The sequence below is a fragment of the Typopeltis vanoorti genome, chromosome 22 (assembly GCF_054136105.1).
Source record: "Typopeltis vanoorti isolate ZY-2024b chromosome 22, IOZ_Tvanoo_1.0, whole genome shotgun sequence".
Taxonomy (NCBI): Eukaryota; Metazoa; Arthropoda; class Arachnida; order Uropygi; family Thelyphonidae; genus Typopeltis; species Typopeltis vanoorti.
The window spans coordinates 71096632-71240810 of NC_143570.1; positions in this window are offsets into that span (position 1 = coordinate 71096632).

The window sequence follows — 144179 nt, forward strand, 5'->3', positions numbered from 1 at the left end:
AAGCAGGAAAACCGGCCCAGTGAACACACACACACGGATTACAGCCAGGAATACTGACCCAGCCATAGGCCTGATTCGTCAGCTATGCCGTTTCCGAGCCACGATAAAATTTAAGGGGATTAAGATGGTGCCGCATCTCCCCATAAAAGGGACTCACGGCCGTTGTATCATCATCATACGAAATTATTATTATTATTATTATTAACTAGAATGGATTCTATTTGAGCCAAATAAAAGTTTTCTATAGAAAGAAAAGGACTGTGTGCCTCCCACTCTCCATCGGAGGCAGGTTTTAGGAAGTGGTTTATATTCTTGAGATGGATGCTGCTGTTTGCATATTATAAGTTTCTAAAACAAGGAATGGGGAACGTAATGTAATTAGCATAGGTCAGAAGGGACTTGCAGACAGTGAAAGAAGATCATTTCTGTACAACGGTGAGCAAAGAATGGAGAATTAAGGCATTTCCATATTGAATGGTAATGCAAGCATATGCCGATTTTCACGTCAACTTGGGAGCCAAGAACAGCAAAATTTTTACAGTAACTTCCCAGTTCATAACACTGTCTGAAAAAAATGAAACACTGTGCGCCTACAACATCAGCATTCCAAACGACATACATTAGAGAAAAAAGCTCTGCTTATAATAAATCATATCATGATTGCCTTTCCTACTTGGGGATAAAGCAGTAAAGCTATGAATGAAGTTTTTGACTTTATATTATCATAATATCAAGGATATATGACAAAACATTTACTGCTTTTTGTACTATGAAACTATTGAGAATTGTATGCACAGAGGTACAACAGTACGAGGGTGGTCTGAAAAGTTCTCGGCTTCGACCATAGATGGTAATACTATCGGCAAGATTTTTTTTTTCTAAGTTGATACATCTGTCATAAGCATCCATGTGAAATTACAAGTCATTCTATCAAGTAGTTTTTTATACAGCTGTCTGAAACAAAAGTGTTGTCTGTATCCCTTGAAATGGATATAATTGAGTATCATCCGGTTATAAAATTCTTTGTACTTTTTAACTCCAAAAGAAATTCATTCGAAGTGGAATGAATTTCTTCTATGGGCACACTTCTACTTCGTTTCGACAATTAAGAAATGGGCTGCCAAGTTTAAACGTGGCCGTGCCATCCTTGAAGATGATCCACGTGAAAGACATCCAAAAAGTGTAACACCAGAAATTATTGTTCAATTGCACGATATGGTATTGGATAACCGAAGAGTCGAAGTGCGTGAAATTGCTGAGAATGGCATTTCAAAAGAACGTGTAGGATATATTTTACATGAAGAACTCCAAATAAAAAGCTTTGTCAAGATGGGTGCCACGCTTGCTCACAGCAGATCAAAGACGCACTTGGAGCGTTTTAACAAGAACAAAACGGATTTTGTGAGTCCATGTATTACTATGGATGAGACTTGGGATTCACTATTACACAATAGAATCCAAACAGCAGTCCAAACAGTAGACAGAAGCCACTGTTTGGACTGCGTCAAAGAAGACAAAGTCGGTTCCATCAGCAGGAAAGTTCATGGCATCGGTGTTTTGGGATGCTATTAATGTTTATTAATTGTTTTGAAAAGGGTAAAACAATAACCCGGGAATATTATTCTGATCTTTTAGACACACTTGACGAAACAATTCGTGAGAAAAGACCCAGTTTGCAGAAGGTAAAAATCATCTTTCATCAGGACAATACACCTGCCCACAAAGGTATTTTGGCAATGGGAAAATTAAGGGATCTGCACTATGAATTGTTAGAACATCCACCCTATTCCCCAGATTTGGCTCCCTCTGACTTCTATCTCTTCCCAAAACTAAAACTCTTCCTCTCTCGTCAGCGTTTTTCTTCGAATTTAAGAGGTGATTGCGGCTGTAGAGGGGTATTTTGCAGATCTTACTGAGATCCACTACAGAGACAGGATAATGGCGCTGGAGCATCGCTGGAATAAATGTATTAATGTTAAGGGAGATTATGTTGAAAAATAAAAATAATTTTGAAATTATAAATAAATTCGTTTTTTCATTGTTAGGCCGAGAAGTTTTCAGACCACACTCGTATATGCTCTAGTTGTTGAACTGCCTATTCAAAAATCAGATGCACTTCAATAATTAAAAAACATATGCGAAAACAAATATTCTATTCGATTGATTCTGGTCTGTTTGGTATATTGTTTTTCTGAGTTTATTCTCCGTTTGGGTATTTTTTTATTTATTTTCATGCATTGTTGCTTTGAATCACTTGATCATCAGAGGGAAAACTTTTGAATAACAATCAACTCAAATTTATCTCACCATCAACGACTTCAATTTACAACAATAAAAAAAAGGAATAAGATTTTAAAACTTAGGGTGAAGTTAAAATTGCAGATTTCTTCTTCATTTTTCTCTTTGGGTGCTTCCTTAAGCATTTTGCAACGAACAATGTCACTAAGATAAAAATAGAATGAGGCCTTTACATTGTTCTTCCTTTTCGTTGTTTCCTTTCTTTATCCTCGTGAGGAAAATAAAACAGTCTTCTAGCTAGTAATTAGTTAGCTACAGGCAAACAAATGCAGCCTGACTACCGTGTCTCTTTATCTGATTACATGGATGGGAGTTCCCACGCTCCAACGGAACCTATCTGCTCTAACCAAGTGAAAAGAGAGTAAGCAGTCTTCGTGTTATTCACAACAGGCGTTTGTATTAGTAAACAATGCAGTCCTAAGTATACCCCTACAAGATATTAAATACTTATTGTTATCAAATATATCTTATTCATTTTGACAGCTCATCACAAATGTTTTATTTTTATTTCTTATTTATTTTTAAAGTAATGGAGACAGTAGCGTTTATACAAAACCTGGCTAAGACCTATGATGTAAATAATCCATTCTTTCAGCAGAGATACCAAAAATGATTAAACATGTATTATAAAACAGCAAATATTTTCATTAAGAAATAAAAACTTAATATGCCCAAGAATGGGAGCGAGAAGTGAATTTTTTTTCGCCATCTTCTTCAGAATACCTTAAAGCTGAGATCGCCGTTGTTTAGCTCTGTTTGACCGAAAAACTAAGCGATATTGAAAGAGGCAATTGAGAGAAACAACTTAGCAAGGAAACTCATTTGTACTCCAGTGAAATTATTAATTATATAAAAAAATTAAATGAGATCAAGAAATTTGCACAAGACTACAAAAAGGAAGATTCAAAACAATGACTTGACTTATCTAGGCACTGTCAGCACTGGGGGACTTTTGGCCTCAAGCACCACGTGACGTAACTGGGCACGGTCCTCTGCGACTATCCGCCACGTTTCGGTCTCCAGACCGACAACCTGCAGGTCCTCCTCCTCCTGATCCGCCCATCTCCTTCTCGGTCTCCCTGATCGGGGTCTGTCCTCCCACACTTGTCTCACAGTCCTTTCGGGGCCCATACGGTGCAGGTGCCCTAGCCACTGAAGACGCCGGGCTCGCAGCTCCATCAAGACGTCTGCCGAGTTGTACAAAGCGTGTATGGCAGCATTAGACCGCCTCCTCCAGACTACGTCTGCCATGACCCCACCATAGATACGTCGTAACATCTTGTTCTCAAATACTCTCAGGTAGTCGGCTTGCCTCACCGTGTGAGTCCACGCTTCAGCACCGTAAAGGAGAATAGGTCTAATCAGAGTCTTGTATAGTCTCACCTTTGTAGTCCAAGGCAAAAAGGGGACGCACTTGGTAGTAAGCCACATTCGCGGCATTCACCCGACTCTGGACATCAGCTTCAACTTTGTTGTCTTCAGTCACGGTAGACCTCAGGTGCCAGGTTTTGCATTGTTCAAAACAATACAAAATTAAAATATATTTTATGAAAAATCCTGTAGGAGACAGATGGAACTGAACCGAATGAAAACAGAACAAAATTATTTGGACATCAGCAGCTAAATTAAAATAAATAATAACAGTAAAATACAAAATCATTGATTCTTTTAAGGAAGGCCACATTTTATGGCATGTGTATGGGGGAGGGGGAGAAAGAAAGATACTGTGTGAGGGCAAGGGTGATATTTAGAGTGCTGTCGATAGTGCACAGGAAATCAGAATTTTTTTTTCCCTTTGGAGAAGAAGTGTAACCGCCAACATAATCAATAACATTAAACTTAATTTTAAATGATAATTCCAAAACTCATTGAAAAAAAATTAATTGTTAAATACGAAGGCGATTCATTTATTGAGTTATGATTACAGATTGATTAGAGTGGGAGTTCTTATCCATAAATATTTAAGCGAAGAAGAAAAAAATGAAATTTGGAAACAAAAATTTTATAAAAGTTTCCCTTTTAAGAATGTGACACACAAGTATTAGATGTATGCTTCCGCTAGTCGTAGTTGTGTTCTTGCAACGGTTACAAATGGTAGTCTCTGGATGCTACTTGCATTTACGTTTGGTTTAATATTTGTCATGCATTTTTCTAATTATGAGTTTAATGGTTCGCGATACCATTGTTGGGGGATTATTATTCAAAAGGCCTCTTTGTAAGTGTGTAATATCGTTTCGTTCAAAATACTATTTGTAATGTTTGAATACTCATTAGAGTATCCGAATGTAAAGCAATATGCAATAGTTGAAACTCTTGACTTCGAATGGTATGATGGTGTGTTTCAATCGAATGAAGTGTCATTCCACGTTTAGCTGTTAGATTTGCTTTCTCGATATAAGTATACGGATGCAAATCAGATACTCTTTTAAATGCATTAAATCTGTATTTGATGAACAACTTTTTATATAAAATTAAATGTGATTAATTTTTACCAATTATAACTGAAAGATCAATATTTTAAACTTCATTTTCCCCATTTCAGATTGTATTAAAAAATTGCAAAATGCAATTAATTGACAATTGCAATTAATATTTTACACAGTAAAGAGCATGCAATATGGCGTCGCCTATTTAATAGACCACTTCATGAACACCAGTTGTTATTTAATATCTTTATTATAAGCTGTTGTTATATGCATTGTATCTTGAAAAAAACGTGGCCTTTTTTTTTTAATTTATAAGCTCGGTTGTCTTCCTAAATATCTTATTTGAAACCAATTAACAAGAATAAGGAAAAGACAAAGTGAAACTACAGTCAAACTAATAAAAAAATTAGGAATATCTTAAGTTATATTACTTTCGAAAATAAACTGTATCCGGTACAGCCAACTTTGTTGCGGTAGGGAAAAGAATTTTTTTTTTTCCCATGATAGAAGCAGACTCCATGTGTGGCAATAAAAAATCGACAAACACGTTTTTCAAAGCAGAAATATGTCAAAACTCTCTTATCTTTGAGTTTTATTGGTTTTATAAAAGATACAGCCAGCTGCAAACTTTCCCAAGTAAAATCCTGCTGTATTATTTGCTCAAAGATTCTTCTAGCACTTTGCTGTAAAAACTACCGATGCTATTGTACACTTTCTCTCTCAAGCACAGAAAATTACAGAATAGTTTGCTCACTGACAACACAACAAAGAACAAACTACAGCAGACGACAGGAACAGAAATCCGATATCATTTAACAAAATATACACCAAGTTTAAAACATTCAGAAACGAAGTAAAATAAAAACGTGCACACAAACAAAACCAATGTTCGTTTCTGTTTCGTTCTATATGCTTCTTGGTAATAATGATTACAACGAATGCTGTAATCATTATTATTATGTTAACGAATGCTGACACGTTATGAACTGCTAAATGCTAATCATTTTTGAAACGAAAAGTTCATTAAATCCTTGTGTTCAACAGAAATTTGTACAGATATCATTACATATCGAAGAACATTTTTAACAATATACAGGGTGTTCGGGATAAATTTGACATATTTATAATTAATTATATTTTTCCGTAAGTTACATGTATTAACACACACTTCTCTTCATTTAAAAGTTTGGACCCTTCTTCATTCATATACAAGATGTCAGAAAGGATGGATAGCTGGAACCCACCTGAATCATGGAAGAGAATAACTTGTATCATGATGATTCGTGCCCGCCATCAAAATAAGGATATTACGACTGCTGCCCAATGCTCCCTGAATACAGTAAAAACAATCAGGCATGAACTAGAGACTTGCAATGGTGACTACGAGGATGTAGCAAGAAGAAAGATCCCTAGCAGACGATCTGATTGCGTTCGTACAGCAGAATTCCTCGCAAATCTGCAGGAACAGGTGTTGAAGAACCCTGGCATTGGAATTCGGGCTTTGTTCGTGGAGTTGCTAACTGTAGTCAAGCCCTGGATAACAAGGGTAGCCAATGGTAGGCCGTATGTATGGCAGCAGGATTCGGCCCCTTGCCACACCTCTGGGAAAAGTCAAAAATGGTTGTCTGAAAATTTCTACGACTTCACCAGTCCAAATGTTTGGCCTCCAAACTCCCCAGACCTTAACCCCATGGATTATTTTGTATGGGGCGCAGTTGAAAAAGACACCAATCGCACTTCCAGTAATACAAAAGCCCAGTTAATGGATAAAATTAAAACAGTTTTTGCGGCCCTTCCCAGGGAGACTGTAGCATCAGCTTGTTCGAGGTTCCGAAGCAGAATTGAAGCTGTGATCGATGCTAATGGTGGTTATTTTGAGTAAATCTTGTTGATAGTATTGTAATTAACTCTGCCTGTAATGTTTTTTTGTCAATTCATTAAATTTAATAGATACAAAGAAGATTTTCTTTTTCCTTACGAAACTGTCAAATTTATCCCGAACACCCTGTATATGCTTTGCAATTAAGTTTAAAATATATCATTAAAACTACAATAAAATCCGATGTAATATAGGACTTGGCAACCGATATGCGTTTCTAGAAAAAATGAACTAATTTTCTTTCATCACGCGCTTTTTTTTTTTTTTTTTTTTTTTTCGTTCAGTAAACGAAGAACATAAAAATTCAATACGACTAACCAAATCCTGTAACCGATGTATACTGAGGACTGAATAATCACTGTTTTCTAACAACGTGGAAGTTCTCTTCAGATATTCTTCCTTCAAATCACAATTCATTAAGTTGTGCTGATGATATTATATAACTACGAGAAAGTAAAAATAAAATAAGAGCTGCGAATATTTAATTTTTAAAGAGTATTATTTTTACATAATGATTAGTTAATATTCTTGTAATGATACATTTCATTTTATTTATTTACTTGATTTACATTAGTCATATAAGATCCTCTTCTCGCCTGAGCTAACTGAATTTTCAATTCTAAAGGGAAGACTTCATCGGGAGCCCCTATTGTTTATATAAACAACGACAGTTCGGCTATCAGTATGCATCGTTTACTCCTCCTCGGTTAGGGATTACTGAAATTTGTATGCGCTTCGTATTATTCATATAGTATTGCCTATGAATAATAGACGTAGAGCCTCTGAATAAATTAAATTTGAAGTGTTACGAAGGTTTGATAAAGATGGCTATGCTGCATTCTAGAATTTTCCTTTTTGCGCCTCAGGAATGAAGGAATGTTAATATAGTGCAGTAAAATTATATGAATCAAATCTCGAGATCTACCTGTGCTCTCTATAATTGAAGGCTTTTTAATAATCAGTCAAAATAATGTAATTAACAACAGGAACATTTTCATTTCTTACGACATCTCTTTCATGATTTTCACTATACCGAATTAATTTAGTCCTTTTCCAAATTGCATCAAACATACTTCAGTCATTGAAGCGCATTTCTGCAAACCTTGATCGTTACTACTGGGTTGAGTTTGTCGCATCCCACTGGCAACACAGTACTTCTGCTGGTAGTCACATGGAGTGAATCATCCTGATTTATGTTTTATTCAATTTCTGACATTACTGAGTAACACAAGGGAAGTGAATCGAAATATTTACGTACTTATTTAGAGACCAGAGTAAAGGGAGAGAAAAGCAGCAACAATTTCTCTACACGCTCAGAATGTTTATTGACTTCGGCAGCGGCGCACCCAGAGGGGGGGGGGGCAGGTATTCTTCCCCCTTAATTAAAATTCATTTTTTTTTTATTTATGTTGTGTCGTGTCTTCTACTTCTATACGACTTATGAATTAGCGATCATTGCAGATGCTCGGTCGTATGCGATGCGTAGTGTGTATTCTCAAATCGTCTACTCAACCCCCCCCCCCCCACACACACACAAAAATTAAATCCTGAGTGCGCTACTGGACTTCGCAGCAACCAGATATGTGGTCGCAGTAGCGCACTCAGGATTTAATCTTTGTGTGTGTGGGGGGGGAGGGGTTTGAGTAGACGATTTGAGAATACACACTACGCATCGCATACGACCGAGCATCTGCAATGATCGCTAATTCATAAGTCGTATAGAAGTAGAAGACACGACACAACATAAATTTAAAAAAAAAAAAAAAATTTAATTAGGAAAAGATTTTTGGAAAATTTTCTAGTGTTTTTTTTTTCCTTTTTCTTTTGAGGGGGCACGGCCCCTTGGTCTCCTCCCTGGGTGCGCCACTGTGTGGTGGTGGAGTGTGCGTGTGTGGGGGGAGATGATTCATGGGGGTTTGTCTACCAGTTAGTCATTACGGAAGTGAAATAGGATTTGTAGTCAAAATTATTTATTAAATTGCTCTCATCGTTTAATAAATATTCAATTGATGTGTCATTAGTTTTGAAACTTTATTTAAATGAACAATATTTGCTTTTGTTGGCTATAAAATAAAATTAAAAAAAAAACGATATTTATTTTCCTTTGATAACAAGGAAATACAGTATAACTTCTCTACCGTATCCTTCAGATACAAGGAAGATTCTAATACTTTATTATATTTTCAGATGTTCACTCTGTAATGCCATCAACTTTATTTTAGAATAGTTTTTAATGAACTGATGGAAGGATTATTTAGATTAAGCCAAAGGCGAGTGTATTATATCTATTTTTTCCGGCTAGTTGGCACAGAAAAACAATTAAACTGATGGAAAAAAGTTAAAAAGTAGCCATTTCCATACAAGACAGGAAAACTGACCTTTATCCAATTAGCGTTCCTCTCTTGCAACGATTCGAACTGACTAAATAGCATCGTCATTATCTACTACGTTACATGTATTGATAAGTAGGATACAATTAGCTTCTCTGTATGCCAACAGATAATCATTTGAATTCCTTAATACGTGGAGGAACTCGTATTTTAAACTATTATTTGCAGGTTTACTGTTTTTGTTTATCATAGTCTGTGTGTGAAGTAATTATCCAATTGAATTTACTATCTTACTATAATTGCGTAACTTAATATTATTGTCATCCATAGTGAAGTGATTCACTATGGATGATATGAATTCGATCAATGCAGATTAACATGTTACCCATGGGACTAGAAAACAACCTGAGCAAATAAGTAATAATGATCCCGAAAATGAAAAAAATTATGAGATTAGAATTTTTCCTTAAAAATCATTATTGCTATTAAATTAAGAAATTAATACAAATAATAAATCCTTTGAATTAACCTTTTATCGCAGTTCTCTTCTTTAGTCATCGTTAAAAACTCGTGTTATGCTCGTTGAGTAAATAAAATAAATATATTCGTATTCATCAAGGATCTTGGCGTTTTCGGATAAAAATTCTGAAAATGCCTATTAAACTAAACGCAATACTGAAGGCCTAATCATTTTTAATTTTTTTTTTATTAGCACTTAGGGCTAAAAATGATTTTTTTTTCCATATAAAATATGTTTCTCTGAGGAAGGAAATCAAAAGAATTCTCAACTTTAGCACGTTTCTTAGGATGGGAAATGTTTGAATTTATTCAGCTTTGTGTTCAGAATGCGATTAAATTAACATACATTAACATTGTAAAATCCATTAGCTCACTTTAAGAAACTGGTAATCTTTGCCTTTGGCAAACTTGCGACCTTCTCGGTGACCTCGTCTGCAAACATACGATCTCTTAGCCATTAGATGTCTTCCCTTGGCGGCGTATGATAAAGTTACGTTCCTCAAACAGACTCTTGGTGGCTACTTAAGTGGACTGGCTTAATTCGGTCACTCTGATATAACTGGGACAAATATCTCCTAACTGCATCGGGGTATAAAAGAGGAAGCGACACCGAGCGAGTATTCGGTGAGAAAATAAAGTGCAAACGGTCAGAAAATTGATTAAACGGAATTTAGAAATATACAGTCTTAAAGTTTCAACTCTGTTAAGATTTGTTTCGAATTATATGCGACAAAACAGAATATCTTCATTAAAAATAGATATTTGTTAAACACGCAATAAATATTAAAGAAACATTTATTTTGTTTTTTTAAACAAAATTTTTCCGTTTTGCACAGGAGTTGAGCATAATTTTCTATGACTTTACCAACAAAGATGTGAGTGGATTCAGCTGTAGCTGAACACATGAGGAGAATGTTAAGCAGGATACCAGATGGATTCCATCGTTCACTGAATCGAGATAGATGTCTTTGTTCTCTATGGTGGCGGTGACACTCCAGGAATAGTTGCTGGGTAGTTTCCTGCTTAAACCCCACATAAGGTTTCACCAGACTGTGATTGATGGAATAATGTGTGTTTTGGGAAAGCTGTGAATATTTCTTTTCAAGCGATGAAGGGGTAATTGCATATTCCATGTCTCTTCTGATACGTGTGGAATTAATGCCAGTATTCTTCTCAGTTGTGCTTATGATGGCAAGTTTAGAGGCATATCCGACAACTGTCTGTTACAGAGCTAGCCAATATGTGTGAACTATATGAGAAGAGGTGAATGTAAAGCGCGTATGCTTGATAATACATCATAGGTGATTCTCCTGAAGTGGATTGGTAGCCAGGAGCTGGGTTGATAAGTTCGAGGAAATTCTGAGGGAGATTTGGATGTCTTGGGCTGTTGAAAGGATTCAAATGGCTTTTAAGATTCACTTTTACTTGCTGGTATTGTGATTTGCTTTGGATTTATTTACTAGAAGAGGAGTTTTCACCTTAAGTTCTGTGTTAGAGTATTCTACACAGGTACTGATTACTGTAGAGTTCCAAATGAAATCACGCCAGTGATTTCATGGATTTTTTTTTCTTCCAAAGAAAGAAATAAAGTATCATATGGTAGCGTATGAGAGCTTTATATATGTGTGCTCATGTAGGAACAACTGTTCCAGAACAGTTGTTCCTACATGAGCTTTCTTAGAAATATTAGAAATAATACCCACATTTCATGCATGATTCTTATGTGTCTCTGAACTTTTTTTCTTATTCCAAAGTTGCGAAGTTTCTTGTGCTTAGTGTGATAAGAGCAGTCGTTGTTTAATTTATATTGTTTCATCTTTCCGATTCCCAAATGATACGCTTCTTTTAAAAATGACAAAGCAGCTGATATCAAACTGACCTAAACCAAATCATTGATGCTTTAGTTTTTCAGAGCGATAGCGATCCTTCTTCAGATTTTAGCTAAAAACAGAAAAATTATCTTTTCAGAGTAATTATGAATAACTTATAGGATTTAAGGGCTCAAACATGTGTGCGATTTTCTTCTAAGTTTTGAGATGATATTAATGGATAATTTTGAACCCCACTTCTTTAGTTATTTCATCTGTATGTCACATATTATTCTTTGATTAATTATGTTCTGTGCTTTTTTTGTGCTCTTTAAGAAAAGTGATGAGATGTATTCAAAACTTCTTGCATCTTCAAGTGACTGTTGAGCGTTCGTAATTACGTGTTCATCACATGTTATTTCTAACTTACCTAGAAATTCATTTAAAGTTATAGATTTCAAGGTCTTTCAGGCATTATGTTAAGCAGCTCATTTATTTATCAGATATGTCATTATTGCAAAGATAAACTGAAAGCACAATATAAATGCCTCTGCTTCCTGACATCTTGTAATGTAAACTCTGATGTTTATTAGCAGCAAATCGTAGTTTTATGATTGCACCAAAACAGCTAACGCTAAGTCACTTGAATAAGGACATTTTAAAATTTCATTTGTTAGTTTCTTATGAACTGGATATCATACGAATATATGAACAGTAGAAATATTCCTTAATTTAGGAGGAAAAATTCTGTTATAACGAGAACTCATAGCTGCCGGGAGGAAAATAGTATTAAATAATCGTCGTAGGAAAATTTCATTTAACAGTATCAGTAGAGGGGAAAAATTCAGTTCAATTTGGATAATGGTTATAGAACATTATTTGTGATTAGCGTGTGGGCCGAAGTCGCGGCATGGGCAAGGATGTTTGCGAACGTATATGGCAGATGAAATCTACTCTATACTATAAAATGATAAGCTGAAATTGGAAAGATGTAGGCTGTAACGTTTTTGTCAAGTTATTTGAAACTTTTGAAACTCAGGGGCTACCCTGAGTGTCGAGCCTTCAAAATTGGAGTCATCGGAATTCAAAGAGAACCGGCCTACCAGTCCGGAACACGGGGAGTTGAGCGCCGTAGGCGCCAGGACCCCCTTTTGAAGACTCGACACTCGTTAGGAAACTACAGTCCTTATTTTGGCCTTGGGGCGGGTTGTAAAAGTTCCACGGTTGGTGTGGAGGGCAGGATTTCTGAATTATTAAATAATCCATAACTATTAAATAATCCATAATTAAGTACTATGCTAATAGTACTTAATGTACTTTAGGCTATTTGAACCAAAAAAAATTCTGATCTGAAGCTCATTTTTCAAACTATTTCAAAAGCAAAATAAAGTGGTCGAATTAATTCGACACTTTACTCACCACAAAACGTTTTTTTTTTTTTTTTTTCTCAAGCCAGCTGGTTCACTAGTTCAATCCTTAGGGCACCCAAAAGGTATTGTACAGGTATATTTTGAAAAAACTAAACCTGCAAATCATAACAATCAATCTCAATAGTTACTGTACAAATATAAGTGATGAGTTCTTACTTGTCTATTCCTAAAGTAATGTAGGTATAGACAACGATCAAGAGAAAAGAAATATGATGCACTCCATTCATCTATTAATGAACCCCACTGGTATTCATATAGTTGAAAATGGAATACTGGAAAATGCTTGAATAAAGTACCTACGATCAGAGCGCCATCTTGAAAAACGATTACCGGAATAAATGTCGTATAATTAATTAAATAGAAATATTTCATACTTACGAAATCGTAAAGAAAACGAAATGTCTAACTTCATTTCTATCAGCTTCTGTCAAAATACTCAAATGATGATTTGACCATAACATGTACTTAAGTTGATGACGAGAAAGGGCTATCAGTTAAACAATGGCAGAGTTTAACTCTGTTTAGCTGATATTGCATATCGCGCTACCGAATAGAAATCGTCATTTAGTCGTAGCCTCACAAAGATATGCTATTAATCTTCAAACAATTGGAAGTTTGACTAAATTGCAACCAGTGGAAAATTTAATAAAAATTTCAAATTCTGCACAGAATATCTCGTTATCCAAGTATTGAGTTTTCTCCGGTACAACTCCATTGCATTTGTTTGCTAATTAACGATGCGTAAGTTTAGATTAAACTTGAATAATTATAAACTTTTGAATTCGCTATAAACAAGGGCCTGTAATTAACTCAAAGTTATCACTGATTCCAGACAAATACAGCTCATTACTATCGTTTATTAATGCTTGCAATAGCAATAATCTTTGGAAACAAACTAATTAAACAGAATCCGCATTGCTACATCATGACCACGTGATCTCCTATGGCCCAGTCGTTCTATAAATAACGAAATTGTGAAATTTTAAATGGTATCACAAAAGTTCTTGAAATGAACTCGCAGAATTTGGTGAAGAAATCGTAAACATGTTGCGCAGACCGTTTCGCTAATTTATACTCCCTTTTCAACACCAGTGTGTGTCTTATTTCTTTCTCCGTAGCGTCTCTGTGGACACATTCTAACACCGCGTTTAATCAGTGCCACGAGGAGTTGCTTTGAGGTAAAAGTTTCTAGCATTTTAAGATGTAACCGAAAGGACCTTTTTTGCTATATTCTGTGAAATTGGCTCACAGGTTAACAAAAAGAAAAAGTTTTTTGTTACAATAGATTCGCATCAGTAGTGAATTACAACTAATGCTTTCTTGAGTTAAGGCCCCTAAGGAATTATACTGAATAGCAAGTGACTTGTCTTGCTTTAAAAATATAGCTTTATTTTACACTTATTGGCATCTGAACCATTCATTTAATCTCCCACGTGATAAGTTAAATCTCCAAAAGTACATTAGTGCCATGGGTGAGCTTAAGTTCTTGCTAACGCCTAATTAACACCACTGAAAAAAAAAAAAAAATACTACACACACATATGAAGGGCGATTGGTTGGCTATCTACATGAAAACAAATAATGGTGCAAATTGTGTGAGTTTCCTAGTTTTCATGCTGTATAGCAGGTAAAATCAGACCAATCCTCTTATACAGTATGACTGGAATAGAACCTAGGTCTTTCCCAAAAGACGTGCAAATTCTTCCGACTGGAGTGTAGACGTTCACTAAAGGGCTATAGATACTCTGATGTGTGAACAAATAATACCTGCTTTTAAGAAAAATGCATTCTTTACTCTGCAGCAGTACACTTTGAGGTTGCAGACTTTCAGAAAGAGCTGATGAAGGTTATTGTAGCTCATCCTGGCAAAAAAGGTTCCTGTTAAAATCAGGAGATTTCGGATAAGAAGCGGTTACATGTAAGAAAAATGAAATTTTTATCTCTGCTATGTTACCGCTTTCCTGAAGCAAGTCATCACTCTTCTTGTGCGTAAAGAATCTTTGTAATTCTCCACATACATGAGATCATGTGTAATAATCCTATTTGACGCGAACTGCTTGGAAAAGAGACAAGCAATAAAGGAAGCTGCTCATTGAGGATATCTTAAGATCTGCTGAGAAGAGGAGTGACCTAGATCCTGACAACTTTCTCGACTTTGGCTACGTGAGCTCTAACACAGCGTTCACTGACCACTAGTTTTTGATGGTGGTGTTCGGCGAACACGTAATCGGTTTTATTACTATACGTGATTCTCATCCTCTTCGCTTTCTTAAATATAAAGAATTGGATTGGCCAAGGGTAATTGGATAACTTTAACGCCTACATGGCTGAAAGGATTGATGTTTCGGGCTTCATTCACTAGAAATTCAGAATAACAACCACAGCCATTATCTCACGTAATTTGGGAGACGTTCTTAGGAATCGAAAAGCGATTTATTCGATCCACTACGACTCATTTTATATTTAGAATTCGCATACATTTATTAAAATCGTCCTAATGTTAGTCACATGATGAGTATGACAATGTTAAACCTATAGCGAAGTAGCATTTCCTTTTCACAACATTCAAAAAATTGAACAAACCCACATATATTATAGGATTATCTTAACCCACTCAATCTTAACATTATCTTATCAACCTATAGCAGGATTTACATTACAATCAGTTTATTAAAAGCATTCACATTTTATAGGTAGATTAACATTACTAATACATTACATTAAAATTTGCTTCTAATTTTACATAAAACTCACCAACTACTTGACATAGTTTCGCGTCGCAACTTTTTCTTCAATAAAGCAGTTTTTCTTTCCTGATGGTTCCTAAAGGCATATTTGCTCACTTGATTTCAAATTAAAAACAACTGAAATTTCCTAATGAAATAACACCAATGAATCTCCGCCATTTACAATGCATATATTAAAAATAATTTTAAATGCTTTCATAGATGTAGACGTCTATCAGATTTCGTTTAACTACAGACACACACATTGTGTGTGTGTGTGTGTGTGTGTGTGTGTGTGTGTGTGTGTGTGTGTGTGTGTGTGTCTTGTGAGTTTTATGTAAAATTAAATGCTCATATATATATATATATATATATATATATATATAGCATTTTAATGAATATTAAAAGAGACTCGGTTGTTTTAGAATTAACAGCTGAAACTATGAGGTCAGGATATTGGAATATTGTTAGCATTATTAAATGCATGTTTTTTATCTGGCTGAGTTGCTTTTTTATTGGATAATAAGCAGTTTCCGGATGAAAAAAAAATCTCTCCTGCGTATCAGACCAGCAAACTCACCTGTAGATGCAACTACCTTATAAAAGTCTTTCGTACCTCAGACAGATTCAAACGCAAGTCTTTCCAGGCAAAACGGGTCCATACTGACTGAGCTACGAAAGCGTTCCTAAGAATTAGGCAAAACAAAAAACGTGTTCGATGTATCTATCTGTATATATGTACCTGGAGCGAGAAAGTACATAAGCTAAACTTGACTAAGTTCATTTCTAGTAATAATGATTTTTATCAACCATACAAGGCTGCTTTCATAAAACGCATAATCTTTTTAAGACTATCTTCCATCGTTTCCTCACTAAAATGAGATTCTGAAAATAGAATGTCTGAAAAGAAAATTTTTCATAAGGGTATAGGATTCTGGTAATTTAAGCGAAAACACATAATACGAAACATTTGTTCAAATATTAATTTAAAAAATTTAAATAAAAAATATTAAACATATTAGCGGTCTAAAATTGGTTAAATGAACGTGATTAAAAATTTTACGAATTTAAATATCGTAAACATTGATGTCACATAGAGTACAGTATAAGTAATATTCAGGCACTGTAGTGTTATTTCAATATATAAAAACTAACTAATGATAACTTCGCTTGCTCTCTCCCTTAACACAGTGGAGAATCGGTGATACCCTATGTTTCATTTCGTTCTGCTTCAGAGTTGTTTTCAACATCTCCGGGGCTATTTCTTAATCATCTTGTGTATCCTTTAGTTTGGACTATGGAGAAAATGCGATAGATTAAATAAAATTACAAATAAAAGCATCTACGGCATTGCTATGAATTAATTGAAGGAAATCAATGAAGTAAATAAGCAGCTTGAGACATAAAATATCTACAGTAATAACTAGGAAATGGATAACGCATTAATAACAGAAGGATCGATAAGGGAAGAAAAGACACCTTGTAGAAGGCAAAATCTAGATGATGAGATACGAACAAACAAAGAAGAAATACCTGCGAAGTTAAGTAAATATGTGGACACTAGTGAAACACGGGAATAGTGTAAGGAATCAGCATTTATAGTTTAACAATGTCGAAGGGGGGGGGGAATGGAAAGATATTCTAGTAAATCAAATTTTAATTAAGTCGCTGTTCATTATTAATAACGAACACTGATTGTAATTCCGGTCATATTTTTATCATACGACATAATTAATGATATCTTGAAGTATCTTAAAATTTAACAAAACTCAACGCACGTAATGTGCTTGTTCCCTTGAGCAGTATCCTGAAGTGTACTCACAGAAGGGATGTGAAAACATTGCCACTGTTTGGGTTCTCTCTAGGTTTCCTTCAAATGAAAGGACCTAGACCTGAATCTCGTGTAGGGAGTGGCGAAGAACCTACATAAGGGTTATTCAACTGAAGGGGAGTTAGCAGGTCTCGTACAAAGATGACAGAGGTTTCTGTTCCATAAACTCTGCCTTTTCATCATGCAAAAGAAAAAAAAATTGGCTAGAGAACACACCTAACTAATAGACCTAATAAAATAGCCTCAAGTTATGAGGTATTCAATCTCTTAAGGGGCGGTGGTTTCCCTCCATGAATTTTAATATTTTCATCATCCATAACATAAAAACAAAACAAAACTTCTTTGCCGGTCTGTATGTGATGCATGACATAAATTCCATGATATATAGTGGAAAACCCTCCTCTTCAGTACGAGACTGAATAACTCACCTCTGGTGAAAAAAAAAAAAAACAAGCCTAATAAACGTTCCTCTAGTATTGCGACTAGAATAAAAATCCATTGAGTTCGCCAGGACCGATTGCGCTCCGCAAGCGTCATAGTCATACAATGCGCTTATTCCCAAGTAATAATTCTTTCATGAAATCTCAAAGTGGGTTATTTCAGAAACCAACTCGAAAGCTATTTTATTCTATTAGTGAACAATTTTAAAGATCCACATATAACATTCAACTGCCGCACTGTCATAGAGTGTTATCTTCTCCTTCTCTAAAGTGCTTTTATTAGTAATAAGAAGATACAGAAAATCCTACTACTTCTTATCACGCGGTATAATGCTGCCCTAGCCAATGGTTTCAACTCCATGTTCATCACGTATCTACGTTTCTTTTTCCTCGGGGAATCTATCTTGCTACTGAAACTACTTTTTTCGATTCTACTGTCACTTTTATGACACGGGTGTGCATCGAAGCATTAATACTGCCCACAGATTTATGCCTTGAAGTTCAATTTTTGATTTGCTATGTGTCAAGTCTCTGCGGAAAATCACTGCACGCACTGAAGTCTGTTCAAAAATCAGGCAAACATGTTTAGAAGTATTTGAATGTCAAAGAAATTAGTCTGCTTATCATTACAGCAGAATTGCTTTAGTTAAACTAAATACTGGTAACATCCAGTAGATAGTTTCAGTTTCCATAAGAAAAATTTCACCTTCTCAGAAACTCAAATTCTAACAGATACGCGTAAATGGCATCGTTCCAGCAATTTATTTCATTAAGGTGTTTCCTCAGTAAGGAGAAACATGTCCATTATCCTATTATGCACTGCCCTGCAATAGTCACGTAGGTATTTAATGACAAAATGATACATTGATTTCCTCATCACTGCAATTCGTTTTCTGTAAACAAGTGTGAAAATTATAATGATAGTATCATGGGAGTAGTAACAAGAGTTAATAAACGTTAATTGTTTGAATGCTCCCATTAAACTCTTTGGTTTCCAAATTAATCTTTGGACAAAGATCTTTGTCAGCAACAGTAGCATGCGAACAACTTAAAACAATGAGATAAAGCAGAAATATACGCTGTGTATTTCTGTTGCGGTTCATTTTATTTTTTTTTCCTCAACAGTGAGAAGAATTTAGTAATTTTTAATTTATCGTGCAAATGAATGCTACCAAGTTGATCTAGACAAATGGATTTCAAACTCTGAATTGTAAATTTTGATTTGTCGGTGCCATCAGCATACTTATCATCAGGGATATGTTTTCCTTAGTGCTGAACCTGAATATCATTGGAATTATACTGAGGTAACTATGGTTATACCGGTAGTATATTATGTCATTAAACTGGTTCGGTTTTTTTTTTTTTTAATGCATTCATTATCATTAAACAGCAGTTTTTTTTTTTTATCAACAATTCTTTAATCAACATAGCCAGATATATTATCAAGCATATGTAATTAATTCGCGTACTCATGTAAATGTTCGTAATACTGCAAAAAAGTGAAGCAATAACTATTATAACAAACGAATAGGTCTAGTATTTGTATATAAATCTATCAAGGAATAGCCACAAATTACCTTCAGGTAGTTGCAAACCACTGCAGCCAGTACGAGGTGTCGCAAATAAGCCCAAGGCCAAAAGCAGGCAATGAGTCAGATCCTTCCGACTTCCAGTGATAAAAAACGTCTTAATGCATCTTGTTCAGGAAGATTTCTAAACCAGTGCTTTTGCAAATAACTTCTCTGCAGAAATGTTTGAAAAATAAAAACTAACTTTTTTTTTTAAATGTATAGACGTACTGTAAAACTTATATTTAGCAGGAAAGATTTATCCATCACATCTCTCAAAATAATAAACTGGTCTCATTTATTTCTTGGATCCTAAGATGTTCACCAGTACTTCAAAATACGCGGACTCTGTCCTAGTCATTAGTGCGCTGTAAGTTGCATTATTTCCCCAACACAACATAACTAAAGTGGAATTTTTGAGTAAAAAGGGTATTTAAATGACAAAGTTCTTGCAAATTTGTTACGGGTACTAAACTCAGTAATTTAAATTAAATTAGTAGACACGGTGAATGAAAAATGCACCAAAATGGTATTAACTAATAATTTAATCTAAAATATACTATTGAAAACACGTCAAATTCTATTCGCCTGAAATAATTATCATAATAAGATAACTAACAAAATAAAGAAATGTTTACTTAATACAAGCTAATCACTGAAAAACCGATTTGAGTTGAGGCACCAAATTATACTGAACTAGCACTTCATTCATCAATGTTCAAAAGGGCAATTCTGACAGCCAAACGTTGCAAACTTATACGGGAGTAAACAATGAGAATTAAAAGAATCTGATGAAAGAAAAGTAGCTTATAGAAAGATTCTGAGGATACTTAAAGGAAAGTTAAATCCAGTAGATGTGCAGCGAATCCTTTATCCCTACAGAGATCTCAGCCTTCAGGCAAACTTTTCATCAAGAACGCAATAAAAAGAATTCTGTGAAAACCTACTAGAGTACCAAACATTTCAATTATAGAGTGCCGATCACGGTCTCCGAAGACAATTATTTAAGCACTTTCACAACAGTTTTTAAGATCTGCAGAAAAGGAAGGATGTATATACACTCTTAAAGATACTCTGTTAAAATCTTTGAAGGTGAGCAATGCTTCGAATATTATAAAAACTTCCTAGTCCATAAAAGTGTGAACTACTAAGTTTATTTTGAGCAAAAAAAAAAAAGCGGGAAGCAATTGTAAAACATTCTATGGAATCCATAACTCTTTATTTTCAGTACCCTTCTTGAAATAAGTAAGATAATTTGGTATAAAATGACGTGTCCACTGATAAAGAGTTTATAATTTATGCAAATTCATTCGAATCGGAATTCTTAGAAAGTCTGGTGCAGTACCATAAATTTATTTATTTAATAAATATATATATAAAATAAACGTTATCGCGAACGAGAGAGAGTGGATTATAACGCACCAATTATTCTGTAGCATAATACTTATATTTAAACGTATTTCAATTCAAGCGCATTTAGGAATTCTGAATATTGTGATATCATACACAATGTATAAATTTATTATTTTCGCACCATTAAAGGTTTTGCAAGCTAATAAAATATATTATAAAACTTAAGGTGTTTATTTACTGAATAACCAATTAACTTAATACAACCTACGTGTACTGAAGTACTAGTTTACTACTTTAACGAGAGAAAAGCAACGCTATTTCATAAAAGAAGGAAAAACTAGAACACAGAAAGATAACGATGATATTTATCTTGCATATATTGAAAAGTTAAGTTCAGCAGATGTGCAATGAAGTCTTTATCCATACAGAGAATTAGTTTACACAAAAAATATGATCAAAAACACGATAAATAGAAATCTGAAAAAACCTAGCAAAATACAGAGTTCCAATTATAGAATTGAAACTGAATATTCGTTATCCGAATGATAACAAATGGTTTCACCATAACAGATTGAGATATCTAGATTCAGGGATAGACAGATGTATATCACTTGGAAAGCATCTTAATCTCTTGTAATCCACAATTTGAGAAATCTGATGGTACTGTAACTCAGTTTTATTTATTATATGTTTTTAATATTTACAATCAGTGAACTTTTATTTATAGTATTATTTCAGTTATCCTAAATTTAGGTTGCAATTTCATGGAGATTTGACTATGAGCAGCTTGCATCCGAGAGGGTATGGACTCCATACTATGGAGTCCAAGAGTACCTCAAAGGATAATCTGAAGTGATTTGTGAAGGCAGTCACGCTTTTATTTCCTTCAGCAGTGTAGGGAAGAATTCTTGCCTGTATAGCAGATTCTACTATGTATACATTCACCGATTCTAAATCTAGTTTGATTGTGGGTTTAGGATAGCCACCGATAACGAGTAGTTTCACTCTCATAGACTGACAGATCTGGATTGTGGTATAGGCTGGTGTACATGATTTGAAAAGCATTTGTTTTCCTGATTTCTGAAGTGTGGCATTTCAAGTTGTAAGTGACTGAATACATTAGCACATAGCATCCTAGATTTCAAAGTTATTTCCTATTTCAGGCCATTGTAAAATTTCTTTTCAAAGCGTACATAAGCCATGACAGTTCTATTATTTATTCGGCGTTATTTATTTCTGTGTTTAGTTTTCTTCACATAAGACCTCAAGTATATATATTAATAGGCGAATTCATTGAGCAGACATGTCTTATTCACATCTCCACAATCCAGTGATGTTGAAGTGATGTTTATGCAAGTAATCTGATTCCTGAGTTTGTCTAAAAGTCTTCTAACAAGCAGAGTTTGAGTAAAATAACGTCTGTATTGACTCTGAATTCTCATTTTCCTTTTTTTAGGTTAATCGACTCCACGAAAACCTGTAAATGTATAGTACATTACTATCAGTACCACAGGTCGTATAAAGGTTAGATAATTTGGAAAATGCTGCTCTAGAGACCGAAAACGTAACTTTCTTCCACGTTATTTCAGGGGTTCAATAAGCAAGCAGTGATCTCACACATGGCGATGAAATTCACCTATTCACAAACATATATGCTGACGGTGTGATGTGAACCAGCAGCCTGTTAGTGGAATAGCGAGTACGCTATCTACTAAGCCACGACCGCTGTTTTCCAGAGCACTGCATGATCTAGTCCATTTAAGCCTCTGTATAACAATTACAATGTACAACAATTCCCTTAAAAGCAAATCTTGATTTTATTCCACGGGAAAAGTGCACAGTTTACTTCTAAACAAAGGGAAATACAACTATTCTTCTCAGAACTAAAATTCTAATCTGAGTTATCCGGTTTTAGATTGCTGAAGGAAATATTGGGTTTTTCAAAACCGACAGACCAACCCTTCTGTAAGTGAACTATCATAAAATGTGAATTCATGGATTGAGATTGACATACCAATACATAATAAATATCCTGAAAATGACATGCGTGACTTTCAAAAGGAAAATAATGAGTAAGCTTGCACTGTTGTCTTGGTAATCCATCATGATTTGTTTATTGTATCTATTAACTACGAAGTATACTATCTGTCAGCATTTAAAGCAGAGCGCAGTTAGTAGCATAACCATTTTTAATCGTCCCCTTAAAGTATCAAGTTCAATAGCCTGTCTCACAGCAAAGTAACTTGGCTTTGCAGAAATGTTGTGATAAGACTGTTCCATATTGGCTAGCTAACTTTCTGTTATAAATTCCTTTATGAAATTTTTACTAAAATAGAGATCCAAAAGGCTTTCAGCGATGCAAAAATTATAAAAATCAAGTGGATATTAGATCCATCATTATTTCAAACCCGAATGTAGAAACTATGAGTTTCGTAAAATATAAGTTGACCAGAGGGCTTACGGGAATACGCCCGCCAGCATTTCTTTCATACGAAACTTTCATAGTTTCTATATTCGGCTTTGAAATAATGCTGGATCTAATATCCACTTGATTTTTATAATCTCTTTATGAAAGTTTCTTGCCTCCTAGACGAGGATTCAAATACAACTAAAGGTTATCGATGTTACCACAAAGTTTATAAGGCTTCCTAGTTTAGAAGAAGCATTCTTTATTTTACTATTCTAATATTTCCGAATGCGTTGCCTATCGCAGCGTAGCAGCTACGAGAATGTGGCATTTACTGTCTACTGAAAATACTTGGTTTCGAATCCCTCCCCAACATGAGTGAGCCCGATTCGTACACGAATTATGAAAAATCCTTTGGTAAGGTTTTTATCGGACAAACCAGCAGAAGAATACTTTCAGGTTCATTGGAATCAAAAGCTGAATTAATATACTGACTTTCCAACCATCACTGCTTCAACCGATCTAAACCCCAAACTGAATGTTCCGAAGCTGCTTAGTTAAAACATGCATACTTTATCTGTTTATAAATCGAATAAAACAGTATTTCGATTCCCATTAAGTAAATATATTAATTCAGCTTTTGATTCCAGATTGAGACCGACATTTACTGACGATGAGAAAAGAGTGGTTTTGTTTCATCCATTCACACTTGACGGTTACTGATGCCTACCTTTATATTTCTCCAGTTAGTTTGCTCACTATGATAAACCCTTCGTTAGAGAAGCGTGTGCAGTTGATGTATTTGTTTAAACAGCGAGGTAGATTTCACTGCTTCCTTTGATCTTGGGTAACGTTCATACTACTACGCAACAAGATTTCCAGAATGGTGTGTGGGCTTTGTGAATGAACTCCACATAATCAGAACACTGATTAGTGTACAAAGGCTTCCTACATTATATCATTGAGAACTGCACTTTAAGTTATACGGAAAGATTATTGTATGTATATACAATTATCTCGGAATAAAGCCGTTTTAATCAACAATGTGGCATTCTCTTAGACCGAGAAGCGCTATTTAACATAACATACGCATGCTAATGTTAATGAAGAAAGTATTCATTCTCTTTATTTTGGAAACACTTGAGAAAAACCTCAAACAAAAGTTATAGAAATTTGTAGCCCACCTTTCTTCCAAATTATTTTTGATAATTAGAATGATTTGGCAGTCATTTTAGTTTACAGTTTAAGGATGCAGCGAAGTATTCGATGTTTATCTTAATTCCTTCTCACATTATATTTAATTAAACTCCTTAATCGATATCACTTAAATCATTAGTGTTGAAATACAAGAGTGGAACGTTATGTGGTGTGAAAAATAATATTTCAACCGAACAAAAATGCCAAAGCATTTCTGGTTTCCATAAAAAACGTTCTCACAACTGGGATCTCGTTGTTTAGTTCTTTTAATACTAAACTATTTCTTTCATTCATTCATAAGTGCAACCGAGAAATGAAAGTGCGATGGAATTTCGCCACATAATGTTGTTCTTTCTTTCGGTTGGTTTCATTCGCGAACATCTACTCCGAAAAGTATTCTCTAAGCATATATTTAATCGCCGTAAGCAGCTGCTGTATCCATGGCGATTTTCCCACACCTCTCTGATAAGAGATGAGCAATTTAAGCCAACGGTCTCTCGGTAGATTATATGCTGCCTGTATGGCTGATGGCAATTAGAGAAGACCGTTTGAGGTATAGGAAAACCGGTGTTCTCTCTCTCTCTCTTCGGTGTTCCTTCGCATCTATTGAATGGGCGTACCAGTAATGGAGGGTATCAGCTCATCACCTCCGCACGAAAATTACCAGGCTGACGAAATAGCCCCCTATTCACAGTTTCAACAGATCTCCGAAAATTTCTCTTTGCCGTTTCGCTGTAATTATCACTGAAAATTTAATGGCGTTTCTCTTCTTCGTCGAGCTAGCGAAGTAATTTTATTTCGACAAACCTACGTTCTAACTCTCGCCGTTGCTGCTATTAGTGCTAGCCTTATAAGAAATAACCTTGAACTCACCTTGCTGATATTACACTTGTTGTTTATATGCCTAGTAGGGCACAGCTGAGTCTTTCTTCCATTTCCAGGTAGCTTACTCCCACAACTTCTGTGAAGTATCTGACACTTGCTATCCTTTTAAGAGGATAGCAAGTGTCAATAAATATATTCACAGTTTAAATTCTGTAAAGATGAAGACCATTGCAAGAGTTTTTGCACAGCTCAGTTTATGTATGGTAACTGAATTTACAAGTAAATCAACAGACTAAGAAATAAATAATTTTTTTTTGTAAAAATAAATTAAATAATTATAGGTAATGATTAATATACGGACGCTATTACATCAAAAAACAGAGCTATGAAGTAGCACTCATTGCTTTTAAACATTGCAATTTTTTTTCCTGCCTTCAATTTTTTCCGACTTTAAAATAATGTGTGAATCTATCCACCAAAGTTCAGCTTCTTGGTTTAGTTTGCTTTGATTTACAGCTGCAGTGTAATTCTGCAGGTGATTTGATATCTGTTGTTATATGGGTTTGTTGTGTGTTCTGCAGCTGGTTTGCTATTTTGTGGGATTAAAATCCTATCAATTCCACATGAAACCAGTTGAATCATTGTGAGCTATAAATATATAAAGGTTCCATGGAGTGTAATCCAAGTCTCTCCATCTAAAAGGCAAACTGAGTTATTAAATACAAAACATGTTGTTGATTTGGAAATATTACAGCACATCGTCTTTTTTTGTCACTAAAGAGTTTTTCATAGTTCACAGAGATATACTTAATTTGTGATCAAAAATGAACCTCTGTGTGAAATTGGGCAAAGGAAGACCATTTCACTACTTGCTAAAATCTGGCATTTGGGCGGCTGCGCTTTGTCGTGCCAATGTAGCATCTTGACAGCTGATACGAAAAGGAAATGGTTAGCCGCGTTATCTGCACGGCTTCGCATTTCAATAATTAATATAAAGCAGTATTAGTTACCAATGGCTGCTCTTCTTTTAGTCTCCAAAGCGCTTTTTATGAAGCAAAAAATGATGAATGAGCTTTTTAACGATCCCTCTACTTAGAAAGAGATTTATATTTCATGTTGTACTAAATTCCAAATTAAAGTATATTTTCATACGTGATATATCTTCTCTGTCATATAAATAGCCACCTTGAGCGCATTACAACGAACGGAAGATATGCGTCTTCCTTTAATGCAGCACGATAATCAGGTTCAGGAGTTGGTGTTCTCCGCACAAAAATGCTTTTAGAATAAATATGAGTAAGAACAAGTTATTCAACGAAAACGTCTCTAATTATGCCATTAGATGGAATTAATGGCTGTAGAAGTTTTGAATAAAAATAGTTGCTGTGAAATACATTAAGTTAATGCGTGTAATTATGGTCAGCGTTTGTACAACAATGGAGAACGTGTTTCACTAATCACTTGTTCTCGTGCAAAATGAACAAAAATATTCAACATAAAGTTTTAAAAAGTAACGCATACATCCTTTTTTGCAATTGTTTTTATCCTTCTGGTGTGTGAGAGTTTTTTTTTTTCTTTCGTGCTATACTAATAACCATCGATACTCTGAAAGAACCCCTTTGAGGCTTTTAAAATTCCAGGATAACCGTTCTAATGTTAGATATGTGTGTGTACGCAAGCAAGTTCAAAATAAAATACAATTTACACTAGCGGTCAGAAGTGTGAATACGTGGCAAAAGCAGATACGTTGTCAAACAATTTTCATATATCAGTGAGAGACTAACATACTGCTTATTGGAATATTGAAGCATCTTGATAAGCGTAACATTTTCATTTCTAAAGTAAGCGTCTTGTTTTGTCTTAATATTCTAACAGTAAAAATATGGTATCCGTTTACCGTTCCGTGAATGGGATCATTATTAAAATACGATTACAAGTCCACACGTATATAGAAAAGACTGCATGAGTTTTCAAAAAATTTCGTTTAGAAAGTTAAGAAGAAAATTTACGCATTAAAATTAGAAAGATTCATCAATTTTGTAAAAAAAAGTAAATAAATAAAATAAAATTAATCCTTAATTACTTTGTATGCCACCACCTCTAGTGTTGAAGTGTATCGAATGTGGAATTCATTAAGGCATCTTGCTGTACAATAAGACTTAATTATTAGTTGTTACCTTGATTTTATTCTACTAGATTCAAGAGTGAAATTCTTACAAGATAGTTAGTATATCATATGAATCCTACCATTACGAAACGCATGTTTGCATACAGTTACTGTTTGTGATGTAGTAGTATATGTTATTAACAGGTGAGATAGCGTGGATGTTTTCTGGAGTAAAACGTACACCATAACTAAGGTCTTTTTATATATATATATTTTTAAGCTTTCTCATAACTTGTATCTCCTTTGAGTGTTGAATAATGATATGTCTTATAACTCTAAATCACTAATTGGCAATTCAATTGTTCACTGAACTGTTATATTATCTTCACGTCTTGTTTAGAATTTTCAAATTGACTTTTTGTTTAGGACAGATCAATTTTATTGCGTTAACGATAATTCTATGCTTTAAATCGTAACCGAATTCCATAGTGGTGTTTGGTTGTTTAGATTACGCCAAAGCAATTAAAACTCACACTCTGGGTTTTCAGGATATAAACCTCTCGATTCCATGAGGAAATATCCATATCCTCATATCTGCGATTTGTTAAACTGATTAACTCATCATTAGCCGAAAATCCTTTATTTTTCTCCTTATATGACGGAGTCAAACAGATTTCCAACCAAAGGAGTGTACTCCACTCAGCACGTGATTTTCATAGCTTATCTAAAGGATGTATGACATCGAAAGTGATACACAAGTTGTGAAATGTAAATACAACGTATCATTTCGAAATGATTTTTCGGAATTAAATATCACTTAATAATGTGACTCCTGCTTAATCAAACCAAAGGCATGATTGGGCGTGAAATTAGACGATTCAAATCTTCGGCATCTAAGGATAACTCCACTATGGTTGTGGGGTTCATTCACGCAATAAAAAAGCATTTTTGAACTTCATGTAGACGGGTAGCCATTATGTTCCGATTTTTCTAACTAAAATTCTTCTCTAATTTTAATAAAATTCAGTTTATTCGTACTCGAGCTGATTCATGGTGATAGGAGGAGGGACAGAGATATGGCGAAGTTAATAGATGCTATCGACCTTCTGCTTAAATAAACGTGGGTAGAATATATCATACGTATATATATCCTACATACACGATTAGTTGCAAAACCTATAGCACTTCAGTGTCGTATGTGGCAAGTAGACAATAGTAAAGAAGGAATCTGTTGATACGTCTTTTGAACAGCTGGAGGTTGCAGTGTGTGAGGAAGACTGTTCCGAAGTACGCAAGCGGATGGAATAAAAGAGGACAATGTTAAGACGCTGGTTCGTTATATTTGAAGCTGGACATTGAATGTTTATCAGCAGTTGCTATTTTATTTATGGGCTTGTGAGAAAGCGGCCGAATGGCGTCAACTAGTTTGGCATAACACAACCATGAAAATGTATGTTTCAGAGATACAAAGCGAAAACAGTTCGTTTAGGGCAATGAGCCTTAACTATTCCGTTATTTGTGACTACGGATATCGCATATCAACTGTAATGGAACACACAGAAGAGGAAATCACAGAGAAGAGGAAATTAATACAACAGGCCAATGACAGCTGTTATATTAATATAAGTATATAACTGAGTTGCGAACTCGTCTATGCAGTTTTTGCACTGAAATTTTATCCTGAATATATTAGTTTAAATAAATTAAAAACGTATTAAAAGTTTGAGACTGCTATATATACTGCTTCAAAAGTTTATAAAAATTAGAGATATGTAAGCGGGCTAATAAGATCTGTTAAAAATCTTAATTGATATAGCTTTTACAGTGAACTATGGGACAGTTTATGAAAAAAGCCATTTTCTGTATAAATAGAATAGTGGCCTTTTGCTTATATTTATCTGTACGCTGCAGTTCAGACTATACGGAGATAGTCTTAACCTAACCAATGTTCCATAGTTCAACCTTTTTTTGGCAACTTTCTTCCTACTATACACTGTTACCTATTCTTCTTATCCTAGTTAGTGGACTGTTACTCAACTTCAATGAAAACTGTCCATTCTATTCTCTCCTGCATTAGTGTAAATTTTATTTTTTCATCTACCTGTGAAATTCTCTTTGTGCATATATGTTTATATGATTTCCTTTCCTTGATATCTACCAACCACTCTGTGAATCCAGGAGCCATTATTCTCTCCTTATAGCGAATATTTTGCAAACCTGTCCCCATCTTTGTCACGTGGCTATCATCTCTTCTCAATTACTTTCCTAAACTTTCAAAATCCTGCTAACCAAAATGTGAGCATATTACATCATACGCGGTGATATTAACATTACATACGGAGGGACAATTGCTTCACACTCATCATTGTGGCTTTCAACATCCAAGAAATTATTTGTGCTATTTTGGTCGTTTCGTATATGTGAACTTCAATCCGCAAACATTACTCCTCAATTCTCTCTCTTATCAGTTTCTTACAGTGCAGTCTGAATCTAATTCAGAGCCTTTAATCTTGTCAGCAAAAAAAGTGCATAATGTTACAGATATCAATTTTGCTGTAGTCACCTATCAGATTAGTTTACAATGTATATTTATTTCCGTGATCCAACTATAATTTCATTATAAACTTTCTGAATTCGGACCTAATCAACCTTTCCAGTACTTTAAACCAAGCAAGTATTGTTGGCCGAATGGTTGTAGTTAGCGTATCCATTCTGACCAACAAATCAGTGTGATTGAAGCCTAGAGTGAATATGGATGTTTTGTGCATGTCTGTAAGCAGCCTATAAATTACATCGCTCACTATGAGTCTACCAACTTGTTTAGTGGAAGCCTGAAATTGCTTTAATTAATGCCGGCGTTTTTACATAATCAGTTAAACCTCTATTGCTGCATTTCTGAATTATGTAACTCTAAGGCCACCCACGATAAGTTATTGAGATAGATTACAGCTTTTGAGATCCAATGACTCACGACTAAATCATTTAGCTTCACAGAAACCAGATTTTTGCTCTTACAGGGCGATTATTCATATCTGCATAGCTTACTAAGTGTCAACGGCGTGTATTTTCTAGCCAATTTATTTGTCTAATTTGTGGAATGAAAAACCCAGCTTTCCTGAAATAAAAAGTCTCTCCACTTCGTCAGATAACCGAATAATTCACATTCAGATTGTAAACCATTATAATGGTTCATTGCGTCCTAGATGGGTTTGTAACTCAGGCATTTTCAACCAAGAGACATAGTCCATACCGATTAGCTAAGATGACTCTTCTGGCATGCACATAAAAAAGAAAAGAAAAATAACTAAGCTATGCATCTTAAATTTTGTACTTCGTTAGGAATTTTAATATGTATCCTTCAATTTTTGTTTTTGAATTTTTGAAGTGATTTATTTAGCATCTAGCAATGGATGACAGATGAATATGATTACCCGATATCTTTTTTGTAATTTATTTAAATGCGCATCGGAGAAAGGAGTCACAAAATTAAAGTAATGTGAGAATACTTCACAGTTCTAAACTTAGAAAAACAACTTTATTAGAAGAAGCACTCTGAACAGTAAATATTTTCTTACTAAAGAAAACAAAGCAGTCATCGATATTGCTATATATCGATATGAATGGCAACGCCATTGCCTTAATGAGCAAAAGAACACATTTAATACAAGATTGCATGGAGGTTAAACGTTACTCGCTTCAGGAGAAATGCCGTCTTTTCTTTTAATATTGAGTACCTTTACGAACATACAAGCTATGTTATTGAAAAATGACGGTGTTTATCACGTAATATTTTTCAACCAGATATTATTCAAATATCCCCAACTGCAGAAGTCACTTTGGCAATGTTTCACATTCCCTCATCAAATAGGTTGCGCGTATAATCAGCATTTACACAAATTCAAAACGGAGTAAGAAATATATCGACACTCATTTTTCCATTTCTTTTAAGTTTCCGTTTTATATTTACGATAGCATGTTTAGTTTAACTATTGCTCCATTAGCAAAGAGTTCTTTTGGTGTCGTTGATCTGATGACAGCTGTAATAATCACACGCTTTAAGATGTCTATTTACAAAGCCATTAGTTTCTTAAACAGAAGAGATTTAACATAATACAGCACTTAGTGAGAAGAATAACGTAGACGAGGATGTTTGCAATTGATAGAAAGTACTTATGCTAACATTGGCTGAGAATTTGATCGAAGAAAAAATACGACAGTCAGAGAAACTTTAAATCCTTAAATCTCAGTCTTCGAAGGAAAGAAGAAACACATCATGGAATACAGAAATTGTTGAAGTTTTGTCCATCCGATTACAAGAAAGTTTTCTCCGGGTCTGGTCGAATGGGTTTATTATTATTACGCTTTGATATTTGGATTCGCGATTGAAATTAGTCAAGCTCAACTTTCGTTCCCATTAAACCCTTTTATTGGCTGAACCAATTTTCTATCATACAAAAAAAAAAAAAAAAAAAAAAAACAGTGTTCTGACTAAACAAATATTCATGAATGAATTTAGAAATTTTTAATGTTACAAATTTAAACAAGTTAATTTTAATATTGTCTAAATCAAAAGGTCACTTTGGATTTTTTAATTTAGCCAATATTATCACTAATCATTTGGTCCTCTTGTTTCTTGTTCAATATTTCGTTTCGAATTCCTATCCTGTGATATATATAAAACTATCTGCACAAACTATGCGTATCCTAGATGCCGGTTACCAATACTCTTCTTAGCTAGCTTCATATTTAATGGATACCCCAAAACAAATCATCCTTAAAAAGCTGTTTCTTTCAAAGTAGACATTTTTGAAAATCAAATATGACGTTTAATTGCTCGTGATGCAGTTTCTCTTGTTGATGTTTTCTGATTTGTATGAAGTATAATCGCTGTAAAACACTATTGCAATCGATAAAATATTTATAGCGTTTATACTGCATTTTTGTTTTTATTAGCGATGGAATTATTCATACTCGAAGTTGATTCAGCAAACTCAAAGGATAATGAATGTGAAAAGTAAAACCAAAAAACCCTAAAATAATAAATGTATCGCAATTATGGATTTATTATAAATATGATTAAAGGGTTTTTATGCTTGCATATGCATGAAACAACGCGTATATATCTCGGGTAACGGGTCGTGTTATTCCAAATATGGAATTACAGACCAAGCAACTAAAGGCTATGAGACCAGTCTGTTAAGACTGTTATTTGCGTGTATTCTTCTATCTGGTTGCTGTCGCTCTTAGAAACCGACCTGCCATTGTTTTCTTTTATTGTATGAATATTTTAACAGTAAGCATTTGTGAAACGTTCAAAAAAATTAGTGTTCCTGATTAGCGTAAAGCAAATTATATATCTGATACGTTTCTGAGTGCTCCATTCTTCCAGTTCATCAGAGAAGCACGCTAAACTCAAACTGCCAAAGAAGCATAAAAGAAAAGAAATACTGGTAATAAGGATGCCAATAATCCTGTACATTGTCCCGAGCAGATGACAGAACACGCAGCAGCGCCATATATATTTAGCACCCAATCTCGTCTTCCTTACAATTTCTGTTTTTACTGTCACAAGTTTCTGTAAATAAATTTCGACTTGTTCAAAATAGCAAACTTGATAACCACGGGACTCGCAGTTCACTTTTTATCTCCAAGCTGAGAAAAGGCTAAAAACTGCCGACGTTTCTAAGTTCGTTGCTGACTTCTCTTAGCTAGAATTCTTAGAGTGGCAAAGAAAATCAGATAAACTCTAAGTGAATTGCTGTTGTCTTCGACATGACTTTCTGCTACAAAACGCTTCTGCTGATAAAACTTTCGCAAAGCATCACTTCTGAAAACTCACAAACATTCTCTCTGTAGAGACACTTTGCACTCGTTGGAGAAGCAACTCGTTATTTCGTAGTAAGGTAACCAACCTTAAAGCTTTCGCTGTAATTTTTACTCGACAATCGAAAATTAAGGAAACAGAATTGCTAAAACACTAGACTATATTTAACTATATTTATTTAACCTTTTTGATAATTAAGATAAATATAAAAATTATAAATTAAATATAGGATCGGAGCTGATGGGGTGCTGAAACATTGCGTAATTCTTTTTTTAAACCCACTGTTTATAACTATTGGCAGAAATTGAATTCAAACGTAGAAAGTGGTGTTGAAACAGCAGCTTTTACCACTGAGCTATGGACAATCACCTGTTACTGGTACTTTTACTTGGCACGCAGGAGGCAAAAGTAAAAACTACCTGATTCAATGCAAATATGGTATTATGTTAATACCATATTTGTTAATATTCAATGGTTAATATGGTAAATATAATGATACCAACGAACGGTGATGTTCATGTCGATCCATTAGTTCATGTGTGGGCGGTAAAAGAATCATTTCAGCACTGCAATGGTTTAATTTCAGTTGGTTAATTATCTCAACTAGTAATCGGCATATTAATTAGCAAAAAATTATTTTATCCTATCAATACATTTGAAACGTCAGGAAAAAATAAAGAATAAAGCAAATCTTATTTAACAATATGTAACGGATAATTCCATATTATTAAACCCACTGTATTAGAACTTACATCTGGAGAGGCTCATTGTAGAAAATTAGCAATTAATTTTCTTTTGTTTAACGCTTAACAACCAGCTTTTGTCCAACTCTAACCGGTAATTAATTTTATTTTATGATCGTTAATTTATAGTAATTCATTAACTAATCAATCTAATAAAGTTTGCATTAGTAGATTAACTATGGAGCCTTTGTTGGGCATTCAGAAACTATCTATTCTTCTCCTGTCGTTACGTAAGTATATTAAAAGCGATTACATCCGAAAACATTACCTAAATGCTTATAACTTCACGAGCATGAATTACTAATGTCGACGGAAATTCTGTGCACAGAATGAGAAAGTTCTATCAGAATTCGCTCAGATTTGCTATAGTCGTGTTAATTACTGCACTAATTACGTGCAGTACATGGAAAGCAATTAGCACAATCTTCACGAAGCTATTAATGATATAAATATCATTTCATGTATCGTAAATTAACACACATTCAGGCAAACGACGTTGATAGAGCAAATATTCTTGAACGATAACGCACATACGATGAATACCTGAAATCAAGCGGAGAAAGGTTTACGGCATGGCGAACACAAAGTTTAGAATATCGCACAAACAGCAATGAGAAATTATCAAAGTAATCATATTAACCTTTTGTAGCTGAATAGTGAAAATTCCTGCTTTCTGGCGAATTACAAAAGTAATCGATTTGTTCAGTATGCTGTACTTAGCAGTAAACCCGAAAGTTTTAGTGTTGTCACTGTCGTAAGTTCTAAAGCAAACAAAGATATTTACTGTAAACACATACGCAACAAAAAAGTGACTCGTTAGTATTACCCAAATGCCAAGATAACCAAAACGGATAAATGATGAATTATTAAATAGATGTTTAATTGGTATAGCTTTATTTAAACCAGATTTAATTAATACAAATAAACAGTGGTTATAGCGCATTTCTGAACTAATCTTTCAATCTCTACTGTTAAGATTCTGCATTGTTTCAACTCATGCGTGAGCAAAATACGTGCCATGTACTACACGTGTTTTAATTCAAAAACTACATAATTCTAAATAAATATGGTGTGCTCATGCGTTATATGACGGAAAAACATTTTAAGAACACCAGAAATTATTTAATCAGTTCAGTGCGATTTATATTCGAGAGTGTCAGAGAATTCAATACTAGTAAAATGCTACTGTTGAAATCAAACGTAGATAACTTACGAAACTTGTCAGGTTATATTATATATTACAGTGTCAGGTTATATATTACAGTATACATTTTAATAAATCTGTTTATGTTTAGAAACATCTGATCTCCATACCAGAAATTAAATGAAGATTTGTTAAATATTTCTGTTGAACAAATATATTACGTTTTAATTAATTAAATAATCGCATGAACTCAAATGAATTGCCCTCGGAGTATACTTTTTCAGAAATTGTGTATGCATCTTATTATAAGTAATGCTACTGATAATTTAAATGTGATTTCTTCAGCTTAATTAGAGTATTACCTCATTTCAATAAAAACGAATGTGTAATATTTATGGATTTTATTTCTAAATGCAGTACGTAAAACGTAGTAACAGTTCCATTTTCGACCAAATCAATTCTGGTTATTGCACTGAATAACTTCAGAACAGTGATGAGAAAAACTGTTCACTGCTTATTTTCTGCATTTAAATCATTTTACATTTTTGTAATAGAAAAACATTTCTTTATATCCACAGGCCAAGTTTTCAGCCATTTTCCGTAATAAAATAAAAAAAATCTGCGTATGCTAAGTTTTGATATTTCACTTCCGTCAACGAATTTTGACCTTTTCCGTCGAATATCTCCGTAGAAAAACAGTGCAATAAACTTGTGCTGAGTCGCATAAAACTTTTCCATTTGTGTCTAGTGAGTCAGCCAATCTAAAGTTTTATGTAAAAGCCCTCCGGCTGACGAGAAAATAAATATATATTTTCTGTGTTGGCCCTCCGTGATTGATGGTGTCTTGGGTATTTCGCTCGGGTGTATCACATGTCTTCGCATCCCTGCTTTAACGGGTTGCTGCAGGAGCTCTAGGTAGCCATTAACTTTTCATGGGTGACGGCCTGTACATTCTCGACTACAATCATTGTTCGGAGATGTTTTACGAATGGTCCAACGGAAAGCCTACGCATTTAACTGTCGGCAATTACACTGTCTTCCGAATGAGTAAACGGTGGCAGAATGTGTGTAACAGATAATCTGTTCTCACTGCTGCTGTTGTGATATTTTAATAAATAAATTCGCCACGAGGAAGACTAAAGCAGGGGATCTTTCACACAGACAAAAAAACGTGAATGTTTGAGGGAAGGGGTGGAATCTTGTTGACCAAATTGCTTCTTTGCTTGTTTAAGACAGTAGAAGACAAATGGCAAAGCTGGATATAAATGCATTTCTTCGAGTTAGAAGACGTAGTTTATTACATCCTACAATCCTAGATGCCGTATGTCAAGGTAATAAATGAAAAGATGCCAGCGCACTGATAGCAATAATTGCGTGTTATCACAACAGTGAAGAAATAAACAGTGTCAACATGGGAAAATGAGCGATGCTCCTACGGCAAAATCTACCTGATGCTGTATTCCTAACTACATATTATAAAGCTTCATTTATGAGTTTTCATAATAATTTGACATCTTATTTATTAATATTTCCAAATTTTTATGACCATATATGTACTTTCATTTCAAGACATTACAATGTCATGCTTTGAGAAGTACACTGAATCGATGTCTGTTAACTTGGTGTTATCCGTACGATTTGCTCTGTTTCGCTGATACAAACCCTAGTTTACGGGGGGGGGGAGCACGTTTACTTTCATATGACACTGGGTAAATACTCTTCGGTTGGTTTAAATGTGTTTATAACGGTTCTTCATGTCCTATATGTTGATGGTTTCTGGAAATAGTATAAAATAAAGATAGGGCAGAGATTGGGATTCATCACTTCATGTGACGTTCTCTCTTTAAGGCAAACCATATTTAAATTAAACCAATGGTGGGAAAATATTATGTTTCTTATCTACCTTAGAGATCCTTATTTTATTTTAGACACATGATGTACAGTAAGGAGTCAGCCGTTAGTGCATAACACGTCCAAACACATCCTTTGCAGTAGCAGGTTGTTGTACCTCGCAGTGACTTGACCATTTGTAACATGTCTGTTGATGGACTTTGCACCTGCGGTGATCTTTTATTTGCTCTTGCATTGATCGGTAAACACAACCGACGGTGACTTGGGGTTTTCTGTTTATCACACCATTCTCTATGTATCCGAGACATACTGTTTTATATAGCAAATTAGCACAGTTGGCCACGTGCTACGGCATCAGCTTCCTTTAATATTTTTCCTTATCAGTCTAGCTTCTACTCGAGTTTTCCACTTTTATTATCATGCTTATTATCATGCACACGCACAAAGGAATGCAGATAGTCTTCCAGGGGAAATCTACTCCATTCTATATCCGTTGTGTTTTCCTGTGTAAAAAAAATAACGCTATAATTCATGAATTTGAATTATAGCATGAATTGAAATTCTGTTTCCGTTTTTCACATACCTAAAGATGCCAGTAACCTTTCTCTATGTTAATCATCGATTTCCCATTTTGCGATTGTTTCATAAGAGTATATATGAATAACCTTATGCAATTCTAAATCCAAAGCACAAAATGTTTACTTTTTTCCTTCCGAAGACGAAAGTTTTTATCTTCATCTCTCCTGGGAAATACCTTCCATACTTCATTCTTTGATAATGTAAAAATATGACAAAACATAGTAGAAATTCGCTATTAAACGAGCTGTTTTATATAAATTCATAATGGTAAAAAAAGTATTCCAGATGGTGAATAATGGGCGTGTAAATTCAAATCATTCAAAGAAAGCACATATCAGCACATATCTTGGCCTCCTTGTCTTTCTACAAATGATTGTTTATCTTTCAAATTTTTCCTCAACCCTACGAATCAACCATATCTTTAATTGGAAAAGATTATTGAAAATAATGTTGTAGACTAGCACCAGGAGAAATAATTAATTCTGCTATTAAATAATAATTACATCTAAAATGCTCTATGGGAATTCAAAGAAGCCTCAAATAATCTTTAAACAATCATTGCTATCACGTAATAAAAGATTTTAGATAACGAACTTAGTCATGCCTCATGTGCTTTACTCTTTATTTTTAATAATATAATATGTGGTATTTGGAAAATTTTAATAGTTATTATATATGATATCGATTTGCAATATTTATTCTTCTCAAAGCAGTGAAGCTTACAAAAATGATGCTGAAATCCTTTAAGATGTCTCTGATAATGTTTTAAGAGGTTATAAATGTTAAAAGTTTATCGGAGTATAAAAATAAAGCTCATTATAGTTACCGCTGCATGTTTACATGATTATTCTGCAGAAGGTATATAATCCTCTTTCTTCTGGGGGCTATGTAACTTGCTGCTTTTAAGACTTTGTATACGCTGTTTTTTTTTTTTTTTTGCAACAGCTAAAAATTTAATTTAACAGCACAAAGCTGTAAAAGCTATTCTTGTGCAACAAATTTTTCTTTTTTTTTTATTATACACAACCAAATAATAAATTTTATTTTTTGACTCAACAACAAATACTTCTGGGATTGTTCTTCAACCAAACAAAGACCTTCTCTTTATTTTACTGGAAGTTTGGACTAAAATATCTTGAAATTATTGTTCTGAGGATTTGGAGATGTTTCATTTTTCTTTTTGATTCCAGAGAAATCTGCATTTATTCCCAAATGATTTGCATGGCATCAACTACCGTGAGTCATTTTGCTTGAAGATCTTATCCTATTTCTTTTTAAATACAATATTCAAAGTTAAGACTCCTTCGGAATGCAAAGAAAACAGCAAAAATAAAGAGGATTTCTCTTTCATGTATTGCTTTAATGTATTTTAACCTAGATGTGTCCTGAAGTTACCGTATGGTTATAAATATGTGATAGCAATTTTACGTAAGAACAGCTGCTTTAACTATAATATACTTCAGAAGATTGCGGGTTAAACGACTTGAGAAAAGAAAATGAAACACGTTGGAGTTAATTTTGATAACTGCCGATTATTATTCTGAGAAAAGCAAGTGAACAAAGGTCCAAATACTTGAGTTAGAAAATGCAAACGAAAATGCTAAAAAGTTAATCTGTAACTTCAAGTTAAAGTAAAAGAGCATCTAAGAGTTCTAAATTGCTTTTAACAGGAATTGAGAATACCATGAAACTATACATTCGGTGGCTGAATATTAGCAACAACTCATGTTAAATGGAATAGACAATTAACATACGACTACCACGTGAAAGCACTACTTATAAAGAAGTAGTTGGGATTTAGGGCATGATTCCGATGCCTTCAAACGGCATTCGCAGTAGGAGCCAAGCTAATCAGTTTCATAGAAATCACTGTCTACTAAGATGGACACTTGCAAAATATCTTGGACATAATGAGAATCATTTGATACATAAATAATCAACAATCATCAGTTGAATGTCGAAACATGTAGTCTGAGGAAATTAATCATGGCTAATGGAACAAAGCATATATGATCGTGAAGTAAAACAGATGCATTACGATGGGACAGATGGTGCAGTACAACCTGGGATTACGACAGGCATTTTATTTGTTCGACGGGTATTGAGAATAGAACACCTGTCCAACAAACACAAGCAACTATGGCTAAGATAAGATTCATCAACATTGCATATGAAAGGACTGAAGAAAGGTCGCATGAAATGGTGAATCCAGGTTCTTATTATGGAATGCTTACAGGGTATGTCGACAACAATATAGCGAATCTTTCATGCAAGGTTACAGTTGTACCAGGTGGTTGAATGATAGTCTGGAGCATGTTTTTCTGGTACTCTTAAAGGAATTTTTTCCTGAAAACAGAAGAGCAATGGCAGAATTATGGCCTACAGGAACAGTCGGGGTTCCCATCATTCATCCACTTCCAAATGACGCAGGCAAAGTAAACCCAATATGTTCATCTTGAGAGTAATGGCCACTGCCAGCAGGAAAACATGTATGTCACATGATGTTCAAGAACATGGTAGTGACGTTAATAGATTGAATTCCTATTCACTGTATTACAATTTCATCGAGGATCCTTAAGATATGGTAGGTGAAGATATTTTTGATAGGAACTTAATACTAGCAAATACGACGAAAATGCATAAATCGGGCTGTCTGGGGTTAGGATAATCGCAATTACAGTCAAAACAAATAAAGTTGTGAGACCACTGCATTACTCTAGTTGATTAAAAGTGTTCGCTGGATAATCTGCTTTTGCTTTGAGGGGTGAACAAACTCGAGTTTATGGAGGAAACGCCATACTACTAATGATACTTCTAACTGTATCTTGAACTATAAAGCTCTTATGAAAGTTCTTGGCCGTGGATTTGAACCTAGTCATTTCTGAACAAACAGAAAACACTGCATTACGAAATGCCCATTTAGGATAGGATAACTGGACGTTTCTGGAATTTCGTGAATATGATGCATCAGCATATTGGGGCGGTGATGAAGATTCGCGGTTACCTAACACGTTATGTATAATAACGTTTGAATACCGCAATTCATAACTGCGTTCTCGAACAGTATACATTAAGAATAGTATTCATTTCATGAATATTATTCTGAAGGGAGCCCGAATCCTAAAGACATTCGTTAATGCCTTTAGGAAGTAGATGATTTTCATTATCCGATATGAACCTACCATCCTGCTTATTTAGAGATCAGAAGCGGTTGAAAAATTGCTATATTTTATCTCTTAAATACGACTCCCAACTTTTTAACCTATCTCAGCAACAGTACTAAAGTGAACTAATAACATTTCAGCGGTCGGATTACCATTAAAAGTGGATTATCGAAACTGGAAGAAACTAAACAACTTAAAAAGGAAGAAACAATTGCAACCTGGTGAAATAACATTTGGGAAAGCACCACATTAGAGAGTTGGGGTGGGTTGGATTGTTTGCAATTACGCAGAATTAACTAAGACCATGAGATCAGTATTCTATTTCTATCAATTTGTGGGTCTTCTTTTGAGGGGCTGTCTGTATTCAGGGATTAAAATCCTCTGCTTCCGTATGAGGCCAACGAACTAACCAACTTCCATTTGAAAAGCTCTTGAAAAGGTTCTTGTCAAGTACGGAATTCGAACTGTGGTATTTACAACAGACGCGACCCAGTCGTTACGTACTGAGTTGTAGATCCTTCCCAATACTTCAGATAAATCCACAGAGAGAGAGACGCATATACCAGTAATATAATGAAGATTATCCTTTAACTCTGGTTGCATTTTTCATCTGTCTAGACGTACATCCACCAATGCGTAGTATTACAAGTCAGTATTTTGTACACCTTTCTTTCAAAATGACCACAGTAGTGTTGTCGGACATATTGAGCATGCTCATATTCGACGTTCATCTAAACGATGATGTGCTGGATTGCTATCGGCCGTCTGTATAGCACAGTCAAGTTTCCCACACATCATTTTTCAAACACTAAGCCTCAATATCGAAGTTTATCCTTCTCGACAAATGTCGACCATGCAATGAAAATCGAAACAAATTTTTACATATCGACTGCACTCACTCGTACAAACAAGAAAACGTTGGAAGAGTGATTCCTTATGATCACATGCTACCAGTGCTCTAAGATCCAGTCAGGATGGTCTTAATGCTAGTGTTGTTTGCGCAGTTGATTGATGCGTTGATATTTGGCAATTTGGCTTACATGAAGCTTGCTTTCTGCAGTAACCATGGTGACCGTACAGCGCTTTATCTCGTTCTCTATTGCTAATCCGAAGTCTTGTACGGCAGGATGATCGTTTCCAAATTGGATGGCAGATTTGTTTTTACCAGCCTTGATCCTTAATTTTAACTTCTCCATCCTTTCTGCTGGGGTCCTGGTGTAGCATTCTCCCATTTCAAACAGCTGGTAATGTTGCTTTCAGTAGCTTTTGGATAATGTATTCTTTTACGATATATCAAGAACCATAGGCTACTGAGATAGGATACTAGGATAACAATTCTTTCGAATTTAGTAAATTCTATTGCGCGGGCCACTGACAGTATACAGATGCACATTCTACCTTAAGTGTGTGTATATATTGCTTCTATTGCTTCAGAATATACTTGTATGTTTCATCCTAAAACAGATGATTCCTATTCCTTATTTCAACAGAGTGTAAGGTAAATAGTAAAAAGGAATTAGTTGACGAAACCCTCATCCTACACTCACTTCACTCTGAGGTGTTATTCATCAATTTCTTTAGAAAACCAGGAAAAACACTTGAGATGGCTGATTTGACATTATCAGCACAGTAAAACCTGATGCATTACCCCCCCCCCCCCCCTTTTTTTTTCTTTATCTCTGCACTTGTGTTTCTTCATTTTGATTAAGGTGTCCATTATATCTTCCTTTACTTGGTAATGCTACTAAACTTAGACAACTATTCTTCGAGTTTGTTTGGTAACACCACTTGAGGCATTTTTTCTGCAAATGAAATGATGGTATCATCCACCGAAACTAATTAAACAGAACCTTAATAAAATAATTCACAGAGCATTTAAGTACTTCAGTTATTCCAGTAGGCAAATGTAAACTATGCATTGCATTCTGAAGTACAGAAACAAATTTTCGCCCGGAAGAAATTCTTATCAATTGTAACCTAACCTTATGCAGAAATATCAAGAGCGTGATGAAGTGGAACTAGCTAGAATTTGTTAGTTCAGAGAAGATATTGTCAAGTGGAAAGTAAGTTTTGTTCTTCAGTATTTTCTATCAGTTGGTCCACAGACATATTATCTAATGCTAGAGTTTTCTGAGGAGACATGCGTGCACATTAACATTGTTAGGATTAACATGGATATTGATGGTGCACTGAATTGAGAAAATTGATTTAGAAACCTCGCTCAATAATTTACAAGTCATACAGAAACGTGTTGTTGATCTAATTATGAACTCGCCCATTTAATAATTACATTAGTATGAAATGTCCTGATAACACAATTTATGAAGCAATTTACGACTGTAATAATGCCAAGGAAAGATGAAACAATAATTTGTTTACGCAGTCTTCAGAATATGAACAAGACTATTTCTTGGTCATGTATATAATTTGATAATGTCTGTTCATATATTCGGTCTACTATGGTAAATAAACGGAGATAAAAAGAAACGACAAAATATAAAATGAATAAGGCGATATCTCCTTAAAAGACTAGTGTTTTATGAGGCAAGTAATGCGATATCTATTCATTCTATTTCATCTAGATTTCTGATATCATTTCTGTAGTAGGTACATGTCAAAGAAATCCTGCACTTTTTATTTATTTTTTTATTTTTTTTTATTATTTCGGGCTACTCCAGGGAGTCCTTAGACTCATCGAGGGAGGCCCTAAACATCATGTTCACACAACTATTTGACATTCTCACAGTATCTATCATACCTTGCCTTGAACTCGCTCACTGTCATAGTACCCACAACAGAATCTGGCAGCATATTCCACTCATTTACCACTCTAAAAGTAAAGAACCCAGCTCTAACACCCCTGCTAACCACACTCTTGCCCAGCTTCCATGGGTGTCCCCTAGTTCTCCCACCACCACCAGTCCTGATCTCAAAAATATCCTCTGAATTAATCCTATAGAATCCTTTTAGCAATTTGAATGTCTCAATCATATCTCCCCTTTTCCGCCTATCAACTAGTTTCTGCAACCCACAAATCTTCAACTTGTTCTCATATGGTTCATTCCATAGACCTGATATCACCTTAGTCACTCGCCTCTGGATCCTCTCCACCTCCTCCCCATCAAGATGGAACCAAGGTAACCAAATCTGGGCACAGTAGTTGAGATGAGGTCTTATCATGGCTCGGTACAGAGGTACAATAACTTGCTTGTCTCTGCTCGTCAAGGTATTTTTCAACAACCAAGTGAATTGATGAGCTGATTTAGCTACTTTTGCAATGTGCCCCCTAAACTTCATCTCCCTATCCACCAACACTCCCAAGTCCCTGGCATCATCAATCTCTTGGAGTACAGTTCCACCAATGTGGTATATTGCTGCTAATCTTTTCACCCCAAAATGCATAACCTTACATTTTGTCACATTAAATTGACATCCATTCTCCTTAGCCCAGAACTCCAATCTATCTAAGTCATCCTGCAAGACTTTGACATCTTCTGCATTCACTATCGCCCTACCCAACTTTGCATCATCAGCGAACAAATGAACTGTTCCACTTAGATCCTTCCCTATATCATTAATGAACAGATTAAACAGCAGTGGTCCAAGAACAGAACCCTGGGGCACACCACTAGTCACAGGCCGTCTTTTGGACTCTACTCCTGAATAAACTACTCTTTGATATCTCTCCATCAACCACCCACCTATCCATCTCACCAACCCTATATCCATTCCCATATGCTGTAGATTACGAATTAGAATTCCATGTGGTATCCTGTCAAACTCTTTTGCCAGGTCCAGCAGTATCACCGTAAATCCATTTCCCTTATCCAGTTCTGCCGTCACCTTGTTATAAAACTTGAGCAAGTTACTGAGGCATGATCTACCCTTCACAAAGCCATGCTGTCCCCTGTACAGTATCTCATTTTCATCAACCATTCCTGTATTTTTCCCTTGACTACTTTCTCCAAGACCTTGACAACGACTCCTGATATGCTGATCGGTCGGTAATTTGCCACCATAGTCTTGGATCCTCCTTTATGCAGTGAAACTATTTTCCCCTCTTTCCACGCCTTCGGGACTAAACCAGACCCGAGACTCAGATTAAACAACATGGTCAAGGGCACTGATAATTCCTTAGCCGCTTCATGCAAGACCTGTGCCGGTATACCATCCAATCCCACAGATGTATTCACATTAAGGTTCTATAATAGACTATTCACCTCCACTTCATTCATCACAATTCCCGTATAAACTAATGGTTCCTTCATTTTTTCAATGTCACCACCTGGATGAGATATACTTTTGCAAAATGCGCGCTCAGTAACTCCACTATATCGACTGGTTCAGTGACCTCCTTACCATCGTCATTCCTTAAAATTATTTTGCCATGTACAGTTTTTTCCTTGCTTGCAGCATATTGAAAGAACTGTTTGGGATTCTCTTTTGCTTACATAGCTAGTTTCCTTTCATAATCGGCTTTTGCTGTTTTTACCACACTCGTTACCCTTCTGGCCTGCACTTTATACCCTTCGTGTGGCTGTAGGTCACCTTTCCTCTTTAAATTCCCTCCACAGTTGTTTCTTTTTTTGCAGCTCAAGCTTAATGGTGTTATTCATCCATTTAACCCCTACTTGTTTTACTATTCGGACCCTAGGTATACAATCAGCCATAACCTCCTGTAAATGCTCCTTGTAAATGCTCCCACTTCCCATGCTCTATTGACGTCCAGCCCTTGCAGTTGTACATGCCATGGCACTGATCCAAGCAATCTCCTAAGCTTGTCATGCTTGCCAGCAAAGTAATTCCACATATACCCTGTCTTAATCGAAAATTCCACACCTTTAGCCACCTCCCAGGTCAAGACCTTATGATCACTCTCACCAATAGGTGGCAACATGGTCAAATTCATTACAGTCAAATTCTGAGATGCTATTACCAGGTCAAGCACTCTCACACCCCTAGTATTTTCAATTACATGCTGTCTCAGATAGTTATCCCTTAATAATTGAATAAAATCCTTTTCCTTCCTCACATGTGTCCTCTCCTCCTTCCAATCAATGTTACCATAGTTGAAATCCCCCATAATAATTACCCTCCTTCCGCTCATTTCATCAATTTGTTTATGCATACTATCTCCACTATCCATTCCATCACCTGGTCTATAGCAGCACCCAACTGTATATTTTATTCTGCCAGTCTCAATCTCACACCAAATAGCCTCAAATGAGCTCCTTTCACTATCCTGCAATACAACTTCAATTCTCCTTGGCTGCAGTTCATCAACTATCATCAATAACACCTCTCCCCCATTTTATTCTCTCTGTCCCTCCTGAACACACTATAACCTACACATTCTATCCCACTAACTATATCATCTTCCGTCAGCCATGTTTCACTAATGCCAATAACCTGTGGCCAGGAAGAGCCAATCAAGGCCAAAAATTCTTCCTTCTTGTTCCTAATACTCCTGGCATTAGTATACATGAAATGCAGTCATCCCTTTGTTCCATCCCTATCTTGATGCGTTATTCTAAATGTCCCATTCCCATTTTTTGTCCTTAGTGCTGGCTCGGGTACATTATATACATTTTTACACTCAGCTGTCTCACTGACGTTTGCATATCCACTCTCCCCCTCCTTGGTAGTTCTAGTTTCCCTGGTTCTGCACATCCATTTTCGCTTCATTCAGCAACACTTTTTCCAGTCTCCGCACACCAAGTCCATTCAAATACAGGCCATCCATCTTGTATAAATCCTTTCTCCCATCAAACTCATTCCACACGTCCACGAATTCCACACCACACCGTCTGCATAACCTGCACATAATTGTCATACCGCGGCAACAGACTTACCATTTTAACTCTGTCACTCTTTTCTTTCGCTACCTTTAACAATACTTTCAAGTCCTCTCTCTCATGTTGATGTGGTATACGCAGGGCTAGTATGCCACATCAACGTAATAGAAAAAGCCTTTTCTTTTATAATTTATATTTATTAACTATTATCTTAAAGCCTGACACACAAAGCGTCTTTATGAATTAGAACTTGTACCTTTATTTCAGAGAAAACCCTAATAAAACAACGGATCATCTAAGTATTCTCAGGAATAATGGGTCTAAAGCGAAGATAGTGGATTCCTTAGTGAGGAAAATTCCACATTCCTCACAGATTTCGCTTCATTTATTAGGTTGCTTAGCACTTTTATGTTTATTTTGTTAACATTTTTTATACAAGTGCTTTTGTGTAACTAATATTATAATACTTTTATATATTTTATTTGAAAAATTATTTCGAATTGTAACAGATTGTTCTATTTTTCTCCAGTTTGCTTCCAATGCAGTCAATGCGTAATTTAGTTACAAATGCAATATTTATACGTTATGGAACGTTCCATTAAACCAGGGATTTATTCATGGTATCTTTTTGTAAAGGTTGATAAATTTAGGTTGGCATCTAAATTTATTGATTAGGTTGTACCTAATTGCTATTTAATAAATAGCAATTCATTTCTTTATTTTATACCAAGAGTGACGATATACCTAGACCCAATATCACTTATCAATCCTACAATTTGAATCGTTTATATAGCTAGCAGAAATTAACATTCCACTTCAAAATGGATTAAAATATGAAAGAATGACTTCCAAAAAAATACTTTCTTTCAATGCTCAAACAGCTGAAATTGGTTATCGGACTCTGAAAGTGATTTGAGGCTTTCCGTTATAGATAAAATGAAGAATAATGAAATCACCGGGTATCCAAAACACCGATAAAAATGCCAAAATTTTCCATAACACAGGTTTAGATTAATTACAACCAATGTGCATAAGCCTCAATATCAACTGAGATTCATTTCTGACCAGTGCGCCTGTTTTTCAGAATGCGAAGACTCGTGTTTCGGCTAACTCACCATCATTTGAAAAACCTTGATAAACCTTCTTCCCTCTCAATCCGAAGAGCAATGCTGCGGTGTACTCGTGTCGAAGATGAGATATCCAGTACAAGCACTTGTGGCAGAAATCGTGTTCAATATGAATAACTAAGCATACATTTCGGGCACTTAGGTACAAGAGTTTTATGGTACCGAGGCAAGAAAATAATTCACTTTTTTTGTATGTATGTATTTATAAGTGACACGTTTATATATATATATATATATATATAATTACTGACTTCTACTCGGTTGTTTTGATACATTTTTAAAAAAGATTTAATTACTTAAACCGAGATAACTTATAAAGTTTTAATGAGAATAATACAACTAGTTTCGGCTTATAACAGCCTTCATCAGGTATTCATTAAAGGAAGTGTATAGTAATAAACATTGAAGTATCTAAAAGACTGGGAATTACAGGTAACAATTGCCACACATAATTGAAACAAAAACGTTGTATTTTTAAGTTGTTCTAACTGGCGCGCTATTGCGTGTAAGCTCTCGTGAACGCCAATAATGAATAACTGCAGTATGGCTATCTGGGATGTTATAACTCAAATTGCTGTTTATGTGTTCAGGATGATTTCCCTTGATTCTACAATTTTTCTCTCGAATTCATCACCACAGCGAAACATATTTTCTGATTTATCTCACCAAACGGAGTGACTTTGGAGATCATCATTAGGATTGTTCGAAAAAAGAGCATGACTGGACAACGCAGTTGCATGTGATCTTTTATAGGAGATGTCTCTCTTATGCTCCTCTATACGTTGTTCAATAGATTTGTTGGTTTGTCCAAAATAAGGAATATTGCACCATAATTTATATACACCTGGATATTTCCTATTCATCACAACCTAAAATATCCAGGTGTATATAAATTATGGTGCGATTGCAATATCCCTTATTTTGGACAAACTAACAAATCTATTGAACAGCGTATAGAGGGGCATAAGAGAGACAACTCCTATAAAAGATCACGTGCAACTGCGTTGTCCAGTTATGTTCTTTTTTCAAACAATCCTAATGATGATCTCCAAAGTCACTCCGTTTGGTGGGATAAATCAGAAAATATTTTTGCTGTGGTGATGAGTTCGAGAGACAAATTGTAGAATCAAGGGAAATCATCCTGAATCCTGAACACTTAAACAGTAATTTGAGTTATAACATCCCAGATAGCCATACTGCAGTTATTCATTATTGGCATTCACGAGAGCCTGCACGCTTACACGCAATAAACAATAGCGCGCCAGTTAGAACAACTTAAAAATACAACGTTTTTGTTTCAATTATGTGTGGCAATTGTTATCTGTAATTCCCAGTCTTTTAGATACTTCAATGTTTATTACTATACACTTCCTTTAATGAATACCTGATGAAGGCTGTTATAAGCCGAAACTAGTTGTATTATTCTCATTAAAACTTTATAAGTTATCTCGGTTTAAGTCATTAAATCTTTAAAAAATAAAAAAAAAATTTAAAAAAAAAATATATATATATATCGGCAATATTTTTACGCCATACAAGCTAAAAGAAATCCTTAACAGTTCTGATTATTGATTATTAAGTAGACAGGTCCAACCTACTCAATACTGTCCTAAAAATTTAGAAGCTATTTGAAAAAAAAAAATAATATGCAAAAATGAATCGCTGTGACACCGCGGCGCACAGTTGAGCAACCGCTGTAGTAGCCTATTTATAATAACAAGGTATTTGCAAGAGACTTAATTTAAAATTATGTAAATTTAAACAACAAATATTTATAGGAAATAGCATTTTCAAAGGCATAATTTGTAAACAAGATTTACAGAAATCTTCCATCAGTATTTACTAAGCATTACGTTATCACAGCCTTCGATACAACAGAACCACCGTAATATATTCCTCCGCCAAGAGGAATGATATAGATTTATGCAGATGGAACACATAATCCAGCAAACTAATTAATGATTGCGTATGGTTCATTACTCTCATTTAACATCAAAACACGCCCATGCTAAACTCTGCTAATGTTTGGCGTAATTTCGAAATTAATTTAAAGTTCGCGATGTATACTGATCATAATCTTCTTCTTAATGCAGCTCAAACCAATACTGTAAGAATTTAATTAGACAAATATTTATGATATATATTTGTTTTAAATAATTGAAATTAATGCATAATTCAGATAGTTTAATAGCATTAAAATATGTTATTTCAGCAACAGTAAACAAAAAGCGACCACGAAATGAACTACAATTGAACACTTTATGGACTCTTTCGGTCCAGACCTTCCTTTTCGCCAAAATATTAAAATCCTTTATTTCTTTATAGGCCGAATCAAAATAGAAAAAGGATATGTGCCCATAATAACAAGAGAAGAAGTTTATCTAAAGAAGCTGCTGTTATTTGGAATTGCAGTCAAAAACGTGTAATGTTGGTTAGCATGCATTTCTCTTGTCGGTTTGTCTGTTCCTTTCAGACAGGTTAACTCAATTCAAACCGTTATATGAGTTCACCGGGAAAAGAACAGTTGAGATGGAAACAGGGAAGTTCCGCATTGGCTGTGTCATAACTAATTTTCTGTGAAAATTTGTGAATATCTTTGCGAATGAAAGATGTTCGCAGTATTAGAGAAAAATTAGACGTGAGAACAATACTATACGAATGACAGATAATGGTTAGAATTATACTGTGAACATTTAGCCTATGTGGCTCAGCTTTCACGTCGTGAGCGACTTGCCTGTTCTGTTAAATGCGTGAATTCATCGTACGATTTGCCTATTTTTCAAGTATTGAGCGTGATTTTCAGAAGTAAATCCTCTTCTTTTTCCATAGGAGTTAGTCTGCCAATCAAGATATCAGACATGAACTAGAAAACATCCTATTATTAGGAAGGTGTAATCACAGCTACTAAGAAGTTCTGAGGTTATTTGAAACAAAATGGAAGTTGAAATACGAGTAAGTGAGTGAGGTATTTAAAGCCCAAATATGACGTAGGTCATGCAACTGAATACAGATTTACGCAGTTAGGAGTGTCTTTCACTCCTACTTTTACGCATAATCTTAACAGATGTTGTTTGTTTCTGCCCGCCCTCTGCTGAAATACGCCTTTTTACCAAGAGAGTAAAACTGAGGAAAACCAGATAGGCACATTTCTCTGGGTGTCACAAAGCAAAAGTCAATTTTTAAAGGTTAAACTCCATACCATAATAACGAAAAGGTGAAATATCAAAAGAAAAAAAAATCATATACATCTCTAACTACTGAAACAAACAGATGTTTTGATAAAGCGCATTAAATCTACAATGGCTTAAAATATTTCTAATGGTTCGCCGGATAGTGGAAAGGTTAAACTGAAAATCGGTTAATCGAGTGTCAACCGCATGGATCAGAGCCGCTTAACAGCAGAGAACTCAGATACAGTATTATATGTGCACGTTTCCTTAGTGGAATGCATTTAGAAAATCATCTAAATTACAATTTCCTGTACCATTAATAAACATTAACAGCACAGCATGTCCACATAAATTATTTTGTTATGTTAGCTGTAAACACATAAAACGGGTAACAACCGCTGAAAGAGCATGCTCTAATTTTAGACACAGCTGTACAAGTCATATGGCACGGCTATTAGCATTTATTGCTCTAGTACTTTGCCTCGGTTTCTATACCAAAATGAAATACCACATGATGGGCGCATCGACACGACACCATTACTATCTAGACGGATATTAACCCTCCCCCCCCTCTAACAAAAGAGCATGAGGAAAGATCAGCTTGAAATAAACATTCACGTGCGTGTTGTGAGTTATATTACGAATTCGGAATGAGGCTTAAAATGTATCGGACATGAAAACATGTCACCAACACCTATCATGTTTTCATCAAAATAGATCCTTTTCATTTAGAAAGCAAAGGCGATGGAAAAGTTGTGTCTTTAACATAATCGCATGTGTGGTTTAATGGTAACTAAATGTTTGTTTAATGGCGACTAAATGGTTTTAGTAATAGGGTAGAATGGAAAGGTCTCATCGAAATTTAAGGGAACATTAAATTACAACAACTAACTTCATTGTCTACCTCTTGTTCACACCGTACGTCTGGGATATTTGAGTTGAAATGTTCACCAGCACACGATAAAAATCACTTTGTTTAGTTCAAAACAATTAAGTGGATTGTTTCTTATAATTTAAGATGCAAAAAGAAGTCATATACTCACTTCTCTATTACATGTTATGTATTTCTCTAATTATTATGCTTCCAATTAACACTTTGACATATAGCAGCAAGGAACTTTATAATCTAGTATATACTGTACCAGATTAACTGTTGTACACAGAATCCTTATAGGGGAAATCACAATAAGAAACAAATGCCAAAAAAGTGGACAAGCATATTAAGGTAAAGAGTTTGCTAACTTTTCCCATTAAGGAAAAGTTAGCAAACTCTTAGATATAGATAATTCATCTGTTTTAAGCCTCAAGAGTTAACAAGGAAACAGAGAATTTTTTTAAACGAAAAATATTCTGCATCAGATTTATCCGCATCTAACGTTATTCTATGGATAATGATTTGTTGCCTACTCTGAATTAGGAACAGCAAGGTCAGAATTATTAATCTTTTATCTTTTTTTAATATAGAAATCGCATGATTAATCATACAATTAATCTTCATATTTTCATATAATTGTCAGTTGAAACAGCACCAAGTTTGATTAGTTGATAGGTTAGCGCTTCCATTCTCTAAGATATATGGTGTAAAATCACGGATGTTTATGAATGTCTCCCGGTTGAGGAAAATTAAATTTCATCGTCGATGGGAGGTATTACAACGTCCAATAAATCCGTTGCTTAGTAGGGGCTAAAGTGGTTTGTATTCAGAGTTCCATGTTGAATTCTAAAGCAAGTTCTTTAGCACACCGAAGAACTTGCTTTACATTATCTAACCCTCAGCACACAACTGATGTATGATATGTCAAGTGAACATAGATTCATCTAACACACCCACTCACAATAATGGCCTATATTATCCACATAAAATATTTATTTAATATATAAAAAATTATAAATTTATATATAGTTTACCATTTATTTAATTCTGAGTCACGTTATGTCGCTAATATCTCAACTGAATTGTTATTTTCTTATAATGTTTATAATTTATATAATGTGGTCCAACAGATATTAATGGAATTACATAAACTACTAGAATCAGTTACGCTTGCACTATGTCGTTATTATGCTAATTAAGGACGGGTTAATTGTAAGAAAGAGCTGTCCGACAGAGAAGCGGCATTTGCTTAAACATCCTAAATTGGATTCATTTTCCATACAAAAACACGCGGTAAAATGACTCTGTAGAAGTCTGTTTATTTAGAATACGTCGCTAAAAATTAAATTTCACTTTCAGCTCCTTAATTTATCATCAAGACCATTTTGATAATATGAATCCCATCCAAGAAATTTGAAAGCCTATATCACATATGACATGTGTAAAATGAGAACGCCTGGGTCACCCATGGAAATTACGTAAGAGCGTTGTTAGCAAGGCTGTTAGGATCAGAGTTTTTGCTTGGAAGGTGTTGAGTGGGTGGAATCGGTTGCGAGAGGTGGTAGTGGTAAGTGCTTCGTCAGAGAACGAGTTTAAGGAGAGGTATTGTAGAAATAAAGTCTAATGTGTGGATAATGGATCTACCCAGGTGATCTAGCCCATGCTATCCTGGAGCGGACCTTCCAAAGTAATGGATTTCTCCCTTTAGACTCACTCCACTCGCTGTCTCATAAACAATCTGTTTTGGTCCTGTGCCATTTTTATCCGTATTTTGATGGGTGATGTCCACAAAAGATGGCCACTCGTTTCTCCCCTTTCTTCTAAGCATATTAAAATATGAGTAGCTGTTGGAGACATTCATATGCAGTTCAGCTTCAAATTTAACCTACGTTTCACTCCTCTTTTGTCACATCTATTTTTTTCTCTGTAAAACAGCTGTTCAAAAAATACACCAAAAGATTCCTCATTTCTCTCTTGATCACTTTTCCGAGCATGGTGTAATGTGCTGTATGTTTTGTAACCTATTGTGTGATATTAATATAAATTAAAAAAGCAGTCGAAATTTATACCGAATACTCGACAGCCATTTTTTTAATTGTTGAAACCATAAATTCTAAAATACTCGCAGTTCAATTACTACTAATAATAATAAGCGAAGAAAATGATAAAAACGGACTGTTTTCATCATTTTCTAAATTGTAACCAACCTTTTATTCTTCAGTACTTGTCTAGAAGATAGTTATTTAGGAAGGATAAAACAAACTTAACAAAGAAAGTGCCCAAGATCGTAAAAAAGAACTTAGATTTGTATCCACATCAATAAACCCTTAAAGTTAACAAGGATTTAGTTGAAGATGAAATGCCAGTTACCGTAATAGCTAAAACTTCAGCGCTACGAGAATAACAAAGGGAGGTTAAAAAAACACCAACTGAGTCAATTTACACTAACGTATAATAAACTCATTTTCGCATGGTAATAAATATCTAAACGCTTTTAGTTAATTTTCCGGTTTTCTCTTTTATAAGAAAATTAGCATCATTATGAAAAGAAAGTAACCGCAAAAATGAACCATTTCGCCTAAGCGAATTTATTCGCTTAATTCGGAATGCTCGTTTATTGCGATATTCCTGGTTAAGGCAACACGTAAGACCCACAATATATTTGCAAACGAGATTAGGTTTGAAGCATTTCATTAAGAATAATGCTAATTTACTTTCGGAAGTGCTTCGACATTCATTGCATTTAGGTTAATTAAAAATAATTGCTTTTAATAACTTCTTTATGCTCAGACAGTCAGCAAACTGGATACGTAACAAAAATGAATCCATTAACAAAATAATTACAGAAATCTGAGTACATTTAACTTATAATAAACCATTATACTGCAGGATTTTAATGCGATATAATATTTGTTGAGTGAAATATTTAATAAAAGTTGTATCAATTTAAACAAGTCCGTTTTATTGTTCGCAATTCTTCCTATTTTAGAATGATTTCCTGAGTGAAATTAAAATAAAACATCCATAATGTCCTGCTTTTCTAGATTATTTTACTCTCCCCTTAAATTAAATTATAAATTACAATTGAGGATCCAGTGAGGAAGAAACTCTCTCAAAGAAATCCCGAACTTCAATCCATTAAGAAGAGTGCAGTTTAAAAATGAATCAGTAAAACGGTAATCAACATTGAAATCAGTAATATGATTCAAAATATGACAATAAATACTATGCACAGGAAAGAAGGATGACACTGGAACAATCTTTAAAATATTGGCCTAACAGGACTTGTGTTCTGAGGATTCCTAATAAAGTGAATTAATCCAGAGTATAGACTAAACAGGTTCGCGAAGCAATAAGCAATCTGAAATATGCAGAATTTAGCGCGCGCGCGTGTGTGTGTGAAAAATGCGTTACAACTCAAAAATTCCTTTCAGAGAGTTAGATGACAGATATTATATCGCAGCTGAGATATGATATATTTTACATAGTGTCTAATAAAGCTACCTATGTAAGGAATTCTTAATTCATCGAGTTTGCTTTACTCGTAAACTGTTTTCCACATGCTTTACCATACTGCAAACATTCCTTTGACTTTTTACTAGATCCATTTCATTTCACATCCACTAAAACTGGTCCAAATGGTGCTGAATTTGCATCTCCAAAATATTTATTAAGGTTTGTGTGGACATCTCCACACATCGCGAACCGACATTAGCAACAACATCGCTAATCCTCTCTCCATCTTGCCGGATCGAATCAGGCCGCGGGAATTAATGTGTGATGGGAAATTAATTTAGCAGGGTATAAGGCTATTGCCTCGCCTATTGGAGGCCTGAAGTGACTTGAAAAATGTACCATGCTTGGTCTCTGGAGTAGAGTTTAAGACAACCTGAAAATAAAAAAATATAAATATAAAAAACGAGGATATTTCCTGTTGCGTTGTTCATATAAAATGGAATGGAATGTTAAGATAATTCTGATACGTGTACTCCTGCATAAATTACAACTCCTGTCTTGGGTCCGTAATTTTTTTTATTTTTTTATTTTGTTTGAACTATTCGTTAGTCTAATTCGAAAATGGATGATCTGAAGACTTGAATTCATCAACCACTTAAAATACACCGCCTTTCTTTCAATTGCTGTCAGCATAATGAAGGTCTCAGAAGTCGTTTTAGTCAGTTGAAAAGCAGCACTTCAAAGTTCTGCTCTTTACATCACATTATCAACAGAGCACAAACGAACAGTTAAACCCCCTGCATAAGAATATACTGAGAAGTAATATTCATCAAAAATTCACTCAAGATTAACTCATTATGAAGCAATAAAACAAGATCTAATATTGTATATCATTCTGTGAACCATCCACGCACGCTTTTTTTTTGTCCAATCAAGTCTTTTAGGTCTTTGTATGGTTAAAATTACCTCTGAAACTAATACCGTTGTACCACCAACGTAATTTAACTATTATCAGCCATTTTGTTTCATGGAATTAGAATTCCTTTTTTATGAGACAGACAGACTAAGGAACTTGTGTAGCTTCTTCCTCATCTATGATGAGGCAAGTGTTTGATTTCTATTGACAGCTTATTTGCTTCTCAGTATGCATTATTTCTTACTGAGAGAGCTCTTCTAAGCTTGCAATGTTCAAGGTAACATATTAATTTTCCATTCCTGACATGCAGCAGAACGTGGAGTAGCCACAACAGATATTAGACAACACACCACCATCCAGCTCATAGATGATATTTTATTTAAAAAAATATCTTCAGTTACTTTTCTTTCTCTACTACTTTTCTACTTCTCTGGTGTTAAACTCAGCTTTAATAAAATCGTACAGAAAAGCATAGATTTTTCTTGCCAGATCCTTAGCATCGGCCTACGCATGCAAATATACTTATAATCATACCGTAAAGCATCCACCTCCAGTCCAGTTCAAGAAAGCATATGCGATAACGTAATGCAGGCTCTGTGGAATGATTTGAAGTACTAAATAATCCAATAATATACACATGAGGAACTTGTCAGGAGATTTGAGAGTTGGCGAATCTCTCTGGAGATTAAAGAGTTTAATCTGTTTGTTGACTTATCAGCAGATTATCTTAATGACCAGGCCCTTGAGGAGGTTTCAGGGATGAGAAATTAATAGCTGAAATTTAATGTATTTCCGACTGGTGTTATGGCTCATCTGATGTTATGTCTTATAGATCCTTTATCATTAATTTGGCTATACGAGCAGCCAGCTCTGTTGTAAATCTCGGAATTATAGCCCTTAGTAATCCCTCAAAAGATAAAATAAATTGCAGCTAGAGCAGAACAGATGCAACCATCTCTTCTGCCACTTTATTTCCACACAATGAAAGGAGCATAATATCTGACAAAACGAAATACGACCGAAATTCCATTGTTTTCATATCAGAAAACCAGGAACCATTAATCACAGCGGAAATATGAACTCGTGTTCCTGTTTTAGGCTTGTGAGTGCAAGTAACTTCGTATAAACAATAAAAGGACAAGTATCTCTCTTGCCTGTTTGCATCTGGGAATTTTAATGCATGTCTTTTCCGATCAGAAGACACCTTCCAAGCTGCGTAGACTTTTCGAAAATATTGTGATTAGTAATAATCCGACAATAAATTATGCGTTTTTGGAGTGCCCCCTCTACAAATACGAATTAACGGAATATTCAGGATATGAGATCTGGCTAATATCGTTTGAGAGATCCATGTTCTGGTATTTGGTTGTCTCTTGTTAACGGCCGGTGGGAAAAATAAAAGCCAAAACAAGTTGATTGGTTGATGAAGCTGAGCTGGTTGCTCGGAAAAAATAGTATTTGCGTTTAACAAAAAAGCTTTTCAGGTTAATATTTCCTCCTAGTTCGTTAGGTTTCTGAATAATGTGTAAGCACGTACACGTGCGTGCGTTTTCACCATATTAGAATATTATTTTGCATGTCAAACGAATAAAATATGACAATCCATCCTCGGATTTGTTTTAAATTGTCCTTCCTAATCCATATATTTGATGCAATTGCACTTGCATAATTGCATTAGAGATGAAATCTTTCCCAATATGATAGCCTTCACTGAAAGCTTGATTAAAAAACAGATATCATTGATTAAAAAATAGTTGTGAGACTAATGAAAGAAGTTACTTCCATCGTTTATTATATATAAGCAGTAAGATATGATGTTTAAGATGAGAGTAAAAAAAAAAAGAAAAAAAAACATCATTGACCATACAGCTAGTTCGAATCCTGCTGCGGAGATGGATGTTTGTGACTGTCTTTAGGTGGGAGATGAATTTTATAGCGTTGTACGTGACCACCGTCTCCCATTTATTGGAGGCCTCAAGTAGCTTGAAAAAATTCTGTTTGGACTCAGGAACAGTTTCCAGACTACATTTATAAAATTGCCAATGTAGATTTATAAAATTTATAAAATAAAATAAAAAGCCCTTAGTCTAAGCATGGTATAAATGTACTGTAGGTTGCTTTTCTCTCTGTTTGGGGTCTAGAAATACGTTAAAAATAAAATATAATATAAATTCAATAAAGAAAAGTCCTTAGCCCAAGCATAGCACACATGTACTATAGGTTTTCAAATAAACATTTTGTAGATTGGAGCCACATTAAAAATAATTCCTAATTTCTGAGCTCAAATATGCTTTTTTTGGGTCCGTTTTAATGGTATGGAAATTTGTTAGGGACAACATGCAATTGTATTCGCCGTACTATCGTTAATGCGATTCTGTTAAATGTGAAATCTCATGGAGATCTGCAAGACATGCAATATCTAATTTAAAAGAACTTTGAAGTTGAGAAAAGGTGGAATCACGGCTAAAACTGAATGAACTGAATTAGTTAAACCCAAATGGTTTTATCATCTCATTCTCCCAAATGCAAATTTTATTATTCTCAGCAACAAAGTTAATGCAAAATCCTAATGATACTTATTAATAAACCACATTTAAAATGCGTTTTATCATTATCAATAACAATAATACTATTAAGTATTTGATCGAACTGAATGTCAAGCGAATCAGTTCGAAAACGTGATTTGTTTGCAGCTAATGTCTTTTGCCATACTTAAAATACAGTTGAGTGCAGCTTAGAAGTAATTTCTTACTGGTATTTAAAGGAAATTCAATTTCAACAAGTTGCACTTTAAAAAAATGCTCTCTCTCAGAACACAAACGATTAACGAATGTAAACGTATTTGTCAGTGAGGAGCAACCATTATCTTAACGAATTTTTTGTTTCTGACTCCAAATGGTTATTACAGTATAGTTGGATAGCTAACGGTTTGTTTTCTTTATGTTTTAATCCTTCAGGCGTATTAAGGAAAATGAAATTCTTAACATTTTCGAGAACGAGGGCTCTTTAAATAAATTTCTGTCAAACACTTGTGATACTTTTACTAGCGACTACATACTGTTAACATTTCGTGAGCAAAACAATCTTGGCTTGTTTCTTAAGTTTCAGCAGTCAGTTCGCACCGAGAGCGCTCCGTCTGTATGGAACACACACAGAAGTGGGCAAAGGGCTTCCCATAAGTAAGGGAAAACACCAAACGAAGGTCTATTTTTCATATCGTAGAGAAACAAGACTAAGAAACGCAGACCTGTCACCGTTACTTTGGTGCAATGTGAAGCCGTTGGTGTTTTGCAGTATCAAAGCAAACTGATTTTATAAAGAAGGAAATTCGCTTCTTACTCCCGTACGGAGAATGCATTTCACTGGTGAATGCGATTAGCACTCGCACTTAATTGTGGGGCCGGATCACAAATTCACTCGTTAATCATAATTAATGTATTTAATTAATTTCTCGGTCCTCCAAACTTGATTAAATTAATATTAAATTAGCAAATACATCATTCGTAATTTACCTCAGTGGTAAGTTAATGGTAGTTTAAGATGTAGCAACCAGAAAATAATTAAATCTATTAATCGTTAATCATTAATCCTTATTCTAGCGTAAAATTACTAATTTGCAAATAACGCCATATGTTTTTGAAAGATGCTTGTTTACGTCAGAATGAAAAACTGATTGGGAATGACTACTCACACTGGTTTTAATTACTTTAAACACCTCTGAAGCTTCGCATTATACTGCAAGCTGCCAAATAGGCGATTTCCCCTTTCATGTTTGCGTAGATGTGGCGCACATTTCTTGAGTTTTCTGAACGGCAAAAATAACTTTCATTAATGTGCCCGCGCTTATCAGCTCATTTTTTTAATCCCATCAGGTGGCTTCTCATATTACGATCAGTGATTAAATGCATTTATAATAAGAACATTTAAACTGCATGCAGTGTGAACAAATAATTACTTGTATGCATTTCTACCAAAAAAGAAGTAATGTTCTCGTTCGAAGTTGATAGACTCAAGTTTGAATGTGTTGGAAATTATTTTCTGTCACTGAGCAGACTTGATTCCATATATATGAATCTATGGTCTACTAAGATCACGCCACTCTGCGTGTTTTAATACTCTAAACACACATATGTGACCGAAAAAGGCATAGTACATCTGTGATTTTCGAGCAAGCGGTTATGGGGAAAGAATTAATCTGTTGATGGGTTTCTGGAACAACTGAATATCGCAGTGCTTAAGAAAACGGAACGGGAAGACCTGTTTTCAAGAACAGAAGTTGATGCGACGAAAGGTGAAAATGAGAAGTTGTATGAATGGATGCTTACCTGCAGCTGCTCTTATTTGTACATGTTTAGAGGAAATGGAGTAGGACCATGAAATACCAATAAAAAAAAAGAAACTTCATCAAGAGAGTGTCTATTACTTCGCATTGCTATAGAATTATAGCCAACATAAATAAGACTAGCTTTAGGCAAGTACACTATGTCTGTTAATTTCGTCTTCTCCAGGTCTGTTTCCTTAATGAAAAAATTCCAAGCTTATGAGATAAAAACTATACTACTGTACGCCAACAGATACGAGACCTTTCGACACTTCTGCGCATGTCAGGAGGAGGAGAATCCATTCCGGTAATAGGGTAATCAATCCGTCTTGTGGGATGAGTTGTATATTATTACACGTCGGAAAATTAACTTTTATTTTATGAACACAGTAGTTTTTAAAGTGGTAACTATTTTGCTTCCATAACAGTTAGAAAAATTTACGTATAAAGCACGTGATTTTGTGTGTTGATGACCAATTCGTACATCAGCTTATTTATTTTTCCCTGTTAACATGAATTGGCTCTTCTTAGCAAGTTGCTAAGAAGAGCCAATTCATGACTAGGATCTCAGATTTGTGTTCTGACAGTATCTCCGTACGAGAGCCGCTAACTGACTTCCATTTGACTTCCGAACCCCACCCCCCCAACTCTACGACCCTTCAAATGAAAACGGTCGTAGAGGAGGGGGGGGGGAGGTTGAACCAAGATCTTTTACATAAACAAAAAGACACGCTGCCGACTCAGAAACCTGTAAGAAAGTAAATAGTGAGTCACTGTGAGAGAAGGATTATCCATGAACCGTATTCCTCATGTGTATAGCAAAGAGCACTGCCTCAAATGTGAGAATGGTATTGCAAGGTCGATCGGATTTGGGATTTTTTAACTTTTCTTACAAAAGTTAGGAATATACTATACATATTGCAAATACATAACACACATTTTCTTAATTATTATTAAGAACAACTTAACAACTGCAATCGGTTTTTAAATGATGGAATAAAGTAAATTAATATTTAATAAATGAACCAAAATTAGCAAAACTTTCAAAGGTATTTATCTCTTCAAGTCATTTTTAAAGTACTAATGCGAAACATGAACAACATATGTTGGAAGTGAGTAAAGCATTTATACAGCCTGCTACGCTTCTTGGTTAAGACTGAATTTACAGTAACGTCTGTTATTAGCAAACCGATATACGCCATGCAACGTCTGATGTGGAAACCAGACGTGCAATTTTAAGATCACCAATGCAGTTATTAATCGTCTTCTTTATGATATTGTTTCTCCAAAAAGTAATTCAAATGCATTTTTGGATTAGAAATTAAATTGACCGCGCGGTGTGAACTTATTGGTGGCCTGTAATGTTTCGGAAATGTTCCATGTTTGGTCTCTGGAGTAAGGAGTTTAATCTGGCAAGGAGTTTAATAACTCCTTGCCAGATTCATCTCAATATATCACTCAGGGAAAAAATGCCTAAAGAAAACATAAGTGCCGTACGTAATTCAATGACAGAATCACAGAGCTTGAATGCCTTCAGAATTAAAGGGAAAAGTTTGCAACCTATGAATCATTTAGACTGGCAGCATAACAAAAGGTAAATGATATACAGTACCGATGAGGTTTCTCCTTGTCTGAATGCTTCATAATATTACCTGGCGTTTTCTTCAAATCGGCCCTTATTATTAAAACTCCTTGGTTAGAGTTGTTTTTTTTTTAGTTTACATGATTTGTTATAACTTCTTAATTTTCTCACTCAATTTCCTTTAGACGTATTCTAAGATTTTAGAGAATTTTGTATTCTAAGTTTTATTTATAAGCATTGTAATATTTTTATTTTAATGGTAGTCCCAACCCACAGCTCATTTAATACTATAGGTACACCAATATTTAAATAATCAACGACTCTCAATTACTTAATGAGTACAAACGAAAAATGGAATTTTTTAGCCACTTCAGGCATCTAATCAGGACACAGGTATTCTAATACCTGGTAATGAAAATTGGCTACCACATAATTAAATTGACCAACACCCATGGCACAGTGAGATTCGCTATCGCAACTGAGAAATGCGAGTGGAGAATACGAACTTCTTCCCTAGGCAAAGCAGACAGGTCATATAATAATCGCATTCGAAACATCGTGCTTCTACTCGTGTATTTTACATCCACACATGCCTAGTTATGCATACTGCTATCACCTGCATATGCAGTATGCAAACATATACACTTTCGAAAGAAAAACAAATCTCCTCTTTATATTATGTATAATAGACGCTGAAAAGGACTTCGATGAATTGTCGCTACGACAGAAAATGTTAATACCCATCGCCCAATTAACCAAACCACATGACAGAAGAAAACAGTTTATCAAAACGATCCTTTAGTTCTCTTAATCTTTTCGCATGCGATCATTAGCTATTTCGCAAGCAAGAAACAAAATATTGTCCAAATCCAAGGCCTCTTAATGAGCCCAACATTCCCCACTTGGAGTTGCGACTTCACTGTTCATTTGTAACAAACTTGACTCTTATAAGCAGCAGCCAATTTCAGAAATTATTCCGTTGTTATTTGAAGGACAAAGATGTGATAGGGATTTAGTGAATTTCGGATTTCTTTCAAATGAGGAAGTTGTTTCCACGCAATTAGTTTGGAGTTAAATTAACTTTACAAATGCTTTTAGTTTATAAGCAAAGTGTACACGAGTCGTTTGTTCAATAAATATGCATGATTACATAGGAATTCATCCATTCAGGACAAAACTTTTTGTTGCACTTTTAATTAAAACTGAGTTGTTCCGCTATACCCATTAAAATAATGAAAATGCCTTACGTTACTGTTTTATTAGAATGCAAATTAAAGAAATACATAAAGTTACTAGGAAATCAGTTTAAATTATATGTAAATCACATACAATATAATTCTTTTAGATTCATGCACTTTCAAAAGAATTGAAAGTGTTGTTTGCCTTATAAAACAATCGTCTTTGATATTTTATTTCATAATCTAAGTTATTTTCATATGTTTTAAGTAGCTTTCGTAGGTAAAAACTAACTTTACTTTTTTAAGATCCACCACGACCTTTACTTGATCTACTCGGCATGGAAGTAATTAGTTATATCCTACCATTGTTCTATTTAATTAAGGATTCCATTCAGACTGAAGCACTTAGTTCATTTCAAATTTTTAACTAGATTCTTCTCAGAGAACTTTCGCCACTTCCTATTATTTCGTCGCATTTACTAGTGTCGCCCTCTTTCTTCGTGAAAGAGATATTATTTGATGATTATGTTACATTTACTCGTCCATCCATCTTCAAAGCTCACCTTTCCTAATTGGGTTGTGGGGCAGCAGCTGCAAGAGGGACTTCCAATGGTCACGATCCTCCGCCATCAAGCTTAGGTGTTCTGGTGGGACTCTCAGACGTGTCCACCCAACGTTTTAGACATAGTCTATCCAGCGAATCTTTGGCCTTCCGCGTGGCCGCCCACCCTCTGGCTTGGCAAGGAGAGACTGCTGGGGGGAAGCCTCTCTTGTGACATTCTGACCAGGTGCCGGTACCATCGTAACTGTGATCTCTCAACACGGAGAAGCAGCGGTTGAGTATTGAGGGTTTCCCGAATTGCAGAGCTTTTGACCCTATCGATAGGTCAGCCCCGCAACCCCCTGGAAGGAATCTCATTTCAGCCTTGGATTCGTGCCCGCATGCCTTCGGTCATTACCCAGCTCTCATGACCATAGGTGAGGATGGGGGACAGAGACTGTATTGAAGACAGCCAGTTTTGCCTTCTGGCTTAACTCCTGCTTCAATACTACCGAACGCCAAGCTCCCGTAATACTGCGCTTACTGATCCAATTCGAGTATCTATTCATCACTCGTGAATATGGACCCAAGGTATTTAAACTTCTCCACTTGCCTCAGTGGGACTCCACTCACATGTAGAGTGCACTGGGATGGTTGTCTTGAGACCAGATGTGTTTCAGTTTTGGCCACACTGATCTTCATCCCGGCTTCTGCACAAACAGCTACAAACCTATCCAGGGTCCGCTGGAGGCCATCTGTAGCAGAGCTAAGCAGAACTAGGTCATCTACAAAATTTATATTTACTGTTATGCTTATAGTTGATCGACAAATAATGTCAGAATCAGGAACCATTTTATAGCATTGCTCAGAAAATATGTGAAATAAATTCAAACTTATATTGCATTATGAATTTAAAAAATAATGAAATCATTTTTATTAAAATATTCATATAATATTACTGATATTACTGCTTTTGAAATATTAGGGAGGGGTTCTGTTTTCCAGCTTGTTGGCTGAGTGGCTAATGTATCTACGACCAACAGGTGGGTTAGAATCTCACTGTGAGGCAAACATTTTTGAACACGTAGGAGTTGAATTTCATCATTTTTATTTTAAAATAATGTGACTTTAGTTACAGAGCACTTTAATCCGAAAAATTAGATTTTTTCAGATTCTTGAAATAAAGTGAGATGATCAAAGTATGCAGAACTGTTGTAGTCTATTACTTTAAATTTTAAGAACTAAAAATAAGTTAAATATTCATAGAGATATAAATAATATTAAAGAAATGACTAATGCTACACTCACTATATTACTTGTACGAAGCTATCCCATCATTTACGCCGAAAGAAATAAAATGGGTCAAGATTACTCAATTTCTCATATGTCTATGTTCAAATTCGTATATATGCATGTGACTCCCCAGTTTTAGAATGTAACACACGGATACGTATATTTCTGTCGTTATACGCAGCCAATACTGATAAATAAAACAAATATATTTCTCGAGGCAACTATATACTATTTTATTTATTTAAGCACATGCCGTCACCGCAGGGTAAAAAACGACGTGTGCTATCTCGTAGTTGAATATCAGATTCAAATGTCACTTTTCCTAACAATAGGGTCCATATAAATAACAGTGGGGAGAAAACGTACATATATACCTTATACCTGGTTTAACAGCAAACAATCTTGACGTATATGTTTTAATTCTGAATGCTGGTCAACAGTAACACAGTAATTTTATCACTGTGTTTAAGACTACATTTACACCATATACATTTGGTGTTTAAACCTCTCCTGGCTATTTAATGGATCTAAATTTTAAGAAACAAAATTTGAAAGAAGAAATGGTTGTAAGCTATAACTGAGTGATGGTCATCAGTTTGTTTTTGTGGATTATTAATATATATATATATATATATATATATATATATATATATATATATATTAGTTTCACTTCTTGATCAGCAATTTATCGGGGGGAAAAACATTAATCGAAAACCAAAATTCGTCGAAACTACATCTCATCGAATGAACAGATAACTGAAAAATGAAGGATAACATTTAGAGTGCTTATCAAATGACCAGTTTTAATTGAATTAACTGTTATGGTGCTTGATGGTTATCTATATAATACATATTATTCTTCCTGTATATTTTATGTGTAATATTCGTTTAAGTCTATATGTGTATATCATATATTTTATGTGTATTTTACAGAATATGGGAAAGATTACGAAAAAAATATTTCATCGAAACTAAACATGGAACGTTTTCCAGTCACTTACCTGAGGCCTCCATATATATATACTATATAGCAAGATTCTGTCCGATTCTGATGGAGGATAAGCTTAGAAATTTGCTTCATCCAATGACGCCTGTTTTCAATTCGTAATCCACAATTCTTGTTAATGGGTGGGAGAACTTAGCTCCCAGTTGCTGTAGATAACATTATAAATGGCAAGGTCTTTTCTGTAAATTAAAACCGTACAAGTTAGGAAACTATAAGGATTCTGTGAAGTGGAACTAACTATAAGTATGAATAAAAATTCCATCTAGAATTATGAATAAACAATAACTAAGACTAACTAAACAAGTTATAAGAGACAGAGAACTTTTAAATAAACACCTTTGAAATTATTTTATAAAATAATTGTTTCATTGAAGTAATTATTTTCAATAAAGTTCTTCGAGAAACAAAAAATGCACGATCGTCTACATGTAATTTAGCAACATTAATAAAATAAATTCAGTGTTTTTTATTCTAGGCTGATAGAAAATTTACGTGTACTAACTAATCGCAACCATATTCGAAACAAATCGATTGCATATTATTATTATTATTATTATTATTATAGGATTATATATTTATCTTATATCTTATTATATCTTATGTTTTTTATAAGACAAAAATGGCGCTTATATTCGGAGCTCGACGAATGCTTTGACCCATTCTCGTGTGGCGAGTAGTTGCAAACAGGACAAAATATATTTTTTTTATTTAATAATAATAATAACAAAAAAACTCCTGAACCACGGTACAGCACTATTATTCATTTTCTGGAACTCTTATTGATTTATTAGGGACATATCATTAAAAGGTATCTTGGGCGAATAAATTTTTTGCATAATTTTTCGAGGCTTAGTTATGCTGCACGGTAAGGAACTAAATTGTTCGTTTCGTGTTAGTAGCACTGATTCAGAGACAGATTTAACTCGCATTCGTAGCTGCGTCCGATCCAGCGCGACTAAACAGCACTTTTCATTCAAATATTCATTTCTTCATTCGAGTTCGAAAACAAATAAGTTACATAATAAGGGTGAAGAAAAGAGAACAGTCGTTTATTCATAAATGAAAACAAAACTGCTATTAACTATAAAAGACGCAAGGTGCACATATAAAGTATAAAATTATGGCTGCATTAACCATACGAAACTAATATGTAAAATAATTTATTGGGAAACAGTATTTTGAGTACATTGCAAATATCCAAAACATCCTATTCGTGAAATTTATGGGCAAGTTTAATCTGCAGTTCAAATACATTACTAATATCAATCCAGAGGATTCACTGACAAAAATATACCATCCTGACTGCTTCCTAGCATGGAATCCGGACGTTATTAATAAAAAAAATAATTAATTAATAATTGTTATTACCTTGATGCAGATATAAACTGAAACAGCCACATAAATCATCTACAAATCGAACTCAGACAATAGCTGGCAAAATCCACAAGTTAAAAGACAGTTCCCTACATGCATAAAAACACTAATACATAAATCATAAAAAACATACTAAGACACGCTATAACAACGTTCGCATTTTGTGCGGAGTACAGACAACATAGATTATTATCATTACAGTATAAAATGATCAAGCTGATCTATTTGGGAACAAAGGGACAATATCGGTTTTATTAGCGCTGCAATGACAGAACATAAAATACTAACAAAAATATACTTAGTCACTACGTAACTACACTGAAATATCATTTGGATGCCAACTACAGGATGATCACGGTATAACCAGCCCTCACACCACTAATTTTATCACATATAAATACAATTATCACTATGGAAAGGTCAAGATTCTAAATTCCAGACATGCTAATCAAACTACCTTTTAAAAGGGTAGTTTGATTAGCATGTCTTACAAATTACAGCCTAAAACATGACCATAAAGGCATATCAGGAACGAGAAATACATATCTTACATACTCTACAGATTTAATTGAGATGCAATATATTAGTTTAGCCTAGTGTATATATATATATATATATATATATATACACACACTAGGAGGGCTACGCCCCGCAGGCACCTGCGGCGCCCCACCTCCCCCGTGTTCCGAACTGGTAGGCCGGTTCTCCTTGAATTCTGATGACTCAAATTTTGAGGACTCGACACTCAGGGTAGCCTTGAGTGTTGAGTCTTCAAAAAAGGGGGGACTCGGGCCCCCTGGCGCCTACGGCGCCCCTCCCCCCCCGAGTTCCGGACTGGTAAGTCGGTTCTCCTTGAATTCTGATGACTCGAATTTTGAAGACTCGAAAAGGGTCCGCCACCTGGCGTTCAACCCCCGAGTTCCGGACTTGTAGGCCGGTTCTCCTTGAATTCTGATGACTCGACACTTTCTTATGTCACGTGACATAAAAAGGCTTATCATTTTATATATATATATTTCTTATCCTACTTCAGTAGTGTGGTAAATATCAAATCTACCAAGCGTCAGTCTACTTACAAGGCAAAAATCAAACCAGTAAACCAGTGTCATCCTCAGATGAGCTTAACAAAAGCTTTGGGGGAAAAAAAAGAAAGAAACCTATTTATTGCAACTACTACATTTAAATGCATTAAAAATAAATAAACGCTTTAACGCAATTTTAAGTGTTTTATGACTAATGTATATCTCTGTGTATTATAAACAAATAATTAGTATTATATAATTACTGCAAATAACTGATTACTGTTACTATCACACACACACACAGTATATTAGTTATACTGCTACTGCTGTACTAAAAGCTTTTTTACTCTTTGGTAAAAAAGCAGTACTCGGCACAGAAACTTGTAAAAATGAATAAATAATCTAGATACATATTTATTAGAGATTGTAACAAAAAGATTGAAGGCAGTACAACACAAAAATTTATCGACTGGGTGTTATGCTTTTGTTTCTCCCTCTCCATCTCTCTCTCCATGTAATTTCTTTGACAGAGGATAACCAATTGAGAAATAAAATATGTGACGCCTGTACGCCAGTTATTATGGGATGAATTGGACTCAGATTTTGTATCTGACCCTTATAAAAATTATATATTGCAATAACTCTTTGATGGAATTCGATAAACTTCGCCGTTCAGGTTTAGTTAAAACTGGCTCACTTTTGAGAAATTCTGACAAAGTTTCGAAATGATATTAATAATTCCGCTTGGGATGGATAAAATGTAGACATTTTTTTAAGATCAATATTAAAACTTATTTGTTTCGAATTTCATCTGATTATTATTGTGGAAAAAAAATCGGGAATTTTTTTGTCGAGCGATAAATCACCATCTGCACAATGAAGTCACATGCAATGGTCTAAAATACAACAAAATAATTTCTTAAGTCTTGATGACCATTTACATCAGTTTCCTGCATCTTGATTAATGTTATATTGTTACGAACACTCAAACAATATTTCGCAAGAAAATAACCATTCGATGAATAGTTGTTTAATACAACCAGAATTGTTTTCTTTTTCGGTGAAATGTTGTTCGATGAATTTTCATGGAATAGTTTTCTACATAAACAGACAGTTGTGCTCATTTGTGAATAATACTCATGTTACGTAATGTTTCGGTGACATCGCAAGAAGGAATCAAGAGATCAGCGTGCAGTACTGCAGAAATACAGTCATTATCTTCGTACGTTCTGCTTTTGGTGTAACTTAAAAATACTCTTGATTTTTTTTTTTTTTGTGGGGGAGGGGCAGGGACAAAATTAACGTGTCATCAATCGCGCAGCATGACCTAAAATGCTAACATATGCTTATATGAGAATGTGAATATAATCTGGAGCATTTGGCTAGGGTATTTCGTATATATCACTAGTGAACCAAAGTATTTTTGCAATAATATCCTTCTACATCAACATAAATTCATTGCGAGAGTAAAATATGACTTCAGTTTTGCGGCACAAATTTTAATATTTTTTCCCAGTAGTGTAAAAAGACTCTTCGATTAATCTCCTGCTGGAAGAATAAAATTCCATCACGCTGGTTGTCTGAAGTATCACGTAGATCCCAGCTAAAATGCATAGTTCCTTTATAATCATTCACTGGACATCTCTACGTTCCTTTAGAGCTTAGGTTTTCACGTCAGTGCGCTCGCAAAGTTCGCTTCATGCTGTTAAATAGATTTCTTACGGTTCTCGGTAGATGTTCTAAATCGATATCAGAACTGAACTGATTTTTCGTTCTTGTAATTTTCAGTTTTCCGTCTTTCATGAATTTCAATAGGATTGAGGTGGAGAGGAGAAGCAGATGATATGGCCTGATGGGCTCACTGATTTATCGATTAAGTGTTAAGAGTATCTATACGTGTTTATTGCAGCGCGAGATGCAATCTACAATCCAAAGAGTTCGAATGAAATAAACAGGAAACTATGCAATTTCGTGATGAGTCAAGCATCACATTTTCAAAAAAAAATAAAGTAATAATTTATTGCGCGTGGTTTGAAATAATTCCCTTTACTTTGTTGTTCAAATAAAAAGTTGTTTCTAAAACCTGCTTTTTTATGAACGAAATGAAAAGAAAGAATTTTATTGGACGAATCCATGGACGATACAAATACTTATTAGTTTTTAAATGTTATTTCTTGGCAAAAAATGCCATTTACCGTTTTTGTATAATTTACGATAAGTGCCAAAAAATATTTAAATTAAAAAATCAGTTTACATTAAATCGGCAAAATAATAAATCCATAATAATAATTGATTACTCTCTTAATAATAATAACTCTTAAAAATTTCTTAAAGTAAAGAAATCTTTAACCTAAAAAAAAAGAGCAGTATTTCTTTTAGCTGTTCCTTTACTACAGACTTCCCAGTGTAGGTAATCTTAAATGCGTAAACAGAATGAATAATTCTGCCTTCATTCGAAGGAAATATAACTAAGAAAGGAGAAAAAGAATACCAAAAAAAAAAAAAAAACATATCCTTGAGAATGCGAGTTACGTCTCGTGTTGTCTGGTAGCCTTGTGGCGATGGCCCCACTAGGAAAAAGACCGTTACTGGTTTGACTACAGAATTTTTTTTTTCAGTGGATTTCTTCCCAAGTAAATCGACTTCTCATTCCCACATAACGTAACGGAGTAAAATCGCCTATAAAACTCATTATTATCTCTGACAGTAATCTACTAATTATAGATTAAGCACATGAAATGAAGGCAGTTGTCTTGTCTGCCATACTCTCTTCCCAAATTCTTCAAAATTACCTGTGGCTATGAACTTCACCGGTCTCCTCAATTCAGGATGGGGACCGGTTACCTATAGATGTCGAAAATTCGTAAAATGGATCGAAGTATCAATGACAATAGTGACATGTAACTAAGTATCTACGGGAAGCTCAGGGATTGCTGAGTGATGACTCAATGGATTGCTGAATGTGTCAATATTTAACGTATATCATGTTCAGTTGATAGACTGATGAAAGCATTCCTCAGAGTAGTAACGGCGCGTCCAATAGTCGCCAGTGGGTGGTTACTCTTGGTCATTGTGAATAGAAGAAATGTTGTAAGTATAACGGATGAAATATGAAAACATTAACGTAACTGCTCCATCTCTCTCTCCTTCCAGAGGTCTCAGTGTCATTGATCACGTCAATGAAATGAAACTTTCTCTTTGGGACTGACATTCACAGTCCGAATAGAATGTCTTAAGCGACACAAATATCATTATTGAGCTAAGGATTAGTTGGTTGTTTGCGACGAATAAACAAAATCCAGTTTGAGGAAAACCATACTAGTTTTGTACGAGGCTGACTTTATCTTCGTATCTCTTTATAAATCCTCACAACATGACAAGAATCGAACACCGTTCATTTCCAAACTAAAAGGGAAAAAATTGTAAAAAACATTCTTATAAATTGGTTTAAAGTTGAGTTCGGTTTAAATGATTGGAAATTTTAGAGAAATTAATACAGAATCAAATGTCCTCTCCTAGCAGCTCTGATAATGTTAGTCTACTCCACTGTATGACATAGTAAAATCATCTATTTATTTTGTTCCTTTTAATTTCTCTTTTGTTTCTGTTACCACGGTTATATTAATATTTTTAATTTTTCGTTGTTTTGCTAATTCTAATTCCTTGTTGTTATGCTTAGTATATTACTGATTGGAATGGATTACCATTGGATGTTGTGTGTGCAGACAGTGTGAATGAATTCAAGAATAAGTATGATAGCTGGTGCGTGTAGTATGTGGCCTCCCTCGATGAGTCCCTGATTCGCTGGATGTCTCTCTTAATAATATTCCGCGTGGCTACTTTTAAAATGTCAAATATTACTAATCGTTTATCTTTATTCTTTCTTGATCGTTTTCCATTGTTTCTGTCCGATGAAGTTTCAAGTAAAAGTGTCTAAGTTGTAGAAATTTTTTACTTGGAGGACTCCCAAACCGCAAGTCTTCTCTCCGCGTCAATGTGGTGATGCCATTAAGGAGGAGATGATTCGCTATCAAAAGAGATGCATAGATATAGAACAAAGAGAGAGAGAGAGAGAGAGAGGAGCTGCAAGATGGAAAGACCAGTGAAACTGAAATAGGTAAACGTCTGATTCTTGAAAATGAAGAATACAGAATAAAAAAAAATCCATAATTAGAGCAAAAAGTATACAATTTTAAAAACATTAAAACAATTGCAAACGAGTTTCAGCGTTATAAACATAGTGCAATATATCTTTATTTGTATATACCCATTTATCAATTATTATTATTATTATTATTATTATTATTTTATTATTATTTTTTTTTTTTTTTAAATCTGGTGGGAAGACCTTTAGATCAATGAATGAATAATTCCATATCAACCAATGGTGAGTGAATACTGTTTGACTGAAAATAATCATGGAAAAATAGTTCGCTTTTATAACACCAAATAAGAACTTTAATAGCATGTGTAAAAAACTCTGCATATTTATTTGTATTCCCCTGTGTACTGCTTTTGTACATATTGTATTTATATGCAAGGTGCAAAAACAAGAGCGATTGATACATTTGTTATTATTCCTTCTTAGATCCAAGCCCACTTGAACCCCTGTAATAGTTGCTTCTCCCAATTGTCTGTTTATCCTGCGGTACATATTACTATTTTAAGTGATCTTGCATAAAGAAACCTTTTTTCCTTCATCATTAAATACTCTAGTTTTCGCAGTCTTGGTGTACATTAGGAGTTGCTGTAAAGTGCGTTTTATTCCTTTCTTCTATATCTTTGGATTTTTCAATCAAAAACGGTAGCAAGCATAAGAAAAGCTTACTGTCTGGCAATATCGTTTGCGAGTTTCATAACATATTCTAAAAATTCATCCAGAATAAAAAGCAGCACCTCGAATTAAGCATAAACACTCTTTTAGATTTCAGAACTAAAAAGTGAAAAAATATTCTCATGTCTTACTGGCATGAAAACTGTGCTTATTTAAAATAATTCCTAAATGAGTTAGGAATTTTTTTATTTTTTTTATTTTTTTAATTATGTCTCAGTATAAATTACATACAATAATAATATTTACAATATTTACAATAAGGTTTATGCAGAATTTTTGAATTTAGAATATAATAATAAAATAATAATAATAACAATAATAATAATAATAATAATAATTTTTTTTTAATTTTTTTTTTTATAAACGACTTATTTGTTTTTGTTTTTACAATGAAAATGATATGGTTTACTATCACACAGAGTATCTGCACACACACAATGAAAAACATATTATCTTTTCTGTACAGTACGAAAATTCGATATACAAAATGCAGAGTACATTTTATAAATATGAATATACATTTTTTTAAACTAGCTAAATATGGATTGGCACCAATGTGCACACAATTCACGATACAATGCAGTAATGCAGCATACACACACAATTCAATAATAATAATAATAATTTTTTTTTTTTTTTACATTTTATTATGTCTCAGTATAAGTTACATACAATAATAATATTTACAGTATTTACAATAAGGATTATACAGAATTTTTTTTTTTTTTTTTTTTTTTTATGTCTCAGATGAATTGCATACATAGTTGCTGTAGTAATTACATGTATATAATATTTATAAAGCATTACAAGTGTGTATAACAGATACTTGCAAGTTAGTAATTGTCTTCCTCGAAGCTTAGCAGAGCTTATCTGAGGAAGATAATAGATGACAGAGGGTGGTGGTTTCATGGTTGTGTTCCTATAGTGGTCACAAGCTAGGTGTTGATTTTACTGTTTGTTGGTACGTGCTTGAAAGACTTCGACTGCTATTACAGTTTAACTTTTTTTTTTTTTTTTTTTTTTGTGAAAATAGGGTTGGATTTAGACATGTAGTGGTAGTCTTGTAGTGGTAGTTTTTTGAGAGGGGGGGGTTGTCGTAGGTTTGTGTGTGTGTGTATGTGTGGTGGGGGAGAGAGAAACAGGAATTGCTCTAATTTTCGTTCTCGCTATAATATTTATATAGTGCCTGTTTCAGCTCTCTGTATGTTCCTAGGTTTCTGTTGTCGAACGGCAGTTTGTTTATCATGTCAGGTACGTAGCAGTTTCGGGTGGCTTTGCCGTGCTGATTGTTGTACTTATATGTTATGTAGTTTGTTGACTGTGGTCTTGTTATTTGATATGTTGTTCTGGTTACTCTATATGTTGGGCTGTAGTAGTGTTTTAACATGATTGTGTAGTGGCGTAATTGTTTCACCTTAAATATTTTGTGTTTTGTCCGTGCTTCCTGCATAAGAGTGGGTTGTTCCCAGAATATCAGTTTTATCATTTTATCTTGCAACCATTGTAGCCTGTTAAGTCTGTAGTCTGCGCAGAATGCGTATGATGTGATTGCATATCTTAAAATGTTTTCACATAATGCTTTATAGATTAGTATTTTTATGTGGGTTGGGGCAATGTCTTTTAATCTGTATAGTTTGCTTGCTATTATCCTAAGCTTGGTATGTAGGTAGTTTGTATGGCTATTCCAACTTTGATCTGCATCGAAGTGAAGTCCAAGGTAGCGTGTTGTTTTCACCTGTGTGATGGTTGTGATTTTAGGTTCTGCACTTTGTGTATTGGAGGATGAATGTTTGACAGTGAGATATTTAGTTTCTATGGGCAGGGTTTGGGGGTTTTTGAATATCATTAGCTTTGTTTTTCCAGGGTTTATATATATGCCGTTTTCGGTTAACCAGTTAGTGATTTGATTGATGTCGTGTTGCATATTTTTGTAAGCGATTTTTGCAGTGTTGTGAATGGATACTATGGCAGTGTCGTCTGCATACTGGAAGATTTTACTTTTTAGGGGGAGTTGGCTTATGTCGTGTGTGTATATGTTAAATAGAATGGGAGATAGGACAGCTCCTTGCGGTACTCCACAGGTTACATGTACCTCTTTGCTGTGTGCTGATCCTATACGTGTGATGTGCTTTCTGTTTTTCGTGTATGCTTTAAACCACTGGAGTAGACGACCTCCAATTCCGATATGGGTAAGTTTCGTTAACAAGGTTTTATGTGTTAGTGTGTCAAATGCTTTTGTTAGGTCAATGAATACCACTAATGTTATTCTGTTTTTATCCAATGCAGCGTTTATTAGATCTGTGAAATCTTCCAGGAGTGTTGCTGTTCCTTTATTTTTTTGAAAGCCATATTGTGTTTTGGGTATGATTTGAAATTTTTCAACGTATGTATGTGGAGAGTTTCTGATGTACAATGCGCTCCATGATTTGGTTGATTACAGGCAGCGTGGCGATAGGTCTGTAATTACTTATTATGTTTCTTTTTCCCTGTTTGTGTATGGGTGTGATTAATGCAGTCTTCAGTGTTTCAGGTATGTGTCCCGTTTCGAAGATTTTATTTAACAGTGTTTGTATAACTGGAAGTAGGTCGGTTGAGTGTTTCTTGATGTCTTTTGGTCTGATTCCGTCTATCCCCGGTCCTTTGTTAGGATTAATTTGTTGAATTGCCAGTGATAGTTCTTTTGTTACTGTGGGGAACCACATCGACTGGGTTGCTCGTGGACCTAGTGGAGAATGTTCGTATGTGTGAGGAAAGGTTGTTTCTTGTAGCTTTTGGACAGAGTTCACGAAGTGCTGATTAAAGTTGTTTGCCAACTGTTTGAGGGATTTGGGATCGCAGGCAAAGCTGTGTTTTATTGTTTCTGTGGCAGTGGTTCTGTGTATATTGTCCAGCATTTCATTAATCAGGTGCCAGGTTTCCTTTATGTCGTTCTGTGCTGTTGTTAATTTGTTGCTGTAATAGTTTCTTTTTGCCGTTCGAATCTGGGTTGTTAGGAGATTCCGTTTTCTTTTGTATTCAGCTTTTAAAGTGATATTGTTCGATGACTTCTTAAGTTGTTTCCATAGGGCATCTTTTCTTTGTATATCTGTTAGTATGTTGTCTGTTATCCATGGATTTTGTTTCGTTTGGGGGCGTATTTTTATTTTTGTTAATGCTTTGTTGTATATTTTGTTAAATGCAAGTTTAAGATTATTATATACAGCTTCAGCAGAGTCTAAAGATGCTATCTGCATCCAGTCTGTTTTTCCGATTTCATCGTTCACTATTAAAATTCATGAAAATTTTAATAATTTTACTAGATCAATGATTTTTGTTTTTAAAAAAATCAAATATCGACATAGCATTTGTCTATATCAACTGAACATCGTATTTTAAGCTATAGCTGCAGTTTGATTTTCACGTCAGATTTGCAAGGACAAGCCTTTAACAATGCATTATAGAAACCTTTTGCCTAGCAGAAATGTTACTCTGAGTTTAAGATAACAGTGTTTTGGGGTTACATCTCTCGTACGTTTAAGGCCATCGCCTCTCTGAGGAACCGTTTGTTTTCGTGTATTCTACAATGGCCATGATTTCTCTACATACTTTAAATGCGAATGGTGGTATTACTCAAAGAACAGGAATATCGAGAGCCCTTTATCTCCTAAGAGACCTTGTTATGCTTCAGCCTGCATCCTTACAGAACTAAAGTGTCCCCAACCACTAGTAAGGGAAATACTCCGTTCATCCCCGATCTAGAGAAGTGATGAATGCTGTCAAAAAGGTGAAAAATGACAAAGCCAGAGGGGAGTGGAATTGAAACCGAAGAGCAGAAGGAGAACTGAAAGACAACGGATGGCTCCAGAGGGTCGCATATGCAGGAAAAATAAAGGGTATTATTCCATAAGATTGGAAGAATGCATTTATCATCTCAATTCCCAACAAAACGGAAATAAATGGCATAATAGTGTAAAAAAATAATAGTTTAACTTTCATATATTTGAATACTTAGGCCTACAATGTAATTCAAAACGGGAAAAAAAAGTAATTATCATAACGTATTATGTATGCACTACTATATATATATATATATATATATATATATATATATGGAAGATATCTTCCATAAGATTAAAATTTTCAAGTTTACTTACAAGAAAATGCTTTTCTATCTTAATATTTTTATTTTCAAACACTTTTATGTCAGTCATTATGTGTACGTTTTGCGGCATGTTTTATATAATATAAAAATATAATATAATCGCAAGAGTATTTTATAGTTCCTTCTTTTCCCCTTCTCTCCTCTAGTGATACGTCTATCATTTGTGTTCAGCATTTATCGCAAAAGCATACATTAAAAAAAAGGTTAATTTGCAAAAAAAGAAAGGGTTCTTTTCCTGATATTGTTAAAAATCGTATTTCAAGTTTCAGCAATCAATATAAAATACGAAGTGGATTTGAATCGAAATATGAACACAATATCGCCAACTGTTAAACTTTTCTTGCATGCTAAACTTATACTCAATATTTTAGAAGAAATTTCATTAAACATGTGCTATGAAGTACATCACTATATTCCAAATTTCATACATCATAAAGTATGCTCTGTGATATCGCAATCAGGAAAGGCAAGCATCTCGTGAAGTGTGCTAACTATAGAATTCGGAAATGAAGTCTTCTTTCTTTGTTTTATGCTGTAACAAACAGAACAACACTTGTAAATAAACGAAGTTCTGCCACCCTCGCTTGTTCGGTGATTCGTATCGCCTATAGTCAATGAACGTAACCAAGTGTTTAGTTATTATTTACGCTCACCCATATATGGGTTAGAGAGAAAAAGCGCTATCCATTCAACCAAAGAGAACGTCAAACTAATAAATTAATAAGATGTGTGTGCATTATAGTCTCACTAGGTGAGAGTACTGGAATCGCAGTAAATATTCAAACGTGATTTTCAGGTGTCTGTATTAGCCCAGTTTCACAACTGGGCTAATATACGCGGTAAGTATGAAATCAATACGAACATTCTTTAAAATGTCTCATTTGATGTTGTAGAGCTAAATTATTCTTCTCTGTAGAGCCATACTTTGATTTTATTTCTTATCAATCAGTTTTATTTGTGTTATGGAGAATGTTAAAGCAAATTGTCCGTGCCTAGTACACAGAATTTTCAGTTTTTAAAAACCTTATCAAAATATTTTTAAGACATGTAGGAACGCATAAGTGCTGCTTCCGTTTTACTATCTTGGTAAAAACTGATTTCTGACTGATTATAGATGATTTTTTTTCTTCAGCAATTCAGAGAAATGACGAATTTCGTATATAAAATTATATTTTTACGGAAGTTATACAGCTCGTTTCTAATGTCACCATATACCAATCTAGTTTGAACGTTTAGCATTTTAAAGGAAACACGTTACTCACCCTACACACAACATCGATCGTGCTCCATTCCTTTGCTTATCTAAATTTAAAAAAAAAAAGCAATTTTTAATAAATTTCTCTTCGTTCAACATCTCTGATCAACTGTAATCAAATATTAATTATTACAAAAAATTTCCACACATGAATATTCTTTATATCATTATGATCCCTGTTCTATATGGTGATCGATAACACCAGCCATGATGTAGCGGTAATTTAAATATAAAAATAAATCGATTTTAGATGATTTATTACCTTTCTATCAGAAAATATTCCTGAACTTATTAAGATTACAAAAACATCAATTAGATTTAAAAACCTTTTCACTAAACTTTTTCTTAATGACTGGTGTATTGTTAAATCGAAATGTCTCGCAGTTCACGCACGCGTAAAAATTTCATTTATTACATTCATTCCTAAATAAAATAAAAACTGACGGAATGGACTAACTTATTCTATAAATCACTCATTTTATTGTATTTTTCCTTTTAATTAGTAATACTACTAGAATAACAAAGAATGATTAGTGAATAATGAAATTAATGCAAACTTGGTTGAATCAAATCTACAATATGGTAATTTCGAATATTCTCATGCAGGGTGCAACACATTCAACGGCTACACTTTTTAAGTGATTTAGTGTTAATCATATTGCTACAATTCTTTCTCTGATGAAACCTAAATTCACGCACGACGGTGTCAACAAACTTCTAAATTCACATGTATGGTCAAAAACGGATCCTTTTGCTATGAGAAGTCATTTTCAGCATAATTTCAGTGTGTGTGTGTGTGGGGGGGATGTTTTCCCACCGATTGGTTCACTAATTGCGAATATTCTCATCTAGAGTATAACACATTCAGTGTACCACAGCATAAAGATTTGTGTGGTTTTTACCTTAGCTTGATGTATCTGGAAATACATTGCACCGACAAGAGGATTAAAATCTCAGTCATTCGATAAGATAACATAAAGTTATCAGAGTGCCTGAAAAAAGGGCATGAACACTGAGGCTCGAATGTCGCTCACAGTCCACAGTAAATAAATGTGGACAAAATGACAGAAAACATAGAACAGGAAGCTGGTAATCGTGGTAAGAGACGATTTAATGGGATACACGGGATAATCTAATCGACTGGCAATGTACCGCACTTGAAATCAATATCTAACACAGAAAGTGCATAAAAATATTATGGATAACGATGCGCAGTATGGTATTCAAGAGCCACAGGAACGCGACAACTTGTCTTCAGCGAAGAGCATGTTTAAAAGTTACAGCTCTCCTTTCAGCAGTGCACCTGCTGACACCTAAAGAGTGCAACAAGGTGCGCTGGTGGGAGGAATCGAGATTCCTGTTTAACCCCGCTGACTGAAGTCTAAGAGTACGGTGCAAACAATACGGATGCAATTTCTACTGCGCATACTTCATGGGGTGAGGTATGTTTCTCTGGTCAGAATTAGAGCCTTCTGGAGAGCATCGACCAAGAGGTGGTCGGTGATCTACCAGTAGTTGGAAATAGTCCAATTTTTCGTGTTCTCAGATCGAGGTGCATGCTACCAGTGTGATAAAAGGCTCATGATAATGGGACTATACTGAAAGGAACTTGATTGAGAGCACTCAGACATCAACCATGTTGAATTGCCATACAAATTCACTGGATCTCATTCAAATTAAAACTTATAAAAATTTATTGAACGTGCAGGGAGACGTATAATAAACCCTACCACATACATCCATTCAAGAATTGTGAAATGCGTTGCAGAGACCGGATCAAAGCTGTACACAGGCCGTTATTTTTGTGAATGGCTTCCTAACATAATTTTAGGTAGATGGTAATAATTCAATGTTAAGAGAAATGTAGTCATGCGCGCGCACACTCACACAAAACAAACGTAAATACTTATATCCAAAACTTAAGATTAACATATTTGACAAAGCTACAAACTCATGATTTGTTTTCATACCAAGGAAGCAAATACAAAGTCGAACAGATGGTGGTAAAATAAAATAAAATCAAAATTATTACCAACAGTCAGTTTAAGGTGTACCTATATCCGAAGAAAAGAAAATATCCGTAAATAAATTATTATTATTATGCGGTGTTTCAAGAGGAACCGTATTAAATTTACGTTGCCGAGATTGGTGAGCGGACAGTCAATAGGTTTAACAATTTACAACGTTTTCGAATCTCGCTGTAAAATGGATTGTGTTTGAGAAAGGCGCTGCGTAGTAAATTTTATTTCCCACTCTGACGGAAGCTTACTTATAAAAGACCGGAAGGGGCATGTCAGTTCATTTTTGGTCTTCAGAGCAGAGGCCCAGTTATCTAATTCTTTACTCTAATGCACTGTTCGTTTACAAATTTGTTTGCGATTACCATAAACAGGGAAGTGTCTCAGCTGCAGATCATTAAAGAATGACGTTTTGTTTACTTCAGCAGAAAAAAAAATCTAAAGATCTGTAACCCGAGTGTGATTCAGTAGATATTTCCCCACACCCGGATCAAAAAGGTTCCATTAGATCTTTAAAAAAGATTCCAGTATATAAAAAATGGCTCTTGTTACATCTTTATTATGTACCAAAACTATTTTAATTTCAATAAAATTTCAAGCAGCAATACATTAAAGAACGATTTCACAAAGTATGGCTAATAAATATAACACGCTTTGCTTCTTCGATGTTTCATACATGATTACTGCATATTTACCATCTCCACAGTGATTATTACAAAAGCGATACAGGTAATATCCCCAGTTCAATCTCTTTAAAGCTCTGGCTGCGTTAATTTTATGGTTAGCTAATTTCCCTGCTCAGCTGCTGTATTACGTATTCCACTTGTGCATTGAGATGTCTCTCTGCAGACCCGCGAAGAAATATGGTAATTAGTTCCTCCTCTTTTAATTACCGTAATTAGATTGACGAACAGTTCTTGGCAACCACATTCGCCAGAGTACAAAGAAACTTGGAGAAAGATAAAACTGCAGTTAATGACTTTCTCAAATTGGAGCTTGTTTCTTGAGAACTCCTAGTGACCCTTCTCACATTATGCTGTTCTTTTCACTACAAGTTCCTAAAGTCGTGCTCATCCTAACTATTATCGTAATCAATCGAACGGCGTTTCGCTTCTGATTTTTTTTTTCTTGGTTTCTCGACATGCAGTGGAGCGGTGATGTTCGATAGAGAATAATTGTTTCGCTACATTCCTAAAGAAATCTTCCTGGTTAATGAACTTCCTTGGTGACATAATGTGTAAATTAAGTCATTTTGCACAGAAATTTAAGTCCTTTAGGAATTGGCCTTGCTTAGTGTAATGAAACGCTTTTGTGTCAAAGCGACAGTTTAAATTAAAAGTGCGAATTCAATGCGCAATTACGTATATTCTCTTGATAAAAAAGAATGAAGGAAAAAACCCTGTTTAATTAAAAAAATAGTCTTCTCTTTTTTGGACTATGAATAAAGAACTGTTGTAGAGTCCAACAAAAGGAAGTTGAAGCTCTTAAAACACTTAATTTGCTGACTTTATGTGTCTTCACATAAAGTATATGTATTGAGGGCGTTCTTGCAATCGAATATTTTGATGAAAAAATCAGAATCTATTCCTTTCATATTAATGTTCATTGGATCTTAAACTCATCCCTAATAGTATGTTGCAGGTAAGATTTCTGTATTTAATTATAATCTAATTTTTAAATAATGTGCTGCGAATGTAAGAGTATGGCCAGTCATCTGCTGTTATTCGGTTGCCAAGAGTGAGTGATAGTGATTTAACAATGTAGCTCTACTATGTTACAACGAAAAAAAGACAGTTGAGAAGAGGGAGGGCCACTTTCTTTCTTGTGTGGCTTGAACAAGAAAGAACGTATTACATGGATTTTTTTAATGCCACTCCCGCCCACAAAGGCTTCGCAACTTGCAGTACATTTAGTTACTGTGGTCAGGCGAAAGGGATTTTGAAACCAGCACGTCTTAACGTCTGAAATTTAAGCAGTTGTAAAGTTTTTTGAATCATACAAGTGTTTAAGATACTTATTTTACTGCTATTTCCAATATATATTAGAAACGAAATTTAATTACAATTGATTAAAATGAGAGGAACACTTGAAAAAATTGTAAATAGAACTGATTTTCTGATATCCTACAAATGCACAGAGTATTTAAATTTAACCCAGTTTGGAGTCCTAAAAAGGAATGCCTATTTTTTTTCGTAATTTTACACAAATGTTTTTTTAGCATAATCACCAACGCGGCCAATGAACTTCCTAAAACTTTCAATGATTTTCTGAATCCGACAGATAGAAGTGATTGCCTTAGTAACGGATCATCATATGACAAGCATTCATTAGTGTCCTCCCAAATACTCTTTCATCCACAGAAAGGGTAGCTTTAGGTAGCCACAAGCCTATACTGTATAATGGATTGGCCAAGAGCGAAAAGCGATAGATCTCGGCAGTTTTTGTTTGTTTGTTTTTGAGGGAGGGACCATGTTTTATTAGAAGAATAGCTTATTCATAATTCTTCTGAAGCCTTTACATTTTGCATGGTGCCAATATACCGATCACATTTAATGGTGGTGTCCTGTAGGTATAAATTCCGACTATATTCAAATGTCCAATCTACGACTGGCTAACAATTTCAATCAAACCAGTGCAAAATTTATATATATATATATTTATATTTATATATATATATATATATATATATATTTTTTTTGTTTAAAGTTAAACCATCAGTCATACATAGCCACGAAGTGTATATGTTTAACACCCACACTATTATTAAACATTTCAACTGACTCGTCGCCAAATTGTGAGTTACTTCTAATTCCTATCTATTCGTCGCTTGTGGGCATATTTTTTCTCCTATGAATATTTAATATAAAACATAAAACAGAGTAATTAGAGTTCGTCTTCACAGTTTCTTTCGAAATGATATATTTATAACTTGGAAATATACAATTCCAAACATCCCATTTAAATAGATGTTTTTTTTTGTAATCTTTTCTAAAATTAATTATTTAGTTATTGAATATTTTAATAAAACTAATGAATCTCACACCACGTTTTAGATATTTGTGAATCTTTAGCTGTTTTCTTTATACCTTTTATCCTATCCAATCTGGGATACAGTTCAGTTCATTTTTAATATGAACCTCAAGTTGAATGATCGAAGACTACTTACTCTATACATTTCCTTCCCAAAATGAAGTGAATTCTATTCCGGAAAAGGGTACAGAAACGTAGGCACTGCAAGTTACGTCATTTAATTTGAAAGAAGCATCTCGGATACGTATATTTAACAGATATTATTCAGAGAAGGATAAATCTTTATATTCTTGATTTAATTCTTTGTCAAACAGCTAGCCATAAAGGATTGAAAATGAAGTATCTTTCCAAAAAGGGCAATTGAATGTAGTGACTGCTGACTTCCCATCGAACTGCCTCAGTATCCTATAATTCACAATCGCTATCCAGACTAGTTTTGTCTCATCGGTGAAGCTAGTTCCGTGGAATATACTGTTAGCTAAATCAAATTCAGGTCACATTTCCCTTATCTAAGTAGCAAGTAGTGTATTTCCATATGATTTAAATACGCTAGATGAGATCCAATTGTAGCACTAAAAGATTGATACCTGTCTCGGTGGTAATTATTCCCCTAATTCTAAATACGGATGTCCCAAGAGTTTTACTTTATTCTTTCCATATAAATATTAAAATATCCGTATATGAATTTATATCTCAACATATGCAAGAAATCGAACACGATAACCAGGAAAATATTAGGTTAGCACACCACTGTTTCAAATTCTTTACAGCCAGGTAATCCTTCAGTGATCAGTCCAGATAAATGGAAATCACCGAGTAAAGATCATGATATAGGGTGGTCCAAAAAACTTCCCGTTATAGTACAGCAGTCATTCGAGTACTGTAAACAGTAGTTATCGCTCGCTCTGTATAATGACCTTTCACTCAATATTCCTGAATATCTGGACACAAATGATTGCCCGTAACTGATCTAACGGGTAACATTGATTCTCAGCATTCACACTGTCACTCACTCCCGATAGAAATTAAAATGAGACATCTCTTACCAAAACGATGTTGTCATAATAATTACTAATGACTGTTCTTCCAGTTGATTTTTTTTTTTTTAATTTTTAGATGATGAATATTTCCAACTGGCATGAATTGCTGGTGGTGAACATCTCTTTATATGACCATGTTTGCAGTTGTCCTGGCAACTCAGTGAGTGATAAGTCATATGAAACCAGAGTAATGATTTCTTGTGTTCGATGCATCCAAGGAAGCAAACACTTCCTTCATAAGCGGGCCGAAAAAAAGGCTTAACCACCCTATAATAGCATTAATTTTATGCAATCAAGTTACTTGGCAGTGATAGTCGTTGAGCCTAACAGAAGATGCATTTATAAGGTATTTCATAAAATCGGTCAAAGTTTTATGAAACACCCTTCAATCTAGATGTAACAAATTTAGTGCATGCGATTTAATTTGTAGGAGAAGCGATCACATTTTGAGAGGAAGCTAGCAAACTCCTGATGAACTTAACTTTCACTTAATCACTGTCAATAGAAAAATGATTCAAAACTGGCGATTAACATTCAGTTGTGCGGCGAGTCTCGTGTCTTTTGTGTGTGTGTGTGTGGGGGGGGAAACCATCCCTCTTCTTACACCAATGACAGAATAAAAAAAAAAACAGACATCAGCATCCACGAAAACTTTCATAAATGTCAGTAACATCGCTTCGAAAATTCGGAAGATACACACACACACACACACACACACACACACACACACACACGCATACTATAAAAAACTTTGCGAATTGCTTTTTTTATGTATGCCATAAAGGAATGAAGAATTAAATTATTTTTGTCTTATTTCAATTCCAACCCATAAACATCCACTTTAGTTGAGATTATGTTAAAATCGTCAGAATTTGACAAAAATTAAAATTACTTAAAGGTGTTCAGAAACTGACGAAAAGAAGAAACCCCATACAATAATAACAAAATTAAAGGCGGCGGCGTGCGTTTCATTTTGAATGCTATGAGCTTGTACAGTTTAGCATTTCTCAAATTACTCTTAAATCTGTATTCATATTCCAATATTCAACTCTAAATATTTTATAAAAACCACGTGATCACCGTGATCATTTCCAGCCAAGACGTTGTGCCCAAGGAATCTTCTAAACGTATTTGACTTCTAAACTGTCAAAAGAATCAATAATGACGACTAAGAAAGGGAGAAAAAAATAATAACATGGCGCATTCAAATATTTCAGCCATCTTGTGTAGAAAAGTGACGTTGGCTTTGTTACCATGGCCGAGCTTCACCATTCTCTAAGGACACAGAGATGGCCATAAATCATGCGCACATTCTTTCTCACCTTAAGATGTTAAAATACAAACTTTTTCTTCGTATCGTTTAAAATCTTTTCCTTCTTTCACGGAAGACAGATTACATTTCACGGTAGTAATTATCTTCTTTCACAAGATTAAATTTTAATAATAGGTCATTAATAAGGGATATAAACTCCTTAGATTATGACTTTAAAGAAAATTTAACAAAAAAAAAATTAAATGTTTTATGTTAAGAAAACAAAGAGAAAATGTACTCGAGCTGCTTTATTATGCATACAGGTATGCTAAAGAGAACCCTTCAGATTCGTAAAATATTTATGTTGCAAATTTCATCGAGCATTCACAAATATTGTCAGACTTCCTCCTTTCAGTGCTGCGTAATGTGCAGAACAACAAACCGTCCTTTCTGAATTTAATCTGTAATGTTTGTATCGGGAAAAAAAAAACCGGAGTGATATTTGATTTAATAAATATGTCACCGCTTTAACCATCTGTCAATATACAATTTCTGTTTTTACTTGTTTAAGAGATATTTTATGCTGGTTTACGAGTGAACATTTTCGAGTGATTATATTAAGGTTTTATTGTGTTTTTTTATTTATTGTTTCGAACAGAAGCCCCGACCAACTTCCTTTCCTGTTCTTTCATTTCTTCTATTTCCAATTCTCCAGGATTCACAATATAAATCCGCTCAAAAAGAAAGGGAAAAAAAAAACAGTATTTCATGTGGAAGATTGTTATTCCAATCAATTTAGTGTTCTTATTTCTGAATACCTTCTACTGATGTTATTAATATTAACAGCTATCTATTATCTGAACGTAGTCTGTAGCACTGTTGCTAATATTTAAACTTGCAAGGTAATCCGTAGCAGAGATACTGATGTTCATTAGGTTAACAAACTTTTGTAGCTAGAGTTGTCAGAAAAATACGCCTTCGTGCATATCATTTACTGAAGTCTATTTAGTATTAAGCAAATGTTCCATTTGTTTAATAATAAACATTTGTTTAGTACTAAACTAAACTAATCTTCCATCACAAAGTGATGGAACATCACTTTATCATCATGTTCCAACATTCTCATTTCCATTGTTTTCCAAGAGAAAAACAATGGAAATTATAACAATACAAAACATTGTTAATCCGTAGTTTAATCGAATTAAAGGCAAAGCAACGAAGACTATTGAGCAGTCTATCAGACATTAAACAATGTGGATTAAACGTCCCTTTTATGTTATACAGTATTCGATCCCAGTTCTTTCCAAGCGAAGGGGATAATGTCACGTGGTCCTAGCAACCGCGCCAATGAGGTGATATTTATACCATTTAAATTAAGGGGATATTAATTCCCACATTGTTTTAAAACCGAATAAGAAACTCAAAGATCGGAATCAAAGAATTTCATGCCAAATATAGTAACTATAAACGTATCATTGACTACTATAGTCAGTATATAGTTACTATATTCAGCATGAAACTCTTTGATTCCGATCTTTGAGTTTATTATTCGGTTTTAAAGCAATGTGGGAATTAATATCCCCTAAATTTAAATAATGTTTACATCGCCGAAACGAAGCCTATCGGCTCTTTATATTATAAATAAATAAAATTTATATAATGATAGCGCAGTTAATTTTTTTCCCTTTTCAGATTACGATAGATTATCTGTGAATTAACCTGACTTAATATTTACACAGATCTATAATAAAGAACACTATGCTATTTTTATGTAAACGATTTTGTCGATATAGTAATAATATGAGAATTATTATTAAACATGAACACATTTGATCAATACAGAACTAATTTATTTTAGATTATTCTTAAAACTTATATTTACATATTTTAACTCCACACAACGACAACCAAATGACTCTCTTTATTGTAGTGCTGATCAATACAGATATAATTCACTACCATAAATTATGTCTGTATTTGAAAAATGCTTCATTTCCAGTATATATTTTAGTTATCCAGATATACTATACCACAACGTGACTCAAAATGAAAACACAAGATCATCATTCTCCTCACTCCAAAACTTACCCACCCACGTTTAGAATACAATGGAGATTTTCGAATAATAATACCCAAAGTACATAATGGCTTTTCTAGGTTAAAAATAGCGTAAGTAGTTGTTGTAACACAAGTTTGTACACGGATGAGAGTTGCTAATTTTACATAAGGTTTAAATACTTTGCGTAGTTGGTGTTTGTTAAGCACCCTAGATATATTTTCAGGGGTGCTTATTTCTAGGGTGCTTAACAAACACCAACTACGCACAGCATTTAAACCTTATGTAAACTTAGCAACTCTCATCCGTTCACCAAAGGTCAAATGCACTCCTTTATCACATCCAGGAGTCTATGAAGTGCCCTGTTCTTGCCATCAAGCCTACTACGGACAGACAGGAAGAACTGTGGATATCCGCCTCAGTGAATACAAAAAATATATCCGATACTTTCGCTATGGCAAGTCGGGTTTGGCAGACCATGCTTTGGATACCCCTGCACACAGGATCAATTGGAAAGAAACAAATGTAATGCACAGAAGCTTCTACAAGTGAGAGGTTGTTCCTGGAATCAACAGAAGCCTTAAACTTTATACAGCCTTAACAAGTATGGCTGTATAAATCTACCAAAGATTTGGGAGACAGTCATCTTAAGACCAAATTAATATTTGTTACTTTTATTTTATTTCATTTTTTTCAAACTTTCTAAGACTATCATTTGGACTACTATTTCGAAACTTTGAAATTTTTTTTTAACCTAGATGGCGCCATATTAGGACTTTAGTCTTGTGTTGCACGCTGCAATTACTTTTACTAGCCCCACTGTTACACCGGATTGTGGTTGTTTTGCATTTGTAACAAACATTGTGTTGTGTGCTCTGAAGATGCTGGATATAATACCAGCGAAATATTAGCTTTTAAGTTAATAAATAGTTATTTTCTTAATCATCTGTGTTCATATCAAACCGTGAAATGTATTACAAAAATGTCTGACGAACACATAAGCCTATCCACGCGTATAAAATGGTATTTACTCAATCAGATATGCTTGTCTTGAGGGAAATACACTAGGAAGAATATTACCTATTCTTCGTATTGTTTATATATAATAATGTACTACCTTCTTTACTATTGTGTTTTATATTAATCTTTTTCCCCTTATATTTATATGTCAAAATTGGATCGAAATCTTTATTCCGTCAATACTATCTACTGTAATCAATACTTTTGGTAGCTTATTTCCGAATACAGCTTATCAATTTAAATCTCAGAACATCTAATCCTTATAGCAGATGGGTTTAAGTTGAATTAATCAACTAGTTGAATTCTGATGTTTCACGGAACAAAAAAGATAAGTCTTCTGATCTTAATAGAAAAAAAAAAAACAAGTTTAGTACGTCTTTTTTCGACCAACTTGAAAGAAATTAAATCGTTTTTGCTGAAATATCATCTGCAAATCTGCGCACAGCGACATTCCTGAAAATCGAAACAGGCAAGCAAACCAGAAGTAAAACAAAATCGATAAATCCGACAATGCAACATCTTCTATAATATATAAGAAAAGATCGAAGTATCTTTGGACAAGACTCTCCAACTGACACTACATGGCAAGTAATATACAGAAAGCCTAAGGCACACCAAATAGAATTTTGTTTCGTTTTCATATTAAGAACTCTTACTTTGCGTTGTATGAAGGAAATAAAGAAAACAAATCATACCTAACACAAATAAAATAATAATCTTAGGGATAAACTTAGATGTATTTAACAGTTGGTAAGAAAGTCTTCCTCTGATTATGTCAACTCTTCCAAGAATTGTAAAGTAATTAAAGATATTTTTTCCTTGCTGATGAGTCACAACCGACAAAAATAATAAATGATTCCTTTTTAAAGGGGGATTCTGCAACAACTTGTAGATAATGACCTGTCAACGGCAGATGATAAAGTAAAGAGATGTTTACATGGCAGAGTAGGAATCGTTGAGATAAACAGATGTTGGATACGATGTTACTGTCAATACCATTCCAGATAATAGGATCCCTCAAGCTATTTTGCTCCTTCGGTACTGTCATATATTGCGAATAAAATTTCTCTCAACTTTTCTTTTCTCTCTTGTATAATATGAAGTACTTCGTGATGTGCTGTTTTTAAATAAAATATCGTCTTGAATTGATTTTAATTTTGAAAGTTTGCTCGGTGTTCCAAGATAAGCAATAATTACACATAAGACCCCAGAACCTTTCCATTAGATTAGAGTCCCCCTCCCCCGGTGATCCATACAAATTATGTTGACTAATGAAATGATAAAAAGGAAGCACTGCAAATAGCATTTACGATTCTGATTATCGGATATATTTTTGTATTTAATGCATCATTATAATAATTAATGTATTTTTGTATTTTGAAATTTGTGTTTATCCATTGTTTTTTTGCTTTTCCGACAGAGTAAAGTGGAGTTCCAAAGTGAGAGAGAAAGAGAGAGCCTTACTTATGCATCGTTAGGTAAACTGAAATTTATTTAGAAACTCCTTATAAAACTTATTCGGTTCTTAAACCAGAATTCCAGCCAGTAGATTTCATCATCATCAAATTTAGTTTTAGCAGCCCTATTTTAGGTCCTAATAGAAGTATTAGTCCCTCCCCCCCCTTGCATGCAGGCCTTAAATTTCTATGATTAGAGTACAGAACACTTTTTTCATTTTAAGAGATGACTTCAGATGTGGAAAGCAAACTTGTTTGCAGAAACGCAAAGCATGCATTAAACAGAATTTGCAGTTTTGGTAGAATGAGATAACCTTCTCCTTCCTGCAGACCATTATTCATCTCCGTTATAATACAAATGCTGATAGCACAACTCACGCTTTGGTAAAGAAGCTAATACAAGCGAAGAATACACACCAGTCCATATTCAGCACTAATTTTCTCTCAGCCATTCGTTCAGCCCCGTTAGCTATACCGTAAAATCATGCTGACTACACAAACATCACGGATAATAGGTCAGCCTGGGAGCTCTGTCAACGAAAACTGAATAACCTTTCTTAGCCTTTAATATATTTCCAGACGAATAACTTCGAAATATATATGATCTCAGAAGCAAGTCTTATGTTATTACCATCTATCTCTCTCTTGGGCAACGAACACAATGTTTTAAACTATATACAATCTATGTTGCAGCTTAATATTTTGTGTTCAACACACTGCTTATCTTGACTGTTTAGGATTTATAATATCACATGTGATTATCCTTCCTCTCTTCTTTCAGCTTCTCTCACACACACACACACAACGTAACTCCCTTTCCCTGTTATCATATCCTAACAGCAGCCGTAGCTAACAGCATTACTATACATAAATATATAGGGTAGTGCAGGATATTTTAATCACACAGGGAATGCTAACAATATGGCCTACTTCAGCGGGCCACTATCAGAGTAATGTACTGTCAAAAAAAGAAAAAAGAAGAATTGATATTACGCGAGCTATGCTTATTAAATAAAGCTGGTTTCTACTGAGTGCACTTTCGATATCTCAATTTTATTTTTTATCTAAAGATTATTTATTTATTTAAGATATATAATTGTCTTAGATAATTTCTAGACAACAGCTTGATTCTCATCAGTATTTACTTAGAACAAAATCATCATGACGTAAATGGACGTAAGTGTTTTAGATAAGTTATACAAAATGCGCGCAAGGGAAGGGAACGAGATATTTATTTTAACAAAAAGGGAACGTCTATTTCAGAAAATTAAAAACAACTGCTTTAACAAATGTTAATAAAAGAACCAAATATGGAATTCAGGAACAAGATGATTAACATTGCTAAGGTTTTAAAACTCCTTAGAGAAATACGTTTTTTTTTTTTTTTTTTTTTTGTAAATAAAATTCTGGAGTACACTTTTTAACCAAACACACTATTGATCTACAGTGTTCTTAGCATATATTTTCTTCTAATAAAAGTAATATGTCCTTAGATTGTTGATAGTACGCCATTGTATTTCAAATCAAACAAAAAGTAAATTAGCACTCGATTAACACAGATAACTCCAACTTTTATATTTCTAACTAAAGTAACAATCGAAATATTTATGAAAACGGCTGGGCTTGTTCTTTAGCACAATATTATTGTATTGAAATACTATACTATACTGTATCGAAATAAGTGGATGGAATATCGAATACATGAGGAAATTGGGCTTAAAAGTAAACAATAACACTGGCCATTGCTTGGCCAGAAATGCCATGACTAGTATTATCTAATGAACTAAATCGTTTCTTTTGTTTTTGACGTTTTATTTATATGTAACATTCATTCAAGTAAAATTCATCTTCCGAAATTATTCGATTTTAACCCCAGACAAGGTACGCGAACAAATTTCAACAGTGAACCATAGTTCAAAATTACATCAAAACCCATCTACTATAGCAAAGTTGTTTTATGCATACAGACGGATTTGTACGTATTAAATAGCTCAGGTCTAACCCAATTCGTAAGCACGCAATTTGCGAAACTCACTTTATGATAACAGTATACGTTTGTTGGAATTATCACTAAATAATTAACGGTATGGGAGCTACTGCAATTTGTCAACAGTGTAGACAAGAATTCTGAAGGATTAGGAGGAACATGAACACGATACAATAATTAACGCCATTAAAGATATAAAAATATGAGAACACCATTTAATCAATAAAAATATTTCCAATTGTATTATAAAGCTAATTTATTCTAATAACTGCTATGAAAGGCATTTATAATTAATATCAACATTTCGCTTTGATTTCCTAAAACAAGAGAATAAATGAGGGAAGCTATCTCCGTTGCTAGTTAACAGCAAAATTTATTAACACGTGCTACCCATACGAAGATGTAGGTACCACCGATTGTCAAAATAAGTACCTGCGTAGCTCGTCCTACTTCCATGACGCTAGATTGGCAAAAGTAACACTCAGAAGTTTGATTCCGTTTACCGACCAAAATCTGATTTTTCGCCAACCGTTTGCCAAGTTGGCGGATGCTTGGCGTCCTTAATTATGTTTATTTATTCTCAAGGAACGAACTAATGTTTACCAACCCAGCTGAGAAAACTCGAACATAAAATGCACGTGATATTCATCGTGTAACAGCAGTTAGATGAGGAATATCAAATCGCGACGATTAACTACCGCAGGGTTTCCCAAACTATGTTCCGCGGAAAGTGAATAATGTTCCGTGAAAAATTATCAAAATTGTTATGAGCCTGACATGGTTTTAAATACTGCGACAAGTTCAAACACGTTTGAAAATCAGGCGTTCCTCACTTTGTGTGTGGATTGTGCTATGTCGACACCTCCGAGCGCGAATGAAGTACGGAGGTATCTATTCTAGGAAACGTGCGGTCACAAGCAAGGTCAGTGCGTTGTGATGCGGGCCGGCACGCCTGTAGTGTGGGCTGTCGCATTTTGGCGATGCGATACAGTCTGCTTCGGCGATAGTGTGCACTTAGCTGTACATTTAATACGAGACCGATGATATTAGACTTAAACCAATTTGTTCCGTAAAATTACAGGATTTGTGAAGTGTTCCGTCGTAGGAAAAGTTAGAGAAACGCTGATCTACCGTATTCTCGTTTTCTTTTCATCTACAAAACCCACCAAAAAGAATGTTACTGTTTGCAAAACTTAAAGGGGTGAAAACTATTCCCTTTGGGTAAAATTGGGCATTCGAAGATTTTTATGATGTCCTTCTCACTATCCAAAGGTTCTAAACTGAGAAGACATTTAGTGCAACGGTTAGTGATTAAATAATCATGGAATTCTGTTCCGAATGTTAAACACAGGACTTTTTTCGAGTCACCAGTATGCAGTGTAGTGATCTTGTACAGGGTGATGAAACTTATTTACTTTTGAGAGGTTCTTAGAAGAGAATAAAAAGAAAACTCAATACTCTGTTGACTTTCACAATCCCATTCGTTTTGAATTTATTTTCTGAATATTTAATGATATTTATCGAATCATTACCATAGCAAGCCTAAACTTGGGTTACGAAATAGTTTACGTTTGTTATCATCTGTAACAATTTCGCATTGTTTTCACTAATTTGCCCATTAAAGTGGCCCGGTTTAAGTTATAAATTATAAATTTTGTTCAGTTATATCCAGATGTGTATATGATTTAAGATTAACTACCATGACATTGCCGTATATGTAGAAGAGTATTTGCATAACCATGAAATGCAAATAAAACCATTAAAATATTTTTAACAACTGAAGGTAGCAAATAATTCTCCAGAAACGTTATACTTTTCAATGTCCGGGTTGCAGACAAGAAGATCTTAAGTTTTCATATAACTACTTGAGAAAAATGATTTTTTTCCTGAGTGGAATTGTCTCTGCGGCATTACTTGTTTATATGCATTTAAATTGGAATAAGCTTCAAGTGACATAATCAAATTGTCTACCGCCGGTCGGTCGTTTTCTATCGCTTCGATCAACTGTTAGCGGAAAACTGCGAACGCCATTTCCTATCATTGTCTTCCCCAAGTGCTAAACTGCCAGCTTGCTAAGCGGAAAGCCTTTAAATCCTCTAAGAACTGAGTGCTGATTTTGTATTTGCTTCAGCTTCCTTTTTATACGATGAGAAGTCATAGAGATGACCTGTAGTGAACCATGGCTGCTCTTTCTAGTGTTCGATATGTTCTCTGGCATGCAGGTGTTTTAGTTATCTTTGGATTAAAGAAAAGCAAGCAATTCACACTCTTTAAAAAAAAAATAACAAATATCGCAATGGGGCATAAAGTAAGCTGTTTTACTGCATGTTCAACTCTTTTCTTTAGTTGCAGTATGGAAGTTAGAGCGAAGAGTAGCTAATTAAATTGGGTTGCTTAATTTCCAAAATAAAATAAATATCACTCCAAACTGCAAAAATAAATAATTATTACTGCACCACAGAGCTTTTATCGCATAGTGTCGCCTCTTAGGACTTCATGGGGGTGTTCTATACATTTATAATGATCTAGAATATTTATAGAAGAACATTATTGAGTCTTCTTTCACTGCGCGTTATTCTAGCTTCCTGTGCATGGTCCGCGTGTTATTTAGAGATGCGACTACTTGTTAGTACCACTCCTAACCGACCTGTCACCTAGTCTGCCGTGGGGGAAGGGGGATGCACATTATTGAGTATACAGTAATAATAATGATATGTGCAATGATTAAATGTTGGTCAGGTTCGATGCTTTTGAAGCATCCACATCAAATTATAAAACTAAAACATGAAAAGTTTACCTTTTTTTTAATAAATCGCTTATATGACATCTTAAGTAACTTTTTATTTATTTAGGTATTTATTTTCGATTCATTACGAGTATCGAATGACATTTCGGAAGCTCTTGCAAAACTGATGCCAGATGATTTGCAAATGACAATCAAACAGCGTGATTTTCATAAATGTTATAGACACTAGGTTTATGATGAAGTTATCAGTCCATATATTGCAATGTAATAGCAAACTAACATGGTAACTAAAACAATTAATTTGTTACACTTCGTCACATTGTTTAACCGATGATTTAACAATCAACTGAGCGGTATGGCAAAAAAGCCCTTAATGATTTAATCAGTATACCTTACTCAAAATTATAACTGATTGTACTTAATATTGTTAAAACGATTTGCAGTGTATACTGTTTGCATTTAACATTGATAAAAGTCAATATTATCAATGTTAAAAAATCATACGCTACTATTTGTGACAATACTCAGGTACAGAATTATGCTACGCAAACAGTCACCATCAAATTAAAAGAAAAAAACACGAATACTATACGAATAAGAAGTTAAGAACTTTTTCACCAGTGCTCTTTGGACGCCAGTCAGTAATCGAATATCTTATAGCAAAATAAAAAATGCCGAGTATAAAAAAATCGAAAACATTATGTAGTATTACGAAGTATTGATTTCAATAACGCATAACATGTCCCACTGCAATCTTCTTCAAAACAAGACACTAACAACTCACCGCGTGACACAGCCTGAATCCTGTAAACTGTTACGGAACATCATAACATGAACTGTGGAAACCCGCTACACACTAAGAGATTATTCCCATAACAGTTAAAACAAAGAAACCACAGTAACAAACCTCAATATGTGATCCATAAAACGGTATAAATAGGTTGATCATACTCTTCAAAGACAATAACTCCAGCTTTGAGGTTATTGGGATTACACCTCTTCATCATCTCTTCACTTAGCAGTATTAATACTATCATCATCGTTTTTAGAAACTCGCCTTCATAAATTTATCATGTCTTTACTTTGTAATTACACACACATAGACACAAAATTGTATTAAAATGTAAAATGTCATTATTTAATGAAATAGCGTAGATAAGCAACATTCCATAATTATCATCGTAAAAGTCTGCATGTAATCAGTATAAATACTGTATTAAAAAAAACCTACAGTTTTTTAATGTATAATTAAGTATACCCTGCGAGTTAATATAATAAAATCATTGCCATTGTAAACAATATTTTATTATTACATCACACTTTTATGATACGTTAATAATGTAAAGTTAGTGAGAATTATTTAAAAAAAAAAAAAACTGTGTATTTCTTAATGTCCATTACAATGCAGTAGCAACGCCAATATTACTGCATATGCAATAATAGTGGTGATCAGTGATAGTATTTTATCTCGCGTTATCACTTTGTTCTGGAAATACCTGCCAGTTATAAAATTTCTTTAATTCCTCTAAGAAATTTCTTATTTGGGTTTTTTTCCCTGTAATCATAGAAATACTTAAGGAATTTCACAAATCAATACCACTCGTTAAAAATCCTTGGTATCGTGCAATGAATTAAAACAATTACTTTTTATAATAAATTTAAAAATAAAAATTGCAGATATCCGAAATTTTTTTTTATTAATTATATTTAGAAAAACGAAATAAGCCATTGTTACTGTGTAGGGAAACTTTCTATTTTTATATGACGTAATCAGCCATAATTCAATTGTTGTAAAATGCTAACTTTCACTGAGATGTGTTTTTTCCGATTGTTTAGCGTTGTGACCGAGTTAATACGCTTATGAAGACAATCCATTATTGACTGCTAATTGAGTATATTCTAATGAACAGTTTTCATTGTAATATAACAACAAATATTATAATTGGACGATAGGATGTTTTTGTTTGGTGTTCTGGTACAGCCAATATTTGATGCCTGCAAGTTTCACGCTAATTCCACTAAGTGAAATCTCTAGGAAACTAGATTTATTAATTCGTCATGCGTTACGCAAAACGTTTACCAAGATAAAGCAATAATGATCTCTTGCCATTTCAATTATCAGTTACAAATCCAACTGAGGCAACTTGAACAGCCTAATATAAAATCAAGGATCTTTATCTAAATGGTGTCAAACTAAAAAGAATTATTTACTATAGTTTTCCTGACTACAATCAACAATTATAAATGGAAAAGATTTAAAATTGCGGGTGAAATATCCTCTGATTTCTTAACTTCATTTTCGCATTGACTTGTATAAATTAAAGCAGGCTTTCGAATCTTTCTTCTCTCACCAGGTTCGTTACTGAAATAAATAGTTATCTCTTCTGATTAACAACTGACATAGCAGCATGTAATTCTTGTACTTTACACTAGCATGAAGAAACTTTTTATCCTTATTGCTTTTTAAGACCATTTCCTATAAATTACAAAATGGACATCTGCTCTTATGTGAAACGTTTCTGTACATTCAATATGACTTTCGAACACTGCACGTTCTTGCGTTGCACACCAAAATATCAAGCAAAAAGTAATAATAATAAAATAGCTATCGCCATGAGCACGCTTTGCTTGAAATTCTACCCATTCCCGTAATACTGGTACTTTTAACAACCTAACCATTGTATGAGTTCTATTCTCTTTTCTTTAATGATTAACTGGAGAACTTCACAATACGCATTCTGAAGGAAAGTGGGGGAACGGCAAGAGAGAGAGAGAGATCTGCTTTCGACAACCAACCAAACCAGCTGAAAGACTTTCTAAAATATGGTATTGTAAAAGTATTCTTCAGGGATCAGATGGGAGATTTTGTATTTCTTGATCTTAAAATATTATAACGGTCGTTTACTATACATGTGATAGTTCATTTAGAAAAACAGCATTAATACTTTTATTAAAAAAATTGGATAAGTCTGTAGAATCACTGGAAATCATTTCATTTTGAGGATGACTACCAAATGGCAAAGTATGATGAACAAATATCAAGATAAAAATTAGAAAAAAAATGCAAAAAACTAATTTTTTCTATTCTTTCAATTTAATTTGTCAACTGAATTGAAACATCTAGTTTTTCTCTCAGTCGTGTTCGACGATATCCTCTGGTTGAAAATATCTGGGGATTCCAATCCCGTCTAGAATACTAAGAATCTTTATCAGGGCTATTCATATCAGGGCGAGTTAACCGGTCTCATATGGAGGAGGAAGAGTGCCCCCCGGAAACTTGGGATTTTCATCCCGCAAAACATGCAAAGCAAGTCAGAAGAACACACGCAATTGAGAGCATTAATTAGGTTAAAATTAGCCAAGTTACGTGGCCGTGGCAGACGGCTAAACCTAACAAGCAATGAAATATGGACTGAATTTTTTTCAGTTATCTATTTTTTTTTTTTTTCAATTTAATCTACGTTACTGGACATAAATTCGGTATAATTAAACTTGCTTAGCTTTAATTGTCAATCAAAAAATCCGCTGTGATACACTCAAAGCAATTCAATTAGTAGAAAGCTTCAGAATTTGCTTCTTCCCACTTGCACGTATAAATACCCGAAGTTCATTGTGATTGCTGGATATTAGTGATAACGACCTGCACAAATTATTATTTATTGATATTATTATTTGAATTCACTTCCCTTACACAATAATATTCGGTCATATAAGAAACCAAAAAAAAATTGTTGGTGTCTACTAATTTATTCACCGGATAGTATGTGCTAGTGAAGTGCAAAAACCTTAGAATAGCTGCACTGACCAAGTTATGTTTCCGTGCGATAACAATAAACGAATAACGAAAACAATCAAAATCCTTTTACAAAAAAATAATTAAATAATAAACTCCATCGACCCGAATATATTTACAACGCTGTGAAACATATAAAAAGAATTCTTCTAAAGCGAAATAATGAAACGTATTAATAATAATAATATAAAAAACTCTCATTGTCGACAGTATTTTTTACATAATACAGTCAAGTTCAATGTTAATTATTCACAAAAAAAAATCGACAGTAAATCGAGATTTCATTGTTAACATAACAATGGGGAAAAAAACATCAATTTTCCGGTATTCATAATAAAATTAACTCAGACGTAGCGTCATTGATAATACATTGAATGTGTTTTATTTGCATAGAATTAATTTGTGCCTTCACAACATTTTAAAGCTCGCTGCTTTCAGTATTATTTTCGTACGCAGCATTTTGCAATACCTTTTATGAGCTTTCGACAAAAATAAAGCGATCACCAGATGGTGCACCTCACTCTTAAACGGCAGATCTCTTCTGGTTGTCATTAGGAACATTTCTATCCGGCAGCTGCATATGTCCTACGTGAAGCTGCTTGATCGATATCGGTTTCCAAAATAATATGGTCGATGTAACACGAATGGACTGTTCTAATGGGTTATGAATTACCTCCGCAAGGTTGTATTCTCCACTCTTACCGAACTCCAATGTATTATTACTGCACTTTCTTTCTTCTATAAAGAAAGTTATGGAAATGATTCCCCTAAATATTTCTCTGCCTTTTGTGGAGCTGCAACGCGCAAGAAAAAGTCGAAAAGACCCTCATTTAGTTATCGATTGTTAAATATCAGGGCATATCGAACTCTAAGAGTGACTTGTTCTGAATTCAGAAACACTCATGCGAGCCCTCGCATTATGGCAATGCAAATACGATCTCCACCGACGCTAAGAATGTCAGTGAGTTCTTATATTAGAATCTATGAGACGGAAACCTCATATATTGTTATTCTCTAGTTAAATTCTTCCGCTACTTGAGGAGAAGTGCAATCTGCTCATTTTAACCGGTCATATTTAAACATCTTCTCCCCTCCCCCCCCAATTCCTTAACAATATCCGTTTACCTCTTATGTTTCTGAGTTTTCAAAAAGTTCTCACATTTATAGCGAAGAATTATCGCGCGCATTCTTTTGTTGCTGTTCTTCAGTTCTCACCTACATCTTCACTGAGCACCATTATGATCGCAAACCTCCCCGTGTGTGTGTGCTCGCAGCAAGATCAATATCCGCTGCCCTTTATTCTGAGCTAGTCGAAAGGTTTTCATTGTTTCCGTTTTCATTCGCATTTGAAAAGAACTTTTGAAGGAATTCTAGATCAACGCTAATCTTTCTTTATACTCTTGTATTCATTCGTGTCTCGAGCGTGACACGTGTAGAGGCTCAAGACAAAAGAATAAATCGTGATTTCCAGGGTGTTAAAGCGATCCAGAAATCTTATTACGATTAAACTTTAGAAGCAAAGTTCGTCATTCTGTACGCTCTTTGGTTCATAAACATGCTACACACACACACATCCTGCAGCTTACAAATAAAGCCCGAAGTGGTTTGTGTTCATTCCGCGACAATTAATGAGCGCAGCATTTTTGACTATATGAAATATCTTTCCTAGGGATTACATTTTTCTATAGCCTTCATACATGCACACACACACACACGCACGGATTACGCAAATACGTAAGTGAAATCAAAAAAGACTGGAAATGCATTTCTCCTTAAATTAAAATCAACCAAATATTCTTAGTCGAAAACTATTCAGGATCTGTTTATTAAAACTACAAACGAAAAATCTCTCATAGAACTATTACTGTTGTCTTTTGAATCATTGAAATAACAACGACTATGAGAGCAGTGTATTATGTTTAACTGCGCGTGTATTCTAGATGATTTGTTGAGTAGTGCAAAATCCTATATTTGGAAAGAAAAACTTGTTACCTTCGGTTGAAAATCCGTGCGGTCCTTTCATTCTAGACAGAACTCGAACCCAGCGCTTCCCAGCTAAAGAGCATCGTCAGTAACGACTAAGTTACGGAGGCGTTCGCCCCATGATGATTACTCAAGTCTGCTGTCACAAAGGGAAAAAAAAAAACTTTTCGAGGTTTACACACACCCGTTTGTGTAATGGCGGTAACATCCCCGTTATGGATTTGCAATTTCTCTCATCTAAAATCGCTACGTTAAGAAAGATTCTTTTATTTTATAATTAGATTAAATTACTATTCATATTGTAGAATACCAAAGCTACATTGTAATAAAAGTGATGGCAGAGCATTTTTGATATCAAAAATAAACGTTTCAGCGTAAACAATTAGCTTACCAACAATAATTGCTTGTCAGAGACTGAATACTGAAATTTTGTGACGATTTTAATAGTTCGCTGCTAAATATGTTCGAAACCAAACTGCCCGTACACAATACAGATTGTGCTTGAGAGAAACGCTCTGCGTTTGCGCATTACTCTTATATCCGAAGACTACATTCCACCAAAAACGAGCTCAATAAACCATCGGTAACTGTATTACCGATGCTGAAGGCTGATACTATAAAGATAAAAGAATTTTGCCAATATGCAACGAATCATCGTGTCTGACAACTAGTCGTTAAGAAGTCCGCCAACAATCATTAGTATTCTCGGGGCGTTCATAACAAAGCATAACAGAGGATGCTCCCTGAACAACATGGCAAATAGATATAAATCCGCCTCAAAGTTCTAATTTTAGTATTGACTTGAACCTTGTTTAAATCAATATTAACCCTAGAGTTCTGCTAATGCTAGTGTTGCGATCAAAAGAAAACTTTCAAAAATAAAACAGAATGATAAAACCCTGACAGGCTACATCGCAAATAATATACGAATTTTGAAAAGGAAAGTTTAATTAATTTACATTTTCAGAATTAAAAGAAAAATTAAAACATTATGCACAGGAGATTAAAATGATAAAATGTTACTTGATAGTTTAGCAACCTGAGAATATACACAAAAGTAGTGATGAGAAACTCTTCAATAAAAGTTTTAATATACGTGTTTAAAAACTGGTTTTCATCTCATGTTAAAAAATCAAGATATTTTAGCATAACGTATCTTTACCTTGAGCGTTGTTTCTCACTTGGGGTTTATTTTTCTTTTTTTTTTTCCTAGCAGAGTTCAGACTTCATTGTTAATAAGTGTTCGCAAACTAAATAACACACTTAAAGTAATACACATATTAAATAACACAAGACAACAAAGAGGAGGCAAGTTTTTGTTGATGCGCTTACTACACTCTCCTACTTTAATAAAAATTGTCGTTAATAATGAAATCCTCGAACTGCAAAGTATCGAAACAGTGATAAAAATGATACACGAAGAGATGAAGTTAGTAACTTGCTCCATCTATTTTTTTTAAATTTTATTTTAAACAATTAATTTTAATTTTATTAAAAATAGACACTCACATTGTGGATCACTCAGCCTATTAAACAGATTTTAGATTGGTGGAGCATTTTCTGCTTGGCAAAGTAATTTTAGTTACCGTGTGTGAGTTCCGTACACAGAGAAGCAGTAAATAAGCGTGGTTGGTAGACTGCATCCCCTTCAATATATTTCAGAAGAACCACACAAGTGCATCATTCCAAACATCAATATTGCATGTTAAAAAAATCTTTAAGATATCTTTCTGTACTGTGATAAAAGAATTGTGCAAATCCGTGCGAAAAGACCAATATTTATGAGAAAATAATGGCCGCATCGCTACGAACTGCTGTTTTCTGCGGAAACTGTTTCGTTTTCGGACTTTGGTGATAAAACTGTCTGTTGTTTCACATACCGTGTAAATTTAGTTGGACATATTTTATGGTATAAATTCTCCTCTCCTTTAATAATTAATAAGTAGTATATGGACTTCGGTAAGAACTTTTAGAGAAACAAATCTTTATGTCAACAACACGGAAAAGATCATTAAACGCAATCTTCATCTTATCCTATTCTCTTCAAGATGGAAATGATGAACGATGTTATTTTTATTTTTTACACTTAGGAGGACTTTTAAAAAACAGGAGGCTGTCGCTGTTTTTTTATATAAAAAGGGTGAAAAAGGCTGCAAAGAAGCGTTAAACGTGTTCAGTTTTCTAAAAATCGCTTTAGTCCTTTTTCCTCAAGGCAATGCCGAAGATGTACTACGGTGCCTGCTGCAGCCGGTTTTTATAAGTTATGTAACGTAAGAAAATTAATGGGAAAATGTATCAAACTTCCCCTAGCTACCGATCACCTCATTCTGAGCTTTAAATGTTTCTTCTTAAAGGTACATGCCACGTGTTTTCATGCAAGTGGCGCTTCTTATTTTTCGGTGTTGGTAATTGGACGTAACAGCGGGGATTTGGTGGATATCTTGGAACAAACCACATTTGATTCCTGGGATTAAAAAGGAATAAACTACCTGATTTTGGTACATTCTAATCTATTAGCATAACAAATACCATATATTGCTTTTTATGTTTATAGCACAGAAAAACGTGTGTTTAAAATATATCGTGACTCATACTCAAGACGGGAATTTAAAATCTTCATAATGCAGTGTGGGAATATTATCTTTATAATTTAATTTTTATTTAAACTAATTGGGGAGCCATATATAGAGAATTATAATTTTTTTTAATTATAAGGCGCCCCAAATTTAGATTAGGCTAATGTTTATATGGAATTCAGGACAAAACGTTTTTTGTCAATTCAATTTAAAGAGTAACACAAATAAATTGCTCTGTTAAAAACTCGAAATACGAGGATGGTTACAAAGAATGAAACGAAAGTTGATATATCACGAAAGGGGAGCTGACAAAAGGTTGGGAAAGCAGTCTTATTAGTAATGGTAAAAATGGACGGCCACTGTAGTCTTGTCATAAACCACAGGTATAATTCAACGTGCCACGATAAGAAAATAGCAATCGTGATGATAAAATTAATGATTTCTGAAATTAGCGAATCATAAGATAAAATGCAGTGCACAAACGTTTTCATTTATACTGAATTAACGCTATTTTAATTTCTTATAAGGGTTATAATTTAAGTTAAATTATATTTTATATTATTTAAGAGTATCACTTAAATCCTGATAATTTCATATTCTTCGCAGAAAGACGTGCTACTTTAGAAGAGACATCTTCGATAAAAGAATATCAAATATTGCAGTTTGCTTGTCACTAAACATGCTGCGTTACTTTGATAACCACAGTATAATTATTTACCTTTTGCATAATAATCAAATTTCTGATATGTACTCTCAGAGGATGTACAGAATAATTATGAAAGTACTACCTGTAAACATTACACCATTATTAACTTCTGTTACAATTTTCCTCCAAATTAGTTTCTCATCTGTAAAGACTACAGCATTATCAGATTTTATCTTTCTGTCTTTTAAATTACATTTTACTGAATCAATCCATTTCGGTCTTCCTCTGGGTCTTTTTCCTGCCAACCTAGCAGGGAAAGATTAGTTTTGCTAATCTTTCCTCTCCCATTCTGTTTCCGTGAACATACCACCTGAGATTAGCTCTATTATCACAGCCCTGAATGCTAACAATGTTAAGTTTTTTCCTACTATCCTCGTTTTTAATATGACACTCTCATTGATGCCGCCTGTTCACTTCGCTGATCTTTCTCAGAACTCTCATATCATAGTTTTTCGGTCTTTGATCAAGTGTTTTATTTCTAACCCAGTTCTCAGATCCATAATTTAAATTGGTTTTAACACTTTCTTGTATGCAGATAATTTAGTATTTGGTTAATTTCTTTCTTATTCCATATAAATTTATTCAGATGACTTCCGACCATACTAGCGTTTCTAATTCTGTTGTCTGCTTCCATATTTAATTTGCTATCTTCACTGAAAGTGTACCAAAATATCTGAAATGTTTTACTTGCTCTATAGGTTCATCATTAAGAATATAGTTGACGTTTTAAATGTTTCTGTTATTTATTTATTTGTTTTTTTCTTTGTCTTTTATTGTTGATTTTAATACCAAATTTATTACAACAGTTATTCACCTCAGTCAGGGAATCTTGCAAACTTGTGCTGGATTTATTCAGAAGTATAGCATCAGCTGCAGAAAGTAAAGAACTAAGATTAACATCACCAGTTTTGATGTCGGATTTAATTCCACCTTCTTTCATAACGTGATCTGAATAGATGATGAATAACAGTGGAGATAACGTATATACTTTGTCACACACCTGACTTAACATCAAACCATCTTCCTGTACCTCCTTCAATTCTAACTGGTGATTTACAGCTTAAATAGTGACTATGTGTTACTCTACATGACATCCCATTTACACCATGTATTAAAGAGCTTACTTTTGGGCATCATGTCATATGCCTTTTCCAGATCAACAAAACTTAATACAATTTTTTTTTTATATTCTCAAGATGGATGTGCGGTTAGCCTAGTGGCTGTGCGCTTCGCAACCATATGCCTGGGGAAGGAGTATCCTACGTTCGATTCCTGTCGGTGACGTCAGGAGCTGAAGGATCGTCCTCGCCCATAGCCAAGTTAGCCAGTCTTGGGGTGGACAGTAGGGTTTTTTCCCCAGTTTAACCTGGGGTTTTTCATCCCGCGAAGCATGCAAACAGGCCTTGAGAACTCAACACTACAGGACATAGGGTATACCGTGGCGTAAGGTTGACCACCTTATCCTGTGAACGGCTTCAGTTCCGATGATTAATAAACCCTCCACACCGCAAGGTAAAAGTGGGTATAAAAGAAGATGAGATGAGGTATTCCCAAGATTTCTCAACTATATGTCTTATATCCCGACAACTTCTATTTGGCCTTGATCCAGCTTGTTCTTCGCCAAGCTTCCCTTCCACAATTGGGTTAGCCGTTTCTCAAGTACTTGCATAAATCTTACAAGAAACAGCAGGGAAATACCTCTGTAATTCCCATCGTTTCTTTCCCTTTTTATGGATAGGTGCTGTTCCAATCATTCTGGAATTCGACCCTCTGCTTAATGTCATAACACCACGCACACATGCAACAAATTCTGAGTATTGAATGAAGTATACAAAATGTAACAATGCTGCTGTAAATAATTAGAATAATTCATAGTCATAAAAATGAGTTATTCGGTAAACAGTCCTGGCGTGAAATATCAATCGCTACGAAATTCTTATTGTTAGAAATGTCTGCAAGATATCTGATGCGCAGTCATTTTTTTTCATTATCAGATAAGTATCTATTATAGACAATCCCGCCAAACGATGCCTTAATAATCATCATTTTAATTTTGCAAATCCAGTCAGTTATGGATTATATCCAAGAATCTATGGAACCCTGAAAATACACAAACCAAAAGTCTTACGTCCCATTGTATAATATGAGACTCTCCCATTTCCTATTCTACCTAGGAAAGTCTCTCTCTCTCTCTCCTCGCCTACTCCCTATAAGTGAATAAAAGGCGTTAGCTTATTATTTATTTTATTTTATGATTTAGTACAGTAGTGAAACAAATAAGTTAATGTGATAAAAATAAAAATAAATACCCCACTGCAACAGCAAACGATATTTTTATATTTTAAAGCAAGCAAAATCGAAGAGTCGATGCAATTCTTTTAGCCACTCGCCCCTTGCCCTCATTCTCTAGAATCTGAACATCATTCCTAAAAATACTGATTGTCCTCGTCAGGGATATTTCAGTTGTTGTTTGGTTGTCAGGATGGGTTTATTATTTATAATTGTCATTTGTAATACCCAATTTCGAATCGTTTGTTTTATCCAAATTTGGGAGGCAAAATGTTCTTCTCATTTCAATGAAAATTAAGATCACTTATTTTATTAAACTTCCCAAATACTAAATTTCAATTGACGAAAAATCCATCGAACAAGAGAGGAATGTTGTTTGAGCAAAGACAGTTAAAGCAAATCAATTACCGATGCCATCGAAAAGCATCAAGTGAATAAATATTGGCAATTTGGAAATTTGTGTACAATTTATTGAACTGACGGAAGTTATCTTAATCCTGTACGCCAAAATTCAATCGAATAATTTAGGAATAACGAAGATGTTGTCAGTATGTGATTCCTGGATGTTACACACGAGAGCGAAATATGTGCGCTGATAAGTGTGAAGGGAAACAAACCACTCGGGATTGCTTGTAGTACGCACTCTAACAATCATCTAGCAAGCAGTGTAACGGATGCAACCAGCACTGTAATCACAAGTTCATCAAACAGCTCTGCTCTTGTCATGTATGGATATCTAATTGAACACTGAATGGGAAGGAAAATGTGTTAACTTGATACCATCAAAGCAAAATTCAATTAGTTTCTCGCCAAGATGGTCAAATGTTGACAACCTCTCAAGCAAATTTTGTTTCCGCTGTTTACTTTAAAACTCAGTATCTCTCGCTACGTGTTCCACGATACGCATACAATTCAAAATCTTCTGTCTTCCTCAAATCATTAATAAATATACTTCACCGCACTTCAGAAGTATTGATACTTGGAATCCAATTCACAATAACAACAATGTCAAGTTGATTGTTAGTCTAATCGGAAAATGTGTTAAAAGCTATCCACAGTTATGTGAAACGTTTCCAATAATACTTGAAAGGAACAGTAAAATTTATTCAACAATTAATGTTGGTACCATCGGATATCAGAGAATAATATTAAGTGCACAGAAAGAAAAGAACAGAACAAAATTTAAACGAAATTAGTTGAAGAATTGTATAGAAACTTCTTGAAATTGACATTTCTCAGTTAATTATAACGCAAATGATAAAGTTATAATTTAAGGTTACTTAATATATTAGTAAACTTCAGTTCGATGCTGTTTAATGTGAAACAATTGATTTGCGGCTCTTATCATTCTAAAAGAGCTGGAAATATACCAATTTTTATTCGTATGGTTTTGAGGTATACTGAAGTTTCACATCATAACTTATCTTTAAGTATACAGAAATAATATAGGAAATCTAGTATTTGATTAACACTCTTTTCACTTGTCGTTATTTATATACTTTTTTTTCACTTACGCAATATTCATAACTTATCTGTTTACTTTAGCTTATTTGTCTGAATATTAAAATAAATGGTTTCCAAATAGCTGGCAATTCAGACTTAAGTATTCATTCATAATTCGAGGTGTAAGAGCATAAAAAAGTGGTCGGATACATTATTCAAGATGCAATAGAAATCAGTTATATTTTATTTAAGTGGCAGTACGTCTTTCGCAAACTATCATATAATATATTTGGCATTTTGCGGTTTACTTATAGATTGCATTTTTGAATTACCGACGACAATTATATTTAAGTATTTTATTTTGCAGGCACTGTCGGCTCAGTGGTCAGCATATCTGCTCTTCAACTAAGCGACAAAGATTCGCATCCCACTTTGGATATGGATGACTAGGATTGCCATTATGTGGGTGATTAAAATTTAGCATTGCTTATTGGAGGCCTGAAGTGGCGTGAGAAAGTGCCATGTTTTTTCTCTAGAGTAGAGCATACGCATTATGTAAAAAACAAGAATAAAAAAACAATATAAAATTAATAAACGAAATCCTAGGCTCGTCCATGGTTATAACGCACTATAAGACAAAAAACTTTCGGGGGATGGTTGAACACATTTTATTTCTGTCTCTTTCTTATTAGGTATTAAATTAATCAAAAAAAAGTGCGTTTCGCAATAGAATTCTTGTATTTTGACAGCAACTCATGTCATCCTAACTGTAACTTCAGCTATTCTCAGCTCAAGATTCAGTTGCAGTGCTCATTTGTATCATTTGGCAAATGCATGTCATCTCATTGTCAAAAAACTGTCATGTTTACACCAAAAATGTGATGACGGCTGAAAACTCGTTTTAATAAATGACAAACCGCTAAATTTGACCAAGATCTCTCCAATTAGATTCTAATTGTAATAAAGTGAGTAGAATAATTTTACAAAATAGTAATGAAAAACACTTTAATGAAATCATGAACTCTGGAGATCTATTTTTGTCTGAAAATAAAAGGTATAGTCTCATATCCCGTGACGAAGAACAATTTTCAAAGACCGACTTTAAAATATACTTCAGTATATTTTAAATAACTTTATTGTTTATTGTTAGTCTTTAATTTAGTAACCTTGATGACTAAATGAAGACAGATGAAATGCGATCGTTTTCAAATCCAGTGTGTGTGTGTCATCCATCCACACGGGACACAAGCCAGGTCTTTATTTGTATGTTCCATTTCAGAACAGACATTTTAAGTGACTGACTTTAAGAATCGCCATCCATCTGCAATTCTACTACGGAGAAAATTAACTTTCGTAATAAGGCTCGAAATGAGTCCACTGGGATCATGTCGAGCATTAAATAAACAGCAAGATTAACTCGATCAGAAACACATGAGAAGACGAAACAACAATTTCAATGAAATAAAAAGCACACAATAACAGACACATTTCTTATAATTCACGTTTTAATTATATTAGTGATATTGAGATTTTTAAGTATTCCATTACAGCAAAGAATGAGATAAATTATGCGATAAAATCCAGTTTTATAAAAGAAGGCCAAGCCTACTGTTACTCCGTTTAATAAAATCTCTGTAATTTATGGGGTTTAATTTCCAATTGAATGCACCAGAGTAATTGAATACGGTCCCATGATAGCCATTCAGGTTTGGAAACCAAGCAAGCTAACCAACATTTTAATAATATAAAATTAAAAATACTTTTAACGAGCAAAAAGTATGAGTATTTTATGTAATTAAGATTAATGATAAGCTAAAAATCTTATTGTTATCTAGTGTACTGCAATAGTTGGTATCTTTTTCTTACGTTTCCTTCAAGTAGTTCTGAAATTTCTTCATTCTAGAAGTATTCAGTATTCGAGAAGCATTAATATAAAATAGGTAAACATATATGTGAGGGATTTCGCTAGATACGTTCCATTTTTTTACAGAAAACTCTGTCCTCCAAAAAGGGGAATCCCACGAAAACAATTTCTTTACCAAACTCCTTATGAGTGAAGGAACATTGACAGTCGACGTAACTGTGGGATATGAACATTGGAACCGCATTTATAGTTATGAATAGGGCTAAAGGATCAAGGCACGCATACAAAAAAATGGCTTAACATTTGGTGTTTTAAATTTGAACTGCCGCAAGGAGAGACTCTTAATGGTACTTGTCAAAAAGTGATAGCGTAATGAATTAGCGTAATTTAGTTCACACTACGACTGTTCGTTTAGCAGCGTTACCTTAATGTTAAGTAGTAAGTTTTTCTTGAACTGGTAAAATCGTATATCGACATTTACAAAGTTTATGGGATACTCTTCCGAGAAAATATGAAGAATTATTCAAATACATTTTACCTGTGCGATGTAAAATTCTTGTAGAATCCAGAGTACAATTGGAAAAGACAATAACATTTTTAAATGAAAAGTGCAAAAGTGGAATAAAAATCAATCTAAACAAACTTAAAACAATGAAAACAAGAAGAGATGAGGAAAAATTTGAATAAACTTAGAAAATCATATACTTGAACAAGTAAAGCAATTTTTATATCTGCAGTCTCATTACTTATAACAATAAAATACAGACTTAAAGGATGGTCTAATATGAATAAATTAAGCAAAATATAGAAAAATAACAGCATTCAAGAAACCATGAACTCTATAAATTCACGACAACATATGCATCTGAGACATGGAAACTCAATCAGAAAGAAATACAGAAAATTAGAACATTCGAATTGAAATGCTTAAGAAATATAAATGACTCCCTGGTCGGAACACAACACAAATGAGGAAGTCAAACACGAATTAAACTATACAGAAGATATTGTATCTATAATTCGTAAACAACAATGTTTTGGACACCTCCAGAGAATGTCCTTTCAAAGATTACTAGATATAGTGTTGAATGGAATCATTGGAAGCAGATGATAAAAAAGCAGACCGAAAAGAACTTGACTGCAGTCTTTGAAGGAAAGATCACAATTATCGAGCTCCAGGGAGATGTCAGAAATGGCCAGAGATAGAACCAGATGGTGAAGGTTTCATAAGGGACTCAACCCGTCTTCTGACGGATGAGAAAGAAGAAACTGAACCTTACTAAATCTACTGGCTATATGTTAGAAATCTATTGCTTTGTAGTACTAGTCACTAGTAAAGTATCAGTTTTGCAAAGCTCAAGACTGCTCGCTGTAACTAATTAAAGCAAATACTGACTCACAGTACTGTGAGTCACAGTCTGTGACCAGTGTCAATTGGCATTTCAGATCGATATCCATGATTAGTACTTTCCCCAAATATCTAAAAGCAAATTTAAATTATCTGTTGTCTGAAACATTGTTTGGGAAACTCCAGGAAACAGTATTATTGCTTTTCAGAAGTCAGAGACACAAGCAAATTAAATTGTATAAATAAAAAAAGCACGCGTTTATACAGTTAATCTTTGCAACAAATAGATTGTTAAGAAATCCGAACTCCGCAATATCATTCGCATCTGTTTTCTTCACCTAAAATCTTGAAACAACAATAACAACAAAAAAGCAATCAAGACAATATTGTGTTTTCATATAACTTTCAAAGAACGCTGCAAGGCACGTGTTAATCATTTAATCGAAAATATTCTGAACTCTTGTTTTCTGTAAACAGACGTCAGAAACCTCCCGTGAATTATAAATTGGAAAAAAAATTATCCATTCCCTCTTTCCCAATGGAGTAAAAAGAACAACGGCCGAGTTTGACAAAGCCATCTTTAATCTCCCCCTTCATCTAGACAGGGTGGAGTTAGGTGATTTATAGAGTTTGTGTCATAAACATATGCACAGTAAACAAGTGAAGCGCCCGCATCTTCATTTGTTATACGCACTTGGCACGAGAGTGTCTCCATTGTGTGCTACATTTATTTTGCAAATCGAAGGATTGATCGGCATGGTAAGCAAATACATGTTGAAAAGCCACCACACATGACAAGAAAGCTAAATCTCAATTGTGTTGCTCTTTGGCAGCATTATCCTCTGATAAGACGAAGCAAGTTAAAAATGATTCCGACAGTTCATCTAAATATGTGAGTATTATTTAATAGATAATACGAAATAATATGCAAAGTCCTTTATAATAATGCACAGCGGTCGAAAAATAAACATGATCGCATAACGATTACCCTTCACAGAAATCTTCCCATTTCTCCAGTAGAAGGAAATGATCAGTTACTATTGAACCTGATTTTGGTTGCACAGAATGAGCAAGGACAAAGAGTAAACCTGAATAAACAGCTTTATTGAGGGGTGAAACCTAACGCTAATTTATGTTAATTTGTAACACAAATTCACATTGCAATTTGTGCCAAATAGTGTCTGATCACTAAAAAATTGCATGAATATTCTCATATCGGAATTCTTAAAGAGCCTGAAATGCTTCATTTCAGCTATTATAAATTAATAGGAATTGGGGATGTTATAGCTGAATGTATAGAAACTTAAAGTTTGCAAAATAGGCCAGAAAACGTATGAAAATACAACCCTCGGCAAAGAAATCATACTACTTAAAACACACATGGCCGCTACTTTAAAGACATGTGTCCAAGAGCCTGTATGTTGGCCTTTTATTATTGCATCGATTAAGTTTCAAGTACTGGCAGCTGTCGCGAACCGTTGGTTCTCATCAGATACCGAACAGAAACTTTCACAGAACACAAAATATCTGCTTATACCATAATTCTATGTTAGAGAGTAGTATTTTTCGTAAGTGAACCCTCAGTCGTTGGTAATTGTAATTATTGAAAAATAGCTTAAAAGGTGTCATTTCGGCGATTAAAAATTAAGATGAAATAGGGGATGTTATAGCTCTGGCTTTATTATCCTCGACTTCTATTAATTCATATCAGAATTTTTATAGAGATATGCATAAATATGCCAGCCTGGCTGGCTGAGTGGTTAGCGTATCCGCTCTCCAGCCAAAAGGCTGCGGGTTCGAATCCCGCCGTGGGCATGGATGTTTATGATTGTGGAAATACCAGTGGTGGTGGTCGGTGGTAATGGCGTTGGTGTAGTTGTTGCGGTCAGTTGACGGATTGAGTTGGTGGAGACAGAGTTGTAGAGCAGGTGCCCTCCCTCGATGAGTCTATGGACTCCCTGGAGGTGTCAAATAATAATAATATTCCCATTCTTCGTATACAAATTGTAGTATTGTATACTATTACATGTACAAACATTTGCATCCACTTCTCTCATCTAACACTTCTCCCAAAATAAATAAAAATCGCCAGTGGTCATAACAATGGCAACCAGTGATAATACAGTGTTTCCCAGTAGCACGCACGCAGATTATTCAGAATAGCTAGTTACTAAACTATATTAGAGGGAAACAATTAGACATACTGCATATGTGTCATTTGATAATAGAATATTATAAAATTAGATTTCACTGGCAATGCTATTGAGGAAAAATGGCAAACTGAAATTCTCGATATAACAGAAATTTAAAAATATATTTTTTTTTTCTACAAGTGGAAAATATTCTAATATTTACTCTCTGAAATTGTCCTAACTTAAATTATAAATTTACGGCTAATGTCTTGATATTGTAATTGCAATGAATAATGATAAATATCTTTAAAGTTATGCATCGTTAATGTGTTCATTTGTCTGTTGTTAACGAATATTTACCGAATTTCACAAAGTAGAGAAGTTGAAATACAACTTCGATGAGTGCTGTTCATAGATATGCGTACGTCTAGTTCATTGAAAGTAGCTAAACGTACAAATGAACTGATAAACTCCCCGAATACTGTATCAAACTAACTTAGTTAATTAATCTTCTGACCACTGTCGAACAAATGTAGCCAACTTCGTAGCTGACTTACTGCAAAATTCACAAACATAACCGAACCATTTGGCATACAGGTTGAACTGAAAGTATCAGAAGCTAATTTACTCATTTTACTAGCATATGTATTCTTTTATATCCATGGAATTTGAATTAGATATTTCAATCCCCAATATTTTGATTTAATTTACCCCTGAACAAAAGAAATTAAATTTAACGCTTCCTTAAAAATTATTTCAGTCAGTATTTGCGATAAACTAGCATATTTTTTCTGATTATTTTAAATTTCGAAATGGTGGCGCGCGCGCACACACACCCACGTCAGTTCATTGCTGTGTCAAAAACATTCTCGGGTGATTACAGTTCTGAATCACAGCTGGTTGCAATATTTACTCCATCCCCGCTGTGGGTGCTTCACCACACGCTGAGGTTAACATAGAATTATGTAAAAGTTAAGCTAGAAATAAAACTGCAGTCCGATAGGTAGAGCCTTAGAATTGGTATTGACAGTTAATCACACTGCCCATACGACGACACTTGATGCAAACATTAAGAATACTGTATCTTATAGGAAAATCGGATATTTTTATGAGGCAGGAGTGGTAGTAATAACAAACGTACTCTTCTCAGCTGAACACGTTGGTGCAGTAGATGTTCATGTCAGATAAGAGTTACTTCTCAAACACGCTGATTTGGGGGAAAGGGGGAAGCTGCAGTTTATACTAGAAATTTGAATGTATGCACAAAAATTACTGGAGATCGCGTCTCCAGAGTAAACCAGGTAGAAACAGGCGTATTTTCTGTCCTTTAGATAAACGATAAGAACATGACATCAGTCCGCCATATTAAGGTTGAACGGAAAAAAAAAAAAAAAAAGAAAACAAAATCCATTCTAAGTTCTTTCCTCTTCTCCGTTGGGAGGAGAGAAACTTGTCATGGCAACCGATGGATCGATTTATCTCTTTGGAGAAGACGTATGGGGAACCGACAAGACTTCTGAAGGTACCGTAAAGAACGTGTCTTGTGTCAGGAAATAAAAGTAAATTCAGAATCATTTCACAGACCTTTTACTTCACGCATTGCGATTAATTTATTGTAGTGCTTTCAGCTGTGACGTGCTAACCAAATGATTCCAGTAGCTACTGTCTTTCGCTGTTCATTTTGGGAGCGGGTGCATCTCTGAACAGTGAGTTAAACTTTCAAAAATATGAATATATTTTTACGCATCGCTTCAATTAATTTAGCTATCTGCAAACATTGTTGCTATATCAATTTATCAGGTTGCCTATTAGCATAACAACCAAAACAAGTGGTCATCTGTTGTCGAGCTTTAATAATGACTATAATGAAAATTATAGGAAAGCAACAATTGAGCTCATAATAATGTACATGAAGTCATCTGCACGTGCCATTTTAATTAAGCCAACAAACAGGAAAGTAAACAATTGAGAATTATATACCGTTGAGTCGCTTGGCTGTCATCATTTGCATGTATGGTGTATAGAAAAAACTGCTAGCTAACATTGTACAACTGCATGACGTAGGGTTTTCCATAGTTGAGACTTGTAATTTTTATTTTCTTGAAACGTACGTCAAACCAGGTTGCATACTATCGATTAAAAGTAAAGAAAATTCTCCCAGTGACAGATTACGTCAACACCATCAGCAAACAAATATTTTTCCCCTTCAAAAATAAAAGCAAACTGTTACCGCATTCTGCTCTTGTGGCGCAATACTGCAGCATTAGGAATGTTGCATTTATCGGTCGATGTCGAAATTTCTTGATGAAAATGCATTTCCGCGAGTTCCATTGGGGAATTCTTTTGCTTGACTTCCTTTCTTAACCAGGTTTTTAATCTTAATATTAACAAGCTCTCCATATTTATGAAATACTTATATGAATGTGTTCCTAGTCGAATTAAGTATCTCATTAAATTACTCGTACATTAATATCTTTCAACGCACTAATTAAATAATATGCACAAAATAAATTAGTCTTATAGTACTCTTTGATCAGCTCATGAAATTATCAAGCAACGCACACTAAGTAAAGATTTTCCAGCAATGATTTTCCAGAAAATAAGAAGTAGAATAACGTCATCCCACCCACCGAGGAAGCAACATGTAATTCCTCTTCCAAGACAAATATCACTACTGAAGTACAAATGTAATTTATTGCGAGAATGCCATTTTGAAAAGAATGGAATTGAAAAAAAAAATTACGCTACTGAGGAAAAGGATCAAATTATTCACTGCATGTAAATTCTGTTCCATATAACGCTTGGTTTCTTCATCTAGCTGCATATAAAATGAAAATAAGGAAATAGTTACCCAAAACTAAAAACCTCAAGAATGATATTTGCTCATCTTGCTGGGAAAAAAAAATAATAAAGAAAAGAAACGATCTACAAGCCTCGTGCGAAAAATAACTGAGCACGAACCACACACAGCACTAAGGATAATCCTCTTGGTGATGATAACCAGCACAAGAATTGTTGATAAAAATATCGTTTCTCAGAACACAATATCAATTATACGACTCTCGTGGATAAGACGAAGGAAGCCATAACTTACTAAGATATAAGAATGCTGTTTCGCAGTCTGAATCAATCATTTTAGGTTCGCTTCTGTTGCATTACATGAAAGACGTTATTTTACTGATTTTAAGCTAACACTTCTAAATTTTTAGAGTACTGACTTTTCTATTACTTAAATATTTGTTTTAATTATTAGATAGCTAACATAAACTAGGTCAAATGTTAAGCATTTTGTATCTCTTGGACTGGCTTGTTATTTCAGACTGTTAATAATTTTTATGTAATTATTATATTTAAATAATTAGATAAGTAGCAAATATTGGATGATGTAGCACGTGCGATTTGATTGGCAGATAAACGATTATGAATACGTCTAAATCGCCAGGAATTTTCATTGAAACGTTTCGTATGAATACAACTTAGGTGGTTTCATACAAAGGTCAAGGGATCTTTTTCTCCCACAAAACAGAAAAATCTGCCAGAAAACATACACAGTTAAAGAGCAACTCACTCCTTGATTTGATGCAAACCTAAAAGTGAAATTTTGCGTAATAGTGAAGAATTGATAAACTCTCTACCTTCTACCAAATATAATCAGCGCAATAATAAAATTTAAAATGAGTCGTTGGAATATTACTTTTGCTATAAATTCTCTCCCATATAACTAGCATAGGAAGCTGTTATTTTATAGAGCATCCATAAGGAATTTTCTTCAAGATTACTTTCAAATGCCGGCCTGGTTGGTCGAGTGGTCATGAGTAACCGCTCTCCAACCGACAGGCTGAGGGTTCGAATCACGTGAGCATATATGTTTCTGATTGTCTTTAGGCGGGAGATGAATTTCATCGCTTCGAAACCATCTCCCCGCTTATTGGAGGCCTTCATTAAGTTCTGTTGCTCTAATTTGGCACTAAGCCGTACTTTCTCTATACTATTGGGTTCTCCAGAAATAAGTTGTAGTTTTAGCCCCTTGAAACACCTTTAAGATTTCTTCTTTCCTCCCATTATTCCCCGACAACATTTTGTTTCAATCACTTCTCTGAAATTTAACTTATACTATTATATTGTATATGCAAATCATAAAAGGAAAAGGTTTGATTATTGCTTCATCAAAATAGTCTTTTCGGTAACAATTATCTTAGAAGGCATGCAAATTAACAGATATATGCTCAACTCAAAGACTTAGTTGTCTTGTATTCCTAAACAAGTCATTTAAACCAGCTGTCTCCATCTCAGAAAAAAAACTTCTACTTGGAAATTTCAAATTATCGCTAATTGTCCTGATTGTTAATTACATGGGTAATTAAGTTTAACACCCGATACTTTGTATGCCACTGTATCAGTTGTCATTCTGGACATGCTGTCTGAAATATTATAATTTCAGTATATTCTTAGACAATCTACAAAAAATGGTCTACTTGAAAATCAACATGGATGCTTACTTTTTTTCTTTTATGAAAAAACATGCCATTATCGATGTGCTTCTAGTCTATCGGAAAGCTTGGTTTCGGAATTGGGTCCGTGAATTTTCAAACTTTTAATAAGCGGAGGATCTGAACTGAGAGGTACTTTCGTTCCAGTCAGCCTAATATAATATTCATACTATGTGCTTTTTCTTAGAGCATTCATACCATAAAAGGCAAGTGGTCATAAAGCATCAAATATTTTCGCTGAGTTCTATAATAATTATGACTATTAGAAATAAATAACCAATGTAACTGTGCCTGCACTATTTCATCTAGAAATATAATTAAAGCAAAATGGGCTAAATATCCTCACAAAACGTGACATAAGCTAATTACCCGAAACAATCTTACGCACATTTCATGCTTATGCTAATTTTGAATTTCAAGCAAAATTTAGAGTCAACATTAGTCAAGAGTTATCTCTCCTGCTGGTGATTTTGCCCTTTTTCTTAATCAAGTACATTACAGTGTTATAAACTCATTTGTGAATTATTTTCTAGAGAGAGAAACACTTAAATACTTCCAATAAACCAGGTACTTCATTATGGTTCATACAGATTACAGCATAGTAGACTATCAAGCGCTAGGCCTGGGCATTTTCTTCTTCTTTATTTTAATCGATTGATTAATTTCCCAAACTGTAACGAAGAAAACGCATTTAAAACCTTTTTACCCGATTTAGCACAAATGATTTGACAAGAATAAAATCTGTATTATACTTAGGGCCAGCACAACAGTAAAGCTCTTTAGTAGATTTTTTTAAATAATTCTACTACTACTTCAGGAGATTATTCTAAATTCGTTTTAGAAATTCGGCGAAAGGTAATTTCATTCCTAACTTTTATTAGAATCTATTGAACACTAACTTTAAGAATTCGTGTGCTTTACTTGAAATCGGACAACCATAATTAGCTCTTATAATTCTCTTAAATATTTGAAATTTATATTATAGTACTCATTTTTATAGCTTACAACCGTGAGTGTACCATAAATGGTTCGACCTTGTCCAGTTTATTTACTTGTTTTTTTCATATTAGCATCTTATAAACTGTTCTTAGGAGGAAATGAACTTCAGCCGATATTGGAATATATTTGAAAATAAATAAAGATCTCTCAGTACGACGATCTCACTTATGTGTGTAAAGAATCAAATCATCCATTTAAGCATTTTATACATAAAACAAACCTAATTATTTCTTCGAAATTTTGCTGTTTATCTCTCGACTATTTAAGTACCAAGTTACAAATATTAATTCCTCCTCTTTCGCCCCCCCCCACCCAAGAAAAAGTTTTTAAGGAAGGGCAAGTAAATAGCGGATTTCAAACCAGTCACTTAAACCCTAGTTAACAGATATCCAAATATCAAACGCTTTCCTCATATAGATCTCTATAAATGCTATCCGTTCGTACCCTACCCTGAGCTCAACTAAGTAGAATGTTGTATGCATTTCAGCTGTTTATTAATATAATTGTTAGTGCTCATTCTAAAATTAAGAGGGATATTAGGCGTTGGTTAAGATCATAATAAAGTTCAGTAATATAACGCAAACTTGTAGAACTTGCATCAAGTTTATCAGCCATCCCTATTGAAAAACGAACACTATTCAGACAAGCGAGAAAGAAACATTTCGGATCAACAGCAAATGAAATGCAAGAATGCATAAAGTGACGATTGCAATTAAGCCAATCGGAGAGTATGCAGATGAAAGCATGAAGAGAAATGCAATTTAATTTGTTAGCATCGATAAATGCGTTTGACAAACCATACCATAATAATAATGATTAATAGAGCAACATTAATGGTACGCCCTAATGATATCAGTACGAAACACATATGGGGATATTTCTCTAAACAAATAATAAAAGACACGTCTCTCTTTCTATCCTGATTCTGATAGTTAGTTCGTTATCAAATGCAAGTACATTAGCAAAGTCCGATAATTTTCTTACAAAATAACCGACCACGTTATGTACGATGGGAGAAAATTACTTTTCCAATATTCGTCTGTTGCAGATGTCGAAATCTGATATGAAAAGCTTTGAATAATTCAGTTTCGTCTGAATGAATTACCTTCTTGATTTAAGAAATATCCATTTTTGCTTTCTACTGCTCTTACAGACAGAAAGCAAAAAAAAAAAAAGGCAGTAGTATTACAAGTTTTCTTTAACGCAATGAGATTTACGATAAAAACAGCGCGTGCACGACTATGGCAAGACAACAGTATGTTTACTATTGATCTTCCCAATCGCGAACAGCGGCCTCTTCACCGAATATGTGCTGAAAGTGTATGCTACTCTTAGGACTCGTATTACTGCCTTTCTTCCTCACATTTTTGTACTCTTCTCCTTTTTTATTTACAGATATGATCTCACGTTTTTCTGAATTTGCCGTTTCACGTTTAAGTACAGCATTTACCTTCCGCTACATGCATTTTCTCAGTCAAAGAACTTTCCTCGGGACTGCCACAACTTCATGCCACTGCTAAAAATATTTTGAAAAGTTTTTTTTCCCTCCAACTCCAAATTACAGAATGCGATATTATAAAGGGCGAATTGATGATATCTTCCATTCAGGGTTGATTTGAATTTCAGAAAAAAAAAGTTTGGAACAAGGAGAATCGTATAAGAATAGCCGTTGATTAGATATTCTTGCACAGCGAAAGTTAACGGGAGTACGAATCTTTAAATGCCTTGGCACGTGATTCAAATGAGATGCTAAAGTGATTAGTATTATCAGATAGCGATGCGAATGTTTTCATCAACTACTGCATATCCTTAATTTGCCGAATATTTTCATCGTTGTTGCTCGCCATTGCTTAGGCACAACATCCATAATGTTCGGTATTAAAACATATTTCAAAAACAATCACGTGTTTGACTTCTGCTCACGTTTTCTTCTCTGAAAGAATATTTTACCATCTAATACTTCTAGGAAATTCTCTTTCATTGAGCTTTTCTTTATTGCAACAACGCAAGTTATAACCTCGAAATAAACAGCGCGTAACTTTACCGATATGCTACGTACAATTTGCGAAAAGCTTCGTACTTCTTAAGTAACTAGTTAAAGGTCAGCCTCAAAACTTTGGAATCACTCTTAATATTATCATGCGGCCATTTGTTGTTTCTTATTTCTTACACTCTACAATAACTTCGAGGAATCAACCGACTCCGATTGCATTGTGGTTCAAAAGGTTTTCATTCGTGTGCGTAAAAACGACCAAACAGTCAATCCTACTTTCCATCATAAAAATTATTTTATTCCTATGTAATATTAGGCCAGTAAGATCACTTGCTTTACCATCAATAGCCATTTGTGTACGAATTTTTCTCAATGTAAAATCTATATTTCGGTTTCAGGCCATTTTCGTTGCCTGGAATGACATCTTTCTTATCAGAGGGGCTGAAGTGTCATGAAAAATCAAATGTTTGGTCTCAAGAACATAATTTTTGAAATAAGAAATCCCGTCCCATCGAGGGTACTAATCGATTTCGATATTTTGGGATTGAGATCGTCAATAATCATCGAGACATAATTATATAAATTAAATGACCGATCATTACAGCGGGACAGGTAACAACTAGCAGGAAAAGTATTCAGCAGAGCCACTAGTAAGAAGGGATGCTCAATAGTTTCATCTTTACTAATTTACAAAGATATATTCCATAATAATTAAGAAATTACTGATTTACAAATTACAGAAAAGTGCTCGCTTGTCTCTGTAAAGAGAACAGAGCGACTGGTTTAAGACAAAATATGAGTTATGCGTCCGCGCGGTTAGCCTAGTGGCTACGCGCTTCGCAACTATATGGAAGGAGTGTCCTAGTTCAATTCCCGTCGACAACGTGAGGAGCCTAAGGATCTTCCTCAGCCATAGCCAAGTTAGCCGATCTTGGGCATGGACAGCAGGGCTTTTCCACCAGTTTATCTGGGTTTTTTTATCCTGAAAGCAGGTAAACCGGCCCTGTGAATACACAGGATACAGTCGTAGGAAATAGTATGGCAAGAAAGGCAACTGGAAACCACCTTGCTCGTAGTCATTTCTGTAGATGGTGGTGGTGTATGTGTTTTTATATATATAGCTGTCCCTAAGCAGCCGAAAGGCTATAACCACAACATTGATTATGCAAAGGAATATTTTTTTTTACCTGCACTAACTTTGAAGAATGCCATGAGTATTAAACAGTCCAGAAATACTGACTGATGTTTATTTTAAATTATACGAAATATTTTCATACGTGGCCTCGAAAAATGTGTCTCCTTAAAAAATTGAAAAAAATTACCCGGATGTTTGACTGTGTATTCTCAATTGACCTTAAAAGACTTTACTTCTGTTCAAGTTAACAACAAACAAAAAACCGTCTCAATGTTTACAGAAAGACACCTACCATAAGCAAACACCAAGTATAACAGTGCACGCCGTATTGGAGGGGATGAAACACATCACCGTATTCATTTCGTTGAAAAACCGTGATGTGAAGCAGCAAATTAAATTGCCCCTTATTCCGATCGGCTGGACGATTATGATGGCGGCGAATACCTATTAAACGACTTATGTTGTGGATCATTTTCTCCTGGTATTTTTAGACGAATGAACTTCGACCGATATATAACATTCTTGCATCAAGATGCTTCCCACATGTGTTCAATTAACTATATTCAAGGACCACAGCACTATCTTAGAGAGAACGTAGCACCGCTCATGCCGCCAGTAATACCTTAAAACGTATGAGGAAAAACAAGATGTGGAAAACCATGATACAGGTCTACACAGATATTCTGATCCTAACAGACATTTTGTTTAAAGCTAAACGTTCACTACTCATATAATTAAAATTATGAGTAGTGAACTCATAATATGAGTAGCTCAATATTAAAATAAGTTGTGCTGAATTAGTTGTGTTGAATGAAGATGGGTCCAAAATATCTCGTCCATTATCACAAACTGTTAGAAGCAATACCTAGAAGGATGGTAAATCTGATCCAGTCCAAAGGAGAGCTAAAATGTTACTGCTGTTTAGGTCTCGAAAATATAGTTGTCCCAGTATATCTTTGGAACTACCTCAACTTCAACTTATAAGAGTACCGAGCGCACATCCGCATGCTCTTGTGGATAGATTTGCACATTTTGAATCGGCTGTCTTAACTTTTACGGTCACTTTGGTAGTGTGTGAAAGGTCAGCTATAAGAGTTGACGGAATAATTCCAAAATAATTATCTGCTCAGGTGAGAAGTTTATAACATTCGTAACAGTACTTTTATTACAGTATGTTACAGAGCACTATATGATCCGCATTTTTCACATAGACAAGTGCTCCATATTAAGTAATGATCCCACAAGAAAATTAAAAATCACAGCAACGTTCTCCTTAAAACAACAAACTAACAAGATTACGATACTCAGTATCCTCTTCCCCCTACCCACGCTATGGATTGCCAAAATTTCCCAAGTTTGAAAAAAAAAAATTATTAAATTTAGCAAGGCTATAAAAAAGGAATGACAATAGTTGTTTATATATATACAGTATATATAAAACTGCAGAACACATACAGTTAAAACCACCAATACCGAAAAACAAGAATTTATAACAAGCTTTATTCAGCATATTTTGCCAACATACTGCTTGTAGACATTAAATGTTGCTAAGACAAAAACTATCAAAAAATAAAGGCTCCACTCGAAACAATGGAATACGTCATATGGAATATTAAATAGAACTAGGAGACTCTTTGCTTCCAGAGTCTTGGCTAAATTCTATATGCAGACATTTGAAAATAAAGATAAACGAACCACTCGAATCCACTCTAAGCAGAAGGTTTGTTGATTGCATTTTATTCTCATTATGGAATCACAGTCAGAATCTCTACAACGTTTATTAAGTCCTTGGTGACTAACACACCCCACATGAAAATTATCGCTGAATTAGAAAGAAACAGTTCATTCCCTTCTTTCGATATTAAACTAGCAGATCATCTGAATGTTAAAAATATCTATCCAAGTGAAATGAACCAAAACAAATAAATACCGTCATACCAATTTCCTTACCTTAGAAATTAGGCATCAGTTCACCTATTAGTGCTCATGGCTTTATTCATAATTAGGAAGTGACAGTCGAAGAACTTCAATTTCTAGTAAATACCTTCTTAAAACAGTTATCCCAAATGGACCAACTGAAGACTTCTTTCCACAAATAATAAAGAACTTACAGGATATTTTTCTTCTCTTTATTGACTTGACATGAAAAAAAAAGCTTAGAGAAAGAACGCAAAATCAAAACAATGTTTTAATTTTATATAAAATCTTGCACTTTATCATATACTGGGCTTATCATCTATGGTGGTACTGGAGTATCCCATATTATTCACACCGAAATACTTACAGACCATTCTATTCAAAAGAATACCAGACTACGGTTACAGCATTTTCAAAGCACGTAATATATTTCCACCAACTCAAACGTAACCAAGCTGAGAGACAAGTATTCTTGTATACTTAAGAAAGCTTGTCGATGTTATGAGACATAATGAAATATCTTAGAATAACGGAGATCATGTTTAATCCCAGTATTTAAACGAAAATCCCAAGTTTAATCTATCCGATTGCAGCAAAGCAAATGATTAAAATACTTCTCAGTTGAGCAAGCGCACGCGCACAACACAATAGTCACTAGCACAAAGCTGTTTTTAATTACCAGAATGCCGTCTAATTCAGAATTTGTTAACACTGGTGATGTACTTTTTTCTTTATACGACTCATTCAACTTCAATACACCCGAAGAGGTCCTTTGTAATAAGGGAAAAAGGGTTTATTATAAGTACACACCGGTGTATTCTGTTATTGTTTCCTTTCAGTATCATTCATGGAACCATTCTCATGTCTGTTAGCCAATTCCTCAATTGAATGTTTTTATTTTTCTCTACTGCGTTTACCCACGTGTATTGAAACTTTATTATTAAACTCCTCCCCATATCTATGCTGATTTAAGAGCGTTGAACAAAAATATTCAACAAATAACGACCTGCTATTATAGCCTTACGTTGCGCAGTTTTGCATTTCACTTCAATAAATTTCGAAAATTCTAAGTAGCTACGTTTTCTCACCAGAGCTGTATTTTTTTACTTTAACACTATTTATCTCCGGATATTGCTTTTCTTATCATATGACATAAATATAAAGTGGATAATAAAACTTTTTTTTTTTTTACTATATTTGATACAACCTTATATTGGTAACAGCTGGAAATGGAGGAGTTAAAATCAGCTCGCCTTTTTAATGTAGGGCGAAAGACATTTATTTTCTCCGATGAAACCCCAAAACTACATAACATGCAAAGAAAAAAATCCTCTAGAAAGCCATTGCTGTTGCCACGTCAGATAAAAACACATAAGTTATAGAGAAGCTATTTCCTTGTAGCTACTCAAGCCATCAATCAAACAGGAGCCTCTGCCATGCTATTCGGCCACCTGATTGACGTACTGATAAATTGTTCTCACTTAAATTAGGAAAGTATATCCAGGAATGTGTATGGTCTTCATATTGCGATCGAATAAGACACCACTGGAATGAATTTTCGGTGCGTTTATACAAGAACAGTTCGTTTAGCAACTGTCAGTAACAAACTTCGAAAGACACTGTTATTCTTCAAAGAAGATTAGCGGCGACTGTATTTTGACGTAATTTAAATGACAACAAATTCCTTCAAGGAAAGCAAAGTTAGCTGAAGGTGACAGTTTTGCGTCCTAACAAGTTTATCCGCCTTACAAAGCGTTAGGATCACCGATATCTTATGACCTTAGATGGTTCGGAATATTTTCTAAACAACCTCAAACAATAATAAATGATATAATCAGAAGCAATGCGGATCAGTGCATAATGAAACATCTGTTCAACCATTAAAAGTTCCTATTTTGTTTGCTGAATTTATTATTCCAATTAGTCTTTCTAACATGACAGCAAAAAAGGTATACTTCACTGATATAGTTTCTTTAAACTTTCCGAGAAAACGCATCATCTCTTGATGTACAAATCCTTCAGTCTGCACATTGTCAATCTTACATCACCTAAATTATGCGTGAATGTCTAATATGATAATACTTGTAAAAAAAAAATATCTTTCTCTAAAAGAATATTAAACTTTGCTTCATAATTTTACCAGCATAAGTAATTTTATTTTCCGGATGATTCATCCAGCGTATATTTGGTATGTCAATAACACCCACAAAAGGTTCAAAATCATGCATGGTACATGAGCTCACCATCGATGGGCTAAGGATTAAGTGATTATTAAATGCTTCTGAAAGATCGGTATGTACACATATCTCTAATGTGTCGGTCCACATAACATTACAGCATGAACAGGAATTTCTGACGTGGCGGTAGTGCACAACATACTGAAACAAGTTATTCTAAGATGTAAGTGAAAAGAAAACTTTAATAACATAGTAACGAATGTTAGTATCTTATTAAACTTTCTATTCCAAACTTGTATTACCATACTGCACTCTCAATGAGGACCACGAAAAAATCACAGTTTTTTTAAGCAAATATACAGATTGAATCTGTAACATTATTTTATTTTATATCAATATACAGAAATTGTTCATGAAGTGAAACCCTACAGAAACTGTTCCATTACTGAAGGAAATCAAACAGATAAAAGGTACGTACAAGGCATCCATAATAATTATATTACTTTATATTTTTAATGGTTTAAAGACAGTGCTGCTTAACCATTTTTGGAATTAAGGACAACTTTCACAAGAAAAGTGATTCGTCTTCCATTCCAAATCTTCGAAAGAAATGTGGCAGGGGAAATTGTATGAAATGATGGTGTGTTTATGTCTAGTACTCACGTGTATTTCTCTGACAACAGTGAATATTTTGCAGGAAAAGAAAACAAATGCACCTACATAAGCCAGCTAAATTCTGTCGGTTGGAATGCTTTATTTCTCGCATCCCATATGGGATTCGAACTCTGGACTTTCCAACCTAAGGACTTCATCATTACTTACTAGACTACCAGGGTTCTGGCACAGAGCATTCTGAAGAAAATTAGCAACAAAATGTATATAATTGCAGAAAAATATTCTTAGATTTATTAAAAGATGCCAAAACTGTCAATGGAAGGTTTGTATGAGTATCTACGATACATTTTTAAATCATAGTTCCAAAGATTACTTAATAATCAATAATACACAGTGAAAATGATAATTTAATTAGATTTCTTTAATTTCTTACTAGAACAGTGGTTTGCAAACAAGTTGTCTAGTAAGAAATTAAACAGATCGCAAAAAATGAGAATAATAAAAACTGGCACTTAGCTGATGCTAGTGTTTAATACTGCCGTGTGAGCGATAAAATCCTACGTACCTGTGACAAGAGCTTTGGAGATCTTGGAATCGGCTGCAAAAGAGTGCAGGAGATGTTTCTCTACTCGACAAATCAAATCGAAGTTTCGTCAGCAGACCTAACAACCCTTGCCAGTTTACACGAATCGCTTCAGGTCTTTTGGTGGAAAAAAAATAAAGAAAATTCTTCAACTTAGATGTTTTAAGGATACTTGTGACATAAAGACTGAATAATATAAGCACGTAAACACAAGAAAGAAATTGTTTTACTTCTAATTTTCTACAGAGAGAACTTTCTACTATCCAACAACACATGAAACTCAATGGCTTTTCCGAAAAGAGTACTCAACATCTTCTGGATTCTTATAATCCACCATAAAACAACAAAGATTCAATACGTTGAGTTCCAATTCCATACATCTCCGGGATTTCAGAACCTATCGCAAGAATTCTGAAGAAACATGAGTTAAAAGCTACGTATTCACCTATTAACAAATTATCTTTGCATTTTCCTTCTCCTAAAGACAAACGCTCAACTATGACTCTTCCTGGAGTTTATCAAACTCCCTGCAACTGTGATGTCTCCTATTTTGGACAAAATGGACATTCTCTTGAAAAAAGAATCCAACAACATCAATCCTCCATTCATCACAACAAACCTGAAAAATCTGGGTTGGCTCAGCACGGGATTGAAACTAACCACAACATCCTTTGGTCAAAAACTCGCCTCTTACATAGATCCCGTTATAAATTTGAACGTTTATTCAAAGAAATCGTAGAGGCCTTACTCCATCATCCTAACCTGAATCGGAATGACTGTATATCTATATTAAAAATCTAGGAAAGTCTAATCAGGATAACTCATTAATTCATATTAATTTTATGTTATTTAATATTATTAATTAATATCTTTATTTCAATCATGTCTCTGCTTAAAAATATTCCCTTTAATACTTAGTGATATAACATCAAGCGGCTTGTTCTATTTTTAAATGATCTATTGTTAGTATTCCACCTTGTATTTTTTTAAAACTGTTCTTGTAGTGCCACTGAAGATGGGCTGCTATTTCCAGACCGAAATATTTGGTTAATTAAATATCTTTCTTGTGTTTACTTGCTTATATTATTCATTATTCAACTTAATTTCTTTTCTTTTTGTTTCTTTTCTTCAAATTTTTGACGATTTATTTCTAGAGGTTTTCCTCTACTGTGTAGCAGACTTACTGAAAAAGATGGTCTCTGATTAAACTTGGTCGTTTTTTTTTTCTTTCATTCAATTAAAGACTGACTTTGCTTTTTAGACGTCTATTAGAGCGCTTTCGTTTCAGACAATGATATAATGAATTCGTTTTCTGAGATGTCTGCTACTTCGTACAAACAATATCATGAAAATCGCCTGCAATCAAAAAGCGAAGGGGACAACAAGGGAGGAAGAACATGGGACCAGATGCTGTTTCAAGAAATGTTTCCTTGAAATGGTATAAAGTTACAGCTGTCCACTAACTGTCGACCATTTTATCACTTTCTAAAGAATTTACAGTTTCTGGACTTCTTCGACTCCATATTAAGATACCTCATTGTGGAGGTCGTCATCTAGTTTCCATCCCTTTGAACGATAACAATAACTATTTATTTATTTAAAAATCAGAAACTAAAGATTTCGAGACAGTATTGTTTTCGGATCGTCAAGTTTTTAAGCGAATATCCATAGTCCACACAGTTTGTAATTCTATAGTTTCGAGAGTGCAAAGTAAAAAATGTTTATTTACAAGACGTACAGCATCTTGGAAGCAACGATTATAAATCTTAACTAATCTTTTGTGGTTCACATAAATTCTAGAATTGTTAAAAAATCTTGCAAAGTTTGAGATAAATTTCCAACTCTGTTTTGCGATGTATGTATTCCTAGTACGATCAAGATCCACCCCATTTTCGACGACAAGTTTCAATTATCAAACAGTCACTTTCATAAACTATTGGATTAGTGGAGAGATTAAACCCTTAATGCTCGTCTAGAGATCTTCAATCTTTACCCCTTTGGATTATTAGCGTATGGTCCTTCGAAAACGTTAATGTCCACACGAAAGACAAATGATTGGGATAATCTGCATTGGAGAATCTTGGACATTTCAGGCTACATTCGAACAACTAACGACAGAATCAACAAGGAAAGCACTAATACGAGGATCAGAGACGTTTTGAGTAACTATTATAATAGTCTCATTGATCATTTTCTAAAATAATTCATTCTTCAAGTTAAGAGAACGTTTATAAACGCTATTAAATTATTTCTAACAAACATTAGAAAATACTTCGTTGTATACGTAATATTTCGTTACAACATTCATAAAACAAATTTCTTCTGCACATGGCAAACAAATATTATAAATGGTGAGGTACTCTAGTTGAATAAGAGTGTGCAGGGAGACTATGAATAGAAACCTCCATGGATTGCCTCCACTGCAATCAGATTTAACTTTTACCTTCTTGCTAATAAACTATTGCTACACTGCGCATATTTTGAATATTGCATTTCTAACAGGATTAAAATATTCTAAAGGATGTGTAGTCCCGTGGAAGTGGCGTTTACATCTATAGTACTATGCCGTCAGAAAAAAGACCATTCTAAGATTGCCGTGTAGAGGAGCTTTTTTTAAAGCCTTTCTTCGATCAGTTCCAGAGTTATTCGATCTCTGCCACGCACAATTAGGGTGGTTTTTTGTACGGAAACTCTGGTTTTTAATCCCACTATCCAAGAAAATTACTGTAGAAACCACACTATTTTAGGCAATCGTACATAGCGTTAGGGACCACGAGATGGAGATGGTTGTCTGCCGTACTCTCTTCCCAGGATGCCAATTATAATCATTGTCAGTCTTGGGCCAGCTATCTAGAGCTTACGAAGGGTGGAACTTGGCTTACTCCAGTTTCCAAACATCGGATAAGGCCAATTAGCCTCGCCTACGCTCTTGGGGAATAAGAAGCATTAGCGGATTTATTTAAAATATTTACAGATATATAGAACAAAAATAACGAAACAACTTTAGCCGTAGTTGCAAGTGCTAAAAAAAGTCATTTTAGGGGAAGGCTATTTGAACAACCAATGAATTGCACAGCGAAGTGTAGTATTTCTTAAACCTACTTAAAGATTATAATCTTTCATCAATCGTTCATAAAGATTATGCCACGATATTTTCAACATATCTCCTACGAAAAGGATGTCTTGGATCAGATTCTAATCCAATAACTGTGTTAATGAATTAGAATCTAATTTTTCTTTTATCGAAATCATCAGTCTGGTTTTATTAGAATTACGTAAGAAGCAACTAATACCACGAAGCTAATAAATTATCTATTAATTGCTTACAATTAGCTGCTGGTTTCGCTGGATGATGAATATGAATTTCTGGAGGAAATTTTAGAAATCAACAAATTCACCTTTAGCAGAAAAGCCTTCATAAAAGGTACTTCATATTCTAGACGGAGTTCATATCGTGGCGTTCCAACCGATAGGTTAATGTCACATCGACAGCAAGGCGGCAAGCTAAGACTCCAGTCAACAAGTTTGGAAACTGTTTCGTTACAGAATAATAAAGGCGATATTTCTATTCCACAAGATTAATCTTGTGGAATAGAAATGCCTTTCTTATGTTTCTTATATCTTTAAGGCTTCAATGGTTTTAGTCCTTAAGGGAGGGAAAATAGCTCAAGGAAATAAATATATTGCATCAAACCTGACCACTCAATTAACACTTCTTATGCAGTGTAATAAGATTTAGTTTAAACAAATAACTGGCGATATAAAGAAGCAAACCCATCAAGTACCCAAAACTCTGCTGAAAAGAAATCCAAACAAATAAGTTAAAGACAAAGACAGTCTCCCATTCAGAACGAATGCTGCTATGGACACTCCCATTCTGTACTGCACAAGGTCTGGAAGGGTAATGCCCTCTTTGTGACAGCTTTTAAAGTATAATTTAGAGAAAATTACCGAAGGAAACGAACAAACAGAGCAAAGAAAAAAATCTTGGACACGTTCCAGTTCTGAAATGCGGTATGATTTTTGAGAACGAAATGCACACAACAGAAATTTATGAAACAAAACAAACTTGCACAATAAATAATTTTTGTAAAGGCCAGTTTTTTTTTTTTTTTTTTTGTATGCGATAACAGGAGATTGTATACACAGTAAATAATTACCACATCGTTTCACTTTCGTTCTTTTAAAGAATGAGATCATGGATATGAAGTAACCACACAAAGGAATGGATCTGAAGAAAGTTCTCAGACTTTTTGTTTCTTTAAACTGCTGTTTGGCACATACAGATAATACAGTCGTCGTTTGTTAATGCCAGAAAGGTCACTGCTTCCATTTGACGACCATTCCGGCTTTCTTATTAATAACGCAGTTGAATTGAAATAGGGGAAAAGGACTCTTTTTACTGCAGAAAGCACGTAAACAACCTTCATTTGGGTGATGACAGGCTATGGGATAACCTCCGTCCCTTGAATTAACTGACTCGAACATTTGAGAAATGAATTTAAGCTTTTCATGGCAGTTTCATTCATGAAATTAGAGGCCAAACACATTGTTATAATAAGTGTTAGAATCTTAATTTGGAAACCCTGTTCTAGAGGACAAGCATAATGCTCTTCCAATCTATTGTTAGTCTCCAATAAGGACGTTCGTGACTTAAAAACAAAGCAAAGAAAGAATTCCTAGCAGATCTTAAAAAAGCCATAATATTTTAAGTTATTTGAAAATCAGCACATCTATCGCTTTATAGTTACATAGTGATTCTTTAGTACTCAAGCATTCTCTATTACTGGCAGATTTTAATCTCCAACCCTTTAATGATAAAGTGAAGATTAATTAACACAGCTAGTAAATCGCGGGGCAATTGTCTGGTGAAATCATATAGGCTTGCCACGCCTAAAGACATTCCGAATGAAGAATAGCGAGGTATATCCTTTGCACGTTACAACTTTGGAGATGAATTTTCATCTAAGTACAAGGTCATCATCTTCTCTCCTTAAAGCCTTAAACAGGTTACTATTGCAACATGCAAAGGATATACCTCGACATTCTTCATTCGGAATGTCTTCAGGGATCGTAAACCTTACCATGGTTTTCTGGGAAATATTCAAGGATTATCTCTTATTAGTCCACCAAGAGTACGAATGTACTACAGTTTTCCAAAGTCTTTAGTTGGTACTGACATAGAAATTGATGAGAAATGCCAAGCTTGCTCCAAAATGGAATTATCTATATTATCTCTGATTTTGCAGCAAAACAATGTATCTTACAGATTTCCATATTCAGATTTGGATCATCAATGATGCCGGTGGTAATGTTTCGGTATTCTGAATCAACTTTCGAATCTTCAAATGTTTAGTAGCACTAAACAACACCTTACTATTTTTCAAAAGAAACTTTGCTCCTCTTAGCAAATGCGAGCAAGAAATATTACCGAAGTATTTATAATGAAAGAAAAAAAATATTTAAAATATATGATAATGTTCATCTCTAGACTAAAATACTTCTACTATAGATTTGTATTTTAGAGTTTCTTGAATTCGAATTGATCTTCCGTAATGGTTTTATTATTACTGCTTTCCCTTAGCAACAGAGACAGGAGATTTATTGTTAGACCTTCGCAATCCTGCCATTAAGTTATTATTTCACTGATCGAATGGATGCAAATATCATTAATGTCACACAGGGGTTTTCCTTTGCGATGGCAAATTTGAAAAATGAACACCACCATTCAACATCTGCCGTGTCGAACGAATACTATTTGTACGTTTTGAGCGTTTGGAGAATATTTAATTACCGACTATCCAAAAAGGTCTCGTGAGGTTGAAAGGTACAAAATGCAAATAAGCGACGAAGAATGTTTTTTTTTTTTTTTTCCCTCAATCGATCTGTGCGTTTAGAATGCAACGCATAACGGCATCGTTATTGGAGTATCGTCTGCAAGACAACGATAAACCATCTAATGTATGCTGCTCTCAGTTCAAGGTAGGCACAGTGATCCTTGGCACTCTTGAATCATACTATAACAATACCGCAACACAACATTCGTGTAACTAAAGTTAAGGTTACTAGTATTTAATCTACGTTTTTCTCAAGTTTGATAGATTAACGCAGATACGGATGAGCTCTCCATCGATCTGTTGTGGTCTTCTATAAACAGTTTTTCATTATTAGCAAAGGAAAGATTAAAATCTGATCCATTCTTAGTCATATATTTTATAAACAGTATTGGATACTTATTTTAGAAGTAGGAAAAGTTAGATTTTTTTTTCAACCGAGAGAAAAAATGGCACACGTAAAGAAACGTATTCTGGTTAATAATACGTTATTTCCATATATTTTATAAATTTGTTTGATAATAATTTGGGAAAAAATTGGTCTTTGATCAAGCAACCTGTAATATATTCTACAAATGATCTCTTAAGAATTTTGATTTATGATATATATATATATAAAGAAAAACATGCAGTTTAAAAATAAGACAAAAAGAGAAACCCTACAAACCCCAGAATTTATACACCTTGGCCAGGGCAGACATGCAGACTACACGGGAGCTGACTTTTACCTAGATGAATTACTACCGACTCTGAAGTTTGCTTTCGTAATTTACTTTCAAGGAAACCAGGCTATATGTATGCATAATTGTCATCCTATTGACATCATGGCAATGGGGAGAACTATCTTATAGACGAAACATAATATGCATTTCTAGTATTAATCACTGTGACTTTTTTCCCTTCAGATTTCTCAACATTGCAAGCTTACTGTCTGAAATATAAAAGTATTACTTACTTCTGTTAGGATTCCATCGAAATTTCCTGATTTTCATTAGTAAATTATTGTCTAATTTATCTAAAAGGTTCCGTTTTATTAACGGAGTTGTTTGGAAAACTATTGCTTGATTACACTGCAACAGTAAACAGAGAATAACTCTAGCCCTAGAAATTTCCTTAATGTCTTCTTTTAAATGTTTCAGAAAATCATAGGAAAATCGACCAAGTGACTCCTTAAAGATAATTCTCGAGTGACTAACCGCCGATAATTATTGACATCCACAAGGATCCTTTGTCCTCGCTCTAAGTGCTTCGTCAATTGTTCTCAATGTTCTCGTGTCTGCGGAGTTTAAAAGATAGCATGCTTAAGTTAGAAAGTTTCCTCTAGAGTAGCACCTCTTGATCAAAAGTGAGTCACTTTATCTGTCTAATTAAAGAGTAAGCGATCTTTCTATTATCTCTTATAAAGTAGGGGTATCTTAAAAGATTTCAATTCAGGTCTCTCTCTCTCTCTGTGGATGACACTTATCTAAATTGTCTCTACTCCTCCGTGAACTGTTTGTTGTATTTTAAGATAGAAGTTTCCCAAAAGCCTAAGTGCAAAAGCAGGAAATGGTTCATTCTAAACACAAACTTTCGTAGGCTGATTAAATGCATCCAAAACGCATCTTAGTCGAAAATAAATGAGTAAACGTGTATTTTTATACAGGAAACCAACGTATATAGAACACACCTATCTGTAGCAATAAGAAATATTACTTGGAAAATACCGATAATCAGCATTACACTTCACATCCGAATACAAAATGAGTAACATTTAACCGAATGTGTCAAAATTTCTATTACACTCATCTTAAGCTCTATGACACTGAGAGAACAAATAATCTAGCAGTAAAAAAAAAACAGCGAGTTTAAAATGCCAAAAGTTACTGGGGAGAAAAAGAAAAGCTCTTCAGTTAAAGCTATGGTGATTTATTGGAGGTTTACAGTCCCGTACAGGCACTGTTGAGATTGAGTTAACAGCTCCAGAACTGATGTAACACGTCTATAGGTAGTTGCAAGGCAATGTAAACTATATATACGGACGCGTGTGAAATTCTATGATGGAAATTACTAGTTTAGTTATAAAAATTAGTGTAATTATTCTTCTTGGTTTGCATTCCTTTCAGTAATTTAATTCTGCAAGTGTAGCCATTGTGTGCTATGTTTCATAATATGCAATCTTATGCCAGCATCAGCCTTCATGACACCTTTGAAAACAGGAAACAGAAAAATCACTACTCTCATCAAATGGCAATCTTTACTATCGGATTAAAATATAACCATGCCTTCAAACATCAGAAGATAAATTCTTCTGTGCTTTCTGCTGAGTAGGATTATTTGGGGAAAAAAGATAAAAGCCCTGTCTCTAAGTAATTGCATAATCCAATGTATGCCTTTAAACATTTTTGTAGATACTTTATATTTTATAAGACTGGTTAGCCTCTTGATGTTTTATTGACATCTTAAGTAAGAGAGTAACCTATCTTGCGTTGATCATAGCGATAAGTGTTACCAATCCACAATATAAATAAAATTTAGCCTGTCCAAAAACAAAATAAGAATTCCTATTTTCTTCATTTAGGTTTCATTATTGTTTCATTTATTGTATAACGTTATAACACTCACTGTGCATTTCGGAAGGAGTTTATAGATTCTTCGCTATTCATTATCCTTCATAATCAATGACATTAAATATTACATTCTTGTATAATGTTCGAATGCAATGAATAATAAGGCTATTTAGAATCAGTTTTTGTAAAGTGTTTTAGCATATTCAATTTCCAACGATTAGTAATCTAAAAAGAGATTAAAAGCATTAACTGATTTAAAAATTATATGTACATATATAAAATAAGTCAGAGTTCGCATATAAACAGAAGTAAAGACAATTCAAAGAAACAAATGTTTTTAACGAGTGGTGATTTTTGTTGCTTCAACATTTTAAATTTAAAATTAAATTTTATACTTAAAACTTATATTAAATCCATGACCACAAATGCATTCGTTACATCAAGTACTACTGCAACTGTCTTCCTCAACTCTGCTTTTAATTTATGAGAAAAATAGCAATAATAAAATCAGCACTGTAATTAACGGTTATAATTAATGATGCCTGCCAATATGACGTACACCTCATTCTAGAAATGTGTGAGATGCTTCTTACGGATCAGTATATTTTCTTTCAGTTTATTTTCTCGATTAATTACATTCCACCGCAGAGTTCCAGGAGAGATTGCATTGCCAGAAACGAAAATAAATGCTATTTTTAACACAATAAAATGGAAGTTGGCGCAGGTAAGCTCCCACAGCTTTTGTTTGTGGTGGAGAACCCAAAGGGAAGGTGTGGTAACAAATCGCGTGATGGTGTGATAAATTCTGATTGCAACTCATACTGGTAAATAGAAAAGCGATGTTGTTCATTTGTCATCATCACTCGTACACAGAGTAAAGGGTGGCGGACATTTAATATAATCCTGACAAATTACACTTCCATGCAGAACCGTGCCCTCTCAGCAACAAGGACAATCATGCAAAATTTGACAAATTGATTCGACCCGGAACGCCTCCGTGTCATTTCGTGATATAAGCGGTGATAAATCACCCCGTCCTCCACGCCACGGATGTAATGAAATGTTAATGATTTTATTGTTAGTGCACGAGGCAATCGAAGACATTTAATGGATCTTTGGCAGGTAATGTTTTAAATATGCAACACCTTATTTCCAATTTCTTCTGGGAGTTGGGAAAAGAAAGAAAAGATGCCTTCCCATATTGCAACAATAATTCGCAGTTCAAAGAAAGGTAGACTAACTTGGTATGATTTAACTCGTAAATTAATCACAAGGAAAGAAAGAAAGGGCAATATTCTTTACGGTAGAATTGAAAATTAGTGGCTAATTATCTCAGAAAAATTCTTAAACTATTTTAATAAACATAAATTCCATTCTATCTCAGAATACGCATGACGCGAAATACCAAATCTGTGGTAGAGTAAATGAGTGATATCAGATAAACGTGTATTAGGGCATTTCCAGATTAGGCTTAACATGAAACTTTAGAGAAGCGAGAAGTTGTGGTTACAGTGGCATAGAGTAGATCGGTGATCGTGGAACCCACGAAGCAATTTTGCTCTTCCACAACTAGCATGAAAAGCAGCATTGTCTGCAGGAACTATCTTTAATTTTTTATCCAAGGAACCCCCTCTCCATCTATATTATTATTATTATTATTATTATTATTATTGAAAAGCAAAGAATCAAGACTGCATAATTAGTTTTTACGTGTCCAATATAATAAGTGTTAAAAGTGCAAACATAATTTAGAGCAGTGTTGATTAAAGTGTGTTCCACTGAACTCAATGACTACACGAAATGGTTTGCCTAAATTATACTCATATTCGTAACTTGTAGTATATGTAGTTTCAGAAAGTTGAAAAATCTTTCAGTGAATGAAAAATTTCTAATTTTTATCAAATACTTTATAATAGATATTTTATTATTTGTAAAATTATTTTTCATTTATTAATTAAAATATTTTGTAGTAAGAGTTCATTGTAATAATTCCTTTTCATATTTTAATGAAAGTTTTCATAGGCATTGCGCATAAAAAGTATGTAGGCTTTTACCGTATCAAAAGGTTTAAGACTCACTGATTTAGAACCTTCCTTCAGTCAAATATTACGAAATTTTTGATTCTAAACGGTACGCCGTTTGATTCTAAAGATGGCTTTCGATGTGTGTGTGATGTACCTCTTTCTGCGTCTTATGGCTGTGCTGATCTAAAATAGAAACGGTTGGCTTGGTTTTTGTATAAAAGTCATCGTCAATTTCCTGATATGTACCCTCAAGGAGTGTTCAGGCTACTATGACACTACATGATTAAATTTTTCATTAATCTCTAGTCCACAATTTTCTTCCAAATTAGTTTATTACTTGACAGCACTGCAATATTATTCGTAACATTTCTTGATTCGGGGGAACTTCTGACTAAATCAATCCACCTATACCTTGGTAAGCTTTGATAAGCTTTTCCCACCTTTCTATTTAAGTGGCCGTACCACACTTAGATTAGCTCTGCATACACATTTTGAAATGCTAACAATGTCAAGTTCCTTTCAATTTCAATTTTTTGGTTCTGCCACTGATGCCATCTGTTCTCTCCCTTACTTTTAGAAAAAGTAAGAGTTGCAACATTTTCCGCAGCTCGATATCTGTAGTTCCTAGTCTTTGATCAAGTGCTTAATTTCTAATCCAACTCTCAGATTCATAACTTAAAACTGGTTTGAACATTGTCTTGTATACTGCTAGTTTGGTTTTGGCTAATTTCCATCTTATCCCATATACATTTATTGAGCTGGCTACCCACTATACCAGCTTTGCTGATTCTGTTGTCTATTTCTATATTTAATTTACCATCTTGGCTAAAAACAGTTTGCTAAATTGCTGAAATATTTTACTTGTTTTATTGGATCTCTATTTCAGAATGCAGTTCATGTGTTCAATGTTTCTGCCTATTTTCATAGTTTTGGTCTTTTTATTGCTGATTTTCTGCACTGGATGTGTTTTGGAGTACATTATCTGGATAAAACTTAGGGCTAGGTTTAACATCTCTAGTTGTAATATCAGGCCCAATACTATTTTCATAATGATCCATACAGATGATGAATAAGAGTGGAGATAAGGTTCTTTGTCTTACTCATGATTTTACATCAAACCATCTCCCTGTATTTCTTTCAATTCTAAATGCTGACTTACAACTTAAACATAGACTGTACTGTGCATTGCTCTGTATAATGTTCTATTCACCCCCATATAATTGTAATGTTTTGAAAAGCTTTTCTCTGGGCGTATGCCTTTTCCAGGTCAACGAATCTAAAGTAGATATCCGTGTCATATTCCCACAGTTTCTCAACTATTTGTCGTAAAGTGAAAATCTGATCATGACAACCTCTGTTTGTCCTGAACTCAGCTTCTTCTCCAAGTTTCTCTTCCACATTCTTTCTCAACCTCTTTTCAAGTATGCTTTCAAAAATGAGTATGCTTGTATAAACGTATGAGTAAATATTATAAAATTACCTCCAATACACTTTTAAAACTATTCCGCTCAATTTTTGCAAAACTATTCGAAATTTAATGATGATCATGTTAAGTGTGGCGGACAAACTTATTTTAAGTGTGGAATTAGCAGAGTGAGATCATACGCTTCACGTTTGACAGCGAGCCGCTGCTTGCGATGTATTCAGCAAATCCAGATCGAATTTCCAGATTTATAATTTTCGTTGTGCTATTACTAGAGTCGCAGAATTCCTGAATGTAAGAGACAACAAATGCGTATATATATAAGAAACATGACGTAACGTGTCTCATCAATTACTATTATGCAGTTCTGAAGTTTTTTTGGCTTTTTTCTTTAGCTTTAATGTACGTATACCTTTGAAACCCGTACCAGTAGTTCATTATTTTTTTTTTTTCATGTGCGTTCAATACAAGAAGAAAGAATTAGGTGTTACTCCCCCTCAACTTCCTTCTTTTTTTTTCTGTATAGTGCTTTGACGAAGCTGCGCTCCTGTCTTGATAATCTCTGTCATCAGCATCATCATCATCATCACTGTCCGCTGAATGGGTGATGCTTGTTTGCTATGATCATGCAGTAGCAAAAACAACAAAATGCGCCTCGCACCCTTCCTCCCGAAGTCTCTGAACCTGTCATGCACTGCGTTCAATGGAAGAGCTGAGTTCTGTTACTGATTGAAAACAAGTTACAACTTTATGAGAACTTTAAGTTTTTCTGGTTAATCTGTTTTATTCATGGCATGTGATAACCACTCATCATAATGTAGAAAAAAGGTATTTAATACCCCCCCCCCTCACACACACATACACAAATTCTGCTCTCGGCAGTTAAACTCAGATAATTAAACCTGTGAGTCGCATTTTTATACCCCAAATTCTTTAGTTTTTTTGTATAGTTTGGTAGTTCTGCTTCTTACTCGTATAAACATCGCAAAACACACCGCGCGGAGAACTAGACAGACGGCACTAACCGTTAAACTCAAATAACTGCAATGTTATATGAAACATGTCACCCGTAGGATAGTCTCAGATCGTCGCAAAAGACAGAGATCTGCAACTACCCTACATGACTTAAGTCTTTATTTTATGCTTTCTGTTTTAAAACGGAGACCCACGGATTTAATAAGAGGAATCGAATGAGATAAATCTTGTAGTGATATTCTTGTTTTGTTAACTATGATTTTGAAATCATAGTTAAAACCCTTTTGTTATCGGGAAAAAACTGAACTCACAATGTATTAATTCCTTATCTCTTATATAAAACTGATATGTTTTAAACACAGCAATCGCATTAATTTTATTAACTACTGTTAATGCATTTAATACTACAAAGCTAACAATTAGACTCGGATACACCATGTAGCTCATTTCGAAATATATCAATCCGAACAAATAAAAAATAATTTAGAAAAAAATAAGACGTGAGAATAGTTTGTTAGCCTGATGATGCATCAGCTGACCGTTGTCTTTCTTGCCGTTAGTCTTTATTAACAAATTGATCATATCGACTACAGAACTTGTAATAAATACAGCAAGAGTTAGCGTGACTTCTTTTTTAAGTATTTTCCTTAAGTGATAAGGCATATCGTCAGTCAGTTGTTAGAATGACAAGCACAGCTCTGGAATCTTTAAATTTCTAGACTCGTTGATTTCGCAATGAGAGCTATTTCATGAAGATTTCCGAAAACACCATTAACAAATGGAGAATCTCGTGCACCGAGAACTGCACTGGGGAAACACCCTCAACGTTCCAGTTAGGCAAGCAAAAATTTAGTCAGTGGATCAGCACTACCAGTATAAGGGCAGACAGTGACGCAGCACTACTGTGCGTTACTTCTTTATCAAGAACCTCCATATTATACCTATTAAAATAAGAGCGTTAACAGTTCGATATTTTCTGAAGAAGTCGGTACATGCAGATCCAGATAATTCGTATATTTAATTCTAAATTAAATATCTGTATTTATCTGGATATAGATCCAATAAAGGTGGCCAAAAAATTAGATACTTTGATACTTGTCTTGGTATTTTCAGAATGACATGCACACAGGTCATCCAATACTGCAGCGGAAGCGTACAATATAATCTCCATTCATTAACCGTAATAACTTAAAAGTTTAAAAGGTATTTTTTTTGTATGAAACTTAAAGGAAACTACTAGCAAATTAATTGCAAGGATGTTTGAAAAAGACCTGTTTTAAGCTGAGAAATTAAATATTGATCAGATTATCAAAGAGGAGGTCGGTTAATCTGGATTATGCTGCACTTGCAATGCCATCAAATGTGAACAGGGATTTTTTTGTGTACATACGAACTTCAATAGTAGATTTATTTTTTCTTACGAAAAATATAGAAATACGAAACAAGATATATCAGTTTTTCCTTATGTATTTCCATTCTCAATTTTTCAATTACGAGATACTCTGAAATTATTCGTAAATTCTTCGAGTTACATAATTTTTTTATTTTTACAAGAATTAGCACACACGGTTGGCCCTAACAAAAACCCCTAGGTATTATATTCCATTCCTCCAAAAACTGCAGTCAAGTTTGCCATAAACATGTCATTTCTTCATATCAGTATTCTACATTGGCCTGCCTAAACTTTACGCTTCCATCTTCTTCAGCCAATTCGTCACAACTTCTAAGTACGACATAAGTGCATTATCATGCCGATACTCAATTTTACCATAGAACAGTCACAGAGCAGACGGCATAATTTTATATTAAATGTCAGCATAACTTTTGGGGGCATTACAACAAGAGGTGCTACACACACCAAGAAAGATATCTCCATATTATAATAAGACCAAACAATGCACTCTGGTAAATAACATTCTCCTGAAAGCGGCCCTACCCAAACCCTTACATCTAATTTCAATGATGTATATCGTGCTTTGTCACTTCGTACTGAAGATCTTCAATTGTCTAATGTCCATTAACGACTAGCTGTACTACGCAAGTCAAACTAGAATATTTTACTGATGATTATCTTGAGCATAACAGTTCTTCTCCATGGAGACAGAGCACTTAGTTCAGCATATATCTGTCTCAAATTTCTGTAGTTATGGTATTCCCAAACGTATTCGCTTGTATACGATGAGAAGGGCAAGTCTTTTTCAGCACTATGCTATCCCTTTCCTTCACTTTATTGGATCTGCCATCATGATTAATAATCTCAGCCACTGCTGATGCGATGCTCGATGTTGCAGTCATCAAATGTGATATCTAATACAGCAATCTCTGATAACAGCTCGTGGAAAGTCGGATAACTCTAGCATACTGTACGCAACTACATTATTTCGCGTGAATTCCTTTACTTTTAATATGTTGCTATGCCATATCTCGTTGTACTTAATATTCGAGAAAAATAATGGTAGTAGGTGTAAAATGTTTGCAATGTACCTCAATATCAACAGCACAATTTCTAGAACCAGAGTGCAGAAGAAATACATGGTCAGCTTTGTTCAGTTTAAGCCATAGGTTATGGTTACTATGCTTCATTGGTCTGTTGTGGTAAGTCGATGACGCTGCGTGGTTTCTTTCTTAATGATTTATGTTTCAAAATAAGGGGTATTTTATTTAAATTTTTATTTAAATGTCAGTGTTAGTTTTGTTAGTTTTGTTAGTTTGTTTACAAACTGATAAAAACGGTTACTGAGAACCTCTGATTTGAAATGTCGTACGGCGATGCTGCAAGCATAGGTTGAACAAAAACTCAAATAAAACATCGAAAATCACAAAAATGTGTGAGAAGTACGTGATTTAATTTTAACCTATTGACGATTAACTTTACTCAAAGGTAACAGAAGAGTTTGGAAATTCGTGACTACTGTTATTATTTACTGAAGTTCTGAACATAAAGCGCGTTTTGGTAAATTCCTACTGCGTCCCAATTTGTCGTCATTAATTTATACCTCCGTTATTTTTTTATTTTTTTAATTTTGGAAAGCGGAACATCAGGATCACAGCAAACCATATTTAAGATTGCCGGCTTTCTGTCATTTTCTCTCCTACCGAGTCTTGAGCATTTTTGAAGGGCTACACGATTGTAGATGAAGCGATTAAGTCAAATTCGACAACACGTTTGTCGAATAAATTTCGAAAAGGAGAAAAACTATAACCTTTTCTAAGAGCAGTGAAGAGTAATTAATTTCAAGGAGAACTATTCTGTAAGCTTCTTATTCTTTATAATGAAATAAACTTGGATGCTGAAATGTTAGAGACGCTACTGTGTAAAATAATAGAAGTGTTCTTTTAAATTTTAAATTATAAATAATAATATTAAAATGAATTAAATTATGAATTATGAAAACAAATTATTACCATAATTATTACTTATATTTAATACTTATTACAAATTATGATTGTAATAAGTATTAACTGCGAGCACCCCCCCCCCTCCACACACACACTCCCGTATTTTCTGGGCATTAGTCCGGGAAATAAAAACTGAATTTTTTATTTCGAAATTTAAAAATAAAACGTGCTTATTATAAAAACATGAGATAGAGTACATAATTGCATACGAATTCACATGAAACTCCGAACAACAGCGGATTTTCTTTGTCGAAATAAAAAACAAAAATCGTAAATTATATGAAAAACTGATTGCAAAAATCATTTCTAATAAAATTAAGATATATGTTAAAAATAAAATTCTTAATAAATACGTGAAATATCCATTTAATTAATATTCTGTCTACACAACAACAACGATTGAGAGAAGAGAGAAAAAATAAAGAAAAGTGCCATGGTCTAAAAATGCAAATTTCGAACGAGTAAACAGAGACTGCTATACCTGTTAAGCATAACAGATAGTAACAACCGCAACATGACATTTGGCTTCGGTCTCGAGGGAGCTGGCTCTGAATTGATATAATGTATGATATTGCCTCGTAGCTTATCTGAATAGGTGTAATTCTATCCAAATAACCAACTGACACTGATAGTTTACTTGTATTAAAAAACGCAAAAATACCAAAAACAAACTGTGTCAGTTTATTCTCAAGTATTGGTCGATGTCAACCGGCTGCGAACTCGAATCCCACTCTGGTCATGAATGTAAGTTCCATTTTTGGTCTCTAGAACAGCCTTTCGGGAACAAAGAATGAATGAATAAATAAATAAATAAATAAATAAATATATATATATATATATATATATATATATATAAAATCAAATAAAAAAAAACTTTGCCTTATCGACGGCGCTAATACTGTACTGCAGGTTTAACCTTTCGTTGGTGCAAATCATGCTCTTCCATCCCCGAATTAATATCTATTTATTAATAAAATAATAATAATAAGATC